Genomic DNA, 144179 nt, shown 5'->3' with positions numbered 1-144179 from the left:
TTTTTTTTAACAGTTTTCAAATATCAGATATCATTGTGGTGATTGAACCGTAACGTTTCATGCAGTACAATAAGTGAACCTGTTTATACACTGTTCTTCCGTTGTAAACATACTGGAATCAACACATTCATCTATGCACATGTATATCAAATCGATCTTAGCCTACTCGCACAACCATCACAGAAAGAGAGTCTCGACAGACGTCTGTGACGTCATCAAAGATGTGCATGTAGGAACGGCGCTGAAACTTATGTATAAACAAGAACAAATAACCCGTTTACCCTAGAATAAAAATACATTGGATTCTAAATACAACAACAACAACAATTATAACATGTTTCTGTACTGCTGAACGGTACAGAGAGGAGTGTCAACCAAGACAAATGCAATATCAAATCAGACTTTGTCAAGGAGAGGCTATCTGAACGACCACTGTTTGTTTGTTGTTTAACGCCGCACTCAGCAATAATCCAGGTATATGACGGCGGTCTGTAAATAATCGATTCTGAACCAGACAGTCCGGTGATTGACACCAGCATAGATCCACGCAATTGGGATAGGATGACATGCATCAACCAAGTCAGCGAGTCTAAGCACCCGATACTGTTACTCGCCTCTTACGGCAAGCATTGTTGCCTTTTATGGCAAGCATGCATCGAGTGTATGTTCAGTGTGAGACACATACAGCCCTGCAGAGTCCTTCACGTAGATGAAGTCGGCTGGCCTGAAAAGGGAAACAGAAGGCTTTCTCTTTGCTGTTCAGGACCAGTCCTTTCTCACTCGAAATCGTCAATGTGTGATATGGCATCAACATGTAAATATGCGATGAATTTAATGAGACTTTCCAACACATTGTCAGTGGATGCCCAGCTTTGGCACACACATAGTATCTGAAGCGACATGAAGGAGTGGCTCGATCATTTTACTATCGTCTTGGCCATGCTTGTGGTTTTGATTTTGACACAGAGGTCCATCCATGGTACGACCCAGAATATGTAAAGGGTCATGGAAAATGATAAATACAAAATTCTTTGGAATAGGCCCGTATACAGCCTCAGACTTATCCAGGCCAACAAACCTGATCTTGTTGTGTTTTATTAATCCAATGAAATCATTTATATCATTGAAATTGCTGTCCCTTTTGACACTAATGTGATTGACAAGATTCTGGAAAAACATGGCAAATATGCAGATCTCGCTTTCGAAATGTCACGCTTGCATCCCATGTATCAAGTTTTCCGAGTCCCCATTGTTCTCGGTGCCTTAGGTTTGGTACCTCCCAATCTTTGACTGACATTGGGAGAGTACCCGGGTTTGCTACCAGGAATACAGGCCTTCTGACAATCTGGGTAATACAGAAGGTTGCAGTGTTAGGGAGTCTTCACATTCTCCGAAAAGTTCTGGGTGGGTTTGACTAGGCAGCGCTCCCTGGGAGAAGTCCCATTCGCTGTCTAGGCTGGGTGTAGAGGGGGCAAGGGCCCTGAGCTGATGATGAGCCTAACCAGCCTGACTGTGCCAGGATCACCCAAACCCTCTTTGCTGCATTTTTTAATTTTAATCTGTATAATAATAATAATAATAATAATAATAATAATAATAATAATAATAATCTGGCATGGTTACATTTGTTTAATATTCCTATTTGATCTCTTCAATAAGACACTAATCTCTCCATACATATGCATGCGAATTATTATACCTTTTAATGCACAAAGTCATTGGAATCTGGAACTGCGGTATGATCCACCGATATATAGGTCATGCTTTACTGGGGGGAAGATGGGATGTCAACTATAATTCTGATTAATTGAAACTGTATCAATATAAATCATGTTTTACCTGAGGCCAGCTCCAGCAAATTTAATTAATTTGCATGTTAAGGTCAATTAGCACACCCTGAACTACGAAAGATCACACAGATTGAACCCTAATCTTTGCTAAATACAGATATTCTAAAGCCGATGGGATATAAGAGGATGTATATTGTAAAAAAACTAATGAATTCTTAGTTAAATGTTAAAACTAAAATATTAAACTCCTTGAACTACGGTCCTATTGCAAGGAGATACTGAGAGCACAAAAGTGTGTTTTTGAGGAATGCATGACCAGGATAAAGTACTTACCAACCTGCAGATATAGAGAGAAGGTCGTAGCCAGCCAAGCCACAATGGTCCCTGACGGTACAAGCAGACAAAACGTCTGTTATCGCGAGGCAGTCTGAACATTAACTTTCTCATATTTCCAAGTATTGACTATGTTGCCCCAAAAGATGCAATTATGCACACATGACAAAACACAATGGCCTAATTGAAATTGATTTGAAACAGAGAGAGTGATGAACATAATTGTGACAAGCACTTGTCTGGACTGTGCTTTGTGAGGCTATAGTCAGACACACCTCAAAACAGGGCAACATCTGTTGTGTTATGTTTAGCTTATGTAGATTGTTCACCATGGAATATACATGCTGGCGATGCTAATGTTTCTCACACGTCGACATATATTATACCGTTGTTTGTTTTATTTCGATATTACTAATGATAGATTTACAGTATCTGTTTGTGTCATACTGCCGTGCTCTTTGATGTGGCATTACATGCATGACAACCATACTGCACTCTCCACAAATCAATAACATGCAGTTCAAAGTGTCTCAGATGCATTGGTCCCTTGTGTATTGATTCTGAACCTATAGCTAGAATTATCAATGCCACAATGCCTCAGGATACCATTTTTTCTGATAATGTTTGATTAGCGCTTAACGAATTTCTTTAGAATGTAATATATATGAACTGGTATATATAGATCACCTGTTGGGCCACTAAAATCAACAAACTTGTGTCATTTAACTGAAGTCGTCCAATGTTTATGATCTGGTATTGTTTTGCTTAAAATAAGTGTACGTTTTGAAAACATTACCACACGAATTAAACAGATATTCATGAAATGTGATAAAAAGTATTTTCTAAAAACATGTAGGAGGTATGAGAAATTTCATGACCAACGATTACCTACTTTGGGTAAAATGCTTGTGTGAAACTACACTTTCAAGAAACAAAAGTATGCATACGCCCATATACATGGAGATATACATAATACAGACATCACGTAACATAGCTTTGAAAAAAAGTGATAAAAGCTAGCTGTCAGTCTCACTTTTCATGGTGGGATGTTTATTTAAACCTCTACCTAACTGAAATTATCTAAACTGTCCGTTATCATACTTTGTCCATAACATGGGCACAGTGTGTGTAGCCAAAAGTTGTGAAATGAAGACACCAAACGTTTACCTAACATCAGCAGAGTATTCAGACAACTGCCATCCTGATTATTTGAGCAACATGCTGACATGCCTGAAATTGGCAGAATAATTCATAGTGCACCATTTTGTCTCTCTTGCACAAACAATTGCTGAATATGACTATAGAGAGAATCAGTGTACCTCATTGACGAATGTCATTTCATGACTTTGACGATGTGGTTTTGAACGAGATTACCAAGTGATCGAACTCCGTGTTTGGAACGGAAATAAGCGGTTAATTACGCGCAGGAATATAGCCGGTATGACGTCAAGGTCCTGCAGCTCTTTCAGCCTCCCGGTTGCCGACTTAATTCTCCGACGTATAGTTTGTTTTATAATTTTTGAAAACGAGAATTGCTGTCACGTGACACTTGAGAAATATTGGATTTCATATTTCATGGTGTAAAATTAATAATACACGTCTGAAAAGCAGTTTTTAATGTTGTTCACGAATTTGTTTTACGTAAAAGAACCCTGTTTATCGTGTTTAATCGTACACCGATGAATATGCTGTGCGATAAGAATTAGGACAACGGGGCATAACTCCGCTATGCTAAACTGCATGCCATTGGAACTCCGTTGTATTGATGCAAATATTGATCAGTATCACGACAATCACATTTCGTATTTGCTCGCGAGAAACGACAACTATTTCGAAGCAAATATCGATGTCGATGTTGACTTTTAGGTTTATCAGAAATGATATAACACATAATGGAAACGTACTACAAACTGAAATGAAGTCATAGTAATTGATGACCCAAGCTAAATATAATTTATCCCTGAGATTCGCACATTCACCTAATTGTGTGAAAGTAGTTCGATCCACGTTGATCTAAAATGAATGTAACATTAGTTTAATCATCAAATGTAACAAATTACAGAAAATTGGATAGTTTTGTGTTTGACGTCATGGACTGTGTCACGCCACCGACAAATGATGACATGCCTGTGTCAAGTCGTATATATGTCATATGTTATCATGTTCCTTCTTTGGCTACGTATACAAATCGGAAGGACTTTGGACCTTTTCGATACAGCATACAGTTGTTGATTTACCATGAGAGCAATGTGTTGAATAAAAATAAAAGGAGAAAGGTCGTTGTTCATCAAACTAAAGTCCTATTTTAAACAGATGCAGTGGGAAAAGAGAGGTATCATGAAGCAACAAAGTTAGACCAGGCTTCTTCTAATTGCAATCAAGCTCATTGTTATGCCTTTGGTCACCTGATTTACAAATACCGCTCTTTGGGACTGATTATTCCATTATATATTGATCCCAATGTTAACCAAAATTAACGCAAAGTGATATTTTTTAATTTTTACTGCAATATTAAATTTACCAAACCATTCGGCTACCTGTACAATGTAATAAAACTGGTAGTTAGGCAACAATATGTTCTGTCAAACGAAAATATATATTTGGTAGAAATATATTTTGTTCGTTCAATTTAAAATAATAATAATCATAATTGACTGTTATAGGGTATTTAAGTATAATTTATTAGGTGATTCAAATTTTGAAAAAATATGCAAATTAAACATAACGATTGTAACTACCAACTGCAGCACAGAATGAATAGTGTTTTTTTACATATATTCACCTGACCATAACCTCGTTGACAAACACCAAATATGTACCAACAATATTTAGGTATGACATCACTACTGATGACATCCTTTTACAAAATGGTACGTGTCCTCTGTACATGGGGTTTTCAAGTGGACTTTTGTTTCCTATAGATTTGTATTTTTATTAGTTGCTAAGTATTTAGAATAAATCAGACAATTTCCGTATTGTTATTTGTTATTATGTTTTCCATTGCAAGCTAGGGGCATGGAAAGGCGGATACGTCGACGTTGTGCTTGAGAAACTCGAGGAGCTGGATCTTTTGACGTTTTCAGCTGAATTTACCAAAACATTGTCATGTACCTATTGTTAATTGACCGGTTCTTCCAACAAAACATCGTCATGTACCCATTGTTCATTCACTAGGTGGGGGCACGGGTGGCCAAGTCGTCTAAGGCGCTGTGCAGAGTTGCGTACTTTTAGCACGCCAGTAACCTATAATTGTGGGTTCGAATCCCGGTTGGCCCATATTATATTTCTATTTTTGTCAGCACCATATCCGTGCTCTCGGATTTCACCGAAGTGGTAAACGTATGAGACCTGCATCACTTCGGGCTTTCCTCCCGCATTATGCTGACACGCCGCGATATAACTGGAATGCTGTTAAAAGCGCCGTTAATCCCAACGCACTCACTCGTTCACTAGGTCTTCCACCAAATCATTGTCATGTACCGATTGCTCTTCCAACAAGTATCATCGCATAAATACTAGTATTTTCAAGAATTTGAATTTGTGTTTTTACAAAAATATTAAGTTTTGTGAGTTCGTGTAAATGAGGTTTTAATGTCAAAGCTACACGGGGTGAATGAAAACATAAAGCAGTAACTTGAATACCAGAAACTGAATTCTATGCAAGATGACAGATAACTTACATCGGTTTGAATTTCTACAAGATGTTGCACCAAATATTTTCACAGATTACAACAGAATATTATCATTGAAGCTTATTTCTAGTCCATGTGTTCTGGGAAAACTTGGACGAGTGAAGATGGGTGTCTGTCAGATACATGTTTGTGTATATTCATCTATAGATTTGGTGTTTTACAACTTAAGGCCTTCAGCTACTAAGACACGGAAATATTGTTGCTCTGGGGTCATACACTGTGATTAACGCAAAAAGGAGAACCCAGCGAGCAAGGATCATATGTTTTGTGCGCTGGTTCCAATCAGTGGAACCAAACCCCGTGGCCAGAATAGACCCCTAGTGTGCCAAATTTGAGTTCCAGACAACTGATGGGGATATATATATGTAGGATATAGATAACGAGGAACTGCGTGTTAAGGTGGGTAAATATGTGGAATATTGCTGACTGTCTTGTAAAATGACATTCATTCAATACCCACCCTGACTACTTTCAAGTTTGTGTACTGAAAAAGTGAAGTGTTGCATAATTATCCCCATATCAAATTGAGATCATTGAAACAGTTCCCTGTTTGGCCTGCGCCAACTGAGTTACTGTCGTATATCTTACAAGCAAAATTGGCGTTGAAAGGGGGCATTATTTTGCAATCAATATTTTTACAAGAGCAAATTTACTCAATTATTTGAACAAACCTCAAAGGATCAAGTTTGCCTACAACCATCTATCACGTGCGTGAAAATCTGGATGTGGTCGTCGTGCCCCGGCATTGTACGCAACATGAACCCCAGTATGTATACTGCCACGATGCAAATCAAGTTGAATAAATACATTGTAAATATGTTCTGTACAGAGTGAATCGACCACAGAATACAATAATATAGTTCTAGTTTGTCTTCATTTGTTTCTTTACCTATACACCCTCCTCAAGTTAGACATGTATTGTCATTATATATCAAACATTTACCCCTCGTTTATCTTAATTATGTCGACATAAGCAGTTAGATATACTTTGACATAGTTCGTTATCGCAAACTCCACCTGCAATATGTGTTCCGTGACAGTGATGGATACTTCAACGATTTTTCTCTTTTTGTTCTTTTCCTTTTCAGAGAAACAAAACCCTTCCTACAAGACTTTAGGACGAGCTGGATGACTTCCATATAATTTGATGATTCCACTTTGTACACCACTACCCCACACGAACAAGCTTGGGAAAACGTCCTTCCTTGATCCATGTTTCTTTGGTCACTAAATGTGATGACCAGAGATTATTTATGTTTCTGTTTTCTAGGTTAAGGAAAATTTGACGAAGATGAAAGCAATTGTCATCTTAAGTTTACTGAGAAACAATATCTGAAATGTTGGCATCACCATTGGTACCAGTTGTGCTCCCCTTTTGGCTCATCTGTTTCTTTACAGTTAGGGGGCACGGGTGGCCAAGTCGTCTAAGGCGCCGCGATTCGCTGTGCTTGTGGGTTCGAATCCCGGTTCGCCTGGATTATGTTTCTAAGTTTGTCAGCACCATACCCGTGCTCGTGGGTTTCACCGCATCACTTCGGGCTTTCCTCTCGCATTAAGTTGACACGCCGCGATATATAACTGGAATACTGTTAAAAGCGGCGTTAAAAACCCAACTCACTCACCCTTTACAGTTAGGAATCACAATTTCTGCAAAATCAAAACAATGGAATCTGGTCAAGAGTTTTCACTTAAAATTCAGATTACGATATTACACATCTACAAGGCTAATCAATTCTCCTCCATGTATGCATATATTGTAGTCTAGTTTTACTTACTTTTACTCATAAGTGTTGGTCATGTTGCTCCCCTCTCTGAACTGAATTTCATTAAATTAAAGAAAACAGGTAAGTTATAATTTTAAAACTTCTCATTTGTGATGCGTTTGACATCGAACTGATCATGATGGATACGTTTGAGAGCCAGACTCTACCTTACTAACTCTGCAGTACACGACTGTAAAGAGGTTTGCCTTGTAATCCTGGCGGGGACTGCGGGACTAGTTGTGGGTGTAGGGAGGCACACATGTACAGGAACGTCCTGAGAATGCGCACCTTTGTTTTAACTTGCAGCTCTCAATGATGAGTAATAAATGAGTTAAAATTGTTACAACAATACCATACTAAAGAATTACTGCCTAGGATATGTGTACACAAAGCGCTCAGGATTGATTGCAAATCTTCATTGCATGCCCACGGGTAAATAATCCCTTGCCATAGGCACGTGTTTGACTAAGAGGTACATTAATGAATAAATGAAATTGATATGAAAATACATCTGTTTGATCAAAAACAATAAAGGCATCAAATAAATGCAAGCAAATATGTGTCAGCGTCCACTTATGACGTGAACGGAGTTCCATACGTCGGTCGTATATGCCCAGGACAAGGAGATTTTCTAATTGAGCATGACTCTCCCGGGTAGCAACTCATTGATAGTTAGAAGCTGGATGAACAATAATACTTGTAACTAGATATTTTTTATTGTTTGTCTCCACGTTTCAGTATTAGTTCTTGTCCCTCCATTCACATGACGAGAAGTGGCACCTGAAGATCGCGACAAACCATAAAGATTGTTTATTTATGTGAGCGGTCTCTCGTCCAATGGAAACGCGTCATGCCGTGTAAACGTCACATTGAAAATATATTGAGTGTTTAACCCTGCAATTTACCTTACTTCAGTATTTTGAAAATGTATAATTTCAACTGCAGAACCATTCACTCCACAGCACCCAGCCATATCGACACTAAACATACAATGCGACAACCATACGTTAATAATACTTTATAGGCCTTCATGCATGTGGTCGATGTTGAAAGATTTTCAAATAGGATCTGTCAAAATCTCATATCCTTTGAACCATTATTAGAGTCCAACAGCGGTCGTTAAGATTGACAGTTCATATTCTGACGCAGCGAACACACTGACGCACCATGCATAGGTTTTAAAGACTAATGCACTGTTGATGTGCACAATTGTATTTGTTTCCGTGAATATATGTCACCGATGTTGCCGTATTCTTATGTTCCAAGTGCACGTTTGGGTTGTGATGTTCTGTGGGGTGATAACTTTTGTCATGGTGTTATGGGTACGTAGAAATCAATACGTCTGGGACGAAGCTTCAATCAAAGGGACGTAACTCTGCACAAGGCGAGACAAGCTGATTCTTTGTTATGGGGGCTATTCTCCTTGATTTTCGTTCGAAAATAACACACGGTTGAAACATGCTGATGATAAAGTAAAGATTGTTTGTTGCTGAACGCCGCACTCCAGGTATATGACGGCGGTCTGTAAATACTCGAGTCTGGACCAGGTTATCCAGTGATTGATACCATGAGCATTGATCGTCGCAATTGAGATGCAATTAACGGGCACCCGGGCATTAACGGGTGGCCACACTTATTATTTCTGCCATCTATATGTTCGGTATTATTTATTTATTTCCACTATTAACACATTTCCCCACCAGAATTTGCACAACACTAACCTCAAGAATTGTCTTTCTCCTAAATATTTATTTATGCACTCACTTCACCGAACCTGATTACCCGATCCCTCTAGTCGTCTGACGTTGTCATAATTAGTTGTAGTATTTGGGACAATGTTTACCAAAATACAACAATCCCTACGCGAAGTCTGATTTCCCTGCGCTGCTTCGACTCATACCGTTATATCTAAATTTTAAAAAGGCGACAATACGAGAACGCAAGATTTCGTATTCTCTGGCTTTACTGTCGATTTTCGATACAATAACATGTACATTTTCAAGAAACCCGACAACGCGAGAATGCGAGAACGCGAGATCGCGACATTGGTGAAGTGTCTCAATCTGCCGGTTGTCTTCCAATTGCCTAAGTATGCATTTATATGACTTTGTACATATTCAAAATTACCGAAACCGGTATATCTGAATTTGTAATGTGTATATGGAAACCTACTCATAGCATTAAAAACACTTGCTGTTCGTCAATCTACAACAACTCAAAAGTGTCAAATACGTTTGTGTTGTCTATGCAATATCCTACCCTTGGGAACCGCTTGTGCACAGGCAAGTTGTCAAGTAAAATATTTTTGTATTAACATCTATTTCAACGCGGGTAAAGCAGCTCTCACACTTTGCCGTTGTGGTTGCCGAGCTACATATATACGAGTATCATACGAGTACGCTACGAGTGTGTTACGAACCCCATAGGAGTCTATAGGAGTCTACGAGCACAACGATCTCGATACGAGCTGTGCGAGTTTGGTACGACTTTGGTACGAGGTGGCTCCGAGCTGCTAAATAATTCGGCGGGAATCACACTCGTATAGCTCGTATTAGACTCGGTCAACTCGGCAATACATTTTGCAGACGATCCTCATACGACTTATGTACGAGCACCACGAGGTCGCCACGAGGGTACTACGAGTTAGGACGAGTTTGTTACGAGTTGGCTGGCGGCCCGGCTGTTTTGAGCAGTTCCAAAACTCTTGTAGATCAGTACGAGGTATCCCGAGTTACCCCGAGTTTAGTACGACCTCGCTACGAGCTCCATAGGAGTACCCCCGAGTCAGCTCGGGTCCACACTCGGGACACAACTCGGCAAAGTGTGAGAGCCCCTTAAGTGTTTGTGTTCTCAAGCAGATTTCGTCCTGTTTTATATGCTGCTGTTCTGATATCGAACTTATACAATTATCTAAATGGGTTATCGGCAGCCTTGTTATATGCATCACGGGTTTGTGTGTAACGTCACTGTTCAGATTGTCACGTGCTGGAAAAAAATGTAAGCGAACGTTCATCATTTCATGTTACCTATCCGATGGTTGCGTCATGTGGTTCAGCCACATGTGCCTGGTCATCAAGGGATAGTAGCTTACACGCCAGGAGGAGACTTAACTTGGGTCTCTGAAATGAAAATAATATAAGAAATCTATTTTAAATATGATAGAAACAAGTAGTTTGTATGGCTTAACTGAAGACATCGGTACTTGGTGAAGTATTACAGACTTGTATAAAGGTTTTGTTTCATCCTTTTGTTTCCGCGTCTGTATCACAGACTAGTCAGGTCGGGTCATCGGGTAGCGGTTCATGTTTGTAAAAGGTTATTGGAATGAAGAGCATATTTGTGACAAGCAATCTGTTTACAGTAACAGAACGTAGTAAACTGCATTATGATATTAGTTTAAAATTATTAATAAACATAGTTTCCTCAATTAAAAGGAATATGAGAAACCAATGTCTGTATATATACCACTTTCTACAAAGATATTATTAGGTTGTGACAACTGGCAAATTAGTCAGTTTCATATTTGTATTTGTTGATTCTGACTGCGAAAGTAATAATCAGTTTTCCATAGTTTAACCGTCCTGAGCCTTACGCTTTCCAAATTATTTTATTAAGAAAAGCGCGTGACAGCTTACGACAGTTACGACGTGTTAGATGAAGTACGTGCTGTAAAAACAAGCGACAAACCCCTTTCCACATTCATAAGATATATCTGCCAAAACCAGTCGACTGTGCGATTCCTACCGTATCATGAGCATGTGTTTTATGAAGTACTATCAAATAGTGAAAATACTAAATCTAGTAAACAATCCGCGAAATCGTGTATGTACAGAACAGAAAGTTTGGACAGGACATTAAACAATCAACTAACGTAGAACAGTTGAATTCAGAAAATTAAAACTTTACACAAATTGTCACATACATGTATGCTTCTACGAATATGTGTTATTTAGAACTGCTAGTTCATTGTCGAAACCAGATCTATCTGTGGCAGGGGTATTTCGTTCAAATGATCATCTGTATGTATTTGCTGCTGAATTGCTTGCCATCTCCAAGCACTGAAGTGGGTTAATGACAACAACAATAAGGCAATGCTATGCGTGCTAAGGAAGCTGTGCGTGATATTGAGTCTGGGACAACTGGATTAAGAAGTGACCTTTTGGTTGAGGTCTTGAGTCTGGACACTTTCCTCAACTCTAAGTATCTGTCATGTGAGGTTGTATGGATCTCAGCACGTGATGGGATAGAACGAGAAGGACACAATATGACAGACAAGCTTGCCAAGTAGGAACTTACTCCATGCCCAAAGGAATTTTATCAGGAAATAACACAATCTTATTATTTAAATGATCAGGTACCCGAGGTCCTGAAACACACTTTAGAGTGGTATGCTCTCTGCTTGTCTGGAGGGATTGTATGCTCTCTGCTTGTCTGGAGGGATTGTATGCTCTCTGCTTGTCTGAAGGGGTTGTATGCCCTCTGTTTCTCTGAAGGGAGTGTACGCTCTCTGCTTGTCTGGAGGGATTATATGCTCTCTGTTTCTCTGAAGGGAGTGTATGCTCACTGCTTGTCTGGAGAGATTGTATGCTCTCTGTTTGTCTGAAGGGAGTGTATGCTCTCTGCTTGTCCGAAGGGATTGTATGCTCTCTGTTTGTTTGTTTTGTTTTAAACATATTTTATTGACATATATGGTCAACGGGATTGGGCAAAAGTTATCCAACTTAGGTGGCCCTTTCCCTACTCTATATGTACAGACATTGATTATACATATATATACACATATACATACACACATACATATACATACGTATACAGAAATACAAACATATACACATAATCATATATACACACAATCATACATACTCATACATACATACATACATACATACATACATACATACATACATACATACATACATACATACATACATACATACATACATACATACATACATACACATACTCAGATACATACCCCCTTATTACAAAGAGAAGTAACAAAGAGAAATATATTTACACAAGAACATAAACATAATGTTTGCAAGAGTAACATAGACAGTCATGCATAAGAATTGTCTATAGACACAGTTTACTTGTATGTACACATTAATCCAAAATACATGCAAAACTACATATATAATTACACAATCATACATACACTTATGTACATGTACACATATGCATACCTACACACACTACATGTACATACATACACATATACCCTTGAATACGCATGCATACATATATATACATACACATATTTACACACATACACCAGGATATATATACCCGTAAACATTATGTGTACAGAAGGAGGCAGAGATACACATGTATTCATGATCATATACATGCATGCAGTTTATTCACTGATGGCGTAATTAATAATAAATGGTCGCAGAGCGATATTCTGTATTAATGATAAAGGGTTACTCGAATCTATTAGTCGACATTATATATTTTTGAACGCTGTTGAAGATGAGGTTATTGTGACTTTCAGATAGGGATACATCACCGTAGAGAATATTTTGTATTGTACATGTAGTTCCAGCTTTTATAATGTTAGCGAACATGATATTTCTGGGAATAGTGTAATTGGGACATTCAAGAAAAAAGTGTATGTTGTTTTCACATGGGTTTCCACAAGAGCAGGACAAAGTATCAGATAAATTTACTTTAAAGAGGTCTGCATTTAGGGAACTGCAAGAATGCCTTAGGCGTGTATGTAAAATATTAGCTCTACGGTTGCCGATTGAGAAGTATGGAGGTGGAGCTGTAATGGTTGTTTTAATCATGTGTTTAAAATTTGATAATGATGTTGCACTTCTGTATTCAGGGGGTAACTCATTCCATTCCACTCTGTTTGTCTGAAGGGAGTGTATGCTCTCTGCTTGTCTGGAGGGAGTGTACGCTCTCTGCTTGTCTGGAGGGAGTGTATGCTCTCTGCTTGTCTGGAGGGAGTTTATATGGTATACCAGTTAAAACAGCAACTACTATAACTATTTGGGTATCTTTATTCTCAACTAGATAGGCATGGACAAAGTGTACTGATACTCTGGTTAGTAAAGCCAGTAAGGCTCTCTTTCAATTGAAGAAGCTGTTTATACCTGTAAATTTAATGTTTTAGTTGTTTGTAAAGTCAAGCCTGTGTTGTTATATGGGACGGATGTTTGGGAGTTTGAAGAGAGAAGGGCAATTAAAATCTTTCATACGAACCTTTGTAAATATATGCAGCAATATTTTGGTAGAATTAATATCTATGTCAGTTATCATGTAAAATATGTTATCAACTGGTGGAAATTGTTAAGGCTGTCTGAAGATGTACCCATAACAGAGTAAATTAGATCTGACTGGAAGAGTTACCTTGGCTACATCTGTTGAATATTGCTGTGTTCTTATGGTTTTGGACGATTATTAACAATAACACAAAACAACTTTCCTAGCACATCCATCAACGACATACCACAATAATTATCAACATAAATTTACATCTCATTTCTTAAAAGGAGGAACAATGGACCCTTTGTCCATTCCTGTGGATGAGTTCCTGTTTGTAAGACATGATTGAAAATACAAACAAAATAGGGTGACACTAAATGAATATAACACCGTAGCCTGTCAGTCCTGGTGCTATCTGGGCCTGAGGTCTGCCCACACGGCGCACCCTGTACAGCAGCTTCAATCTCCACTTGCGTAATGCCATTATTCAACAACATGATATTAACATCATTATAACAATCGTCTGCATCAAATAACGTTTTCTCATGACCAATAAGCTTCCTATCTACATTGACGTCAGTAAGGTCTAAAGATTCCTGGCGATAAGTACACTCGGTAGTGGTGAGCTTTTTAAGCGTGACGTGCAGACTTCGGAGAAGACAACTACTGCTGGGTAGCTGTGAACGCTGTCTTCTAGCCTCGTGAGTGAACAGAATTGAGTTTTCTAAAGTAGAGCAAACTACCTACTTAACGAATATTGGAGATATATGTATCAAACTAAAGGGCTGAACATACGCTACCCAAAGGTACTATTGGACATCTACAGCCAGATATGTACAATTAGTAAGGTGGCAAAATGACTTTAAATACATGGGAAAATATCTACATATTACTGGATAATCACGTTACTGCCTGAAAATCAAAGTTACTAAAACACTTTCACCCCGTGAAAACGCTTACACACACACAGGAGGTAGCATAAATCAAATCAACACGTGATAAGGACATAAGATGCTGGAGATTGAAATTTACAGACATCAAATTTTAGCCATTGCCAGAGAACTGAAGACTCGGGAAGATCCGGGAAGAGAATAGGTCTTCAGCAACCCAAGTTTGTTGTAAGGGGTGGCTGTGCTTGTCGTGAGAGGCGGCTTACGGGATCGGGTGATCAGGCTAGCTGACTTGGTTGATGCATGTCATCGTATCCCCATTGCGATATCATGATGTCAGCTACTGCATTGCCTGTTCCAGACTCGATTATTTACAGATCGCCGTCATATTGCTGGAATTTTCTTGCGTGTGTCGAACAAACAAACAAACAAACAAAGATTAAAAACTGAAGCCGAGAAGCCGATAGCTTGGACCGTGATGAACTTGGTTTTATGACCCTGCGACAACAAGTTTCACCTCTGGGCCTGCCGTATCCTCGAGGGTGAGTCCACAGTGAGCCACACTGACACCCCCGCCGCCCCCCCCCCCCCCCCCCCCCCCACCCCCCACCCCCACCCCCCGCCACCCCACCCCCCTCACACACACACACACACACACACACACACAGAAGCCTGTACACAGATGCCGCTGATATCCAAAGCGCAGTTTGTCTAATATGCCTATACCTATCCTGACCAGTGAGTCCACACCCCTTGATGTTGATCCCCTGGCCTGACAAACGACATGAAGCGTCATAAAATCTCCAACCTTTCCCATGATATCAATCACGTAAGGGCGAGGTCACATCGCCTTCGCAGAATATATTACATTGATGTTCCCAATTGCGTAGATCGATGCTCATGATATCAATCACACTGGATTGTCTGGTCCAGACCCGATTATTTACAGACCACCCTCCAAAATCACGGAAGGCATTATATAATTAAAAGGAAAAAGTAACGGTTATTCCTATAAAGTTTAATATAAAGTAAGTTTATTCTGAAATTAAATAATACATCTTTCAATACATATCCATAAAGGCATCTCCTCGACATTAAGGTCGTGATTCACAATTTGCACGTGCATGTTAATGCACGGCGCACAATTTTGGCTTGCTGAAAATCAACGTCTACGCGCCGTGAGTATGATGCAGACAGGAATGGCGCATAACGAACTTGCCAGACATTTCAATCGAAAAACAATACCATGTCTTTAGAGACGTTACCTACAACAGAACAACACCATCGACTTGTCATGGCGCGGTCGTCCAGGTGTGACGTCAGGTCAACAAGACAACCATATTCGGTGGGTGCATCAATTGAATCAATACCAAACTTTCACATCAACAGCTTGGACTATTCCTGGGTTGAAACCACTTAGTGGCAGAACCGTTCACACATGAGTCCAGTGTCTGGACAGCCCGGATGGTCGTGCAGGGGTGTACATGCGTCCACGAGAACGTTTTAGCGACGTTTGCGTTACTCAACGTTGTTAGTTTGCATGGAAGTGTAATGTTATAGGTATAGGTATGGCATTAAATGCATAGGACAACACAACACATCATTGATAATGGCAGTTTTAATGGGGTACCGGGACGACATCGTGGTGATCATGTTCTACCCTTCGTGCAAATAGAGGGACGTTACGTCAACCTGCAGCAGTATAATGCCCATTGCACTTGCTGTAACAAAACATTTGAGGCAGCATAACATGGCCGGCTGTTTCTCCAGACCTCTCCTCCATAGAACCAAGTCTGTGATGAGATGGAACGACGCTTGAGCTGGCCCAATCTTGGGTTGACATTTATAACAACATCCCCTCGGCTGATTTCAAACATCTGAGTTTTCAATGCGTTGCCGCTGTCTCGCCTGTATCAACGCAAATGGTGGTCACATCCGATATTGACATTGTTAATGGAGTTTTACCACACCCCGCTTTTAGGTCGTGTCGCTCTGTCTTCTACTATCAGATATGACTTTTGTCAATGAATTTGTCATGATAAACCACTGATCTGACGAAGGACCAAATATAATGTTGTTAGCTTAAATAACATACAAGTTTCACCACTTAATATGAAGCACAGGGTTTTTCCGTTAGTATAAGTCAGATTTTCTATTGCCGGGTAGACATTACATGTCACAGATATTTCTACATTCGCAAAAACATATTTAACTTTTTCCACATTTAATACCGAAGGTTACTGATTAATAAATGAAAGTGCAGCTGTTATTCTAATACTGAATTAAAAAGGCAAATGCATCGCACTCACAAAATCACTGAACGCATTACGTGGAGGGGAATGTCCGAGTTACAGCTAATAGGAAATATAGAGACCCGAACAAGCGATATTTGTTACCTTATTTGTTTTTTCTCGTCAAAGGGTAATCTGTGGGTAATCCGCTCTAACACAAAATATATACATATTATTTTGAGCTTTTAAGCATTATGCAAAATTATGAAAATATTTAATAGTTAGTTTCACACCATGCCTTCATGTGCCGCAGTAGCTGAGAAAATGTTTTAAATGGCAGTGAAACCTACAGACTAGGTAATTTTAAAAAATACACGTTTTCAAATCAAACGATGCGGGTTCGAACCCCGCTGACGATACATGTTTTCGGAAAAAAATAAAAATACTCACTTGTAAAAAATAGTTCCGTCTGTTCCAAGAGGAAATTAATTCAAATGTTGCTTCAAGATATAGTTAACAAGCAACTTTCCATTCCTGAAAAATAATGGAGCGTTCAAACAATGGAATGACGTCACATACGCATTTTATCATTTTACGCATGACACATTGTCTGGTCAATCTATGAAAACTATATCTAATCTTATACAAATTGCAAATAGATATTATTCAATGACATTGGGACATTGTTAAAAAATAGTTACCATGCGGACCACCCTAACATACTAAAAATACTTTTCTTTAAAATACCGGAAAATGATATTTCCAAAAACCTGAAGGATACTTTTACACATATGGACACATCATTATGTTTGTAATTAACAGCCATTCAAAAGTAGGTAACAAGTTCTTTCTGAGGTCTACGTCATTAGCAAGCAATGCTTTCAAACAATTTAGATTGTATATGAGGCGAGATAACTATATTCAAATTGAGAGAAACCAACAAACAAACATATTTAATTTTATAACACCAAAATGGAAAGTTATGCATATTGCAACATTGCAAAAATGTATTACTGCAGCAAGTACCTCTGAAAAGATAGATTTCCCAATGTGAACTTAAAACTGTTATCTCAAGAACTATGAAGAATAATTTATCAACCAATTCGTGGCAACAAAAACCTTGAAGAAACAGCGTTTCATTTGTATTATGTTTTTTTCAGGATCTTCAAGTCTGGAGATACGTGCAGCTAGTCTGTAGGTTTCACTAATTCTCCTCTCGATGGCAGGATCTTCAAGTCTGGAGATACGTGCATCTAGTCTGTAGGTTTCACTAATTCTCCTCACGATGGCAGGATCTTCAAGTCTGGAGATACGTGCAGCTAGTCTGTAGGTTTCACTAAGTCTCCTCTCGATGGCAGGATCTTCAAGTCTGGAGATACGTGCATCTAGTCTGTAGGTTTCACTAAGTCTCCTCTCGATGGCAGGATCTTCAAGTCTGGAGATACGTGCAGCTAGTCTGTAGGTTTCACTAAGTCTCCTCTCGATGGCAGGATCTTCAAGTCTTAAGATACGTGCAGCTAGTCTGTAGGTTTCACTAAGTCTCCTCTCGATGGCAGGATCTTCAAGTCTGGAGATACGTGCATCTAGTCTGTAGGTTTCACTAAGTCTCCTCTCGATGGCAGGACTGATCTTCAAGTCTGGAGATACGTGCATCTAGTCTGTAGGTTTCACTAAGTCTCCTCTCGATGGCAGGATCTTCAAGTCTGGAGATACGTGCAGCTAGTCTGTAGGTTTCACTAATTCTCCTCTCGATGGCAGGATCTTCAAGTCTTAAGATACGTGCATCTAGTCTGTGTGTTTCACTAAGTCTCCTCTCGATGGCAGGATCTTCAAGTCTGGAGATACGTGCAGCTAGTCTGTAGGTTTCACTAAGTCTCCTCTCGATGGCAGGATCTTCAAGTCTGGAGATACGTGCAGCTAGTCTGTAGGTTTCACTAAGTCTCCTCTCGATGGCAGGATCTCCAAGTCTGGAGATACGTGCAGCTAGTCTGTAGGTTTCACTAATTCTCCTCACGATGGCAGGATCTTCAAGTCTGGAGATACGTGCATCTAGTCTGTATGTTTCACTAAGTCTCCTCTCGATGGCAGGATCTTCAAGTCTGGAGATACGTGCATCTAGTCTGTAGGTTTTGGTGTGACCTTCACAATTTATGATCCCCATTCTGCCGAAATTAAGTCAGCCGTCAATGGCATTCTACCCAGGTTTGGAAACAATCCCTAGACATCAGGTCTAATGTGAATATTCCTATTTAAATTAAGGCATCAACAGCATATGGATACATATACCAGAGTGTTTACTGGTATCCTGTCTGCTTTCACGAAGGCATGGCGACGATAAAATACGTTTTAGTGTGGTGGTATTTTCGTCTTGTAATTTCCCTTGTCATAAGTTGATCAAATAACCAATGTTTTGTAGTTCTGTGTCTATGGTCTGGTCTGTTAAATTTACTGGCAAACTATAAACCGAGTAGCTGAATTGGTTGATGCATGTCATCGTATCCCAAATGTGTGGAGCGGTGCGCATGATGTCAATCACTGGTTTATCTAGCCCAGACTCCATTATTTACAGATCGCCGCCATTTTGCTGGAGTATTGCTGAGGGCGGCGTTAAACAACAAACCGACAACAAGAACGCTGATGCCATGTAGGATGATGATTGATCCCTGTAGTAGGATGGGGCTGGCGGTATTTGCAGTCAGGGTGGCATTAAGAAATAACTCCAGACACACTCTTTACACTGATAGTTAACTCAGAGTTGATACGACACGACACCACGCAGCTCCTACGGGCCTGACCTATGCATCCCCAAAAGCTAACCTGGGTATAACCCCCTCCTGGAACAATAAACTGACGGTTACTGTTTGTAGATGCTGCTTCCAGAGGTTAAAGACTTGAGAGCTCATTTGCATCCATGTCTAACACTGGGAGGACAACATCACCATCACCATCTACCCACGTGATGGCCAACGTAAGGGGCGGGTCACCTTCAGCAGAGCTCCTAACTTCCAGGTTGAGTCACAGTGCCTAACGTCTCCAGGTTTCATTTAGATGCAGACATAACATTAATGAATGTTGTTTTCACCTATCTTTGCATCAACCTCAGAACTCCTGTTGTTTGGTTCCACGATCACAGCATTTCTATTAAATGCAATGTGTCTTGTCACTATTTTGGCTCGTCTATTATCCAGTGTTTTGTGTCTCCATTCTACTACGATAAACAGACTAGACCCATCAACCACAACTGATTCGTTTCATAAAGATGTCAGAATCTCACTCTCTCATATTCTAACGCAGAATTTCTCTCGCTAATGCTATTTTAGGATCTTGCCATTCAAACGTATTTCTACAAACTTGTGAAATGATACACTTTGCGAAAAACATCTGGAAATCGAACTAGGTTCTGTAGTTTTGATCTTCTGGGTTACTAGAATGCTGATGGTTATCTTTAGTGATGGTGCATGCAGACATCCAATAAAAGCAATATATGTTTTCTTTGTAATTATCGAGTTTTGAAATTTTGTCAGCAGCATGTTCCATCTTTTGTTTACTCATATAACTTTCTACATTAAGATGTGAGGTGAGGTGAGGTGAAATGGGGTCCAAGATTATTGCACCTATATAGTGGCTGCTTGTACTAGTCCGGGCTGATGTCGATTTATAGTGTTAGCACACTGAGATACCATGCCGCAGTTTAACATAAATACCCCACTCAGACACAGTATACTGACTCCGAGCCGACCAGTCCTTGTTTTAGCCCCTTAATGCCAAGCGCCAGACAGGGTAACATCAAGTACCATCTTTTAATGTACCATCTTTTGGTATCGAACCGCGGACCTTCCGTTCTCCGGGCGGTGGCTCTACCACTAGACCACGGAGGCGGTCTTCTACATTTAGAGGACGAGGATCTCAAATATATTTTAATTATCTAGAGGTGGTCTTTGAGACATGGTATGAATTGTGTATGTGTTATCTTATTTATGTTATATAATATACACTCTCAAAAAATGAATCACACAGATGTCAAATATCACATGATTAGAGTCAATGGTCAGCTACACAAAATGACATAACTCAATGTCACCACAATTGTAACACTGCACTAGACGGCGGCTTTGACGTCAGTATCTGTTAGCTTGAAGTACTGCTTGGCATCTACTAGGCATTGACAGTGTAAGCCCCCGGATCCGAACCTAGGGTATTTTAGCCCATTCCTAGTGCAATACTCGCCGAAGTTGTTGCAGCGTCTGTGGCCGTGGTTGACGTCGCTCTGACTCGTCGAGATCGTCCCATAAGTGCTCAATTGGCTTTAAATCCGGGGATTTAGACGCCCATGAAAGCACTGTGATGTTCTGATTGGTGAGGAAGTCCATGGTGAAGCGTGCTGTGTGGGGCCTGGGTTTGTCCTGTTGAAAAATATGTCTCTGTAGATCGATAACCGGATGGGGTGCAGGCTAAAACGGCACCTCGGCCTATAATATGTATATATACTAGCCACATAAAGAAACTGTGCACGGAGAAAATATAGATATAAGGGCACACCGTCCATATATGCAATATAGGTTTGAACACAGCAATTAATGGAGACATTCAAACGCTCATGCACGTGCCATGCGATATGACGTCATTGATGGGGGTCTATGGACGTGCAATGTGTTACTGCACGTGCATCCTGTGCAGCTGTACACAGCATGTGCAACTCAAAAGTCGCTGTCACTTTGGAAAGCATGATCTGTGGTCATTCAAAAATTCAAAACTTCTCAGGCGCAGACACAAGCATATCACGAGCAAATCATGCCAAGATTGACAGCTGCACAGCGTCATGAAGCCATTGGAATGATCCGAGCGAGAATGAGGCAACAACAGGTGGCAACACATTTCCAATGCCATCGTAACACGATATAAGCATTGGTGAGGGATTATCAGAACACAAATGACGTTGCCGACCACCCACGTTCTGGACGTCCCCGAGTAACGACGCCAAGACAGGACAGATGGATTCGAGTTACACATCTCCGACACAGGTTCCAAACGGCAGAAACGACGTCCCAGACAATTCCTGGACTGCGCCGTATCCATCCCAACACTGTCAGGAATCGTTTACGTCAGTACGGGATTCGACCACGACGCCATGCCATACGTCCCATCCTGACACAACGTCATCGAGTCAACCGTCTAAGATGGTGTCGAAATCATGTTCGCCAACCTCGAATATGGTGGAGAAATGTTGTCTTTACAGATGAATCGAGGTTCAACATTTCCCACAGTGACGGGCGCCAACGTGTCTACCGGCGTTTGGGAGAACGTTATGCACACAACTGTATTGTGGAGAGGAATCGTTTTGGAGGTGGCTCTGTGATGTTTTAAGGTGGGATAACAGCACGGCACCGAACCCCTTTGGTGGTTGTTCAGGGCAATCTCACCGGTGTTGGCTACAGAGATCAGATTCTGAGGCCTGTGGTCATTCCTTTCCTGCAACGTCATGGCCCGGGATTGACATTTCAACAGGACAACGCTCGTCCTCACACGGCTAGGGTCGCAATGGATTTCCTTGACCATAACAATGTCATGTTACTGCCATGGCCTGCAAATTCTCCAGATCTCTCCCCAATAGAGCATGTGTGGGATGAAATTGAGCGCCGTCTGCGTCGTCTTCCACATCCTCCAGATAACGTCCGTGACTTGGCACAGGATTTGAGGAGGATATGGCTGGCCATTCCCCAGGCCTTCCATGCCCATTTGGTGGACTCCATGCGTCGCCGATGCACTGCTGTGATTCACGCACAGGGTGGTCATACCCGTTATTGACTTTGTGACTTTGTCGTTTGACCCCCTACTCCATTTTGATCTTCTGACGTCATCGTAACAGATGTTGTTCAGGTCCCGTTGACATTTTCTTATGGTCCGATCATTCAGCTGCTACAGCGTCTGCATCATTTTGTTCTTGCTGTGTTGTGTTTCAATCCAGAATATATTTTCTCCGTGCACAGTTTCTTTATGTGGCTAGTATATAATAATGTTTATATAATCGGCGAGTAAATTGGAGTAAGGGGCTAATTTCTAATGTAAACTTGTTTTAACATTTCACAATTCATCAACACAGTTACGGGCGCAGCGCTCCTTTGACGTCTATAGACTCGGTTTCTAACAGTCACGACGTTGCTACAGGAAACGTGATTCATGCTGAACCAAATTCTTTGCCAGTTTCTCCAATTCCATTTTTAGACGTTTCTGCACCAACGAACCCGTCACAGGCAATGATGACGTTACAGTACAGGTCCAACATAAGGGGGGCGGTGGGGAAGCCAAGTGGTTAAAGCGTTCGCCCGTCACGCCGAAGACCCGGGTTCGAATCCCGACATGGGTACAATGTGTAAGCCCATTTCTGGTGTCCCCCGCCGTGTTATTGCTGAATTATTGCTAAAATCGGCGTAAAACCATACTTAATAGTAATATTGTTTATTCTCTTACTCACTCCAATATAAGGTCTTCTTGCACGAAGTCAACTTTCTCGTAGGGAATTTCGTATTGTCTGTACAGAGGCTCTCCGTAGACCTGGGACATTTCCCGTGCTTTCAGTTGCAGTGACCGAACTGTTGCGAAAGTGGAACACCCGGATGTAACGATCCTGCGCCGCAGTTGTGATCTTTGGCCTACCAGTTCGAGGACGGTCGCGGGTGGATTCAAGTTGTTGGGAACGCATCCAGAGGCGTGGAACGGTGAGGGCTTGAACATTAAAATGACGTGTAACGGATGATTGTGATTCTCTGGCCTCTAGACCTCTAATGGGGATATTTCGGTCTTCTGCACGCAATCTTGGCATATCGAAGGTCTCAGAAAAAACACAAAAAGGCGAATGGTGTCATCCCTTTATACCACTCATCATTGAACACTACTTCCACAATGTTACGTGCATCACGCATTGTGAGCCTTTCTACGTCATATTTTCATGCATTTGGAAAACTGACGTGTTTAGAGTTAATGTTTCATCAGGTGGTGTGTTTTGGTGATTGGTTACGATTATGAACTTACACAAGTGAGATTTGCGGTGGAAAACAATTATTTCATCGTTTCAATTTACATGTACTAAATTCTACATGTATATTTTACTTGCGCGTTTCTTTTTTTGGAGAGTATATATAAGATGATAGACAATGACAATATCACCACAAGTGATATAATATTAAACACAATTAACAATGATTTAATGAGGATACTGGTAGGATACTGCACCTGTCTGAGGGGGCACGTACTCTACAGTCCCGATAGGACGTGCTTGCGGCTATTAAGACTTCTTCGAGTCGCTATATTACTGAAATAGTGCCGATGCGACGTTACAGTTTAATTGACTCACTAACTCTATAATCCAGAATCGAACAATCAGACACTTTCAGTTAAGTTGAAAGGCATTTGCCTCCATTTTAGTAGCTATGTGTTGTCTTGTCTCCCTGATGTGTCCCCTACTGCACAAGGTTGTCTTGTCTCCCTGATGTGTCTCTGACTGCACAAGGTTGTCTTGTCTCCCTGATGTGTCTCTGACTGCACAAGGTTCTCTTGTCTCCCTGATGTGTCCCCTACTGCACAAGGTTGTCTTGTCTCCCTGATGTGTCTCTGACTGCACAAGGTTATCTTGTCTCCCTGATGTGTCTCTGACTGCATAAGGTTGTCTTGTCTCCCTGATGTGTCTCTGACTGCACAAGGTTATCTTATCTCCCTGATGTGTCTCTGACTGCACAAGGTTATCTTGTCTCCCTGATGTGTCTCTGACTGCACAAGGTCGTCTTGTCTCCCTGATGTGTCTCTGACTGCACAAGGTTATCTTGTCTCCCTGATGTGTCCCTTACTGCACAAGGTCGTCTTGTCTCCCTGATGTGTCTCTGACTGCACAAGGTTATCTTGTCTCCCTGATGTGTCTCTGACTGCACAAGGTTGTCTTGTCTCCCTGATGTGTCTCTGACTGCACAAGGTTATCTTGTCTCCCTGATGTGTCCCTTAATGCACAAGGTTGTCTTGCCTCCCTGATATGTCCCTTACTGCACAAAGTCGTCTTGTCTCCCTGATGTGTCTCTGACTGCACAAGGTTATCTTGTCTCCCTGATGTGTCCCCTACTGCACAAGGTTATCTTGTCTCCCTGATGTGTCTCTGACTGCACAAGGTTGTCTTGTCTCCCTGATGTGTCTCTGACTGCACAAGGTTATCTTGTCTCCCTGATGTGTCTCTGACTACACAAGGTTATCTTGTCTCCCTGATGTGTCCCTTACTGCACAAGGTTGTCTTGTCTCCCTGATGTGTCTCTGACTGCACAAGGTTGTTTTGTCTCCCTGATGTGTCCCCTACTGCACAAGGTTGTCTTGTCTCCCTGATGTGTCTCTGACTACACAAGGTTATCTTGTCTCCCTGATGTGTCCCTTACTGCACAAGGTTGTCTTGTCTCCCTGATGTGTCTCTGACTGCACAAGGTTATCTTGTCTCCCTGATGTGTCCCCTACTGCACAAGGTTGTTTTGTCTCCCTGATGTGTCTCTGACTGCACAAGGTTATCTTGTCTCCCTGATGTGTCTCTGACTGCACAAGGTTATCTTGTCTCCCTGATGTGTCCCCTACTGCACAAGGTTGTTTTGTCTCCCTGATGTGTCTCTGACTGCACAAGGTTATCTTGTCTCCCTGATGTGTCCCCTACTGCACAAGGTTGTCTTGTCTCCCTGATGTGTCTCTGACTGCACAAGGTTGTCTTGTCTCCCTGATGTGTCTCTGACTGCACAAGGTTATCTTGTCTCCCTGATGTGTCTCTGACTGCACAAGGTTGTTTTGTCTCCCTGATATGTCCCCTACTGCACTAAGTTGTCTTGTCTCCCTGATGTGTCCGTTACTGCACTATGTTGTCTTGTCTCCCTGATATGTCTCTGACTGCACAAGGTTGTCTTGTCTCCCTGATGTGTCCCCTACTGCACAAGGTTATCTTGTCTCCCTGATATGTCCCCTACTGCACTAAGTTGTCTTGTCTCCCTGATGTGTCTCTGACTGCACAAGGTTATCTTGTCTCCCTGATGTGTCCCCTACTGCACAAGGTTGTCTTGTCTCCCTGATGTGTCTCTGACTGCACAAGGTTATCTTGTCTCCCTGATGTGTCTCTGACTGCACAAGGTTGTTTTGTCTCCCTGATATGTCCCCTACTGCACTAAGTTGTCTTGTCTCCCTGATGTGTCCCTTACTGCACTATGTTGTCTTGTCTCCCTGATGTGTCTCTGACTGCACAAGGTTGTTTTGTCTCCCTGATATGTCCCTGACTGCGCTAAGTTGTCTTGTCTCCCTGATATGTCCCTTTCTGCACAAGGTTGTCTTGTCTCACTGATGTGTCTCTGACTGCACAAGGTTCTTTTGTCTCCCTGATATGTCCCTTACTGCACAAGGTTATCTTGTCTCCCTGATGTGTCTATGACTGCACAAGGTTGTCTTGTCTCCCTGATGTGTCTCTGACTGCACAAGGTTCTTTTGTCTCCCTGATATGTCCCTTACTGCACAAGGTTATCTTGTCTCCCTGATGTGTCTCTGACTGCACAAGGTTATCTTGTCTCCCTGATGTGTCCCCTACTGCACAAGGTTGTCTTGTCTCCCTGATGTGTCTCTGACTGCACAAGGTTGTCTTGTCTCCCTGATGTGTCTCTGACTGCACAAGGTTATCTTGTCTCCCTGATGTGTCCCTTACTGCACAAGGTTACCTTGTCTCCCTGATGTGTCTCTGACTGCACAAGGTTGTCTTGTCTCCCTGATGTGTCTCTGACTGCACAAGGTTGTCTTGTCTCCCTGATATGTCCCTTACTGCACAAAGTCGTCTTGTCTCCCTGATGTGTCCCTTACTGCACAAAGTCGTCTTGTCTCCCTGATGTGTCACTTACTGCACAAGGTTGTCTTGTCTCCCTGATGTGTCTCTGACTGCACAAGGTTGTCTTGTCTCCCTGATATGTCCCTTACTGCACAAGGTTGTCTTGTCTCCCTGATGTGTCTCTGACTGCACAAGGTTGTCTTGTCTCCCTGATGTGTCTCTGACTGCACAAGGTTGTATTGTCTCCCTGATGTGTCTCGATGCTATTGACTCACTTAAACCTGGAAAATCTCCAGGCCCTGACAATATCTTAGCGGATATGCTCAAGAGTTCCAAACACATAACTGTAACGACATATTCAACAAAAGTATATTTCCGTCAACTTGGTCAAAATCTATCATTGTTCCTCTATTTAAGAAGGGTGATACAAGCGATCCTGATAATTATAGAGCAATTTCATTGACAAGTATTTTAGGTAAAGTTTTTGCTATAGTTTTAAACAAGCGTTTAACGCTCTGGTCTAATCTTTATGATGAAATTCCAGAAAATCAGGCAGGCTTCAGACGATCATATTCACCTATCGACCATATTTTAACACTTTATTCTATTGTACAAAAATATCTTGGATGCCGGAAACGAAAACTGTATTTTGCATTTGTGGACTTCAAAAAAGCTTTTGATAGTGTTAATCGTTGTAAACTTTGGGATTGTTTAAGAAACACGGGCGTGGGGGGTAAAATGTATAAAATGTTAAAATCTATATATGCAAATGTCAAATCATGTGTTCGTCACAAAAATGGTGTCACTGATTACTTTGATTGCCCTATTGGTGTGAAACAAGGCTGCATTTTAAGCCCTCTCCTTTTCTCTTTCTTTATCAACGAATTGTCCCTTGAAATCCAACAAAACGGAAAACACGTTGTCCAACTTTATCCAGGTATGTATGAATTGCTAATATTACTTTTCGCAGACGATGTCATACTAATTTCTGATACTGTTAATGGGCTTCAAACACAAATAGACATATTGTTTCAGTATACCATCTCCTGGAAACTGACTGTTAATACAGATAAAACGAAAATTGTTGTTTTTAGAAAGGGGGGTCCTCTTGCATCCAGGAAAAAATGGTATATAAATGGGCAACAAATTAATGTTGAAAAAACTTATAAATACCTTGGTGACATTTTTCCTTATAATCTGAAACTAAATCATCTCGTCAACGATCTTGCGCTACGAGCTAAGAGAGCCCTCATTACTTTATTTGTTGTTCTTGATAAACTCGGTGTGTCTTCCCCGTCTGTTTTCTTCAAACTTTTTGATTCTCAAATTAAACCAATTCTGTTATATGGTTCAGAGATTTGGGGTCTCGAAAAATATCACATCTTGGAAAAAAATCACTTAACTGCATGTAAACGATTCTTAAATGTTGGCAAATCTACCCCAAATTGTATGGTGTATTGTGAATGTGGAAGACATCACTTATACATCTGTTCTTATGTACGCGGTCTAAAATATTGGTTAAAGATTACAGAAATGTCACCTGATCGTATTCCACGTAAATGTTATGAAATGCTGAAATACCGCGACAATGTTGGTTATATAACATGGGTTACTAAAATCAGACAACTTTTATTTCTTCATGTATTTGGATATGTTTGGATTTACCAAGGTGTCGGAGATAAGACAGCATTTCTTAGTGTATTTAAACAAGTTGCATCTGATATGTTTATCCAAGAATGGAGAGCTACATTGGAAAATAGTTCAAGATACGACCTTAATAAAACATTTAAATCCTGCTTATCTCCAGAACAGTACTCAACAGAAATAACAGACAGAAAACTAAGAGTGTGTTTTACACGTTTTAAATTAGGTTTGAACAATTTAGTATGTAATACGGGTCGTTTTTCCTCAGTTTAAAAAAATATGCGTTTTTGTCCTTTTTGGCCCACATTTATTGAAAACGAATACCATTTTATGCTTATCTGTCCATGTTATGAATCGCTCAGAACAAAATATTTCCAAGGTTTACCCCAAAACATCAATACACTAATCAAGCTCCTCCGTTTTGATGAAATTTCTAACGAGCAACAAAAGAATACTATCCTTTACATAAATTATGGTTTACGACTTCGCAACCGTCTTTGTACAAATGATGTTTAATTATTCTTGAGGTTATTTGCCTTTATTAATCAAGTGCTTTAATCTCGCCTTGTTGTGTTGTGATGCGATATATTTTTCACAAAATTGTATATATAACTTAAAGTCTGCATGTTTATACTTGTACAAAATTGTATAAACATAATATTATTGTATGTATATTGGCCTATGGCCTGAATACATTAAATGATGATGATGATGATGACGATGACTGCACAAGGTTGTCTTGCCTCCCTGATGTGTCTCTGACTGCACAAGGTTTTCTTGTCTCACTGATGTATCCTGATATTGCGTAAAACCATACTCACTCGCTAGAAAACACTTGACGGTCTCAAGGGATTTTAACCCATTAATATTGAATGTAAGGTAAACGATATAAACAACAACCTGCATACATTTTCGATTTCACCAACTGATGCGTGGACCATGATACTTTCCCGGCAGTTACATCATTCTGAAACTGCTGAGGTTTCCTGTTTATCGAAATGAAATGAAAATAGCATTACTGGTAACGTTGTTTATAGGTGTGTGTCAGCGTTCAATATCTGTAAATAAACAATTCATTCAAACGTTTCTGATCATTCAAAAATATGTTCTGATATTGTCATAAAATTTACCTTTAAGTTTTAACCACCCACACCAACACAACCCCTGCGTAACAACTCTCGCATAATTGGTTATCAACAAAAGGAGTAGATGGAATCCTCTGCATCCTCTTAGAAGTCAAGACCCGTGAAGAGAATAGGTCTTCAGTAACCCGTAAGAGGCGGCTATGCTTGTCGTAAGAGGCGACGAACGGGATCGGGTGGTCAGGTTCGCTGACTTCGTTGATGCATGTCATTGTATTCCAATTTCCCAGATCGATGCTCATGATGTCAATCAACGGATTGTCTGGTTCAGAATCGATTATTTACAGACAGCCGTCATATAGATGGAATATTGCTGTGTGCGGCGTTAAACAACAAACAAACAAACAGTGGTCGTTCAGATAGCCTCTCATTGACAAAGTCTGGGCTGATTTGATATTGCACATCGCTTGGTTGACACTCCTTTCTGTACCGTTCAGCAGTACAGAAACATGTTATTATTGTTGTTGTTGTATTTAGAATCCAATGTATTTTTATTCTAGGGTAAACGGGTTATTTGTTCTTCTATGTACATTAGTTATAGCGCCGTTCCTACATGCACATCCTTGATGACGTCATAGACGTCTGTCGAAACTCTATAAAAGGTTGTGCGAGTAGGCTAAGATCGATTTGATATACATGTGCGCAAATGAATGTGTTGATTCCATTATGTTTACAACTTAAGAACAGTGTATAAAGTTTTTGTCACATATTGTACTGCGGTGTTAAACAACAAACAAACAAACAAATATGTGAGGTCAAACATTTTTCAAGGTCCGCTTTCGGTGTTTCCATCATTTTTATCGTATCATGTAAGCAACTCATCTTTTATTATTTATTAAAACCTGAACTCAGGTTACCGAATTTTAATGTTCATTTTGGGGTCAGTTTTGGTCAGTAGTGATACTGTTTACACTCTGCAGGTATAGGAAATCGAGCCCCAAGGCCATGGTTACCTCTGAGCTATGCTTTGTGGTCCGCATGACCAATGCCGACAGTTCCCTATTGATACAAATGCAACATACATATCCTCCACTCCTCAAACCATATAATTAATCTATTGTTTGCAAAGTGACATGCATGTTCAGAGTCCACTTCCATGAAGGAGGAATCGACTTTCACATACATCACACTTCATCCATTAACAACTGGGCAAAATGAATTCCGCTCGCGACATTCTCACAGCAACGAAATCCTTAAACTTAGCGAATAGAATTGATCTCCGACATCTGTAAAATCTCCTGGATGATATGTCGTTACAAACATCTGTTTCTGTACAAGCGTGTCAACAGATTCTCTCTATGTTCTAACTCGCAGGAGACAAAACAATTTTGCAATGCTAAGAGAAATGAAAGGTTTCTTGTAGTCGTCAACAACATCAAATGATCCGAAATGTCACCCAGCTGTAAATGATATTTATCGGTCATAAATATTACAGCTGAAACAAGGTTAACCACTATGTCCACCTAATGGTTACAAACAGAGGTTAAACAATGCTGTAACTATCCATCGAACGAACACGTTCTTCTTTATTGGGAGACAATAGAATGTTTCTTGTGGCCATGACAACAGTTTGTCAATACTGGTCATGCTGAACTATTGCGGCTGTACCTATTGATTACACAAATAATTAGTAATCCCGTAATCAATGTTCCACGTGGCGACTGGGTCTCATCTCGATCGGTTGGATATATGTAGTTAAGATTCGACGGATCAGTACCTGGAGATAACAATCTTAAGAAAGCAGATCATTTTATTTTAAAGATAAAACAGATAGTGTTTGAATGTCAGCTGCCATGTCAAGAGTTTAAAAGCATTGATTTCATTGTAACAATATACAGCGATAAAATCACGAAATAAAGCGTTTTGATGTTTATCACCTAGAAGTTCATGGAATTATACACTTTATACATGGAGTTCATTCCCACACGCCCAGCAATGTATCGCCTTCTCTCAGCTGGTTCACGTCTATGCCTATGAGCCATCTCCACTCAGCTGCTTGGTTTTTGTCTCTTTACCATGGTTATAAAGTCATGGATGTTGAGAAGGCATTTCCGTTTTATGGTGCCACTTTTGGTTCTTTGCCACGTCGGATTTCAGCAAAGAAGGTTTGGGTGATCCAGGTTAGGCTCACATCAGCTCAGGGTCCTTGCCCCCTCTACACGCAGCCCAGACCGCGAATTGGGACTTCTCCCAGGATGCGCTGCCTAGTCAAAACCATCCAGAACTGTTCGGAGAATGTGAAGACTCCCCAACACTGCAGCCTTCTGCATTACCCAGATTGTCAGAAGGGCTGTATTCCCGGCAGCAAACCCGGGCCCTCTCCCAATATCAGTCAAGAGATTGGGAGGTACCAAACCTAAGGCACCGAGAAAAATGGGGATTCGGACAACTTGGTACTTGGGATGCAAGCGTGACCTTTTGAAAGCGAGGTCCGCATATTTGCCATGTTTTTCCTGAATCTTGTGGGAAGTGGGGAGTGGGAAGTGGGAAGTGACTGGTCCTGAGCAGCAAACAGAAAGCCTTCTTCTAAATATAATATTTCTAATAATATTACTACTACTACTACTACTATTACTACTACTACTACTACTACTACTACTACTACTACTACTACTACTACTACTAATTATAATGATAATAATAATAATATCCCGCAGGTATCCAGGTACTAGTATCTGCTTGAATGTGGTTTTATTTGTTCCCCGACCAATGGATCCATTTGCATTCCAGTTATAATTCTCCACTACCTGGGGAGTATACAACCCAAGATGCCTACGGGTGCTAGAGGGTTTTTACATCCGCCTCACGTGTCGGGTAACAATTCCCTGCTGGGTGACAAGAGGCACATTGAACTAAGTCACTTGCCCATGATGACGCCATACGTTTTGACACTTCTGTATCGGGTGTATGTACGTATTCGTATGACCAACCTGGAACAACCTGGATGTAATGGTGTTCGTATAGGAAAAGGAAAATTACTTATGGTTTCTGAAAGTTGAAATATTTTTTGTCCGGGAAAGCTGCTTAAATATGAAACATCAGATTACATGCTGCAGGAAACTGCTCCTCAAGTTATATATGAAAACAATAATTAAACCCATGCTCCCATAACCCGAGTTAGGCAAGGTCGCCAATCACCACCCATTCGTATTTCATTTATTTAATGTCGGGTGCACAACTCAGGTATTTGCTGAACGGGAATTGCTTAATTAATAATAAAAATAAAAGGTGGTGATGTGTGGTAAAATATTCGTTGAAATTGTTGAATAATATAATATGTGGTGTGTAAAATTGAAAATGTGTTATTACAGACGGTATAAAAGTCAAATATATTACAATATATACAAAGATGTATGAATATTTGGTCACAATTCACCACCCATTCACTATTGCTTTACATCCCTAACAAAACAAATACGTAGATCCCGCGAGGCTTCCATGCTTGGCTTGCTATACATCGATTCGACCGGGTGGGAAGGAAGGCACTCAGTCCTTCCTCAACCAATCAGATCTACGCCTTTCAAGGTATTCGAACAATCAGAATGTTCGACTGACGTTCCAGCTAATAAATGACAGAATAAGAACGAGTATTAATAATGCACAGTTGGGTACATATTGTCATCCTTTGTGTTCTGGAGTTTAACCGAGACGATCTGACATCACGTGATTATAAACGTCATACGCGTTTTGCGCATGTGTCAGATTTTACCATCAGATAACGTACCACAATATACACGGCACTTCACGGCTGTTCTTCACTGAAGCAAACCGTGTATCTGCTCTCAGCGATGACACGACACGCACTGGGGCTGCTAGGTAAGCTCTACTATAAAGCATGCAAGCATCAGTTCTTGATAGTGCCCCACACCTATGTACATGTATTATTCTCTTGGATAATATAACATAATAAATAATAATATATATATATACAGTTTATTATTTTGTTTCGTGATGGTATAGTGAAGTTACAAATGTACCTTCCAACTCTTATAAATTTCAGTCATTTTTTATTGATGAAAATGTTTTGAATATTTGAACGTTTATTCTTTTAACTATATTTGTTTGCATATGCATGATTTTAAATGCGTTTGCGTTTTTCGACGTAAAGTATGTAAATGATGTATTACACTGTATCTGTAAGACTGTTTCTATTGCAGTTGCGCTGACAATTGTTTCAACATGTAAGTGGCAGTAGTAGTAGTAGTAGCAGTAGTAGTAGTTGTCGTAGTATTTTTGTAATTATTTATGTTTATTATTATCCATCAACATCGTTGTTCTGTCAAGATCAAGCAGAGATTTCACAACTATAAATTTACTCGATGATGTAAACGATTTTGTTCTCTCACCACATTATTTGAAAAGGCCTGCTATTTTCATCGAAGTACCCCTTGACCTCATATCGCTATCAGTCCACAGTCACGCTTTAACTAAGTAAGAGCAGAAGCACGTTCGTGTTAATATATCTAGATATGTAAAACAACACACCATCATATCTAGACATATAATCAAAACACACCATCATATCTAGACTGATAAATATGTTTCCTCCTATAATCAAGATACTTATTGTATCCTCTACAACTCTGCTTAACCCCGTGAAGATCCGGGGTAAAACAGGTCTTCAGCAACCCATGCTTGCTGTAAGGGACGACTATGCTTGTCGTAAGAGGCGACTAAAGGGATCGGGTGGTCGAGCTCGCTGACTTGGTGTATGCATGTCGTCGTATCCCCGTCGCGTAGGTCAATGCTCATGATAGCATCTGGTCCAGACTCGATTATTTACAGACCGCCGTCATATAGCTGGGATATTGATGAGTGCGGCGTTAAAACAAACAAACAAACAAAACCTCTACTTGGTCAATGAGCCTCACATTAATGTTATGATTGAAGCGAATTGTATATCGTACACTGAACGTTGTACTGTAAATTCAAGTTGTGTGTAAATGTCAGCCTGATTGTCTTGGTTATCGTCTTCCCGTTTATTACAATGACAAAGGATAGCCAACGCAGAACATAAATACCCCATCGATAGTACATCATTTGGACGTAGTGCTCATGGCGCTCAGAAACGACGGAAAGTATATACATTCGTACCCATAACATACATAGCGCAGCCTTATATGTTTCCATGCGGAACTGCTCTTTTATGTACGTATTCGAGATAGAAAAATCAGGTAGGCTATATCTGATTTTAAGAACGAACAAAGTGTTGTAATGTTGTCACGATTTTAGAGCCAAAACTTGGCTTCGCTCATTGTATTTATATTGGGAATTGAAACCGGGTCTTCAATGTGATGAGACAGCACTTCAACTACTTGGCCCCCCTATCGCCCCTAACTATTGACAGTACTCCAAAACTATAAATATTTGGCTTTCTGCCCAATCTACCCTGCAGTTCACTGTGACCAAGTATCAGTGTGGTTGTGTGATTGGGAAGACAACAGATGATAACTGTTAAAGAGCCTTGTGCACGCCAGGAATCTATGATTGCGGGATCGAATCCCGATTTGCCTCGATTATGTTTCTATGTTTGTCAGCACCATACCCGTGCTCGTGGGTTTCACCAAAGTGGTAAACGCCTGAGATTAACATAATTAGGTGTACCTTTCCGATCAGATTTATGTTTTCGGTTTCCCATACTTCAGAGCCATACAACAAGATAGGTAAAATCATAATATCAAATGCTTTTAAAATACAGTCAAGTGGAAGGTTAATATTTCGTACTGTTCTCAGAACATAATACATGTACAGTGGCATTCTCTATCAGGGACTTTGCGGCAAATGCAAATGTTCTAAATTTTCTGAATTCCATGCTAAGTTATTATAGTAATCAACCATTTCCAGCTGACTGTTACCCATGTTTGTTTTAGAAATGTTAACATGAAGCTTCCATTATTCGCAGTAACTGTACAACACGTTTTAAATACTTTTCTAGGGGTCTTGGATTCGTGCTAAGTAGAATAATATCGTCCGCGCATAAAAGTAACAAAACTGGCATACATAATGTGTATTTTTGATCAAAATAAGCTGATACCTTCACCACCATGGTTCTTCAGCCAGGGTTCTAAATCGTTAAGAAAAGGCGTGTGTGTGTGTGGGTGGAGATAACATTTTCGCCTTGCCGGACACCTGAATGGCTTGGAAAGAACCAAGAGATAGAGTTACCTATTTGAATACAAGATTTGATATTGCAGTACATATTTTGTTCCAGCGTGAGAAATGTTCCAGTGATACAATATTTCAGTTATTCCGACCAAAGCTCAACCCTCAAGGCACAATTAAACGCCTTGGAAAAAATCAATTAAACCACTGAATAGCTTTTGTTAATTATAAATTAAGATATTCATAAACAAGTTCTTTACAAACATATCATCGGCTGTTGAAAATTCTTTGCTTGAGCAGGGAGATAGAATATGATTAATATATACATGTAAGTAGCTGGTTAATCGTAAGCTTAGAATATACTTATGGTATCTGTACATCGTGTCGCTAACTACACTGATGTTTATCTGTACATCGTGTCGCTGACTACACTTATGTTTATCGGTACATCGTGTCGCTAACTACACTTATGGTGTCTGTACATCGTGTCGCTAACTACACTTATGGTATCTGTACATCGTGTCGGTAACTACTTTATGGTATCTGTACATCGTGTCGGTAACTACACTTATTGTTTTCTGTACATCGTGTCGGTAACTACTTTATGGTATCTGTACATCGTGTTGGTAACTACACTTATGTTTATCTGTACATCGTGTTGGTAACTACACTTATGTTTATCTGTACATCGTGTCGCTAACTACACTTATGGTGTCTGTACATCGTGTCGCTAACTACACTTATGGTATCTGTACATCGTGTCGGTAACTACACTTATGTTTATCTGTACATCGTGTCGCTAACTACACTTATGTTTATCTGTACATCGTGTCGCTAACAACACTTATGGTATCTGTACATCGTGTCGCTAACTACACTTATGTTTATCTGTACATCGTGTCGCTAACTACACTTATGTTTATCTGTACATCGTGTCGGTAACAACACTTATGTTTATCTGTACATCGTGTCGGTAACTACACTTATGGTATCTGTACATCGTGTCGCTAACTACACTTATGTTTATCGGTACATCGTGTCGCTAACTACACTTATGGTGTCTGTACATCGTGTCGCTAACTACACTTATGGTATCTGTACATCGTGTCGGTTACTACTTTATGGTATCTGTACATCGTGTCGCTAACTACACTTATGGTGTCTGTACATCGTGTCGCTAACTACACTTATGGTATCTGTACATCGTGTCGGTAACTACACTTATGTTTATCTGTACATCGTGTCGCTAACTACACTTATGTTTATCTGTACATCGTGTCGCTAACTACACTTATGGTATCTTTACATCGTGTCGCTAACTACACTTATGTTTATCGGTACATCGTGTAGCTAACTACACTTATGTTTATCTGTACATCGTGTTGGTAACTACACTTATGTTTATCGGTACATCGTGTCGCTAACTACACTTATGGTGTCTGTACATCGTGTCGCTAACTACACTTATGGTATCTTTACATCGTGTCGCTAACTACACTTATGGTATCTGTACATCGTGTCGCTAACTACACTTATGTTTATCTGTACATCGTGTCGCTAACTACACTTATGGTATCTTTACATCGTGTCGCTAACTACACTTATGTTTATCTGTACATCGTGTCGCTAACTACACTTATGTTTATCTGTACATCGTGTTGCTAACTACACTTATTGTTTTCTGTACATCGTGTCGGTAACTACTTTATGGTATCTGTACATCGTGTTGGTAACTACACTTATGTTTATCTGTACATCGTGTCGCTAACTACACTTATGTTTATCGGTACATCGTGTCGCTAACTACACTTATTGTTTTCTGCACATCGTGTCGGTAACTACTTTATGGTATCTGTACATCGTGTCGGTAACTACACTTATTGTTTTCTGTACATCGTGTCGGTAACTACACTTATGGTATCTGTACATCGTGTTGGTAACTACACTTATGTTTATCTGTACATCGTGTTGGTAACTACACTTATGTTTATCTGTACATCGTGTCGGTAACTACATGTTTGTCGATCTATACTTCGAGCGAAGTCCGGCGAGCTCGGACCTGGTGTCCCGCGAATTCCGTGTTTTTTTTAAGATGACTTCGGACTAATGAGCCTCATGTCGGTGTATATTTCGCACGTGACACAATACATACATGTAGGTATCGGGTTAGCTGTACCGCCAACCGCTGCGAATAAAAGATCGCTGTCCCATTCCATTATATCGCCCCCCATAACCAAACAGGTACCACAATCAAGCCTGCAAGGTAAAATGCCATAAACGCAAAATTTTCCACTTCCATATAAAAAACATCTGAAATCAGAAATCTCACTTGCTATTTTTTTTACATGTAAAATGTGGCCATCGTAGAAAGACAAACGTAACGGAAGGGAGCACGGGTGTCTTGGGGCATGATTACGCGCTACCCTCGTTAGCGATAAAGGCCATTCAACCCCGGCTTTATCTTATTTTTATAACAATAGCCAAATTGAGATGCAAAAACGTCGTTCCGTCAGTAGAGGTGATACAAGCAATATCGGTCGTCATCTAATAACTATTAACCATGGAAGAATTCCCTTATGTGATTATTCTGCACATTACATGATGTCAACATGAGACTGTATGGGTTGCTGTCGGATAGAAACCAAACAACGGCAGAATTACCTTGTGATGGCGTTAAAGTGCATGGTACACATTGCAGAGGCATGGGTTGTTGTCCCTACCCTTGATCTGGATATAAAAACGCTAGGTATTAACAGGATTTATTGACGGCCTATACAAATCTACCCATTATTCCGACCGATCAGTGTTTATACATCGTAATTGACAAGATGGGCGGTGTAGCCTCACATAAAACTTGACTTCGATTAATTCTCGTCATTTAGGAGAGATAGTTACCAAATATGGCACGTAACAAATCCTTGATACATACATTCCAATAATTATTATTATTTTTCTTTCATTTATTGTACTGGGTTACATTTTACCTTTAGGTTGTAAAGATATCAGAATGTTAGATAATAAAAGGTTATGACACAATGTCCAGAATTTATAGAAGCAGTCAATTCTGGAGCTTAAGATGGCTAATCATTTTGAAAGGACATAATATGTGTAGAGTTCCTGCTGCAGGAACCGAAAAGTTGGCAATACTTTTACATTCGACCAATTAACCACAGGCCCATCATAGAAAGCTATTGTCCTAATTTGATAAGGTGACCAGTGGCATCTAGGAACTGCACGGGTGTCTTTCTTCCGGAGTCGAGATGCTCCTTCAGTCACAACAACCTGCTGTCCCGGTACACACGTTTTGGATTTGGTTTTGTCAATATTGACTTACAATCCCGAGAAACGCGCAAATAATTTTAACATGTAGCACGGAAGGGACTCAACCCAAAAAAGTATTATCCCAAATATAACATTTGTTACATTTGACCACTTTCTGAAAGGCATTGTGTAGTCATACGTTCTTCCTGGTGAAACCACGTGACAGTATTCTAGGAGTCGTTATATCTAACACTTGAACATTACTGACGGAGCTCTTTATTCTTTTATCGCGACTGAACAGGAACGAGAACTGGTACCATTTCCAAGTAATTTGTTGAAAATGATGTCTTTTTTGGCGTACTGTTTTATCTAGCGTAACGTCAGATGAGCATACAACACTACTTGACGATATCTCATCTTGGTTAGAGTCATCGTCGACGTTGCTGCTATCATAGTTCCAAACAGACAGGGCGGTGGGGTAGCCTAGTGGTTAAAGCGTTCGCTCTTCACGCTGAAGACCCGGGTTTGATTCCCCACATGGATACATTCCATACAAGCACATTCCCTGCTAGAATATTGCTAAAAGCGGCGTACAGCCATTCTCACTCCAAACAGACAACGTTGAGTATACGTTATGTAAAAGGGGGCGTCTGTTGGTTTAGCTCCAGTCATCTAAGACGTACTGTCACATTACAGTCTACTCATTACCTTTGCCAGAAAGTGTTTTTTTTATCGTTTATTGCTATAAAAGTATATTCGAAAACGGGTTATTTATAGCAAACGTAATCGACCATCGTTGAGCTCGCTATAAAACATGCAATTGTTCCAACCTTACCCCTTACGTGTTAAACGTAAAGACACCAGTGAAAGGAGAAGTGATGAAGTAAAGTCAACGTTGAAGGGGAACTAAAGGCTGAGGGGAAAGATGCAGCGACTAACTAAGGAAGCCGGTAAACTCAAGCCAGTGTTGAAAGGTGAAACGGTGAACTAAAGACAATGGTGGGGGAGGTGTAAAGTCATTGCTAAAGGTGAACTAAAGTCGGTGAAGCGGTGAACTAAAGACAATGGTAGGAAGGTTAACTAAGGGAGGTGGGGAGGTGACACGTCCTTGGTTAAAGGTGAATGGGGGAATGTGGAGCAATCAACTAAAGACATCGGTGAAAGGTGAAGGGAGAACTAACGACATCTATGAAGGGTTAAGGGGAGAACTAAAGACATCTATGAAGGGTGAAGGGAGAACTAAAGACATCTGTGAAGGGAGAACTAAAGACATCTGTGAAGGGTGAAGGGGAGAACTAAAGACATCTGTGAAGGGTGAAGGGGAGAACTAAAGACATCTGTGAAGGGTGAAGGGGAGAACTAAACACATCTATGAAGGGTGAAGGGGAGAACTAAAGACATCTGTGAAGGGTGAAGGGGAGAACTAAAGACATCTGTGAAGGGTGAAGGGAGAACTAAAGACATCTATGAAGGGTGAAGGGGAGAACTAAAGACATCTATGAAGGGTGAAGGGGAGAACTAAAGACATCTGTGAAGGGTGAAGGGGAGAACTAAAGACATCTGTGAAGGGTGAAGGGGAGAACTAAAGACATCTATGAAGGGTGAAGGGGAGAACTAAAGACATCTATGAAGGGTGAAGGGGAGAACTAAAGACATCTGTGAAGGGTGAAGGGGAGAACTAAATACATCTGTGAAGGGTGAAGGGGAGAATTAAAGATATCTGTGAAGGGTGAAGGGGAGAACTAAAGACATCTATAAAGGGTGAAGGGAGAACTAAAGACATCTGTGAAGGGTGAAGGGGAGAACTAAAGACATCTATAAAGGGTGAAGGGAGAACTAAAGACATCTGTGAAGGGTGAAGGGGAGAACTTAAGACATCTGTGAAGGGTGAAGGGAGAACTAAAGACATCTGTGAAGGGTGAAGGGGAGAACTAAAGACATCTGTGAAGGGTGAAGGGGAGAACTAATGATATCTGTGAAGGGTGAAGGGGAGAACTAAAGACATCTGTGAAGGGTGAAGGGGAGAACTAAAGACATCTATGAAGGGATGAAGGGGAGAACTAAAGACATCTATGAAGGGTGAAGGGGAGAATTAAAGACATCTGTGAAGGGTGAAGGGAGAACTAAAGACATCTGTGAAGGGTGAAGGGAGAACTAAAGACATCTGTGAAGGGGAGAACTAAAGACATCTGTGAAGGGTGAAGGGGAGAACTAAAGACATCTGTGAAGGGTGAAGGGGAGAACAAAAGACATATGTGAAGGGTGAAGGGGAGAACTAAAGACATCTATGAAGGGTGAAAGGGAGAACTAAAGACATCTATGAAGGGTGAAGGGGAGAACTAAAGACATCTGTGAAGGGTGAAGGGGAGAACTAAATACATCTGTGAAGGGTGAAGGGGAGAATTAAAGACATCTGTGAAGGGTGAAGGGGAGAACTAAAGACATCTATAAAGGGTGAAGGGAGAACTAAAGACATCTGTGAAGGGTGAAGGGGAGAACTTAAGACATCTGTGAAGGGTGAAGGGAGAACTAAAGACATCTGTGAAGGGTGAAGGGGAGAACTAAAGACATCTGTGAAGGGTGAAGGGGAGAACTAATAATATCTGTGAAGGGTGAAGGGGAGAACTAAAGACATCTGTGAAGGGTGAAGGGGAGAACTAAAGACATCTATGAAGGGTGAAGGGGAGAACTAAAGACATCTGTGAAGGGTGAAGGGGAGAACTAAAGACATCTGTGAAGGGTGAAGGGGAGAATTAAAGACATCTGTGAAGGGTGAAGGGGAGAACTAAAGACATCTATAAAGGGTGAAGGGAGAACTAAAGACATCTGTGAAGGGTGAAGGGAGAACTTAAGACATCTGTGAAGGGTGAAGGGAGAACTAAAGACATCTGTGAAGGGTGAAGGGGAGAACTAAAGACATCTGTGAAGGGTGAAGGGGAGAACTAAAGACATCTGTGAAGGGTGAAGGGGAGAACTAAAGACATCTATGAAGGGTGAAGAGGAGAACTAAAGACATCTATGAAGGGTGAAGGGGAGAACTAAAGACATCTATGAAGGGTGAAGGGGAGAACTAAAGACATCTGTGAAGGGTGAAGGGGAGAACTAAAGACATCTATGAAGGGTGAAGGGAGAACTAAAGACATCTGTGAAGGGTGAAGGGGAGAACTAAAGACATCTATGAAGGGTGAAGGGAGAACTAAAGACATCTGTGGAGGGTGAAGGGAGAACTAAAGACATCTGTGAAGGGGAGAACTAAAGACATCTGTGAAGGGTGAAGGGGAGAACTAAAGACATCTATGAAGGTTGAAGGGAGAACTAAAGACATCTGTGAAGGGTGAAGGGGAGAACTAAAGACATCTGTGAAGGGCGAAGGGGAGAACTAAAGACATCTGTGAAGGGTGAAGGGGAGAATTAAAGACATCTGTGAAGGGTGAAGGGGAGAACTAAAGACATCTGTGAAGGGTGAAGGGGAGAACTAAAGACATCTGTGAAGGGTGAAGGGGAGAACTAAAGACAGCTGTGAAGGGTGAAGGGAGAACTAAAGACATCTATAAAGGGTGAAGGGGAGAACTAAAGACATCTGTGAAGGGTGAAGGGGAGAACTAAAGACATCTGTGAAGGGTGAAGGGGAGAACTAATGATATCTGTGAAGGGTGAAGGGGAGAGCTAAAGACATCTGTGAAGGGTGAAGGGAGAACTAAAGACATCTGTGAAGGGTGAAGGGGAGAACTAAAGACATCTATGAAGGGTGAAGGGAGAACTAAAGACATCTGTGGAGGGTGAAGGGAGAACTAAAGACATCTGTGAAGGGGAGAACTAAAGACATCTGTGAAGGGTGAAGGGGAGAACTAAAGACATCTATGAAGGTTGAAGGGAGAACTAAAGACATCTGTGAAGGGTGAAGGGGAGAACTAAAGACATCTGTGAAGGGCGAAGGGGAGAACTAAAGACATCTGTGAAGGGTGAAGGGGAGAATTAAAGACATCTGTGAAGGGTGAAGGGGAGAACTAAAGACATCTGTGAAGGGTGAAGGGGAGAACTAAAGACATCTGTGAAGGGTGAAGGGGAGAACTAAAGACAGCTGTGAAGGGTGAAGGGAGAACTAAAGACATCTATAAAGGGTGAAGGGGAGAACTAAAGACATCTGTGAAGGGTGAAGGGGAGAACTAAAGACATCTGTGAAGGGTGAAGGGGAGAACTAATGATATCTGTGAAGGGTGAAGGGGAGAGCTAAAGACATCTGTGAAGGGTGAAGGGAGAACTAAAGACATCTGTGAAGGGTGAAGGGGAGAACTAAAGACATCTGTGAAGGGTGAAGGGAGAACTAAAGACATCTGTGAAGGGTGAAGGGAGAACTAAAGACATATGTGAAGGGTGAAGGGAGAACTAAAGACATCTGTGAAGGGTGAAGGGGAGAACTAAAGACATATGTGAAGGGGAGAACTAAAGACATCTGTGAAGGGTGAAGGGGAGAACTAAAGACATCTGTGAAGGGTGAAGGGAGAACTAAAGACATCTGTGAAGGGGAGAACTAAAGACATCTATGAAGGGTGAAGGGAGAACTCAAGACATCTGTGAAGGGTGAAGGGGAGAACTAAAGACATCTGTGAAGGGTGAAGGGGAGAACTAAAGACATCTGTGAAGGGTGAAGGGAGAACTAAAGACATCTGTGAAGGGTGAAGAGGAGAACTAAAGACATCTGTGAAGGGCGAAGGGGAGAACTAAAGACATCTGTGAAGGGTGAAGGGGAGAACTAAATACATCTGTGAAGGGTGAAGGGAGAACTAAAGACATCTGTGAAGGGTGAAGGGAGAACTAAAGACATCTGTGAAGGGTGAAGGGGAGAACTAAATACATCTGTGAAGGGTGAAGGGGAGAACTAAAGACATCTGTGAAGGGTGAAGGGGAGAACTAAAGACATCTGTGAAGGGTGAAGGGGAGAACTAAAGACATCTGTGAAGGGTAAAGGGGAGAAACCAGTGAAACATCAAGGGTTAACTTAAAGACACCAGAGAAACGGCAAGGGTTAACTTAATGACACCAGAGAAACATCAAGGGTAAACTTAAAGACACCAGTGAAATGTCAAGGGTTAACTTAATGACACCAGAAAAGACACCAGTGTACGTCAGACTGGCCCTAGATATGGCACGGTGAATCAAGGTACCGGCCGAGATGTCCAATGTCGGCCACGTATATGACAATGTATAGTCTAGAAGATAACCTAGTCAAAGGGGTGGAAACGAGACCTGTAACAGTGAGTGCATGTGATGATTGTCGTTTGCGTCATTTGAAGGGCTGTGTCGTTCAGACATTCTCTTGTGTGTATGCACGTGTGTCAACAATACATGTACCTGTCACAGTGTCGGGTGTCATGTGACGTGACTTGACAACGCTGTCCTTGGCCGCTGTTACAGGTCGCATTTTAGCCCTCTTGAATGTGTTAGAGGGAAAGCGACTGAAAATAAGACAGCTTATATACACAGAAGAGTGCCGTGTTAACGGTAGTTGACTAAATTGTACAAACACTACACTACCTGCCAGACTACAGTAGCCGTCATAGTGGAAGTGATATATTCAAGAATCACAGCATGTACATGTCATATACGAAGTACTCTCACAATCCTGCATCTTGTTATACCAACTGGACCATTTTAGGATGAAATAAGAATGTAAAAATAAGTAACTCTTTTCTCCTGCGAAACGGACAAACAGGGGCAGGATGAACAGAAACATATGTTAGAATGGGTATGGACAGATCTAACCAAGCTGGTTTAACGGAGTGTCTGCTGACGAGATGGGTGTGTTTGGTAAACGAACCTCGAGGAACATGTGAAGCGAAGGCATGGAAAACGAATAGTTACATTGCGTCACATTCTCACAGAAATAAACTTCCTGTAGACAAATAAAGTTACCATACCTCCAGACTAATGAGATCTGATTGGTCAACGTGATCAAGAAAAACACTGTGTAACCCGCCTTGGAGACTCGTGGCATGAAACTTAACGCGGGACGCATACAACCCCATGGATCCCTTGTGAACTTACAATATAAACATTCTGAAAAAAACCCCTGATCAACAAGAATTTTTTTAGATGAACAACACTTTGACATCATTTACCTATCTTCACATAGGCGCAAAATGATGTTGCTTCTGGAACCCACTTTTTATGTAAATCCAGTGTGAAGACAGAGAAACAGCTCCCCATAAGTTACATGACACGCTGACAATGAGGGAGCGCCTGGTGCCGACTGAATGCACAACCCCGCTCCATTAGGGGCTTATGTGTTCCGACAACTAATAATATGTTAGACGGGTGGAAACTAGATAAACACAATGAAGGATTCAAGCATAGATTCGGGATTTATCAGTCACACGAAATGCGTTGATATCGCTCATGATTTGTAAAGCAATTGCATGTGTCAACAAATATAACTTCTTAAAATGGAAAATAAGCGGGATAATTCGATATATCATGTTTATGTCGAATATGCATGCTCTAATGCTCCTCTCGTCTCGAACTAGGGATAAAGTACACTTTCAAAGGTTCTGGGAGCTCCAACCAAATGGGAAAATGTCAATTAGTACATGTATTCAGTGGAGGCAATCGTGCCTATGAAAGTGCTGACGTATGCATTGTTTTATACGTCATCACCCTAGCTGCCTTAGATAATCAATTACCACAATCTATAACTCACATTGTTAACAGGCCTGTTCAGAGAAAGCATTTTGACAAGCGAGTTTTTAATAATTTGTTATTGTGTGATAAATTGTGTTGCTGACGCTAGTCATTAAATATTCTTACGTCGCTACTGTGCGAAATATATAAATGTATGTTGACAATACATAGAAGTTTATACATAAACCTTGTACTACGATGCACATAGTTCCACGTGGTTGCTTTCAAAGCATACAAAAGATGTTGCATTAAACAAACAGGTTGTTTTCCGATGCCATGGCAACTCAGCTATACCTATCGAGGTAATGTACCTGTGGAGGATACGTACATCCACGCGAGCGATGTATTATTGATTGGCGAATAGCTCGCTCCGTTGTAGTGGCTGACGAGAAACCAAATGAGCGTATTTACTTTATTGAATGCTGCGTTTGTTCCCTTCTGGGTACAATGCAAAGAAAGAAAATATACTCAACCCCAAAAGAAACGCGAATTTGAAGTGGTAAAAGAAGCATGCTATAAAAATGAAAGTTTCCAAGAGAAACATATCAAACTTGGCAGTGTTATAGGAAAATATTTAATTCACGTACGACTGAATGTCATGAACTTCTTGTTGGATTCAAGGTCACGTTGACCTTTAAAGTCTTTTTGAATCACATTCAGTAACAGGTATGACAGCTGATTGGTCTGTTGTGAATCCCAAACATTCTGGTAATAAGGAGTGTTCCATGTTTTATGAAATTCGTGCGATTATTGCAAGTTGCGTTTTGGTGAATGGTATCATTTAAAATAGAATGGAACATTGTCTGATTAAAAATGTAATTCATACTATAATTTTACATCACTTCTGTGTGATGATATCGCCCATCGAACATCTTCGCGTTTCTTTTGTGGTTGACTATATGTGTGTCAATGTGTATCACGACATCTACCGACCCTATAAACTTTACAGGAGTGATCATGATTTCTGTAAATTGATGTATTTCCCTCTCAGACGTTTCTTGCAAGGCTGTATTCTAGAAATGACGTAAACAATGATGGACTACTTCAACGAGGCTTTAGAAACCCCTGGGAATTCCGTTATACGAGTAACAGAACAGTTGTTTATGGTGATTTAGACACTTAAATTTCATACATGTATTGACACTGCGTCCCCCTCGTAAGAATATCCTTGCTGCCAAACTAGTGGACTAAATGAAGGAATGCACACGAAAACTATCGACTCCGTGCTCAGACTAAAATCGAAAGTCGACAGCATTTGCAGCAGACTATGAATTAAAGTCAACACATGGTCGACACATCTTTATAATCCCATTTAAATGTTCAACCAATTCATCGCCTAATCGAAATCTCGCTGATCGTGTCGGACATTTTGAAGTCCTGTACTTGAAATGAACATATAACGACGCATAATCACTGCGGCTGACGTAGTTAGAAACATAGGCTGCTCATCTGAGGGTGATGCCGTTCAAATCAGGTTGATTAGAGTCATCGTCGACGTTACTGCTATCCACAATAGTTCCCAACAGACAGGGTGGTGGGTAGCATACGTGGGCTCCTATAATCTCGTTGTGGGGGAAGTATTTTCTCACGATACAGCTGGTTGGTTTATGGAAGTCGGTGCAAACATGACGTCACATATGAACAGTGAAGAAACATAACAATTAGTTGCTCCGGCGTTCGTACCGTTTGGTTGTAAAACTCTTTGAAGGGCCAGACTCAAAGTGAAAGTCAATTTTTAATTTTTAAAAAGGCCTAGTGGATTTATGATGATACATTGTCAATTATTGTGCGATATGATAATAAAATGTAATATACATACATCGAAATAGATTCCATAATTGTACATTCATAGAGCTAGTCATATAGTCATACTCATGTTCTGTATTCCTCTTGAAACACGTCTGCTAATACGTGCCTTGGTGGCTAGCAAATGTTGTTATTTGTCTTGTTGTTATGGTACAAAACGAGAGTACGCCATGAACTTGATATTGACGTCTGCTTACATAGCACGCCGATCGTGTGTGTCCTTGACATCGTGTACGTGGTTACCAAGGCGTGGGAATCGCCCGGAACTACACGGAACAGTTCACACGCGACTCTTCTGTTTCAGCGGTTGTTGCCGAGTTCATGCAAATGTAAACTCGAAATTCATTCCCATAGGTAAAAAGCAATCGAAAACGAATTCAGTTAGTGGCGTTATTTATCCGCTATGAATATTTATTATAGGTAGCTGCATTGAAACCAAAATATTAATTGCTCCCGATAAAACTCGTTCAGTTGTTTTCTTATAATTTAGGCGAAAATCAATAAATTGTACAAGGACGTTTGTTTTAATACCGTCTTTAACACATTTCGAAGAATTTAAAACATTTGAAATAATGGGGGTTTAGCGTTTGTTATGTTCATTAATGCGATTGTATACAATCATTTGTCCGAAGCACATGAGGGGTGCCAGATAATACGTATCAATCTTCCTTATCAATAATGTACTGGCACTTCAATTTTAAATGTAAACATGAAACAAGACTGTTATGACAACAATTCAGTTAGCAAAATAAAGTCATCTTGCATCCGACTGATACCTGTGTTTCTGCAATATGGTGTTCTAAAGCTTTCAATGTTTACACTGTCAATGAATTACCAGGATGCTTCTGCCTCAAGTTGTATATGTTTCCTAGCTACCCGCTTTATTGGATGCTGAATACAGAGTGTTGTGGTACCTGGTGATGCTTAAGACATCGACTATTTCAATTATTCAACAGTGTTTAGTGTAACAATACCTTTGTGGCGTGAGTTCTAAGGACCGTCACGGATGATAATTATAATAGAACAATCGATAAAACAGTACCAAGGTCAAAACCTAGGTTGCTCGTGGTTTTTGTGTGTGTACAAGGCAGAATCGGAGGCCATGTCGTTCAGAGATTATTTTTTTAATAAAAATATTCACGAGTAGAAGATCACATTCTTCCTGAATATCCACAAAGACGATTTAAAATACCGAACTTACTTTAAAATATACTGCAAGTTTCTTGTGAAAAAGTTGACATTCATGTAAATCACGACAGTTGATATCTATCCTCTTGGTACGTTCCTGTATAACAATAGTTTATATCTATCCTCTTGGTACGTTCCTGTATAACAATAGGTTATATCTATCCTCTTGGTACGTTCCTGTATAACAATAGGTTATATCTATCCTCTTGGTACGTTCCTGTATAACAATAATTTATATCTATCCTCTTGGTACGTTCCTGTATAACAATAGTTGATATCTATCCTCTTGGTACGTTCCTGTATAACAATAGTTGATATCTATCCTCTTGGTACGTTCCTGTATAACAACAGTTGATATCTATCCTCTTGGTACGTTCCTGTATAACAACAGTTGATATCTATCCTCTTGGTACCTTCCCGTATAGCAATAGTTGATATCTATCCTCTTGGTACGTTCCTGTATAACATGAGTGAGTGAGTGAGTTGGGTTCAACGCCGCTTTAAAAATTATTCCAGTTGTATCGCGGCGTATCAGCTTAATGTGGGAGGAAAGCCCGAAGTGATGCAGGTCTCAGACGTTTACCACTTCGGGGAAACCCAAGAGCACGGTTCATATATAACACGACAGCTGATATCTACCCTCTTGTTATGTTCATTTATAACACGACAGTAAATATCTACCCTCTTGTTATGTTCATGTATAACACGACAACTGATATCTACCCTCTTGTTATGTTCATGTGCAACACGACAGTTGATATCTACCCTCTTGTTATGTTCATGTATAACACGACAGTAAATATCTACCCTCTTGTTATGTTCATGTATAGCACGACAGTAAATATCTACCCTCTTGTTATGTTCATGTATAGCACGACAGTTGATATCTACCCTCTTGTTATGTTCATGTTAAACACGACAGAAAATATCTGTCCTCTTGTTATTTTCATGTATAACACGACAGTTGATATCTACCCTCTTGTTATTTTCATGTATAACACGACAGTTGATATCTACCCTCTTGTTATTTTCATGTATAACACGACAGTTGATATCTACCCTCTTGTTATGTTCATGTATAACACGACAGTAAATATCTACCCTCTTGTTATGTTCATGTACAACACGACAGTAAATATCTACCCTCTTGTTATGTTCATGTATAACACGACAGTAAATATCTACCCTCTTGTTATGTTCATGTATAACACGACAGTTGATATCTACCCTCTTGTTATGTTCATGTACAACTAGGGAGTAAATATCTACCCTCTTGTTATGTTCAGGTATAACACGACAGTTGATATCTACCCTCTTGTTATGTTCATGTATAACACGACAGTTGATATCTACCCTCTGCTATGTTCATGTATAACACGACAGTTGATATCTACCCTCTGCTATGTTCATGTATAACACGACAGTTGATATCTACCCTCTGCTATGTTCATGTATAACACGACAGTTGATATCTACCCTCTGCTATGTTCATGTATTATTGATTTGCTGTCCCGTCGGTTTCCATGTTTAGTAGCAACGTAACACCACCAGTACCCGAGAAAACATGGCTTTGTCTAAGATAATTATTGTCGAAAACAAAAGCAACGCAAAACCTACTGAACATCAATAGTCCTTTTCTGTCGATCATGTATACTGCAGACACCATAATTATATCAAACTTTAGGCATACAAGATGCAATGAAACCGCCTGAGGAGAGGTTAAATGGGGTTTAACGTCACATTCAAGATTATTGCACTTATGCGCTCGTGTGAGTGCGTGTCTGCTTGTACGAGTCCGGACCAGTGCCGAATTTATACACTCTTCAAGAAAAGAAACGCATAGTTAAAAAATAAGGATATTAATTAAGCGGATGTAAAAGTATCTTCACAGAATATGCGTGAACACAATCAAATGAAAATAGACACAGTGATCGACAAAAGCATTGTCGTCATTGTTAGCATTAATTCAGTTCAGTCATTCCACATGTGTAGCCACAAGGGGGCGTCATGGTCACTACCTGGTCACATCACCTCTTGCAGCCGTCACTGCTCGACAACTCCTTGGCACAGATTGCACAAGTCGTCGGATTTTTTCGTGGGGAGTTCTTCGCCATTCCTCGATTAAGGCGTTGGCGAGTTGTGCCGGTGTGTGGGGACGCTGGTGACGTTGACGGACGCGTCGATCAAGTTCGTCCCACAAATGTTCAATCGGGTTGAGATCAGGCGATTTGGGCTGCCATGGAAGGACATTGATTTCATCATTAACAAGGAAATTAACTGCTGTACGTGCTGTGGGGGGCCGAGCGTTGTCATGTTGGAACAGCTCCCTCTGGCGGTCAAAAGTTGGGAGGAGGTGAGGACGCAGAATTTGGTCTATGTATCGGTTTGCTGTAAGATTGCCCTGGACAACCACTAACTGTGATCTACCCGTGTAGGATATGGCTCCCCACACCATGACACCCCCTCCACCAAATCGGTCCACCTGCCGGACGCAGTTCGTCGCAAAACGTTCATGTCGACGTCGGTATACACGTAGTCTTCCATCCAGTCGCTGAAGAAGAAAACGTGACTCATCGCTGAACCAAACGCGTCGCCAGTTCCTGAGATCCCATGCCTGTACTCTGTTGCACCTCCGGACACGTCGTTGACGGTGTAGACGTCGCAAGACAGGTCCAACATTTTGAGATGTGTTTGCGCGCAATGCACAACAAACATGACATGTTTAACGGGAATCAAACAAAAGAATTGTCTTTATGACGACTGCTGGGAAAAAAATCTTATTGGAATTCTCAAAACACCTATGCGTTTCTTTTTTTGAAGAGTGTACATAGCCCACTGAGATACCATGCCACAGTTTAACCCCACTCAGACACAGCATACTGACTCCGAGACGATCAGTCCTTGTTTTGGCGCCTTAATGCTCGGCATGGTAACAACAAGTACCATATTTTAACGGCCTGGGATCGAACCCCGATCTTCCGCTCTCCGGGGAGACGCTCTACTGCTAGGCCACGGAGGCGGTCGATAACCGCCTATCGAGAAGACCTCAGACAATAAATATTATACAGCTTGGTTGATATAAATAATAACGCTGGTGTAAACACGAGCAGACCACTGACACTGCATTTAACATAGATAACCTTCTTCTGATTAAGGTAAATGTCAATGATACATACACACGATTATGCACCTCCGAGATGAAAACTATATTATACTTCTGAGATTATAGGAACACAATGAAATTATATATATATGATATGTCATATGTACGCGATAATTAAAATGGCGTCACCCAATCGATGCCTGTCGCGCACAGGGGGGACAGCGCATCGAGGAGATGTTTAAAATACTATGACATCACGATAACATGAAGGTCACCCGTCTTACATGGTCTAATACCATCACTGATTGAGGACGTTCGCCCAGAACAACTCAGTCGCCCCAACCTGAATCGTATTCATAACCTTTGTCTTTGAGCTTTGTGTGAAAGGGATATTAAAGATATTTAAATAAGCAAGCGCTTTCAAAATCCAGCTTATCTCTACAGATAACATCGCACTAACTAGTGTGAAAAATATATTGTAATGAATGTAAGGGGCCATGGAAAATAAATCTAATATTAAAAGCAGCAGAGTTGTTAAAAGTCAGCATTTGGAAATATCTCCTCTCGTGGTATATATCCCGACTGTATCCATACTGTACATATTGCGTACTGCCATAGACACGGGCGAATGAGTATGATCTCTATGGCACGTTTATGATGTGCAGTTTTTTGTAATTAGAATTCAAGTACCTAATCGTAAATATTAAAAATAATACGAGTTTATTTTCGAAAGGATGGAAACACGAGGAATGTCAACACACCTTAGTTTAGATGTACTGTAAATGAACCTGATTGGTTCTAAAATGTCCAACAAAGCCTTAAAATGTTTGTATGCATATCTATGATAAAATGTGCGCCAACTCGATATTCTTTCTCCATACATGATGTATTCTTTTAGCATTAGACCGCCGCCGGTGGTGGACAGAGCGTCTGTCCGGAGAGCAGAAGGTCGGGGGTTCGATCCCCGGCCGGGTCATACCAAAACGCGTTAAAAGATGGTACTTGTTACCTTGCCTGGGGCTCTGCATTTAAGCGGGTAAATGCACGTAGATATATAAATGCAACGATCTTGAACGAGACGTTAAACCCGATTTAACCTCACCTGACCTTTTACAATTGAGATTGACAACATGACAACATGGGCTGATACTTTGACATTATCAAAATCAGCTTTGCATATGGTTATTGTTTCATATTCTACGTCGAAAAAAAATATATTCTATGTTACATTATGGAAAATATGCATATATTCACATACACCATCATCTATGAACATTCATATTAAATGCCTGAATAACTACACATAGTTGTATGATGATGTCATGCTGTTGGTTACTAACCGATTATCCAAGTGAACGAGTCAAGGGGATGATTCAACATTGTTGTGGTATATTGTTCCAGCATATTATTTTAGGAAAACATCAGTCTCCATTTTTCGTTGATTTATTTTTTGACTGTTATTAAATAGGCTGTGCGAAAACCAAACCACCAATCAGAATTATAGAGAAGGAACCTCCGTTGCAAAATATGACACAACAACAGAAGGAAGCGCTTGTTGAAAAACTTGCACTTGGAACACTCGTAGAAGAAGACATTAAACAACTAGCGATGATAAGAGAGAACCTCACAGACGATCAACAGTCTCAGCTCGCTGAAAACACCCTGAAAAATGTAACAGACGAAATTAAGCAACTGATATTAGGGAAATTAAAAAAGAATCAGCAATTAAGCCCATTTGAACGTCACATTATATGGGCCCTGGATGAAAGAAATGAAATTACATCACAAGATCTGGGAAAAACCAGAGAGGAAATAGAAGAAGCGGCGAGGGATGCGTTGAGGGATTTAAACGAGGATGCACAACAGGCCCTGAAGACTAGACTGGGAAGGCCGGGTGAAAATCTGACTGATGACGATATCGCAAAGTTAGAAGCTCTGAAAATAGAAGGCAAACTGTCTCAAGACCAACGGGATAAACTAGACGAAAGAATTGCAATGGATTTGGATGCTTCAGAACAAGAGGAGTTGAAGACTGCTTTGGACGGTGGGGTCCTCGGAGACGATGAACTGAAGAAGCTGAAAGCCATGTTTAAAGCAGGAAACTTAACTGCAGAAGAAAGAGAAAAAATGAAAACAATTGCAGGATTAACGTCAACTGGAGAGGTAAAGCAGTTTTACAAAAACAACTACAGTGACTTAAATAGCATTTAATTTGAACAACCTTTACCCCAGTGCAATTTATTATATCTTTTCTACTCGAACTCATTTTGTTGCATAATCACACGTTGGGTTGATCTAATTGTAAGAAGTATTTCAATGTCGTTATATTGCTACTTGAATTGTAACAGTGTGTATGTGTGTGTGTGTGTGTGTGTGTGTGTGTGTGTGTGTGTGTGTGTGTGTGTGTGTGTGTGTGTGTTTGTGTGTGTTTACATTTATTAACTAGTCTTATTGTACCAGTAGAACCCACGTCATGATGGACATCATCACAGAATTACGAACTCATTTATCTGATAAATCCAGATGTGTTTCAATCCAAAACAACCCACACATAATCTTCGAACTAAATGACTGATATAAAAGGTCTAAGTAATCTTAAAGCAACGTGTTCACATCTTTTCCCTTATTCTCATCTTTACTCAGTATTCGTTTTTGTGCTCATTCAGTCAGTTAGTGACATATCTCGGGGACTTGCCGACATCCCAGACGATTTTGGACTGGACGAAAGAGGGAAAGAAGAGTTTCTGGAAGCCGGTCAGCAACTAAAAGGTAGGTCACCCTCTTTCCATATTGCTGCATCCAACTGTAATAGAGTGAGCGAGTGAGTTTAACGCCCTGTGAACAGTAGTCCAGTTATATCACGGCGTGTCAGCTTGATGTGGGAGGAAAGTACGAAGTAAAGTAGGACTTGGACGTTTTTCACTTTGATGAAACCCTAAAGCACGGGTATGGTGCTGACAAACCTGGAAACATAATCGTGGCGAAACGGAATTCGAACGATCATAGATTTCCAAGGGACGCAACTCTGCACAACGAATTTCGGCGCCTTAGACATTGGGCCTCCCGTGTTCCCCAACTGTAATGTAATGTGTCATGATATCGCAAAATGTTCTCTTGTCCTGCCCAGAGGCTTTATCGAACAAGGTCATCAAGATATATGAAGCTCAGATACATCCCCGTGGGCACGGGTGCCCCAGTCGTCTAAGGCGCCACGATTCCCTGTGCAGAGTTGTGTCCCTTTGGCACGACAGAAACCTATGATTGTGGGTTCGAATCCCGGTTCGCCCTGATTATGTTTCTAGGTTTGTCAGCACCATACTCATGCTCGTGGGTTTCACCGAAGTGGTAAACGACTGAGACCTGTATTCCTTCTGGTTTTCCTCCCATATTAAGCTGACTCGCCGTGGTATAACGGTAATACTGTTAAAAGCGGAGTTAAACCCAACTCACTCACTCACTCAGATACATCCCAAATATGTTGTTGGACCAGTGTTATTATGATATTACTGCATGAATGCTTTATGCATGAACCGTTGTCGTATATGTCTCATCTGCATGCAAGTCAGTATTAGATGCTGCACTTGCCACTTACACTGTAACATATGTCCATAGTTGAATCATTGAAACACCAATCGAGCTTGTTTAGTTTATGAAAGTCCATACAGAGGACCCACCTAGATATATTCATTGGGAAATTTCGAATATGAAAATCTTCATAAATAAACAATAATAGCACTGAACATCTATGGACATTGCAGCAAGAACGTAATATATACCGATCATCGTTAATGAAACCATTCCGATAAATACTAGTGCATGATTTGTTAAGCAGCGATACAACGAGTTTTCATCGATTGTGCTTCACCGGTCCCATCCCTCCTCGAACGTTCGTACTTTCAGCCCTCCGAAAATCCTACCATTATACTATAAACTAATATATTTTGTCACTATTATAGATGTCATTGACTTTGACGAGCTGTCAGATCCAGCTGCCCTGACAAAGTTCCTTGAGGAATATAAAAAGCTGCCTAAGGAACAAAAGGACCTTCTTGCGAACATAAGCACTCTCATCACCTCCATGTCAAAGGCTGAAATTCGAGACATGCCTGACGCTATGCTCGAGAAAATGACAGTGAGTATGGTTGCTTGGACAGTAGTTGTTATGTAATGTTCTCAGATACCATGTATTAGTCCCGCCAAATGGAGCAAAATAAACTACATGTGCCTCATGGCAGCCTGACATCAGGATTCATTAACACAGGGGCTTTTGTGCAGGAGAACATTGATGGCACTATCCAGATGTCCTGTGACTGCATCAAGTCACATCAAGGCGTGAAATATGATCACCAGGTCAACTTTTAACAGGTTGCCATGGTGTCAAAGAATACCACTTAATACAGAATTTAACATGTGTATGTAACAATGTTTTACTGGTGACACTACCCGAGAAGATCCGGATAATAATTGATATTCAGCAACCAATACTTGTCGTAAGAGGTGACTAAAGGGATCGGGTGGTCAGGCTCGCTGACTTGGTTGATGCATGTCATCGTATCCCAATCGCGTAGATCGATGCTTATGATGTCAACTACTGAATTGTCTGGTGCAGACTCGATTATTTACACACCGCCGTCATATAGCTGGAATAGTGCTGAGTGCAGCGTTGAACAACAAACAAAGTAACAATAACTAGTGACAGTCTACAGAATTGCTTCATTTTGCTAATTCAAAAGATCTGAAGCTCTAAGATTCTACTTGTCTTTGAGACAATGAAAGACAATTACATTATTTTGTTCGAGCAGACACACGCCTACTATCACAACACGATCGTCCAGGCTTGAACAATATACACATGTGTATATGTAACGTGTTAAAGGTGTTTCAAATTGTCTTTACATTTAGCCAGACACATTGGCCAATTTGAAAAGAAACATGACGAATGAGCAACGGGCGGAGCTATGTTCCAAGGGACTAAAGGGCTCACAACGACTGTACGAGAAGCTTGATGGTCCACTGAATTGTGATAGCGTCAAAGGTGTACGTAACGTGATACACCCTGATGGTGTTTGATAGGCATTACTTAAAGGTTGACGGGTGACAAAGTAGACACAACTTACGGATAACAACTTCTTTAATTTCTTTAATTGTGTCTACTTTAGATGCTCTTTGACATTAGAATACTTTTGCAAATGCATTTAGCATTCCACCAAAGTAAGCACGTTGTATCTCCCATCAGAGGGATTGGGCATTGTACGATTTCATTAACATATGAAAATAAATTCTGAACTCGAAATTTGACGTGAGGTATGTACGAAAAAATCGATTATAAAGGAAAAGTCAAAACTCTCGACATTCTTTTACAAATGGCGCATATTCGTCATGAGTAGATGTTATCTATTGCCTGCACAAAGACAATGCACAATGTATGTTTGCTGAGAACAGGAGGCGGCTCAGGACATGGAGGAGTTTGAGAAGAAACGAATGAACCAGAACATCCTCAGGAAAAAAGGCAACCCGTCGAGGCTTTCGGGAGATGATGTGGATGATTTCCTCTCCACTGGATTGGTGGACAAGGATATTCTAAAACTGATTGACCCCGCGGATTTCCTTTCAAAGTACGTTTCTAAATACAATGTCGTAACAGAAATAGATGAGGTTAGATTTCTCCCCATTCGCATGTGGGATTGTCTAAATTTGTAAAAGTCTGCGTTAGGGCTTCCTCCCGAATTCAACTGTCACGGTCTGAGGTACCTATACTACTCTGCATGGAGGCTCAGAGCCAAACTCACTTTTCTTCACGTCAGTTTCTCTTATTACCTCATGCGTAATCTGATAATTACTTACTGCAGTGAAGAGCCTGTAAACACTGGCTGAATGTTTAAATGAAGTCAGTGTTGTTGTATTGCTTCAGCGAGAACCTGCGAGAGACGGCCATCAGAAGCGGTGAAAGTAAAGTGTTGAAGGACAAATTCAAGGAGGCGAAGGGTTCGCTTGGCACCGCCACCGCTGCAGACCTAAAGAAGATGACCGGTGCAGAATGGACATTATCAGATGCCGAGGACTTCCCAGAAGATGCTGTAAGTATTACCACAACAGTAAAAGTAACAATTATAAACGCGGGCTTCTTTTTGAGGATATAAGGTCACAAACGTTTATTGCTATGTGTGCAGGAACGTTGAAGAAACGAGGTAAATTGGCTTCAAAGTTCCAAGAGATTTTTTTATTTGTTGACTAACACGTCTTAAACATTGAGAAAATACAGATGAGTAAACAATTCTTAAAGTTAATGTAAGCTGAAGAGTTATCACATGAAAGCACTGTCCCAATACACAACATATTTAAAACCTTTAATTAGGATAATATTTACAAAAACCAATCTAATGCCCCCTGCTTCAACGCGGATCTGTCCGCCTATGTATACATTATCAGTGTTTCCATCCAGGGAAGAATAGGTCCACAGTACCCCCTGCTTGTTATAAGAGGCAAGTAAAGAGGATCAGGCTGACGGATTGCGGGTTGTCGTTATAACATTTACTTCTAGATTCCCGGAGGGGCATGGGTGACTCAATGTTCGAAGGCAACGCAATTCACTGTGAAGAGTCGAGCCCTTTATCCGTGTCAGGATCCACTGATTTCTGGTTCAAATACCCGAGTCGCCCCGTTTATGTTCTTGGTCTATTATCGTCGGTCTACGTGAAGTCGTAAAAGTGTACGATCTGCGTCTCTTAAGGTTTTGTTCCCAGAGCAAGCCGAAACGACGCGTTGTCACCATTTCCTTCTCACTCCAGATCCGCGGAGCAGCTAAAGAGTTTCTGGAAGGAGTGGATGAAACGGACATGTCTATCAGAGCTAAGGTGGGCGAAATTGTGAAGAAAGGTCTACCCACCAACAGAGGACAGACCACACCAGCCCAATTGGCCAGGTATGTGTATTAATGATTTGACAGGGATTGAGTTTTCATTGTTTCGGAAGTTGTTGTCGATTTGGAAATGGTCCACGGTCACAATAAAGTGCCCCCACAGTTTATAAGTTCAACAGAGGCCACATTAAACTTCCACATCAGAGGCGAGGCAATTACATGATTGGTTGGTTTGTTGTTTAACGTCGCACTCAGCAATATTCCAGCTATATGACGGCGGTCTGTAAATAATCGAGTCTGGACCAGACAATCAAGTGATTGATATCATGAGCATCGATCCAAGCAATTGGGATCGATGACATGCTTCAACCAAGTCAGCGAGCCTGACCACTCTATCCCGTTAGTCGCCTTCTACAGCAAGCATGGGTTGCTGAAGACCTATTCTACCCAGGATCTTCACGGGTCGGCAATGCCATGAGCGTTATCTGATGGTGGTTCCCCACAGGCCCAGGCAATCATATATATCAGAAGTCCGATGTTGCCTAATGTTGCTTTAAATAGCAGTGCCTGTTGTCTGGCAGTGCTGCTTAGATTGCCACTGAATGTTGTCCGTTTCTTGTAAATTCTGCCAATATCTGATGAAGCCTGCCTGTATATATTAACTGCTGCCTGTAGTCATGAGTCTTTCCGATATTCTTTACACCTGAACGGTCTTCCAATCAATCATAAACGATCATGACATCAATGCATGTTGTGACAATGACATCTTTGCACCTTGTGACAATGCCATCAATGCATGGTGTGACAATGCCAACAATGCACGGTATGACAATGGCATCTTTGCACCTTGTGACAATGCCATCAATGCATGGCGTGACAATGCCATAAATACATGGTGTAGTAAAGCCATCAATGCATGGCGTGGCAATGCCAACAATGCATGGTGTCACAATGACATCAATGCATGGTGAGACAATGCCATAAATACACGGTGTAGTAATGCCACCAATGCATGGTGTGACAATGCCATCAATACACGGTGTAGTAAGGCCATCAATACATGGTGAGACAATGCCATCAATACACGGTGTAGAAATGCCATCAATGCATGGTGAGACAATGACATCAATGCATGGTGTGACAATGCCATCAATACACGGTGTAGTAATGCCATCAATGCATGGTGTGACAATGCCATCAATACACGGTGTAGTAATGCCATCAATGCATGGTGAGACAATGCCATCAATACACGGTGTAGTAATGCCATCAATGCATGGTGTGACAATGCCATCAATACACGGTGTAGTAATGCCATCAATGCATGGTGAGACAATGCCATCAATACACGGTGTAGTAATGCCATCAATGCATGGTGTGACAATGCCATCAATACACGGTGTAGTAATGCCATCAATGCATGGTGAGACAATGCCATCAATACGAGGTGTAGTAATGCCATCAATGCATGGTGTGACAATGCCATCAATACACGGTGTAGTAATGCCATCAATGCATGGTGAGACAATGCCATCAATACACGGTGTAGTAATGCCATCAATGCATGGTGTGACAATGCCATCAATACACGGTGTAGTAATGCCATCAATGCATGGTGAGACAATGCCATCAATACACGGTGTAGTAATGCCATCAATGCATGGTGTGACAATGCCATCAATACACGGTGTAGTAATGCCATCAATGCATGGTGAGACAATGCCATCAATACACGGTGTAGTAATGCCATCAATGCATGGTGTGACAATGCCATCAATACACGGTGTAGTAATGCCATCAATGCATGGTGAGACAATGCCATCAATACACGGTGTAGTAATGCCATCAATGCATGGTGTGACAATGCCATCAATACACGGTGTAGTAATGCCATCAATGCATGGTGAGACAATGCCATCAATACACGGTGTAGTAATGCCATCAATGCATGGTGTGACAATGCCATCAATACACGGTGTAGTAATGCCATCAATGCATGGTGAGACAATGCCATCAATACACGGTGTAGTAATGCCATCAATGCATGGTGTGACAATGCCATCAATACACGGTGTAGTAATGCCATCAATGCATGGTGAGACAATGCCATCAATACACGGTGTAGTAAGGCCATCAATGCATGCCGAGACAATGCCATCAATACACGGTGCAGTCATGCTATCAATGCATGGTGTGACAATGCCATCAATACACGGTGTAGTAATGCCATCAATGCATGGTGAGACAATGCCATCAATACACGGTGTAGTAATGCCATCAATGCATGGTGAGACAATGCCATCAATACACGGTGTAGTAATGCCATCAATGCATGGTGTGACAATGCCATCAATACACGGTGTAGTAATGCCATCAATGCATGGTGAGACAATGCCATCAATACACGGTGTAGTAAGGCCATCAATGCATGGTGAGACAATGCCATCAATACACGGTGTAGTAATGCCATCAATGCATGGTGAGACAATGCCATCAATACACGGTGTAGTAAGGCCATCAATGCATGGTGAGACAATGCCATCAATACACGGTGTAGTAATGCCATCAATGCATGGTGTGACAATGCCATCAATACACGGTGTAGTAATGCCATCAATGCATGGTGAGACAATGCCATCAATACACGATGTAGTAATGCCATCAATGCATGGTGTGACAATGCCATCAATACACGGTGTAGTAATGCCATCAATGCATGGTGTGACAATGCCATCAATGCATGGTGTGACAATGCCATCAATGCATGGTGTGACAATGCCATCAATACACGGTGTAGTAATGCCATCAATGCATGGTGTGACAATGACATCAATGCATGGTGAGACAATGCCATCAATACACGGTGTAGTAATGCCATCAATGCATGGTGTGACAATGCCATCAATACACGGTGTAGTAATGCCATCAATGCATGGTGAGACAATGCCATCAATACACGGTGCAGTCATGCTATCAATGCATGGTGAGACAATGCCATCAATACACGGTGTAGTAATGCCATCAATGCATGGTGAGACAATGCCATCAATACACGATGTAGTAAGGCCATCAATGCATGGTGAGAAAATGCCATCAATACACGGTGTAGTAATGCCATCAATGCATGGTGAGACAATGCCATCAATACACGGTGTAGTAATGCCATCAATGCATGGTGAGACAATGCCATCAATACACGGTGTAGTAATGCCATCAATGCATGCCGAGACAATGCCATCAATAAACGGTGCAGTCATGCTATCAATGCATGGTGTGACAATGCCATCAATACACGGTGTAGTAATGCCATCAATGCATGGTGTGACAATGCCATCAATACACGGTGTAGTAATGCCATCAATGCATGGTGAGACAATGCCATCAATACACGGTGTAGTAATGCCATCAATGCATGGTGTGACAATGCCATCAATACACGGTGTAGTAAGGCCATCAATGCATGGTGAGACAATGCCATCAATACACGGTGTAGTAATGCCATCAATGCATGGTGAGACAATGCCATCAATACACGGTGTAGAAATGCCATCAATGCATGGTGAGACAATGCCATCAATACACGGTGTAGTAATGCCATCAATGCATGCCGAGACAATGCCATCAATACACGGTGTAGTAATGCCATCAATGCATGCCGAGACAATGCCATCAATACACGGTGTAGTAATGCCATCAATGCATGGTGAGACAATGCCATCAATACACGGTGTAGTAATGCCATCAATGCATGGTGTGACAATGCCATCAATACACGGTGTAGTAATGCCATCAATGCATGCCGAGACAATGCCATCAATACACGGTGTAGTAAGGCCATCAATGCATGGTGAGACAATGCCATCAATACACGGTGTAGTAATGCCATCAATGCATGGTGAGACAATGCCATCAATACACGGTGTAGTAAAGCCATCAATGCATGGTGAGACAATGCCATCAATACACGGTGTAGTAATGCCATCAATGCATGGTGTGACAATGCCATCAATACACGATGTAGTAATGCCATCAATGCATGGTGAGACAATGCCATCAATACACGGTGTAGTAATGCCATCAATGCATGGTGTGACAATGCCATCAATACACGGTGTAGTAAGGCCATCAATGCATGGTGAGACAATGCCATCAATACACGATGTAGTAAGGCCATCAATGCATGGTGAGACAATGCCACCAATGCATGGTGTGACAATGTCATCAATATAAGGTGTGATAATGCCATCAATCCATGCTGTGACAATGCTATCAATACACCGTGTGATAATGTCATCAATGCAAGGTGCGTTTATTTCTAGTTTATTACAAAACACTAAATTTAGATTTTTTTCTCGTTATTTAAAAAACTCGAAATGTTTTTTCGAGAATATAATTGAAATAATCGAAGCAACGAGAAAAATTGAAATAGCGAGAAAAAAATCGAAATTTAGTGTTTTTGTAATAAACTAGAAATAAACGCACCTTGCATTGATGACATTTTGAAAAAAACTTAAAACAACGAGACAATATTTGAAAGAAAGAAGAGAAAAATCGAAATTGGGATACGATCACATGCATCAATCAAGTCAGTGGGTGCCTGGCCACCCGATCCCGTTAGTAGCTTCTTTCGGCAAGCATGGGTACTGAAGCCTTATTCTGACCCATGAAGATCCGAGTTAGAATAGGTCTTCAGTATCAATGTATCAATGCACGTTGTGACAATGACATCAATCCATGGTATGATAATGACACCAATGCATGGGATTGTAGTGACATCAATGTAAAAATGGTGGGTGGGTGAGTTCGGTTTTACGCCGCTTTTAGTAATATTCCAGCAATATCACGGCGGGGGACACCAGAAATGGGCTTAACACAGTGTACCCACGTCGGGAATTGAACCCGGGTCTTCGGCGTAACGAGCTAACGCTTTAACCACTAGGCTACCCGACCGCCCCCAATGTAATAATGACACCAATGGATGATGTGACGATGACATTGGTGTCTAGTGTTGAAATGACATTATTCGCGATGTGACAATGACATCAATGCATTGGTGTCATTATTACATTCATGACATCAATGTACGAAACCCGTGAAGATCCGGGTTTGAATAGGTCTTCAGCAACTCATGCTTACTGTAAAAGGCGATTATACTTGTCGTGAGAGGCGAATAACGGGTTCGGGTGGTCAATCTCGCTGACTTGGTTGATGCCTGTCATCGTATCTCAACTGCGTGGATCGATGCTCATGATAACATTGAATAGCTGGACTATTGCTGAGTGCGGCGAAAAATAACAAACAAACAAACCACGTCAGTGTCTAGTGTTGTAATGACATCAGTACATGATGTGACAATGACGTCAGTGTCTAGTGTTGTTATGACGTCAGTGTCTAGTGGTAATGACATCAGTACATGATGTGACAATGACGTCAGTGTCTACTGTTGTTATGACGTCAATGTCTAGTGTTGTAATGACATCAGTACATGATGTGACAATGACGTCAGTGTCTAGTGTTCTTATGACGTCAGTGTCTAGTGTTATGACGTCAGTGTCTAGTGTTGTAATGACATCAGTACATGATGTGACAAAGACGCCAGTGTCTAGTGTTGTTATGACGTCAGTGTCTAGTGTTGTAATGATATCAGTACATGATGTGACAATGGCGTCAGTGTCTAGTGTTGTTATGACGTCAGTGTCTAGTGTTGTTATGACGTCAGTGTCAAGTGTTGTTATGACATCAGTACATGATGTGACAATGACGTCAGTGGGCGGTGTGACAATGGCATCAACAGATGGTCTGGTAATCACATCAAAGCAGTTGTTCAGAATACCTAAGGTCTGATGTTTGTTTGACGGTAATTACGTGGCAAAGTGACTGTGATTATCTTGTTTGTTTCAGCATGTTTGAAGTTGGAATGGGCGAGGACGTATTTGAGGATGTACCTGACGCCACATTCGATGACTTCATTGATTCACTCAATGTTCTGGAGACCAAGGGGAAATCCCCGACAGAGGTATGCCAACTGAACAAAGTGATGAGCGAGTGAGTGAGTGAGTGAGTGAGTGAGTGAGTATGGTTTTACGCCACTTTTAGCAATATTCCATTATTCGGGGGACACTAGAAATGGGCTTCACACTTTGTACCCATGTCGGGAATCGAACCCGGGTCTTCGGCATGACGAGCGAACGTTTTAACCACTAGGCTACCCGACCGCCCAAAGTGATGAGTGAATGTGAAGTATCTTATAATAATCCACATATGTTACTCAGGTTGACAATACAATATTTGAATTAAATATCAAAGTTATATATTGAAATTATTGAAATTTTACTTAGCAAGATACTACAGACTGGAAGACCGGTGAAGATCCTGGGTAGAATAGGTCTTCAGGAACCCATGCTTGCCGTAAAAGGCGACTAACGGGGTCGGGTGGTCAGGCTCGCTGACTTGGTTGATACATGTCATCGATTGCGTGGATCGATGCTCATGTCAATCACTGGACAGTCTGGTCCAGACTCGATTATTTTACAGACCGCCGTCATATAGCTGGAATATTCCGGAGTGCGGCGATAAACAACAAACAAACAAACAAAACAGACAGGAGACCAGGTAAAGCATATGTTCTGGCTGATTTTCTGAAAATATAAGCTTGACATTTGAACAAGAAAACATGGTCAGAAATATGTCAACAACATGTGATCTGTTGCGTAGATAAACCTGAAAGCTTGTGAACACTCTTGTTGCAATGTAGAAGTGAAGATGGAACACAAGAATACACTATGGCAACAGATGTATTATACGTCGTGGTGTTTTTTTTAACCAGCTTGGGGCGCTTGGAAAGAGAGCCATGAAGAGCAACACTTTCAAAAACGCATCTGAACAGACAGCAGCGAACATTAAAAAGATCGCCTCTGTACTACCATCTTTTACCAAGGAATACATCGACCAGCTACCCACCGAGGCCATAGGACAGGCCTTCAACGCCGGGGACCTCAAAGATCTGGCTAATATTGATGAGGACAAGGTACAGTCCCTAGGCTGGATATGAAAATACCCTCTGGGCAATTAAACTAATATATTACCATACATGTTCAATGCCTTTGGTGAGTTGTGACTGACGTCTCTCATTTTGTGTGTGTCTCACTCCGTGTCTCCGTCTCTCTTTTTGACTCTCTCTCCGTGTCTCAGTCTCTCTAACACGTGGTTAACACGATGTGTCATTACGTATTAGTACGGACGCCCGTATTGTATTGACTCATTGGCCCAATTTCTCTCTCTAGGCAAGACGCTTAGGGAAAGCAGCCATGGCAAGCATACGTGACGTAAGTACTTATTTTAGTGCGCGTTACATATTATACTATCCATTCCCGGGAATTGAAAAGAAATTATCCAACAGCATTATAAAATAATGTTCAGCGGTAAAGGCTATTATTTGAAGAAGTTGATATCGTATGTGTGTGCAATTCGTCTCAGTGGATTCCTGAGCGCTAACCATTGGGTTCCAAATGTGTATCCAATACCAGAGTGTGTTTTATAAGTAGTAGACAGTAGCTAGTCCGGTTATATTGCAGGGGGCACTGACCGCTGCAGACGTGAAAGAGAAGCTGGGGGCGGAAGTGTTTATCAAGGGCTTGGATGGCGAAGACTTTGACAAGATTCCTGATGACACGATGGAAGATGACGGTGTTTTGGCGATGCTGCAAGAGAGGTACGAAGAAATGCCTGTGGAGAATCAGCTGAAGGTTATTGAAAAGGTGTGTATGAAAATATGTAAATCGGGAATATGATTATTAACAGGAGTAACTGCTTGATGCTATCATGGATTGTAAAACGATAAAATAACCAGGTGTCATAGACCGTGATTTGTATTATTGATCTCAGTGTACAATTCTGAAATTATCAGGTCACAGATTATTATACCGACACCAGACATTCATAGCAGGAGATCATGGTGCACAGATCACACATCTTGATATACATATACGGTTGGAGGTATTCGTGTAGAGAGGCAATGTGCAGTAGCTGATGTGTGAATGTTGACAGATGAAGCGGGGCAACAAGACTATCACGGACAACGTGTGTTCTCTGGGTAAGATCTGTCAGGGACTTACCCTGGCGGAGATCAAGTCGTGGGACCCTTCCTTCCTGGACACCATTAAGGCAGCGGGGGGCAAGTGCAAGCTGGACTGCAATAGGGCACAGGTGCGTACGGTCTTCACCACATAATATAATATAAGTTTTAGTACTTCCTTACATTCTACTTGTACAATTATTCCAGTCCTGTGGTTGATATCTTTTCTATTTTTTGAACGGATGTTCTGACCGTTCTACATATTTAAGAGGAGACGGCTCGCCACAACCACTGCTATTCGCTGTACTGAGTTGCCCCCCTAAGGCCTTCAATAAACCTAAGATTCGAACCCAATAATCACCATGATTATGATAAGAGCTTTGTCAGCACCATACCCGCGGGTTCCGAAAACCATGTAAACGTCAAATATCTGCACCCCATTGGGACTTTCATTCAATATCGTGTTGCTACGCCCTGATGTAACTGAAATACTGTTGAACGGGGGCCCCTAAACCCACCCACTCTACGTGTTCATAGACAGTGAAGGCTTTGTCTTCACACTACCAACGATCTGCCTTGCATCCAATGTGGAAGAACTACCTGTAACATATGAATATGTTGGTATGGACAGTTGGGTGCCATGGCTGAGATTCTCGTGGCTAAGCTGGGCGAGCCAGGGGCAAGCAATGCCAAGTACGACACGGAGACTGTCAGCTCGCTGTTTGTGATCTTCCCAGGAATGTCTAAGGAACAGCTCGGCAAGTTCCCCACAGATGATAAACTGCCTGAACTTTTCAGCAAACTTGAAGGAACCGGCAAACTGAGCGAAGCCAAGGTATTTTATTCCTGAATTACCCAATACACCTATCATATTCGTAGATTAAGTGTATGTTCCACGCTTTGTTAGTCACTGTGTCACAAACCAGAGCCCGTTTACTGTTTTATGTTTGCTATGTACACAGATAAACAACTTTATACAGATAACGGCAAACGTATGTGACGGAATATCGCATGATATGAGCAAGACGAAAAGGTTATCAGGTGGTACCGCACTTGTTTGACATGTAGACACCCTTTTGTCGCAAATGATTTTAATCATGTAATGTACATAATTCTATGAAATGAGCAAGAATCTGGTTTTAAACTTGCTCTTGATCCAAACTCTTTTAGTCGCAGACTCTTGAGGCGAAAATCACCGCATACTACACTGGCGACAACAAGGTTTCTACCGCTGATCAAGTTGCTCTTTTGGCCAAAGTGTTGAAGGGCTACAAGTACGTAAATAATAATAATAATAATAATAATAATAATAATAATAATAATAATAATAATATCACTGATACCATCAAACTGACATGTACATCTTTGAAGGGGATGAAAATGGAAATTACCACCACGTTTCAGTGAAAGTGCCCTGAAGAAGGAGATCCCTACTTCTCTGTGTGCTGACGTTGTGAAGAAACTGAAGGGCATGGACAAGACGACCGTGACAAAGTCTGTCCTCGAAAGTCAGGTCAAATACGCCCTGGAATGTCTGGTGAGCATAGCACACGGGTATATTACGAGTATGTGAGACACATTTGAAGACCATCCCTAGGCAGATCACCAGAACAGAACAAAACTTGATTAGGCAAGGGTCAAGTTCCCCGGCGTCTGAGGAAAAAAGGGTTAATTTAACATTTTATCGGAACAGTTACGATATTTATAAGAACATTGCCAAACCTTGCACATTTCTAAGTTAGCCTATTTTGCAAAACTATATTTTACTTTGAATTTTTTTAACTTAACCAAATTTGAGACTCTGCAAAATAAGGCACACATAATATAGTGAAACCTGTCACCAACATCGTTCTGTTTACCTGTGCTTGCAAACGGCTGCTTTGATGTTCTCCTCCTCATGCTACAGACGGGGGCGACATCAGGCGCCATCACGACCGACGTGGTGCAGGAACTCGGGGATTACGTCTGCTTCCTCGGGGCGCGCGTCAGTGACCTTGATGCGACTGCTGTCAAGGATGCCGCCGGGAGCAAGCTCCAGACGTGTCCCCCCATGGACGCCGCCACCAGGAAGAAATACAAGGAGAAGATCCAGTCGGCAGCAGGGTGAGCGGCTCACGTCCATGGAGGAGTACTTACTGATGACAAACACAAGCCATGGCCAACTAGCAACACATCCAATTCCTACAACTAGCATCACATACAATTCATACAACTAGCAACACATCCAATTCATGCAACTAGCAACACATCCAATTCATACAACTAGCAATACATCCAATTCCTACAACTATCAACACATACAATTCATGCAACTATCAACACATACAAGTCATATAACTAGCATCACACACAATTCATAAAACTAGCATAACATGCAATTCATGACCAACTAGCAACACAAACAATTCATGACCCACTAGAAAGAGGCACAATATATACCAACTAGCAGCACATACAGTTCATGACCAACTAGAAACAGGCACAATATATACCAACTAGCAACACATATAATTCATACCAACTAGCATCACATACAATTCATACCAACTAGAAATACATACCAACTAGCAACACATACAATTCGTGAAAGAGGCAACTAGAAAGAGGCACAATACATACAAACTGGCACAGTTCAACACATACAGTTCATACCAACTAGCAACACATACAGTTCATGACCAAATAGAAACAGGCACAATATACACCAACTGGCAACACATACAATTCATACCAACTAGCAACACATACAATTCATGACCAACTAGAAACAGGCACAATACATGACCTGCTAGCTACAAACATTATCTTTTGCCAACTAGCGGCAGATATTAATCTTGCACGGCCACGGACAATCATGATGCCATGGCGATGTTATTCATGACGAGCTTGTTACAAATGGTCAAAAATAGCAAGTGACAAACATGATTGATTGAGCATGAACACAACCAGTGCCGTACGGGGACAGGTGTGGGGGCGGAATGGTTAAAGTGTTTGCTCCTTACGCTGATGATCCGGGTCGATTCCTCAGTAAAAGGAGTCCCCGCCTTGTGAAATCTTGCGGAGAAATCAATGACTAACACCAGGTCTAACGTGTCAGTGCTCGATGACGGTGATGATGCTCACCTTGCTATGTATTACAGTATCACCGACCTTGCGTCTCTGGATGGCGAGAAGATGGGGATGATAATGTCCTTCCTCACGGACGAGGACGCTGCTTCGCTCGCCAAGATCCCTGCGGTAGGTGTCCATTTAAATAAAAACATAAAAATCCATTCCATATTCATACGAACTCTCTGGCAAAAGCCGAGTCGATTGTATGCTTCCGACTATATCATGAGCATGTGTTTATGAATCTCTATGATGTGTTTGTTTGTTGTTGAACGCCGCACTCGGCAATATTCCAGCTATATGACGGCGGTCTGTAAATAATCGAGTCTGGACCAGACAATCCAGTGATTGACATCATGAGCATCGATCCAAGCGATTGGGATACGATGACATGCATCAACCAAGTCAGCGAGCCTGACCACCAGATCCCGTTAGTCGACTCTTACGACAAGCTTGGGATGCTGAAGACCAATACTACCCGGATCGATTCTCTAGGAAATAGTGATGATACCAGGTGTTCGCGAAAAGGTCAGCGTATCCTGCCCATTCGGGGGCATCCGTCACAAATACATGCAAAGGCATGTCAAATGTTCACCTAAGAAAACACGGGAACATATGGTACAAGTCAAAATGGCGAACAGCATCGGACATCACTTTTGTCACTGATGTTTCAAATTTTGGAAACTTAGAGGACTTTTATGGATAACTGTTATAGCAATGTAGTGGACACAACACAAGAAAGAAATAATCATTATAGTATAGATTGCAGAGATAGCACAACTCTGAGATTAAACTGCTTTGAAAGTGACTGCTTTAATCATTTACTAATACGATAGGGAGGTGAGGTGAGGTGAGGTGAAATGTGGTCTAACCTCGCGTCCAAGATTATTGCACTTATATAGCTACGTTAATACGATAGTAATACTGTAGCAGGAAGATAATGATAATCCCTATGCGGTTGCTGAGATTTAGTGTAAGTAAATCATGCAATCGTAATACATTATTACCAAAACAGCAGTAATACTGCAGTAGTTCTACATTAGTACTACACGTACAAGAGCTCGCACAAGCATCACTGACGTGTCATACTTCAGGCTGTCAGGTCCGAGGCCCTGGACTACATTTCGGACATCCTGGACAAGCTGGACATTGTGGTTGAGCAGCGAGCAGCGCTACGCGACGGTGTGGACACGGCGGCACTTGCTGAAGGAAACACCCAGGTAGTCAAGGCACTGGTGGATGCAAGAATCTCCGAGAGAACTACTGCGTCTTCCGCCGCCAGACGCCGGAAGAGAGCGACAGGTCAGTTTGGGGAAGAAGGGGATTTCACCAGGTATTTGACCTCTCAGTCTTGCCATGGATGTTTCACTGGTAATTGACCTCTCAGTCTTGCTGTGGATGTTTCACCAGTAATTGACCTCTCAGTCTTGCTGTGGATGTTTCACTGGTAATTGACCTCTCAGTCTTGCTGTGGATGTTTCACTCATTATTGACCTGTTAGTCTTGCTATGGATGTTTTACTAGTTATTGACGTCTCAGTTTAAGAATGGATGTTTCACTAGTTACTGCCGTCTCGGTCTAAGAATGTTTGTTTTACTGGTTATTGACCTCTCAATCTTGCCATGGATGTTTTACTAGTTTTTGACATCTCAGTCTTGCTATGGATCTATCACTAGTTACTGACCTCTCAGTCTTGCCATGGATGTTTTACTAGTTACTGACCTCTCAGTCTTGCTATTGCTGCTTTACTAGTTATTGACGTCTCAGTCTAAGCATGGATGATTTACAAGTTATTGACCTCTCAGTCTTGCCATGGATGTTTCGCTAGTTATTGACGTCTCAGTCTAAGAATGGGTGTTTTACTAGCTATTGACTTCTCGGTCTAAGAATGGGTGTTATACTAGTTATTGACCTCTCAGTCTTGCTATGGATGTTTAACTAGTTACTGACGTCTCAGTCTAAGAATGGATGTTTTACTAGTTATTGACGGCCCAGTCTAACAATGGATGTTTCATTAGTTATTGACCTCTCAGTCTTGCTATGGATGTTTCACAAGTTACTGACATCTCAGTCTAAGAATGGATGTTTTACTAGTTATTGACCTCTCAGTCTTGCCATGGATGTTTCGCTAGTTACTGACGTGTCAGTCTAAGAATGAGTGTTTTACTAGTTATTGACGGCTTAGTCTTGCCATGGATGTTTCACTAGTTACTGACGTCTCAGTCTAAGAATGGATGTTTTACTAGTTATTGACTTCTCAGTCTAAGATTTGATGGTTTACTAGTTATTGACGGCTCAGTCTAACAATGGATGTTTTACTAGTTATTTGCGTCTCAGTCTTCCTATGGATGTTTCACTAGTTACTGCCGTCTCAGTCTTGCTATGGATGTTTTACAAGCTATTGACCTCTCATGCTTGCTATGGATGTTTTACTAGTTACTGACCTCTCAGTCTTGCCATGGATGTTTTACTAGTTATTGGCCTCTCAGTCTTGCCATGGATGTTTCGCTAGTTACTGACGTCTCAGTCTAAGAATGGATGTGTTACTAGTTATTGACGTCTCAGTCTGAGAATGGGTGTTTTACTAGTTATTGACGGCTCAGACTTGCTATGGATGTTTCACTCGTTAGTCTTGCCATGGATGTTTTACTAGTTACTGACGTCTCAGTCTAAGAATGGATGTTTTACTAGTTATTGACTTCTCAGTCTAAGAATTGATGGTTTACAAGTTATTGACGGCTCAGTCTTGCTATGGATGTTTCACTAGTTACTGCCGTCTCAGTCTAAATATGGATGTTTTACTAGCTATTGACCTCTCATGCTTGCTATGGATGTTCTACTAGTTACTGACCTCTCAGTCTTGCCATGGATGTTTTACTAGTTATTGACGCCTCAGTCTTGCTATGGATGTTTTACTAGTTATTGACCTCTCAGTCTTGCTATGAATGTTTTACTAGTTACTGACGTCTTAGTCTAAGAATGGATGTTTTACTAGTTATTGTCTTCTCAGTCTAAGAATGGGTGTTTTACTAGTAACTGACATCTCAGTCTAACAATGGATGTTTTACTAGTTATTGACGTCTCAATCTTGCTATGGAAGTTTCACTAGTTACTGCCGTCTCAGCCTAAGAATGGATGTTTTACTAGTTATTGACGTCTCAGCCTAAGAATGGGTGTTATACTAGTTATTGACGTCTCAGTCTTGCTATGGATGTTTCACTAGTTACTGCCGTCTCAGTCTAAATATGGATGTTTTACTAGCTGTTGACCTCTCATGCTTTCTATGGATGTTTACTAGTTATTGGCCTCTCAGTCTAAGAATGGGTGTTTTACTAGTTATTGACCCCTCAGTCTTGCTATGGATGTTTCACTAGTTACTTACGTCTCAGTCTAAGAATGGGTGTTTTACTAGTTATTGACGTCTCAGTCTGAGAATGGATGTTTTACTAGTTATTGACTTCTCAGTCTAAGAATGGATGTTTTACTAGTTATTGACGGCTCAGTCTAACAATGGATGTTTTACTAGTTATTGACCTCTCAGTCTTGCCATGGATGTTTCGCTAGTTACTGACGTCTCAGTCTAAGAATGGATGTTTTACTAGTTATTGACCTCTCAGTCTTGCTATGGATGTTAAACTAGTTACTGACGTCTCAGTCTAAGAATTGATGTTTTACTAGTTATTGACCTCTCAGTCTGGCTATGGATGTTTCACTAGTTACTGCCGTCTCAGTCTAAATATGGATGTTTTACTAGCTGTTGACCTCTCATGCTTGCCATGGATGTTTACTAGTTATTGGCCTCTGAGTCTAAGAATGGGTGTTTTACTAGTTATTGACGTCTCAGTCTTGCTATGGATGTTTCACTAGTTATTGACGTCTCAGTCTCAGAATGGGTGTTTTACTAGTTATTGACGTCTCAGTCTAAGAATGGATGTTTCACTAGTTACTGACGTCTCAGTCTAAGAATGGGTGTTTTACTAGTTACTGACGTCTCAGTCTTGCTATGGATGTTTAACTAGTTACTGACTTCTCAGTATAAGAATGGATGTTTTACTAGTTATTGACTTCTCGGTCTAAGAATGGATGTTTTACTAGTTATTGACCTCTCAGTCTGGCTATGGATGTTTCACTAGTTACTGCCGTCTCAGTCTAAATATGGATGTTTTACTAGCTGTTGACCTCTCAGGCTTGCCATGGATGTTTACTAGTTATTGGCCTCTGAGTCTAAGAATGGGTGTTTTACTAGTTATTGACGTCTCAGTCTTGCTATGGAAGTTTCACTAGTTACTGACGTCTCAGTCTAAGAATGGATGTTTTACTAGTTATTGACGGCTCAGTCTTGCTATGGATGTTTCACTAGTTACTGACGTCTCAGTCTAAGAATGGGTGTTTTACTAGTTACTGACGTCTCAGTCTAAGAATGGATGTTTTACTAGTTATTGACTTTTCAGTCTAAGAATGGATGTTTTACTAGTTATTGACGGCCCAGTCTAACAATGGATGTTTTACTAGTTATTGACGTCTCAGTCTTGCTATGGATGTTTCACTAGTTACTGACGTCTCAGTCTAAATATGGATATTTTACTAGTTATTGGCCTCTCAGTCTTGCTATGGATGTTTCGCTAGTTACTGACGTCTCAGTCTAAGAATGGGTGTTTTACTAGTTATTGACGGCTCAGTCTTGCTATGGATGTTTCACTAGTTACTGACGTCTCAGTCTAAGAATAAATGTTTCACTAGTTATTGACGCCTCAGTCTTTCAATGGATGTTTCGCTAGTTTCTGACGTCTCAGTCTAAGAATGGATGTTTTACTAGTTATTGACTTCACGGTCTAAGAATGGATGTTTTACTAGTTATTGATGGCTCAGTCTTGCTATGGATGTTTCACTAGTTACTGACGTCTCAGTCTAAGAATGGGTGTTTTACTAGTTACTGACGTCTCAGTCTAAGAATGGATGTTTTACTAGTTATTGACCTCTCAGTCTGGCTATGGATGTTTCACTAGTTACTGCCGTCTCAGTCTAAATATGGATGTTTTACTAGCTATTGACCTCTCAGGCTTGCCATGGATGTTTACTAGTTATTGGCCTCTCAGTCTAAGAATGGGTGTTTTACTAGTTATTGACGGCTCAGTCTTGCTATGGATGTTTCACTAGTTACTGCCGTCTCAGTCTAAATATGGATGTTTTACTAGCTATTGACCACTCAGGCTTGCCATGGATGTTTACTAGTTTTTGGCCTCTGAGTCTAAGAATGGGTGTTTTACTAGTTATTGACGTCTCAGTCTTGCTATGGAAGTTTCACTAGTTACTGACGTCTCAGTCTAAGAATGGATGTTTTACTAGTTATTGACGGCTCAGTCTTGCTATGGATGTTTCACTAGTTACTGACGTCTCAGTCTAAGAATGGGTGTTTTACTAGTTACTGACGTCTCAGTCTAAGAATGGATGTTTTACTAGTTATTGACTTTTCAGTCTAAGAATGGGTGTTTTACTAGTTACTGACGTCTCAGTCTTGCTATGGATGTTTAACTAGTTACTGACTTCTCAGTCTAAGAATGGATGTTTTACTAGTTATTGACTTCTCGGTCTAAGAATGGATGTTTTACTAGTTATTGACCTCTCAGTCTGGCTATGGATGTTTCACTAGTTACTGCCGTCTCAGTCTAAATATGGATGTTTTACTAGCTGTTGACCTCTCAGGCTTGCCATGGATGTTTACTAGTTATTGGCCTCTGAGTCTAAGAATGGGTGTTTTACTAGTTATTGACGTCTCAGTCTTGCTATGGAAGTTTCACTAGTTACTGACGTCTCAGTCTAAGAATGGATGTTTTACTAGTTATTGACGGCTCAGTCTTGCTATGGATGTTTCACTAGTTACTGACGTCTCAGTCTAAGAATGGGTGTTTTACTAGTTACTGACGTCTCAGTCTAAGAATGGATGTTTTACTAGTTATTGACTTTTCAGTCTAAGAATGGATGTTTTACTAGTTATTGACGGCCCAGTCTAACAATGGATGTTTTACTAGTTATTGACGTCTCAGTCTTGCTATGGATGTTTCACTAGTTACTGACGTCTCAGTCTAAATATGGATATTTTACTAGTTATTGGCCTCTCAGTCTTGCTATGGATGTTTCGCTAGTTACTGACGTCTCAGTCTAAGAATGGGTGTTTTACTAGTTATTGACGGCTCAGTCTTGCTATGGATGTTTCACTAGTTACTGACGTCTCAGTCTAAGAATAAATGTTTCACTAGTTATTGACGCCTCAGTCTTTCAATGGATGTTTCGCTAGTTTCTGACGTCTCAGTCTAAGAATGGATGTTTTACTAGTTATTGACTTCACGGTCTAAGAATGGATGTTTTACTAGTTATTGATGGCTCAGTCTTGCTATGGATGTTTCACTAGTTACTGACGTCTCAGTCTAAGAATGGGTGTTTTACTAGTTACTGACGTCTCAGTCTAAGAATGGATGTTTTACTAGTTATTGACCTCTCAGTCTGGCTATGGATGTTTCACTAGTTACTGCCGTCTCAGTCTAAATATGGATGTTTTACTAGCTATTGACCTCTCAGGCTTGCCATGGATGTTTACTAGTTATTGGCCTCTCAGTCTAAGAATGGGTGTTTTACTAGTTATTGACGTCTCAGTCTTGCTATGGATGTTTCACTAGTTACTGCCGTCTCAGTCTAAATATGGATGTTTTACTAGCTATTGACCACTCAGGCTTGCCATGGATGTTTACTAGTTATTGGCCTCTGAGTCTAAGAATGGGTGTTTTACTAGTTATTGACGTCTCAGTCTTGCTATGGAAGTTTCACTAGTTACTGACGTCTCAGTCTAAGAATGGATGTTTTACTAGTTATTGACGGCTCAGTCTTGCTATGGATGTTTCACTAGTTACTGACGTCTCAGTCTAAGAATGGGTGTTTTACTAGTTACTGACGTCTCAGTCTAAGAATGGATGTTTTACTAGTTATTGACTTTTCAGTCTAAGAATGGATGTTTTACTAGTTATTGACGGCCCAGTCTAACAATGGATGTTTTACTAGTTATTGACGTCTCAGTCTTGCTATGGATGTTTCACTAGTTACTGACGTCTCAGTCTAAATATGGATATTTTACTAGTTATTGGCCTCTCAGTCTTGCTATGGATGTTTTGCTAGTTACTGACGTCTCAGTCTAAGAATGGGTGTTTTACTAGTTATTGACGGCTCAGTCTTGCTATGGATGTTTCACTAGTTACTGACGTCTCAGTCTAAGAATAAATGTTTTACTAGTTATTGACGCCTCAGTCTTTCAATGGATGTTTCGCTAGTTTCTGACGTCTCAGTCTAAAAATGGATGTTTTACTAGTTATTGACTTCTCGGTCTAAGAATGGATGTTTTACTAGTTATTGATGGCTCAGTCTTGCTATGGATGTTTCACTAGTTACTGACGTCTCAGTCTAAGAATGGGTGTTTTACTAGTTACTGACGTCTCAGTCTAAGAATGGATGTTTTACTAGTTATTGACGGCTCAGTCTTGCTATGGATGTTTCACTAGTTACTGCCGTCTCAGTCTAAATATGGATGTTTTACTAGCTATTGACCACTCAGGCTTGCCATGGATGTTTACTAGTTATTGGCCTCTGAGTCTAAGAATGGGTGTTTTACTAGTTATTGACGTCTCAGTCTTGCTATGGAAGTTTCACTAGTTACTGACGTCTCAGTCTAAGAATGGATGTTTTACTAGTTATTGACGGCTCAGTCTTGCTATGGATGTTTCACTAGTTACTGACGTCTCAGTCTAAGAATGGGTGTTTTACTAGTTACTGACGTCTCAGTCTAAGAATGGATGTTTTACTAGTTATTGACGGCCCAGTCTAACAATGGATGTTTTACTAGTTATTGACGTCTCAGTCTTGCTATGGATGTTTTACTAGTTACTGACGTCTCAGTCTAAGAATGGATGTTTTACTAGTTATTGACGGCCCAGTCTAACAATGGATGTTTTACTAGTTATTGACGTCTCAGTCTTGCTATGGATGTTTCACTAGTTACTGACGTCTCAGTCTAAATATGGATGTTTTACTAGCTATTGACCACTCAGGCTTGCCATGGATGTTTACTAGTTATTGGCCTCTGAGTCTAAGAATGGGTGTTTTACTAGTTATTGACGTCTCAGTCTTGCTATGGAAGTTTCACTAGTTACTGACGTCTCAGTCTAAGAATGGATGTTTTACTAGTTATTGACGGCTCAGTCTTGCTATGGATGTTTCACTAGTTACTGACGTCTCAGTCTAAGAATGGGTGTTTTACTAGTTACTGACGTCTCAGTCTAAGAATGGATGTTTTACTAGTTATTGACTTTTCAGTCTAAGAATGGATGTTTTACTAGTTATTGACGGCCCAGTCTAACAATGGATGTTTTACTAGTTATTGACGTCTCAGTCTTGCTATGGATGTTTCACTAGTTACTGACGTCTCAGTCTAAATATGGATTTTTTACTAGTTATTGGCCTCTCAGTCTTGCTATGGATGTTTCGCTAGTTACTGACGTCTCAGTCTAAGAATGGGTGTTTTACTAGTTATTGACGGCTCAGTCTTGCTATGGATGTTTCACTAGTTACTGACGTCTCAGTCTAAGAATAAATGTTTTACTAGTTATTGACGCCTCAGTCTTTCTATGGATGTTTCGCTAGTTTCTGACGTCTCAGTCTAAGAATGGATGTTTTACTAGTTATTGACTTCTCGGTCTAAGAATGGATGTTTTACTAGTTATTGGCGTCTCAGTCTTGCTATGGATCTGTCACTAGTCAGCAATTCCTAGTATTGACATTGGTATTTTCACTTTGGAACGGGCCTAATACTCATGACGGAGCCACCTTGTTGGCTGACCTTCAGGAAAGCATGAGGTACTGGAGAAGTATTTTCAGTTGTTAGTTAAAGCACAGCAAGCAAATGAATACCTCCAAACTTCTCTCTGAGTAGCTTTCGTCTCATACAAATAGGTCATCAAGGACACACCAACGTTCACAGTGATCCACGTTGTGTTTCAGCATCACTGACTTGCAGCGACATCAAGGCTATGGGTCAGCAGGCAAAGGCTCTGACCACTGTCCAACTAAAGGAACTCTCAGACGCAGTTTTCCTTGAGTGCCTCACGACCCTCGGTAAGGTGATGGAGTGGTCAGCCGAGCAGAAGACAGAACTGGCTAGTCGTCTGAAGACTGCAGCGGTCAGTGTTTACACTATGGTTTGGGTCATGTGTGTGGGTTATTACTGGCAAAATCCTTATATCATGCAAGCACAATATAATAACCTATTCATGTTTTATTTGCTGTTTGGGGGTCACAAGTTTATATTATTTGGGGACCACTAGTTTATATTATCTTATTGGTGATTTGATAAATGAACTAAATGAAATAAGTACATGAGACAAAAATATACAATCACTTCTCTCGTGGTTTCCATGGTTCAGATTCACAACTCGGACCTCACTGCATGGACGGCAAACAACGTTCAAGACTCCGGCACCTTGTTGGAGGGACTCTCCACTGCTGACCTGGGGACACTGGCTTGGACAACATCCCTCCTCGGAACACATGGAACTCGCCCAACATGGACCCCAGAACAGGTTGGTTCTCCACAAGATCATTATGTATGTTTCCGTATGGAAATACTGGTATAATAGGCGCGTACATTTATCATGAATGATGATCAAATTAGCTGCAATGTTCTGGAAAAGAAATTACGACCCGAAAACTTAAATGAACATATTGACAGCCATGAAAGCAGGGATGCTTTTGTCATGGAATACAAATGAAATATCTGTCACCCAGCTCCTGTGTGCTAAATCAAAACAAAGATAACATACCTTGTCCAAATCATCTAGCGCACCTGGAAGTAATACTACGACATATTTTGTATCTATATATTTAACACGGGACGATAATAACTTATCTCCTACCTCGTCTCTTCGTTCAAACAGCGCGCCAGTGTTGCCAGCAAATGGCTGACGAGTGAGAAGTCTGACAGTGTAGCGAGCATCACGGGAACTGAACTGAATACCATCGGACACTTTTCCTGTGGGCTCACTGATACCCAGATCGGGTCCATCACAGATGCAGCCTATGGGTATGTCGTAATTTGATCACGTAAATTCCCGGTGTGTATTTCAGAAGGGACTAATGGTTTCGGAAACTTCGTGCTGCATGTGGAAAATTAGTAATTCAGAATGGGGTGAACACCCATTTTTCAGACATCATGCATGTCACCCAGTGTGAAATCCTCAGTTTTAATGTGTTTTGTTCAATATGTCAATTGTGTGTAATTAACGTTTCAAAATCAAGGCTGCCACACGACAAATATGTTCATTCGCTTCTTTTCGAACACGTTTCAAATACATACGTAACGTATGTTGTTTGTTTGTTGTTTAACACCACTCAGCAATATTCCAATTATATGGTCTGTAAACAATCGAGTCTGGACCAGACAATCCAGTGATTGACATAAAGAGCCTCGGTCATCGCAGTTGGTGTACGATGACATGCATCAACCAAGTCAGCGAGTCTGACCACCCGATCCCGTTAGTCGCCTCTCACGACAAGCATACTCGCCTCTTACGGCAAGCATGGGTTGCTGAACACCTATTCTAACCCGGATCTTCACGGCTCCAAGAAAAATGTCAATAGACCTAACGGACATACACGATTGCAATGGGTTTCGAAAGTGATGTCACGCTGATTTCGATTTTTTTGTTGATGCTTGATAAACGTACAGTGGTCAAACCAAGTGGTCAGGTCAACTGATGTAGAGTATAGACAGCAACTAATGGCATGTTGACTCCGGTATGTGTACCAGCACTGTCTGGTTCCACAGTTCACACAGCACTTTCTGGTTCCACAGTCCATACTGCACTTTCTGGTTCCACAGTCCATACTGCACTTTCTGGTTCCACAGTCCATACTGCACTGTCTGGTTCCACAGTCCATACAGCACTTTCTGGTTCCACAGTCCATACTGCACTTTCTGGTTCCACAGTCCATACTGCACTGTCTGGTTCCACAGTCCATACAGCACTGTCTGGTTCCACAGTCCATACTGCACTGTTTAGTTCCACAGTCCATACTGCACTGTCTAGTTCCACAGTCCATACTGCACTGTCTAGTTCCACAGTCCATACAGAACTGTCTGGTTCCACAGTCCATACTGCACTGTTTAGTTCCACAGTCCATACTGCACTGTCTAGTTCCACAGTCCATACTGCACTTTCTGGTTCCACAGTCCATACTGCACTGTTTAGTTCCACAGTCCATACTGCACTGTCTAGTTCCACAGTCCATACTGCACTGTCTAGTTCCACAGTCCATACAGCACTGTCTGGTTCCACAGTCCATACAGCACTGTCTGGTTCCACAGTCCATACAGCACTGTCAGGTTCCACAGTCCATACAGCACTGTCTGGTTCCACAGTCCATACTGCACTGTCCGGTTCCACAGTCCATACTGCACTGTCTAGTTCCACAGTCCACACAGCACTGTCTGGTTCCACAGTCCATACTGCACTGTCTAGTTCCACAGTCCATACAGCACTGTCTGGTTCCACAGTCCATACTGCACTGTCTAGTTCCACAGTCCATACTGCACTGTCTAGTTCCACAGTCCATACAGCACTGTCTGGTTCCACAGTCCATACTGCACTGTCTGGTTCCACAGTCCATACAGCACTGTCTGGTTCCACAGTCCATACAGCACTGTCTGGTTCCACAGTCCATACTGCACTGTCTGGTTCCACAGTCCATACAGCACTGTCTGGTTCCACAGTCCATACTGCACTGTCTAGTTCCACAGTCCATACAGCACTGTCTGGTTCCACAGTCCATACTGCACTGTCTGGTTCCACAGTCCATACTGCACTGTCTAGTTCCACAGTCCATACTGCACTGTCTAGTTCCACAGTCCATACTGCACTTTCGGGTTCGACAGTCCACACAGCACTTTCTGGTTCCACAGTCCATACTGCACTGTCTGGTTCCACAGTTCATACTGCACTGTCTGGTTCCACAGTCCATACTGCACTGTCTGGTTCCACAGTTCATACTGCACTTTTTCATAGTAATGACTTAGCTTATTCCACGTACTGGACATCAGACATTGCATGACAACTATCCATAAAAATATCCTTGTTTGTATCATTACAGAGACGCTGTCATCAAGATTGGCGAACTTTCCAAATGTTCTGAACAGCAGCTTAAGGCTTTCGCTGGAAAGGCCAAGAATGTGTTTGGTGCCGTCAGTACTTGGTCCACCGCCACCACCACCAACGTCAACAACGTCCTCGGTAATGTGACTGATTAGTTAATGGAAACTAATTTAATTTAATTTTGGTGCTCTACACTTCATATCAGATTTTCGTTAACGGTTTAGCATGAGACTATCCTACTGATAGTATTTACCTTGTAATCAAATTCATTTTCTAAATCCACATGTGGATTCCCAGAAATATACGATGCGGGTGTAAATGTTTTGCTAATAGAGTTAATCTGCTCAAATCATTACTGATTTTGGGATCTACTTTAATGAGTACTGTCACCTTCAGCCGGCCTGACTGGTTCCGAGCTGTCCCAGATGTCGGGGAGTCACCTGGCCGAGATCCGCCCGCAAACCATCGCCATCCTGCCTGCCGCTACAATCAGTGTAAGCCTTGTACTCCAGTATTTGATGAAAGCCTACGTCGTGGCGCGCTGTACATCGCCCCTCCGGTTGTCCGTCCGTCCGTCCGTTCTCTCGTCCGTCTGTCGTTAACGTTTGCATTTTCGACGTCTCTTCTGAAATTACAAGACACATGGAACTGAAATTGTATAACAATGATTCCCAGCTGTTATGGTGTCTAAAATGTGCTCATACAATTCTGATCCGATTGCAATATTGAAAATGTATTGTTTGGCCGTTACACGGCCATTGCTGCATGTGTCATTATAAAAAATAGATATGCAGCATGGGGTTTTCGTAATATGTGTTGTATTTCTGCGTCTTCTCTTAAATTACGGGTCCAGGGGTGGCCGAGTCGTTTAAGCCACCGTACTTCGTTGTGAAGAGTTACGTAATTTGGGCACGCCAGAAACCTTTGACTGTGGGTTCATTTCCCTGTTCGCCCCGATTATGTTTCTAGGTTTGTCATCACCATCTCCGTGCTCTTGGGTTTCACCAAAGTGGTAAATGTCTGAGACCTGCATCACTTCAGGATTTCCTCCCACATTAAGCTGACACGCCGTAATATAACCAGTACACTTTTAAAATCGGCCTTAAACCCAACTAACTCACTCTGAAACGACAGGGCCTACATATGTTCGCGTCCAACATGTATGACGTGTTTTACAGTCCCTCTCAGAGTGTGACCCTGTTGTATGTACGTGTCCTCGACGTTTGGCGTGTTTTACAGTCCCTCTCAGTGTGTGACCCTGTTGTATGTACGTGTCCTACAAGTTTGACGTGTTTTACAGTCCCTCTCGGTGTGTGACCCTGTTGTATGAACGTGTCCTAGACGTTTTACGTGTTTTACAGTCAATCTCAGTGTGTGACCCTGTTGTATGTACGTGTCCTCGACGTTTGGCGTGTTTTACAGTCCCTCTCAGTGTGTGACCCTGTTGTATGTACGTGTCCTACACGTTGAACGTGTTTTACAGTCACTCTCAGTGTGTGACCCTGTTGTATGTACGTGTCCTACACGTTGAACGTGTTTTACAGTCACTCTCAGTGTGTGACCCTGTTGTATGTACGTGTCCTACACGTTGAACGTGTTTTACAGTCCCTCTCAGTGTGTGACCCTGTTGTATGTACGTGTCCTAGACGTTTGGCGTGTTTTACAGTCCCTCTCAGAGTGTGACCCTGTTGTATGTACGTGTCCAACACGTTTGACGTGTTTTACAGTCACTCACAGTGAACCAGATCCGAGGCCTGTCCAAGTCCCAGGCTCAGCGCATCACTCCCGAGCAGCAGAAGTTGTTCAACCCAGACCAGCTGCAGGCAGTCATGTTCGCAGGGGGCTACAACCACGTCGGCGACAGCGGAGCAGGCAAGTTCATTTGATGGTAGTCGACAGAAGAAAACAAGTACTCTGGCATCCATATATAACTTCCTTATGTATTAAATATACCGGTCACTGTCTGAAAACAGATTTTCAGTTGACTATAACAAACGTGGTCTCGGCTTTGCCACATGTTTCTGCCACAAGCCAACATAGTCCCCGGTGAAGTGAACATACAGACAGACATGTTTACAATGAGATCGACCCGTGAAGGTCCGGCATAGAATAGGTCTTCAGCAATCCACGCATGCCGTAAAAGGCTACTATGCTTGTAGTTAGAGGGGACTAACAGGATCAGGTGGTCAGGCTGACTTGGCTGATGCATGTCATGGTATCCCAATTGCGTTGATCGATGCTCATGATGTCAATCACTGGATTGTCTGGTCCAGAATCGATTATTTACAGACCGCCGTCATATAGCTGGAATATTGCTGAGAGCGGCGTTAAACAACAACCAAACATAAATACAATGAGATCATCATTATCGAGTATCAACTGGATCACTCATATTCACTTCAAGCTAGGTGTGTATTTCACACGATACCCAGGTTAGGTTGGACATTGCAGCATCAGATGTATTAAGAAAATAGTTTGTAATCCATCAGTGACTTCTTGTATAAAATGTAGTTTTGAAAATACTTTCTTTCCAGAAACCATAAGGATTTCTGCAATCGCAAGTGTCCTGGTTATCATGACAGCCCTTTTCATGATGTAAACAAGAAGTTTTAACAACAGATTTTGGAGGCCTTATGCTCAAGTTAAATTATCTATCAACCTTAATCATGTGCCTTAGATGTGATAATATGACACATGTCACGTACAATCAACTCTAATGATGGCATATGCAATAACGACAAACTTACTGCTGATATTTGAAACATGAATTTCAGTTGCTAAGAGCAGGTATAAACACGTGTTAACCTAAGACATGTAAATACAGATGATGTAAAGCCTTTCCAGACTATCCATACACAATATGTAATGCTTGTGTAAAAGCTGCAGCAATATATTTCAGCGCAGCATGTTTCTGTAGTTTCGAACTTCAGCATTGATGAAGTTGCAGTTTTGAGAGGTTTTACTGTTTAAGTATGGTTTGTGTTGTTTTTCATTTCATTGTTTGCACTTGTCTTAAATTCATGTTGGGTCTGCATGAGAAAGTGGGAGCTACCTTGTTAACTGTTACTGAATTTTGCCCCTACCAAACGATGCAGTATTTTTAGCTTTAACAGCAACCGTTCACATTTGGAACTGGCTACAACGGGTTTGACGCGAAGGACTGGTTACAGGCTGTGTGCGTGAATGATGACCATTGATAAGGGAGATGACTCTCCTTTCTTGTGCTTAAGAGCTGTCATTGGCCTTGAGCGACTTGTATGATGTGGTCTGTGATGAAGTATGTATTAATCGCGTCCAGGAAGGAACGGTTTCTGCTTGCACGGGTTAATAATGTTAGGAAGCTGATGTCGCTTTGTTTCCTGTATGACTAAAGGCCTTATGGTCTGTCCAGCCATTGAAGTCAACGTTAGCGATGCCAATTTGAACTTTTCAAAACCTTATGTTCGTGACAATTCATGAATTCTTCATCATGTCCGCTTAGACCGGAAATAAAATTATTAACTGACATTCATGCTATTTGTCTGGACAGAACTTTGTATAAATGATGCACATTCATGTCATGAACACCTGGACGTTTACTGGTTTCCAAAAGCATGTCATGATTGTCTACAAGAACTTAAAAGCAAAGGCTGTGATACGCTAATCTAATGTGTCTATTCTGTCATTGTTACTTTCTAAATAAAATAGTTTTGTTGTCAAACTTATTTATTTCTTTTTCCATCATCAGATAACTTAATTTACATAAATTGGAATATTTAGGATAGTAATATACTTATCCTAATACAAAATATTGCAAATTCCCTGTCATCGATCCCACAACACAAAGCCCCAAAGGTGCCTCTCCGCCAGGTCACGGCTCAGAATTGCCTCCCCTTGGTCTGAAAGCTGCTGAATACATTCTGACGCTGAAGTGAATGTTTGTTTGTTTGTTTGTTGTTTAATGCCGCACTCTGCAATATTTCAGCTTTATGACGGCGGTCTGTAAATAATCGAGTCTGGACCAGACAATCCAGTGATTGACATCATTAGCATCGATCCACGCAATTGGGATACAATGACATGCATCAAACAAAACAGCTTGCCTGACCACCTGATCCCGTTTGTCGCCTCTTACGACAAACATAGTGGACTTTTATGGCAAGCATGGATTGCGGAAGACCTATTCTACCCCTGATCTTCACGGGTCCTGAAGTGAGTGAGTGAATTGGGTTTAACACAGCTTTTGACAGTATTCCAGTTATTACACAGCGTGAAAGCTTAATGTTGGAGGACAGTCAGGAGTTATGCAGGTCTCAGACATTTACTACTTTGGTGAAACCCACGAGAACTGGTATGGTGTCCTCGAGAGCCCTTCACTAATCCCACATCACTGGTCACACCTATGGTCAAGTACCTGCGGTATGTGATACGTGATGACCGGAGGATCGGAACATCACAAGAGCCCAACAATAGAGCCCTATGAGATCGTAGATGAATGGGAACATGAAGACAGGCGTCGTGGAGGTCTAGGCTTACCATCCAATCTGTTTGCGTGTTTCTTAATTGAGGCCAAGAACAAACTGACGACATTAAGCCATAGGATCATGGACTTGGTGTCCGTGTATGCAGACATTCTAACAGCAACTAAATGGTCAAGGTGTGAAATTGGTTGCCAGTAATCCTGCATAGTCAAACCAATATTAACACAAAGCCGACAAGAATCTTTTTCCCTCTCTCATGCAGTGTGCACATTTTCTTCACACATCCACATGCCTACTTTATATGTTTAACATGTTCCCCAGTGTATCACTCGTATGATAAAATGTTTTATTTCATGTCAGAAATGAGACTTACATACATTATAAATGACTAGTAAATAGACATACAGTGTGGTGCCACTGATTTGGACATACACATAAATACCAGTATTGTACAAGAGAGGAAGGAAAGATGACCACAACCTTTGCATCCTTAAGCAGCAAGCATAGTGAACATTCATGCAAGTCTAAGTGCCTGTCTAAAATTGACATCTGGTTCTTGATTCTAGCACAAGAGGAAAATATTTCTGAATGTTCTTGTCTTTGACATTTACATGTGCCAACTGTTCAGTTCAATACCAAGCATTCATTTTAACATCCCAAAATCAAATAGCATTTATCACAAAATAACATGTCAACATACATATAAGATTGAATGAAATGGATTACATAGCGTAAATTACAAGTAATCTACATATTGTATACTTGTACATCTATACAAAATCTCAAACATAACAATTAGCATGTGAAACACAACATTGGTTACAAGCAGTAACCATGTTTTAAATGTTTATGTGTCGGTAAAGAATATTGCACAGTTCATGAAGTAAGCAATCTGGAGGTGCAACCCAGAGGATGAGGGAGAGGAACAGAGGTCCACCTGCAAGTACTAGGTCTCCAGGATGAGGGAGAGGAACAGAGGTCCACCTGCAAGTACTAGGTCTCCAGGATGAGGGAGAGGAACAGAGGTCCACCTGCAAGTACTAGGTCTCCAGGATGAGGGAGAGGACCAGAGGTCCACCTGCAAGTACTAGGTCTCCAGGATGAGGGAGAGGAACAGAGGTCCACCTGCAAGTACTAGGTCTCCAGGATGAGGGAGAGGAACAGAGGTCCACCTGCAAGTACTAGGTCTCCAGGATGAGGGAGAGGAACAGAGGTCCACCTGCAAGTACTAGGTCTCCATTACACAGCTTAGATTTGTTCACTTTCTCAGGTTGTCAACCAACAGATGCTTTTCATGAATAACAATTCAAAATGGTTTAAAACAATTAACTGTTGCTAATCTTTTCCTAACGAAGGATTGCAGTTCCCTCCCTTGGGTGGAGCAGCATCTGACACTCCAGGCCACTGAATGCTGAAGTAAGCTAACATTGCCATATCAGCACACAAACATTTCCCATAGTACACAATAAACATGAAGTATAATTTTCCATTGTGTTAGATCCTTTCCATATTGCAGGTGATAACATCCCCTACCTAAAACCTCCACATTTCAACCTAAAATAGGGTCAAAACTCAAAGATAATTCTATAAATATTAGTTGAGAGTTAGAAGACTTCATACATCACCATAAAGTAGGGCTTCCTGACTCCACGAGTAGCTGTGTTTGGGCTAATGTCCACTACTTTCAATAACAAAGCTCTGTTAGCAACAACAACAACAACAACACATTAGAGCATACATCATACGCAGTGACAAACAGCAGATCCACAGTTAATCCTTGCAAATACAACAGATGTCCAAATGACCACATTATTTGCCATCAGAAATGGATATCTATGCAGAGGCATCAAAGAACTTATCAATGAGGCTCTCCACCCCGACCACGTCATACTTGATGTACTTATGAGTGTTCTTTGTGAAGTTGAGAGACTTGTATTTATTGAGGAACACTTCGTAACGCAGTGTGATATACTTCTTGTTGTCAGCCTTGAGGGATTCGCGGAGCTCGGGGTCCGGGACAGCGTAACCCTTCTGGATCTTGTAAATCTCCTCCAGCTCCTTGTTGAAGCCCTGCAAGCAAGGATTTACACAAATATATGTGGTCTAACCTGCACTTATTAGCTGGCACACAACCACATACAGTTAATACATAAGTGCATCTTTGGAGAGAAGTGAATGCGAGAAGTTTCAAATATATCTCACACACAATAGTACAATCATTGATCAGCATTAATCTTATAATCTATTTTTGTTTAACAATAATCTAGTAATGTTCTAATATGTAAGTATGCAGGGACAATTTTACTTAATTCACCATATGTTTAGAAAATTGATAAGAGAGGGGAGTGGGGTGGGGAATGCACTTATTAAAACAATACAACAACTTTTTTAGAGATCGAGGGGTAGTGGACAAACATACTTCAAACATTGTTGAAACTAAAACCTTTTTTTTCATAATACACTGAACTGCTGAAGAAACATCACTTTATGAAAATGATTCATGAAAGTTTTCCATTGAAATATCATTGCATTTTTTGGAGGAATCTGAATTTTGACATTAGTCTGTATCCAAATTTAAAGTTAAAGCAAAAAAGAGACACAAATATGGATATAATGGGTCGCCTAAATGCAGCTTATGAAATGACCATGGAACAAAGTCCCAAATGCTTCCCATGAAAAATCAAATACACATTAAATTTGGATACATACTAATGTCAAAAATAAGACATCTCCAAAAAATAAATTGATATTTCAATGGGAAACTTTCATGAATTATTTTCATGAAGTGGTGTTTATATTATAAACATGTACTATGTTGCTGCTTTCTGTAAAAACTAGGGGGCGTTTATAAAGATTACTTAGACTTGTTTAGAAGTTGCTCAGGGAAGCTTATTGGAGCAGGGCACTACATAAGGCGAATACGGTATGACATGTATCGATCACACTGATGTTTTAGACATGTAGAAGCAATAAGAAAGGTCTAAATAGCAAAAGTTCAGTTGTGTCTTGTAACAAATAATGCCTAAAGTTACTTACAGTGAATCTGTCCTTGATGTTCTGCCGGTCCTTATCTTTTAACTGAGGACAAATAATAACAAATACTCAACAACTGAACAAAACACAAACCTGCTATGGCTACACAGCTCAAGAAGATTTTTCCAAAATGGGGCCCAAATTTTGGTATTTCAATGGTATACACATACTGCTTTGTTGATATAGACATATGGCGTTCAACAACGGGGAAATCAGAACATCCTGGACCAAATCAGTGTCCACAACTGATGGTGCAGACCTTCCTAATCACCATTCCTGCACATCGGACTCACCTTGACAACCTCTGTATTCTGTGTCCTCTGCACCGAGATCGGCTTGTCTACCTCCATGATGAAATGTAACACTTTGTTCCAGCTACACAAAAATAGCAAAATGCAGTTTCAATATTTACTCAATATTTGCCAGGGATTGTTGGGAATGGCAGCTGTGTTCCGTTGTTGATAAACATGGACCACAGGGTGCCTGGTCAGCGACAGACTCCCAACTGGAGTCAAGCCTAGCTGGATAGCAGATAATTTGATTAAACATGGCGCAGGCTCTTGTGTGGTGGGGTGTTACATACAGTTTCCTAGTTTTGCACCTGCTATTATTTCTATTGCTCACAACAGCATTTTCAATTTGGAGACAGCAGCCATTATGCTGTAATGGTTGAATGGTCAAATTGCATACAATCACTAAAAAACAGAAACATACCTGTTTAGGTCCTACTACTAACTCCACCCATGCAATGGCAGCCATGTTTAAAATCAGATTGGAATTCTGTGAGCACTTTTGAGGAATCTTTCATACAAAGTTTCCTTGTAGTTACGGGGATGACGAAAATGCAGTTGTTGATGACAGATGGACAATGCACCACAACATAAGCTCACTTGACTTTCAGTAGGGTGACCTAGAAACTAAGACATAGCCAACAACAAGGCAAACTTTAGAAACTAGGTTTCACCTCATCCTTCAACAAACAATAATACTCACCTCTCAGAGTAGGATCTCTTCTGTTCTGTTATTTGCGTTTCATACACGTCTGCTACCTGTGGGTTCCATGCATGCAGCAACTCCAGTAGGCCAGATCTGCAACACACACTTCCAGGACTGTTTGTTTGTTGTTTAATTGTTTAATGCTGCACTCAGCAATATTCCAGGTATATGACGGCGGTCTGTAAATAATTGATTCTGGACCAGGCAACCCAGTGATTGATTGGGATACGATGACATGCATGAGTGTAGCGAGCCTGACCACCTGAACCTGTCAGTCGCCTCTTTCGCCAAGTATATAGTCGCCTTTTACAGCAAGCATGGATTGCCGAAGACCTATTCTAACCCGGATCTTCACGGGTCACTTCCAGGACTGAACACACTCATAGGTAACTGTTTGTAGGAGAGTCTGTGCTGTTATTGTGAATGGAAAACATTGGCATGGAACTGTAGGCTTGGTGTTCAAGTGAACTACTGAGAATGTACAGTTGGCACTACTGATAGTTTACTGTGGGGCTACTTAGTTTACAAATGGCGCAACTGCTGAATGTTTATTGTGACCATTCCTGCAAGATTGTACTGTCTGGATCATAAAGAGCAAACATTGTTATAGGTATGTATACTTGCCTCTCAATTCCTTCTACTGGTATGTGTTTCCTACCTTTTGAGAGACTTGAGAATGTAGTTAAAGTTGTTGACCATGAAGATGGGTTTGAGGGCTGGATCACTGTACATCTCAGCCTTGTTGGTGAGGTTGAGGCCCAGTGCAGACAGCACTCTCGCTGAAGGGACAAAAAACATAGATCTGAGATGGTCAGACATTCTAATGATAATTTCTACTGTCCATTTAACAAGACTCAAATTCCATAGCAATAAGGTAACCAGGTGCTTATTGACCAAAGTTTTAAATATTATCTAAAAGATCACTTATTTTCGAGTCTTGCCTTTAACTCTTTTGACATGGAACAATTACTAAGTCCACAATTAAGAACAGGGACACTGCTTTACTTGAAAATAATTCAAATATATTGTTGTGGACATCATAAACATTTTTCTTTGACCTACTCATATAGTCAGCTAGCCTCAACCTGCAGGCATCAGTCGTTATTGTCGACTGTGAAGGGGCGGCTTGTTCCCCTGAAACACAACATCACAGACTCCATAAACATGAACAACTGTCAAGAAGCTCAAGAGCACCCTCTGTCTTTAAAACCAAATGACTATCTGTGATCCAGTATGTGTAGAATGCATACTACTATTACTACACATCTAGGCACACACTAGAGACACTCACAATGCATCAGCAACATTGCCCCTGCTGTCTCTGCATACTACACATCTAGGCACACACTAGAGACACTCACCATGCATCAGCAACATTGCCCCTGCTGTCTCTGCATACTACACATCTAGGCACACACTAGAGACACTCACCATGCATCAGCAACATTGCCCCTGCTGTCTCTGCATACTACACATCTGGGCACACACTAGAGACACTCAACATGCATCAGCAACATGGCCCCTGCCATCTCTGCATACTACACATCTAGGCACACACTAGAGACACTCACCATGCATCAGCAACATGGCCCCTGCCGTCTCTGCATACTACACATCTGGGCACATACTAGAGACATGGCGCTACACTCAACATGCATCAGCAACATGGCCCCTGCCGTCTCTGCATACTACACATCTGGGCACACACTAGAGACACTCACCATGCATCAGCAACATTGCCCCTGCCATCTCTGCATACTACACATCTAGGCACACACTAGAGACATGGCGCTACACTCTCCATCCATCAGCAACATTGCCCCTGCCGTCTCTGCATACTACACATCTAGGCACACACTAGAGACACTCAACATGCATCAGCAACATGGCCCCTGCCATCTCTGCATACTACACATCTAGGCACACACTAGAGACATGGCGCTACACTCTCCATCCATCAGCAACATTGCCCCTGCCGTCTCTGCATACTACACATCTAGGCACACACTAGAGACACTCAACATGCATCAGCAACATGGCCCCTGCCGTCTCTGCATACTACACATCTGGGCACACACTAGAGACACTCACCATGCATCAGCAACATGGCCCCTGCCGTCTCTGCATAGTCCTGTAGCTGCTCCAGGAAGATGATTGTCTAGAACATGATAGTCTCACGTACATAACAGAGGACAGAGGAACAGTGAATACAACCTGGATATTTTAGCTTGTACACACACTGACTACTTAGCTCCATTCTCTGTGAAAACATATGACCGATTGTGGGGTAGTGATGTGTGTCTAGATTGACTCAGCTAATGAAATGGGTCTGTCTATAAGTTAAATGAGCCCTACTGCATGCAAGAATATGTTTGAACCCTACCATTGCTTGACACTGAAACTGCATAGAGACATAACGCCGGAAGGGAGTGTACAAAAAGCCTGTAAAGTACCGTTCATGAATGACCGACAGGTCTCTTTGTCTTAACACAGTGTGAACATGCACAACACAAGAGGAAGAACAGCTGTAACCTTGGTAACACTTACATGATTGGCAAGTTCATGTACTGTACCGTCACGTGGCATGGCTTTGTCGGAATCATTCTGAAAACACACACACTGTCGTCAAAATCTTTCACAAAAATATAACCTCTCATAGAAATATCATCATCATTATCATCATCCCAAAGAAGGTTTTTAAAACAGTTGACAACACTGTATTACTAAAGATAACTGATTTATTGAAATATATTCCTTAAATTTCATTGCGCAACAAAAATGAAATTGGAGTCAACATGGTCAAAAGAATGTTCTTTTGACAGGTTCATGAGAATCTTCATCCATATGCTTTAAAAAAAATCACAAATTCGAGACATTTTGACAAATTTCGTACATTAGAATGATTCAATGAAAGTATTGAAAGGTACTACAAAAAGTAACACAAAAACTCACCCGAACACTATCATGGAATTCTTCCAATGCCTTGGCTCCCTAGATGAAACAGAGCAGAATATCAAGGTAGTTGCAATCAATTATAGACAGGACATATCTATTTCATCACTGATAACAAAGATTTCTTTATTGATGAGGGGGAACCATGAGAAAAAACTTCACTGTACAATCTCTTTTAAAACAATATCTTGTCTACTACATGTATTCCTAACAGAGGTATTGACTTGATTAACATGATTAAGCTATGGTTACACAAAAGGAGGACTACTTACAGTGCTGTCTAGCGTTGAGAGTAACGAAATGAGCTTGGACCTTGTTGGTGCTTGGCATCCCTGAAACACATACAGAAACTGATCAGTACAACAACAAAAACAACTTCTCTTAGTCTTTTGTATATATTTTTTCAAAGACATCTACTGGTATCTTAAATTGACAAAACCCTTAGGATTAAAGCTGTTTGCTATCAGAATTAAATACAAGCCAGAAAAAAGAGCTTTCAGTTCAAGTGAGATTTAAACAAAATTATGAGAAGATAAGAACACTGTTATGTTTGTGTATCTGTCAGTGTGGACTGAGCCACAACTTAAAGCAAAGGGAGACAACTGTGGAAAATCAGCTTTGCCTTTTGATGCGAGGCACTCCTTTTCCCAAAGGGGATGCACAATTAACTTTAGCAAATTCACAATTAGTACTCTTTTGCTGATTACCTCGAGTATCAAATCAAACTCGGGTCTGACTGTTCGGAGGTGTTTTACGATAGGGAATATAGACAATACTGCAGTGAATTCATGCCGACCAATGTTCCTCTTGGCGGTTGTGGCCAGCATCTGAAAACAAAATCATGAACCTGGATTACAGCTCCAACACAACCATACCTTGTATACATTCTAACATAAATATACTTGGTAAAACATAATCATTAGTTATTGTGAGAAAAGAACCCTTAGAAAAAAGAGTAAGTTGAGAAATACTACAGATTTACCAAAGCAACCTGAATATAACGAAATCTGGGCAAGAGGAACTAGAAGTACAATGCCACGCGATTGGTCTGGTCATACAATGAGGAACTAGAAGTACAATGCCACGCGATTGGTCTGGTCATACAATGAGGAACCAGAAGTACAATGCCACATGATTGGTCTGGTCATACAATGAGGAACTAGAAGTACAATGCCACACGATTGGTCTGGTCATACAATGAGGAACCAGAAGTACAATGCCACATGATTGGTCTGGTCATACAATGAGGAACCAGAAGTACAATGCCACACGATTGGTCTGGTCATACAATGAGGAACCAGAAGTACAATGCCACACGATTGGTCTGGTCATACAATGAGGAACCAGAAGTACAATGCCACACGATTGGTCTGGTCATACAATGAGGAACTAGAAGTACAATGCCACGCGATTGGTCTGGTCATACAATGAGGAACCAGAAGTACAATGCCACATGATTGGTCTGGTCATACAATGAGGAACTAGAAGTACAATGCCACACGATTGGTCTGGTCATACAATGAGGAACCAGAAGTACAATGCCACACGATTGGTCTGGTCATACAATGAGGAACTAGAAGTACAATGCCACGCGATTGGTCTGGTCATACAATGAGGAACCAGAAGTACAATGCCACATGATTGGTCTGGTCATACAATGAGGAACTAGAAGTACAATGCCACACGATTGGTCTGGTCATTCAATGAGGAACCAGAAGTACAATGCCACACGATTGGTCTGGTCATACAATGAGGAACCAGAAGGACAATGCCACATGATTGGTCTGATCATACATTGAGGAACCAGAAGTACAATGCCACGCGATTGGTCTGGTCATACAATGAGGAACCAGAAGGACAATGCCACACGATTGGTCTGGTCATACAATGAGGAACTAGAAGTACAAAACCACATGATTGGTCTGATCATACAATGAGGAACCAGAAGTACAAAGTTGTGCGATTGGTCTGGTCATACAATGAGGAACCAGAAGTACAATGCCACGCGATTGGTCTGATCATACAATGAGGAACCAGAAGTACAAAGTTGTGTGATTTGTCTGGTCATACAATGAGGAACCAGAAGTACAATGCCACGCGATTGGTCTGATCATACAATGAGGAACCAGAAGTACAAAGTTGTGTGATTGGTCTTGTCATACAATGAGGAACTAGAAGTACAATGCCACGCGATTGGTCTGGTCATACAATGAGGAACCAGAAGTACAATGCCACGCGATTTGTCTGGTCATACAATGAGGAACCAGAAGGACAATGCCACACGATTGGTCTGGTCATACAATGAGGAACCAGAAGTACAATGCCACGCTATGTGTCTTGTCATACAATGAGGAACCAGAAGTACAAAGTTGTGCGATTTGTCTGGTCATACAATGAGGAACCAGAAGTACAAAGTTGTGTGATTGGTCTTGTCATACAATGAGGAACTAGAAGTACAATGCCACGCGATTGGTCTGGTCATACAATGAGGAACCAGAAGTACAATGCCACGCGATTGGTCTGGTCATACAATGAGGAACCAGAAGTACAATGCCACGCGATTGGTCTGGTCATACAATGAGGAACCAGAAGGACAATGCCACACGATTGGTCTGGTCATACAATGAGGAACCAGAAGTACAATGCCACATGATTGGTCTGGTCATACAATGAGGAACCAGAAGTACAAAGTTGTGCGATTGGTCTGGTCATACAATGAGGAACTAGAAGTACAATGCCACGCGATTGGTCTGGTCATACAATGAGGAACCAGAAGTACAATGCCACGCGATTGGTCTGGTCATACAATGAGGAACCAGAAGTACAATGCCACGCGATTTGTCTGGTCATACAATGAGGAACCAGAAGTACAAAGTTGTGTGATTGGTCTTGTCATACAATGAGGAACTAGAAGTACAATGCCACACGATTGGTCTGGTCATACAATGAGGAACCAGAAGTACAATGCCACGCTATGTGTCTTGTCATACAATGAGGAACCAGAAGTACAAAGTTGTGGGATTTGTCTGGTCATACAATGAGGAACCAGAAGTACAATGCCACGCAATTGGTCTGGTCATTCAATGAGGAACCAGAAGTACAAAGTTGTGCGATTTGTCTGGTCATAAAATGAGGAACCAGAAGTACAAAGTTGTGCGAGTGGTCTGGTCATACAATGAGGAACCAGAAGTACAAGGTTGTGCGATTTGTCTGGTCATACAATGGTCATACAATGAGGAACCAGAGGTTGAAGTACAATGCCACACAATCAGTCTTGCAAAACAATCTTCCTAACCAATCACCAATCCTTTTGTCATACGAAAGGAAAAATCCAACCATAAATTCCCTTCTTGCAGAATACACCTGTACACTGAGATATGGTATATTAGAAAAAAGATGTGTCAGCTGTTCAGTACTGCTGCTTCACTATCATTCACTGACTATCATATCCAGAGCCTGCTGTAACGTACCTCTCCTTCACTGACTATCATATATAGAGCCTGCTGTCACGTACCTCTCCTTCACTGACTATCATATACAGAGCCTGCTGTCACGTTCCTCTCATTCACTATCATATCTAGAGCCTGCTGTCACGAACCTCACCTTCACTGACTATCATATACAGAGCCTGCTGTCACGTACCTCTCCTTCACTGACTATCATATAGAGAGCCTGCTGTCACGTACCTCTCCTTCACTGACTATCATATAGAGAGCCTGCTGTCACGTACCTCTCATTCACTATCATATCTAGAGCCTGCTGTCACGAACCTAACCTTCACTGACTATCATATACAGAGCCTGCTGTCACGTACCTCTCCTTCACTGACTATCATATAGAGAGCCTGCTGTCACATACCTCTCCTTCACTGACTATCATATCCAGAGCCTGCTGTCACATACCTCTCATTCACTATCATATACAGAGCCTGCTGTCAAGTACCTCTCATTCACTATCATATCCAGAGCCTGCTGTCACATACCTCTCCTTCACTGACTATCATATCCAGAGCCTGCTGTCACATACCTCTCCTTCACTAACTATCATATCCAGAGCCTGCTGTCACATACCTCTCATTCACTAACTATCATATCCAGAGCCTGCTGTCACGTACCTCTCCTTCACTGACTATCATATAGAGAGTCTGCTGTCACATACCTCTCATTCACTAACTATCATATCCAGAGCCTGCTGTCACATACATCTCCTTCACTAACTATCATATCCAGAGCCTGCTGTCACATACCTCTCCTTCACTAACTATCATATCCAGAGTCTGCTGTCTCATACCTCTCATTCACTAACTATCATATCCAGAGCCTGCTGTCACATACCTCTCCTTCACTAACTATCATATCCAGAGCCTGCTGTCACGTACCTCTCCTTCACTGACTATCATATCCAGAGCCTGCTGGACAGTGTTGTCAAAGATGTTACGTTGATACTTCTCCGGAATGATGCCCATCATCAGATGAGATTCGCTCTGAAATAATGTCGCACTAAGTCACTGAAATATGTCAATGATGTCAATGTATCAATATCAACATATGAAACTATTTCTTATCTTGGTTCTGTCAGATATCTTAGAAAACGTTTCTAAAGAATATTTTCAGTCAAGTCAGCAGTCCAATGCTGCCACAACTGACACACCCTACCTGCATGAGTCTGAGGAGAGCTGTGAGCTGTGTGATGTACTGGTCCGTCTCCACATCCACATGTTCCTCCTTGATGCTCTCTGTCGATGACCCCTGCCTTCTGTGACCTGGTAATCAACAAGAGTAAACATCTTCCAGAACAAGTTACAACGTAATTGTGCTGCCTCCATTTATCACATTATTTCCAATTGGTGTGGTACTGACAGACCTGGGATTGGAACCTATTATGAGCAGATACTGACACAGCTGATGGATGCAAGACTTGAAGATGTTCAAATGTTCAATCCTACCTGGCTCAAACGGGGACCTTCCTGCCATGAGTGTGGATGAAGCCTTCTTGAATCCTTTCAACCTGAAATACACACAAAAGATATATAAAAACAACATGCCAAAAACAAATTGCAATAGTACACAGATACTCCATTCAAAAGCTGGATGGGTTACTATAATATTGCAAAGATTCCGCTAGAATGATTATGGCTGTTGAAATATGAATTCACTGACAAGTTTTCTCTAAAATACTTGAAGTATTTTTTTCATTCTTTCAAAGAGCTGACACTAAACATAAAACTTACGTCATTTTCTTCATGCTTTTTCTAACTGGTGTATCTTTGGTCCCACGAAATTTGTTATTCTGCAAGAATCATGAAAAACATGTCACATACATTCTTTTGTATATTTGCAAGAATATTTTACATGTTGATCCATACTGTTTACAAAGTATTTGTAGATTGACTAAATAGGCTACAGTCAGTAATTGATGAACAAACAAGGCAAGGACAACTTCACTTCAGATTTATATGACAGAACCAGATGTCATACCACATGTACAAATTGAGCTCAGAGAGGCTGTCTAGTCTAACAATTTGAATGTGAATTCAAAATGAATGCTACTAGTCTTGTATTGGTGATAACAAGTTAATTATTTTCCCAAGAGTGAGAGATTGATGAACACTGATTTGCACCAGGTCAATACTATTCCAGCTACCGTATATCGCTGTGTATAAGGCAACCCCACGTATAAGACGACCCCCCTGTACACGCCTTCAAAATCAACCCAAAATCCTGTATAATGCGACCTGGAATGAAGCACATCACAAGTGCGCACACAAACCTTATATATGCAATAAAAATATGTTTATCTTGCGTTGTTTTTTCTACGATGATTGGTCGCGTGTGTAACTCCAGCACATGTTGCGATTTTGTGTTTACACGGTATGACACCAAATTGGTGCCCGTAAAATATAATTCATTTATGAAGTAATAACATATAAGAGACAATGGTGAGTAATTTAATCGCCAATTAACTATATTGTAACTAACTAGGCTTATGTTTGCTTCACATTCAGCGTGTTTATTCCACAATCACTTATACACACCGTCTCCAACAGTTGTTAATACAACTGTTAAAACAGCGGGAATTGATTTCAGCTTCACCGTTTATCACATGTTAGGTCACAGTGAGTGAGTGAGTGAGTTTGGTTTTACGCCTCTTTTAGCAATATTCCAGCAATATCACGGCGGGGCACACCAGAAATGGGCTTCACACTGTTAGGTCATGTGCAATATGCAAATGCTTAGCGGTACTTCCGGCTCTCTACTCACGGATGTTGATTGTCTTACCGTGTCAGCTGGCTTGACAATCTGCATCGAGGCGAGGGTTATTTCAACTTTATTTGCAGAAATTGTTAAACTTTATTCAAGGAAAACAGATACAAATCATATTTATGTATGGAAATAGTAATTGGAACAGTTATTTAGGACGAAATGCAAAGTTTTATTGTCAAATGCTGGGCTGGCTATCGGACACCGGTTGACATCGCCAGTCGAAGCTGAAAGTGAAACAACTGGAAAAAAATGTGAGATCTTCGACTCCGTTAATAAGACGACCCCCTTTCTTAATCCCCTCATTTTAGGTACGAAAAACTCGCCTTATACACAGCGATATATGGCATATAACTGTAACTGTAACTACCTGGTCCTCTGTAGTCAATCTACCTTAATACCAACACCTACAGGGGTAGTCTCCCAAACATGATGCACCCCCAGTCCCCACACCCTGTTGCCTCCTGCTTACACGTACCATGGCGGGAGAATGCTGCCCCACATGGGTGGTGCTGCTTCCACTTGAGGTCTTCAGATGTTCCTTCAGGCTGCCAGAAACATTCACAATACATAGCAACAGAGTTGATGGTTATAATGGACACAGGGAACACAGCCAACAAGAGGAAATAGCCTTAATGACTTCTGCCCGTACATGTATAGTGGTCAAACAAGGCACACTCTTGACAGGGAGTGAGCTAGATGAGAATAACGCCTATCTACACATATCTGCTGAATGTGTTGAACAAAGCATAGAAAATAAAAATATCCTAAAATGATTTCAGAAAATATTTAAGCAAAACATATTAACATACAGGCCTGAGGAATATGTTATAGTGACATAACTTATCTAACCTGTAGCACCTCTCAAACAACATCTAGTCAAAAGAATAATGACTTCCATCGTGATTCAGAGGAGAGAGCGAACACTCTGAACACTATTCAAGCCACCTCACAGCAAGGGACATCAAGAATGGGCCTCACACTTTTTTTAAGCCAAGTGATAACTAGAACCTGGTCATTCTGATCAAGACAATAACACAAAGTTGAAAGCATGTTATTTGATATATTTTCCTACCCCTGTAGTGACTTGGTCAGCATGCTGGCTCTCGCGGCATAGTAGTACTTGGTGAACTCTGTGGAGCTGTCGTTTGCCACCAGCCACTTGGAGATGTCACTGAGCTGCTCCACCACCTTCTCTGGCAGGTGTTCCAGGGCAAACAGGTCCGTGTCTGTCCCCACTGGGGGCAGCTCTACAACACCGGAGTGAAAACACACAGCTAAATAGTCTGCTATCATGTCTCATCAAGCACTCGAAGATATAAAATCCTCTACAGTTACAACTTGATGCACTTTACATATGTTAATCTGTGGCCCCCTCTACATACCTTCATCTGTGCCCCCCTCTACATGCCTTCATCAGTGCCCCCCTCTACATACCTTCATCAGTGTCCCCCCTCTACGTGCTTTCATCAGTGCCCCCCTCTACATGCCTTCATCAGTGCCCCCCTCTACATGCCTTCATCAGTGCCCCCCTCTACATGCCTTCATCAGTGCCCCCCTCTACATGCCTTCATCAGTGCCCCCCTCTACATACCTTCATCAGTGCCCCCCTCTACATACCTTCATCAGTGCCCCCCTCTACATGCCTTCATCAGTGCCCCCCTCTACATACCTTCATCACTGCCTCCCCTACATACCTTCATCAGTGCCCCCCTCTACATGCCTTCATCAGTGCCCCCTCTACATACTTTCATCAGTGCCCCCTTCTACATACCTTCATCAGTGCCCCCTCTACATACCTTCATCAGTGCCCCCCTCTACATGCCTTCATCAGTGCCCCCTTCTACATACCTTCATCTGTGCCCCCCCCCCAACATACCTTCATCAGTGCCCCCTCTACATACCTTCATCAGTGCCCCCTTCTACATACCTTCATCAGTGCCCCCTCTACATGCCTTCATCAGTGCCCCTCTCTACATGCCTTCATCAGTTCCCCCCCTCTACATGCCTTCATCAGTGCCCCCCTCTACATACCTTCATCAGTGCCCCCTTCTACATACCTTCATCAGTGCCCCCTCTACATGCCTTCATCAGTGCCCATCTACATACCTTCATCAGTGCCCCTCTCTACATACCTTCATCAGTGCCCCTCTCTACATACCTTCATCGGTGCCCCCTCTACATACCTTCATCAGTGCACCCTTCTACATACCTTCATCAGTGCCCCCTCTACATACCTTCATCAGTGCCCCCTCTACATACCTTCATCAGTGCACCCTTCTACAGACCTTCATCAGTGCCCCCTCTACATACCTTCATCAGTGCCCCCTTCTACATACCTTCATCAGTGCCCCCTCTACATACCTTCATCAGTGCCCCCTCTACATACCTTCATCAGTGCACCCTTCTACATACCTTCATCAGTGCCCCCTCTACATACCTTCATCAGTGCCCCATCTACATACCTTCATCAGTGCCCCCTCTACATACCTTCATCAGTGCCTAGAAGGTCCATGATAAGGATGGGTGGTACAGGGCGGCCATGTCGGGTCAACAGGGCACGGAACTCGTGTTGTAGATTTTCTTTGCCATCATCATAGATTCTTGTCTGTGGGTTTGAATGTGTAAAAATTACCACTTTCCCCTTCCGATCATAATCATCATAATTTGAGATATATTCTTTTCAAAACTTTAGAACTAAGTTAAGAGGTTACTCTTTTAATCTACTACATCAATACATTGTTTGTGTTATTATTTCACCTTTGAATTTAAGAATTTGTAACCCAAAAGAGATGAGTTTATATACAAATATCTAAAATGCTACAGACTTACCAACTGATCAAGTTCTTTACTGGCTGGGTTGTTTGTAGTAAAGTATCTCATAGCCCGCAGTAGCTTGTCCATATAAGAGATGTAGGTGTCAAGATCACTAGCACCAGGCCTGAGATGGACAAAGGTCAACATAAGCATGCCAGTATATGAAATACAACAGTGAACCCAGCTATTGCTCCCAGACACTACATGGTTTCAAGTGGGATGAAAAGCAAACAATACTTACATCATAAAATCTCATTATGTTCAGCATGTTAGGCATGTTTTGTATCTCAGATGTTGCAGAAGGTCATGACGACCCCTGTTTCAATAACAGAGTGTAATCTGTTGATCACTGTCGGTGATGTAACAGTGGTGTATCTGATGCTGGAGATGCTCACCCTTCTCTGATGACAGGCTCCACATCTTTAGCTGCATGGTAGTAGCCTAGGACGTTATCCACAGTGTGAAGTGTCTTTTCAATGTCTCACAGGGGTTAAGAAATATTTAAAACAGTAGAACTAAATCTACTTCTTTTGGTAGTTTTTAATTAATTTCAGGCACTTGCAAAATAAATACTGCATTATAAAATTAATATATTCAAATTATAATCAGTAAAGCTTCTTTATCTGGATACTTTCTCAAATATGTTCAAGTAACCATAGTAACTCAGTTATGAATTTATAGGGTACCTGATCCAAAAGTGAGATGTAGAAAAATGATCAAGTACTATCACTGATAATTTGAAACATTAATTCAATATCCTGTAGTGGAATTGACACACATTTATCAACTTTACCTAATACACTAAGATTTACCCAAAGTTTACATGATCAGTGAATAGAGATAAAATGTACTTTTCACTTTCAGATCATAGACAATATAAACAAGCAAGTTCATATAATACAACTTTTAAATTAAAATGCTAAACATTATTATCCAGAAGTTCTGGCTTCCGGGGCCCACTTGCACAGAACAATCTTAGTTACAATCGATCTTAGGCGGCTACAATCAACTTTACAATCACCCTACAATTGTCCTATTCCACTTGCACAAACCGATCATAACGCGATTGTAAGACGGCTTGGAGTTAAGATCGCGATCTTAGGTAAGACTGAAATCTTCAACGGTGGAGGTACGAATATTTTAAGCTCAACTCCTGTCTACAGTTGTCTGCAAAGGCGCATACAATAAGTGGAACCGGTAACGACACGCAACACATACCTCCCTCCATCGCACTTTGCACAGTTTCAAGAAAGGTCCCAATTATTTGAAGGAAACGATTACTATAATGAAGGCATATATTCTTGTCGGCATTAATACTGTCGTGATTTAGGAATTGTTTTCTATTTCAACAAGAGAAATACCTACTCAAGTTTTTATTCAAAGTATTGAAATACGAATAAATACATTATTTAGTAACACAATTATTATAAAAATTAAAATAAATAATAATAATATTACCTAAAACCATAACACGTAAATGCATGATCGTCATCTATTTGGGGGAGCTTTTTGTAAAATCCTAAATATATATGTTTTCCTTTCGTTGCTACAACAAAGGATGTTATGACTACCATTTCAAAACACAGAAAGACGGGAACTTTCAAAAACGCATAGAAGGGAAATAAGAATAATGAATAATGTTTCGAGAAAGCAATTGTTTATATATATTCACTGGGTATTAATTTCTTTTTTTTTAAAGTGTGAATTTTATTTTTGCTATTTATGGGATATTTTGCAAAAAATTCAAATGTTTCAACAACACTGATACACTGGGTAAGGTAGATTGTACTCTACGGGCTTATACAAAGGGAAACCACTCCCATCTAGAGTATAAACTAAGATTAGCTGCCCTTGATTTATCAAAAAGGTCACAGACGTTACAAATCGCTTGCGGGACGACTTAGGTTTTTATCCTTCCCTTGTTTAGCGAAAAGGTATGTTGTTTCACATTTATTTCAGTATTGAGTCGGATGGGAATATTCCTCTAAGCTTATGACTCGATAGTTACATGTTTAACTATGGTTATTAACGATATTTCTGACGTTAAATCTGTGGTGCGTTCTTCATGTTGTTAAAGTGTCGATTCGAATTATAAAGTTTAACAAAATGAAGAGGCAATGTTTGAACATAAAGCAGATTATTTATGTGAAACAGACCAAGCCTTGCATGCCATTTTGTCAAGTTTAGTTCATGGGACTACAACGATCTTAGCTACTTAAGATTGGTCCGGACCAACTGTAAGTTTCGATTGTAGCTTACAATGATCTTAACCTACAATCGCTTTGTGCAAATGAGTGGCCATTGTAGCCGAAGCCTAAGATCGCGATCTTAAGAATTTACAATAATTGTAGCCCTAAGATCGCTTTGTGCAAGTGGACCCAGATCTACATAAACTATGAAGTGGTGTCTCACTGTATACAGCGTTATAGGTGTGAATACAGTGTTACACATGACATTTTTGATAGGATACTCTCTTGTCTTCGTCTGAGGTTCTCAGTCTCATTGTAAACAGGTACAATTGTATCTTCCAGTCTCTGCAGTCGGCTCTCAAAGCTTGTGAGGATGCCTAACATGTTCTGAGTGTTAGTGCTGCTCTTCTTCAGTGATTCCCTCAAAGTTGACAGATTTGTCGTCTCCTGAACACAACATCATAGACTGAAACAACTCTGAAGACAAGAGTCACTCCCATGTATATCAAAGTATCATCTGATCTGTAGATACAGTCCACTTTATTGCCCAACATAAGATAGCTACGGGATAAATAGCAAAGAGCAATGAAGAACAAAATGTGGTTTATGTCACGATAAAACATTGTTCTATCATGACATCATTTCTGGAGATTTGAATATGCATTTGCAACTTGATGTCGCCATATATTGGATGGCGATATTTTTTAAAGGGAAGTTTCCAGTGAGTTGTTCCCCATAGGGGTACACACATAAACGCAGTGGCCAAATGATCGCATCCAGAAGTGGGAGAGATATGATAATCGGAATTAGGAGAAGTGGTACACATAACCAACGTAAGATATTGTGAGAATATGCGGGCTTATTCAACCTGCAGTATTTTGTTGTACGATAAACAACGACCATGAGTCGTTTATATTTTAATTAACCCACCCCTCCCCCACGACCCTCATTACATTATTAGTAATATTACATTTCCTACTGCAGTAGTGCCAATGATCAAACTTTCTGTAAGACCACGTTGACTGTTATATCATCTACTCATTAACATAAATATACTGTACACGATGAGACTCCTCCGTGTATTACTTACTGTCATTTCTATGAATGTTTAGGTCTACTGTCACGGATTCACACTGCAACAATTACAACATGTTCAACGCCGTCTGCGGACTCATCAAAGAATCTCATCTAGGATGTAACCCTATTACTGGAGACGTTTGATTATTCAAAACATACCTTTTCGAGCTTTCGATCAATGTCATACTTTAAGTCTGCGATATCATCCATTGCGTGAAATGTTTGGTCGAGTCAGTATACGTCCCTTTCCCAGACCAGGCCTCAGAGCTACGTTTATCGAGAGGTATGCCTGTTATACTCGCGCGTGTAGTTCAACTATACTGTATTTAAGCTTCCGCACGACAATACGAAATGCGCGGCTATCTATAGACAAATCCCAGTCAAATTATAACAATTCCATACATTTTTGTCTGAATAAATATTATGAACGCAGTATTCTTTTATATATAATATGTATATATACTTACTCGATCAAGCTCACTCAATTTTAACACATTTAAAGCCATTATTTTTTTTATCTGTACTGTTAATGAGGTGACGATTGAGATCATCTGTGGTTTGATTCAGTCTCTTTAGACATCGTGGTAATGTATCACACTACCCTAAACTAATAAATACATGCATGTTTGTAAAATCCGTTTGTCTAGGTACTAGAACGGACATATACATACATATTCATTATACACATTCTCGCAATCTCACAAATATAGCTGACAAACGATAGCCGAACTTTCTTTTCAGAACACAGGCCACTTTAATTTACTCTGATCCCTTATTTTTTGCTATCAAGTCATCAGAGAGGTAAACAGATATGTTTAAACTGGTTAGCTCACTTTTTTTATACAATATTTTCTTTTGACAATCGGATTTAAATAATTTCTATCAAAGGGGAATCTCGACTTAACATAAGCTTTACCACTATATCCTATATCGTCGAATTCACAGATAAAAAATATGGAAAAATACATGCTTTGGCATATTCGAATCCAGTGCCATTTATGCTGACTCACTTTAATCTAGTCAACGTTCTTCAGAATGTATTCTTTGTAGCCACCCTACACATAGGTTATGAAATAGAGCTTTGCGTATTTTCGTTATTTTATAAACAACTACAGACAACTACAGACTCTTCATATTGCCTTGTATATAGCGTGTGCGTAAATCATCGCCGCTACCCCTACAACTAGTTTAATACAATTATTTTTTGTATACTCAAGCCACTGACTGGTCACTCTACACATTACTATTATATAAAAGAAACATCCTTGTGTATTTTCCCCATCAATTAAACGAGAGGCGTACGTTGGTCTGGGAAAGTGACAACTACAGAGTCTTCATATTGCCTTTTTTAGATATGTAAAAATCCTCATGGCTACCCCTACAATGGGTATAATACAGTGCTTTTTTATTCGGTCCACTGAAACGTCACTCTTACACATTATTATGAAAAAAGAGCATTGCGTATGTTTCATATTATTTTATACGGGGCGCGAACATTGGTCTGGGAAAGGAACAACTGCACACTGTTCCTATTGCCTTGCATTGGCTGTGGGAAAATCATCGCCACAATACCCCCATAACTAGTATTATACAATTATTATTTGTACGGGGGACGGGCATTGGTCTGGGAAACTGGGACAACTTGTTGCACGAATGGCCTTGTATATACATAACAGGATTCTCTACTCCAGTATAACAATATCTACTCTACTGTATAAACATTGCTTCCGACTTGTATATACTTGTCAACCAGGCTCTGTATATCACTTTGATAACGGCTTTAGAACCTACACCGAAAAGTCGCTCTTAATTGTAATAAATAAGTTGTTCATCCATAAATTCTTATCCTTACTTAACATGTGATTCTCAATAAACCCTCAGTAAAGTCAAGGTACCCCGTACAGCATCCTGAGCGAAGAACCGAACACAGTGATCAAATAATTATATTGGTCTGGGAAAGGGACAACTACAGACTGTTCATGTTGCCTGGTGTGGGAACAATAACCCCACTACCCCACAACTATTATAATACAAATATGTTTTTTATATTTACGCCACTGACATGTCACACTGCACATTATCATATAAAGGAAACATCCTTGTGTAGCGTGTGTGTAAATAATCGTCGCTACCTCCACAACTGTTGTAATGTATATATATATATATATTTATATGTATGACCCCTACTGGTCACTCTACACATTATTAGTTAAAAGAAACATCCCTGTGTGTTTTACATTATCCATTTAGCGGGAGACGAACAGTGGTCGCGGAAAGGGACAAGTACAGACTTTTCATATTGCTTGTGTATAGAGTGTATGTAAATAATCGTCGCTACCTCCACAACTGTTGTAATATATTTATTATTCGCACTATGTATGACCCCTACTGGCCACACTACACAGTATTAGATAAAAGAAACATCCCTGTGTGTTTTCCATTATCCATTTAGCGGGAGACGAACAGTGGTCGCGGAAAGGGACAGCTGCAGACTTTTCCTATCACTTGTACATAGCGTGTGTGTAAATAATCGTCGCTGCCTCCACAGCTGTTGTAATATATCTATTATCTTTACTATGTATGACTCCTACTGGCCACACTACACATTATTAGATAAAAGAAACATTTCAGTGTGTTTTCCATTATCCATTTAGCGGGAGACGAACAGTGGTCGCGGAAAGGGACAGCTACAGACTTTTCCTATTGCTTGTATATAGCGTGTGGGTAAATAATCGTCGCTGCCTCCACAATTGTTGTAATATATTTATTATTCGCACTATGTATGACCCCTACTGGCCACACTACACATTATTAGATAAAAGAAACATCCCTGTGTGTTTTCAATTATCCATTTAACGGGAGACGAACAGTGGTCGCGGAAAGGGACAGCTACAGACTTTTCATATTGCTTGTGTATAGAGTGTGTGTGTAAATAATCGTCGCTGCCTCCACAGCTGTTGTAATATATCTATTATCTTTACTATGTATGATTCCTACTGGCCACACTTCCCATTATTAGATAAAAGAAACATCCCTGTTTGTTTTACATTATCCATTTAGCGGGAGACGAACAGTGGTCGCGGAAAGGGACAAGTACAGACTTTTCATATTGCTTGTGTAAAGAGTGTATGTAAATAATCGTCGCTACCTCCACAACTGTTGTAATATATTTATTATTCGCACTATGTATGACCCCTACTGGCCACACTACACAGTATTAGATAAAAGAAACATCCCTGTGTGTTTTCCATTATCCATTTAGCGGGAGACGAACAGTGGTCGCGGAAAGGGACAGCTGCAGACTTTTCCTATCATGCACTTGTACATAGCGTGTGTGTAAATAATCGTCGCTGCCTCCACAACTGTTGTAATATATCTATTATCTTTACTTTTCATCACTCCTACTGGCCACTCTACACATTATTAGATAAAAGAAACATTTCAGTGTGTTTTCCATTATCCATTTAGCGGGAGACGAACAGTGGTCGCGGAAAGGGACAGCTACAGACTATTCCTATTGCTTGTATATAGCGTCTGGGTAAATAATCGTCGCTGCCTCCACAACAGTTGTAATATATTTATTATCTTTACTATGTATGACTCCTACTGGCCACACTTCCCATTATTAGATAAAAGAAACATCCCTGTGTGTTTTCAATTATCCATTTAACGGGAGACGAACAGTGGTCGCGGAAAGGGACAGCTACAGACTTTTCATATTGCTTGTTTATAGAGTGTGTGTGTAAATAATCGTCGCTGCCTCCACAGCTGTTGTAATATATCTATTATCTTTACTATGTATGATTCCTACTGGCCACACTTCCCATTATTAGATAAAAGAAACATCCCTGTGTGTTTTCCAATATCAATTAAACAGGAGACGAACAGTGGTCGCGGAAAGGGACAGCTACAGACTTTTCATATTGCTTGTGTATAGAGTGTGTGTGTAAATAATCGTCGCTGCCTCAACAACTGTTGTAATATATCTATTATTTTTACTATGTGTGACTCCTACTGGCCACACTACACATTATGAGATAAAAAAACCCATCCCTGTGTGTTTTCCAATATCAATTAAACAGGAGACGAACACTGGTCGCGGAAAGGGACAAGTACAGACTTTTCATATTGCTTGTGTGTAGAGTGTATGTAAATAATCGTCGCTACCTGCACAACTGTTGTAATATATTTATTATTTTTACTATGTATGACTCCTACTGGCCACACTACACAGTATTAGATAAAAGAAACATCCCTGTGTGTTTTCCATTATCCATTTAGCGGGAGACGAACAGTGGTCGCGGAAAGGGACAGCTACAGACTTTTCCTATCACTTGTACATAGCGTGTGTGTAAATAATCGTCGCTGCCTCCACAACTGTTGTAATATATCTATTATCTTTACTTTCCATCACTCCTACTGGCCACACTACACATTATTAGATAAAAGAAACATTTCAGTGTGTTTTCCATTATCCATTTAGCGGGAGACGAACAGTGGTCGCGGAAAGGGACAGCTACAGACTTTTCCTATTGCTTGTATATAGCGTGTGGGTAAATAATCGTCGGTACCTCCACAACTGTTGCAATATATTTATTATTCGCACTATGTATGACCCCTACTGGCCACACTACACATTATTAGATAAAAGAAACATCCCTGTGTGTTTTCAATTATCCATTTAACGGGAGACGAACAGTGGTCGCGGAAAGGGACAGCTACAGACTTTTCATATTGCTTGTTTATAGAGTGTGTGTGTAAATAATCGTCGCTGCCTCCACAGCTGTTGTAATATATCTATTATCTTTACTTTTCATCACTCCTACTGGCCACTCTACACATTATTAGATAAAAGAAACATTTCAGTGTGTTTTCCATTATCCATTTAGCGGGAGACGAACAGTGGTCGCGGAAAGGGACAGCTACAGACTTTTTCTATTGCTTGTATATAGCGTGTGGGTAAATAATCGTCGGTACCTCCACAACTGTTGCAATATATTTATTATTCGCACTACGTATGACTCCTACTGGCCACACTTTCCATTATTAGATAAAAGAAACATCCCTGTGTGTTTTCCATTATCCATTTAACGGGAGACGAACAGTGGTCGCGGAAAGGGACAGCTACAGACTTTTCATATTGCTTGTGTATAGAGTGTTTGTGTAAATAATCGTTGCTGCCTCCACAGCTGTTGTAATATATTTATTATCTTTACTATGTATGACTCCTACTGGCCACACTTCCCATTATTAGATAAAAGAAACATCCCTGTGTGTTTTCAATTATCCATTTAACGGGAGACGAACAGTGGTCGCGGAAAGGGACAGCTACAGACTTTTCATATTGCTTGTTTATAGAGTGTGTGTGTAAATAATCGTCGCTGCCTCCACAGCTGTTGTAATGTATCTATTATCTTTACTATGTATGATTCCTACTGGCCACACTTCCCATTATTAGATAAAAGAAACATCCCTGTGTGTTTTCCATTATCCATTTAGCGGGAGACGAATAGTGGTCGCGGAAAGGGACAGCTACAGACTTTTCATATTGCTTGTGTATAGAGTGTGTGTGTAAATAATCGTCGCTGCCTCAACAACTGTTGTAATATATCTATTATTTTTACTATGTATGACTCCTACTGGCCACACTACACATTATGAGATAAAAAAAACCATCCCTGTGTGTTTTCCAATATCAATTAAACAGGAGACGAACACTGGTCGCGGAAAGGGACAAGTACAGACTTTTCCTATTGCTTGTGTATAGCGTGTGGGTAAATAATCGTCGCTGCCTCCACAACTGTTGTAATATATTTATTATTCGCACTATGTATGACCCCTACTGGCCACACTGCACAGTATTAGATAAAAGAAACATCCCTGTGTGTTTTCAAACATCCATTTAGCGGGAGACGAACAGTGGTCGCGGAAAGGGACAGCTACAGACTTTTCATATTGCTTGTGTATAGAGTGTATGTAAATAATCGTCGCTGCCTCCACAGCTGTTGTAATATATCTATTATCTTTACTATGTATGACCCCTACTGGCCACACTACACAGTATTAGATAAAAGAAACATCCCTGTGTGTTTTCCATTATCCATTTAGCGGGAGACGAACAGTGGTCGCGGAAAGGGACAGCTACAGACTTTTCATATTGCTTGTGTATAGAGTGTATGTAAATAATCGTCGCTGCCTCCACAGCTGTTGTAATATATCTATTATCTTTACTATGTATGACCCCTACTGGCCACACTACACAGTATTAGATAAAAGAAACATCCCTGTGTGTTTTCCATTATCCATTTAGCGGGAGACGAATAGTGGTCGCGGAAAGGGACAGCTGCAGACTTTTCCTATCATGCACTTGTACATAGCGTGTGTGTAAATAATCGTCGCTGCCTCCACAACTGTTGTAATATATCTATTATCTTTACTTTTCATCACTCCTACTGGCCACTCTACACATTATTAGATAAAAGAAACATTTCAGTGTGTTTTCCATCATCCATTTAGCGGGAGACGAACAGTGGTCGCGGAAAGGGACAGCTACAGACTTTTCCTATTGCTTGTATATAGCGTGTGGGTAAATAATCGTCGCTGCCTCCACAACTGTTGTAATATATTTATTATTTGTACTACGTATGACTCCTACTGGCCACACTTTCCATTATTAGATAAAAGAAACATCCCTGTGTGTTTTCCATTATCCATTTAACGGGAGACGAACAGTGGTCGCGGAAAGGGACAGCTACAGACTTTTCCTATTGCTTGTGTATAGAGTGTGTGTGTAAATAATCGTTGCTGCCTCCACAGCTGTTGTAATATATTTATTATCTTTACTATGTATGACTCCTACTGGCCACACTTCCCATTATTAGATAAAAGAAACATCCCTGTGTGTTTTCCATTATCCATTTAGCGGGAGACGAATAGTGGTCGCGGAAAGGGACAGCTACAGACTTTTCATATTGCTTGTGTATAGAGTGTGTGTGTAAATAATCGTCGCTGCCTCAACAACTGTTGTAATATATCTATTATTTTTACTATGTATGACCCCTACTGGCCACACTACACATTATGAGATAAAAAAACCCATCCCTGTGTGTTTTCCAATATCAATTAAACAGGAGACGAACACTGGTCGCGGAAAGGGACAAGTACAGACTTTTCATATTGCTTGTGTATAGAGTGTATGTAAATAATCGTCGCTACCTGCACAACTGTTGTAATATATTTATTATTCGCACTATGTATGACCCCTACTGGCCACACTACACAGTATTAGATAAAAGAAACATCCCTGTGTGTTTTCCATTATCCATTTAGCGGGAGACGAACAGTGGTCGCGGAAAGGGACAGCTGCAGACTTTTCCTATCACTTGTACATAGCGTGTGTGTAAATAATCGTCGCTGCCTCCACAACTGTTGTAATATATCTATTATCTTTACTTTCCATCACTCCTACTGGCCACACTACACATTATTAGATAAAAGAAACATTTCAGTGTGTTTTCCATTATCCATTTAGCGGGAGACGAACAGTGGTCGCGGAAAGGGACAGCTACAGACTTTTTCTATTGCTTGTATATAGCGTGTGGGTAAATAATCGTCGGTACCTCCACAACTGTTGCAATATATTTATTATTCGCACTATGTATGACCCCTACTGGCCACACTACACATTATTAGATAAAAGAAACACCCCTGTGTGTTTTACATTATCCATTTAGCGGGAGACGAACAGTGGTCGCGGAAAGGGACAAGTACAGACTTTTCATATTGCTTGTGTATAGAGTGTATGTAAATAATCGTCGCTACCTCCACAACTGTTGTAATATATTTATTATTCGCACTATGTATGACCCCTACTGGCCACACTACACATTATTAGATAAAAGAAACATCCCTGTGTGTTTTCAATTATCCATTTAACGGGAGACGAACAGTGGTCGCGGAAAGGGACAGCTACAGACTTTTCATATTGCTTGTTTATAGAGTGTGTGTGTAAATAATCGTCGCTGCCTCCACAGCTGTTGTAATATATCTATTATCTTTACTATGTATGATTCCTACTGGCCACACTTCCCATTATTAGATAAAAGAAACATCCCTGTGTGTTTTCCATTATCCATTTAGCGGGAGACGAATAGTGGTCGCGGAAAGGGACAGCTACAGACTTTTCATATTGCTTGTGTATAGAGTGTGTGTGTAAATAATCGTCGCTGCCTCAACAACTGTTGTAATATATCTATTATTTTTACTATGTATGACTCCTACTGGCCACACTACACATTATGAGATAAAAAAACCCATCCCTGTGTGTTTTCCAATATCAATTAAACAGGAGACGAACACTGGTCGCGGAAAGGGACAAGTACAGACTTTTCATATTGCTTGTGTATAGAGTGTATGTAAATACTCGTCGCTACCTGCACAACTGTTGTAATATATTTATTATTCGCACTATGTATGACCCCTACTGACCACACTGCACAGTATTAGATAAAAGAAACATCCCTGTGTGTTTTCCATTATCCATTTAGCGGGAGACGAACAGTGGTCGCGGAAAGGGACAGCTGCAGACTTTTCCTATCATGCACTTGTACATAGCGTGTGTGTAAATAATCGTCGCTGCCTCCACAACTGTTGTAATATATCTATTATCTTTACTTTTCATCACTCCTACTGGCCACTCTACACATTATTAGATAAAAGAAACATTTCAGTGTGTTTTCCATTATCCATTTAGCGGGAGACGAACAGTGGTCGCGGAAAGGGACAGCTACAGACTTTTCCTATTGCTTGTATATAGCGTGTGGGTAAATAATCGTCGCTGCCTCCACAACTGTTGTAATATATTTATTATTTGTACTACGTATGACTCCTACTGGCCACACTTTCCATTATTAGATAAAAGAAACATCCCTGTGTGTTTTCCATTATCCATTTAACGGGAGACGAACAGTGGTCGCGGAAAGGGACAGCTACAGACTTTTCCTATTGCTTGTGTATAGAGTGTGTGTGTAAATAATCGTTGCTGCCTCCACAGCTGTTGTAATATATTTATTATCTTTACTATGTATGACTCCTACTGGCCACACTTCCCATTATTAGATAAAAGAAACATCCCTGTGTGTTTTCCATTATCCATTTAGCGGGAGACGAATAGTGGTCGCGGAAAGGGACAGCTACAGACTTTTCATATTGCTTGTGTATAGAGTGTGTGTGTAAATAATCGTCGCTGCCTCAACAACTGTTGTAATATATCTATTATTTTTACTATGTATGACTCCTACTGGCCACACTACACATTATGAGATAAAAAACCCCATCCCTGTGTGTTTTCCAATATCAATTAAACAGGAGACGAACACTGGTCGCGGAAAGGGACAAGTACAGACTTTTCATATTGCTTGTGTATAGAGTGTATGTAAATACTCGTCGCTACCTGCACAACTGTTGTAATATATTTATTATTCGCACTATGTATGACCCCTACTGACCACACTGCACAGTATTAGATAAAAGAAACATCCCTGTGTGTTTTCCATTATCCATTTAGCGGGAGACGAACAGTGGTCGCGGAAAGGGACAGCTGCAGACTTTTCCTATCACTTGTACATAGCGTGTGTGTAAATAATCGTCGCTGCCTCCACAACTGTTGTAATATATCTATTATCTTTACTTTCCATCACTCCTACTGGCCACACTACACATTATTAGATAAAAGAAACATTTCAGTGTGTTTTCCATTATCCATTTAGCGGGAGACGAACAGTGGTCGCGGAAAGGGACAGCTACAGACTTTTCCTATTGCTTGTATATAGCGTGTGGGTAAATAATCGTCGGTACCTCCACAACTGTTGCAATATATTTATTATTCGCACTATGTATGACCCCTACTGGCCACACTACACATTATTAGATAAAAGAAACACCCCTGCGTGTTTTCCATTATCCATTTAGCGGGAGACGAACAGTGGTCGCGGAAAGAGACAGCTACAGACTTTTCATATTGCTTGTGTATAGAGTGTATGTAAATAATCGTCGCTGCCTCCACAGCTGTTGTAATATATCTATTATCTTTACTATGTATGACCCCTACTGGCCACACTACACAGTATTAGATAAAAGAAACATCCCTGTGTGTTTTCCATTATCCATTTAGCGGGAGACGAACAGTGGTCGCGGAAAGGGACAGCTGCAGACTTTTCCTATCATGCACTTGTACATAGCGTGTGTGTAAATAATCGTCGCTGCCTCCACAACTGTTGTAATATATCTATTATCTTTACTTTTCATCACTCCTACTGGCCACTCTACACATTATTAGATAAAAGAAACATTTCAGTGTGTTTTCCATTATCCATTTAGCGGGAGACGAACAGTGGTCGCGGAAAGGGACAGCTACAGACTTTTCCTATTGCTTGTATATAGCGTGTGGGTAAATAATCGTCGCTGCCTCCACAACTGTTGTAATATATTTATTATTTGTACTACGTATGACTCCTACTGGCCACACTTTCCATTATTAGATAAAAGAAACATCCCTGTGTGTTTTCCATTATCCATTTAACGGGAGACGAACAGTGGTCGCGGAAAGGGACAGCTACAGACTTTTCATATTGCTTGTGTATAGAGTGTGTGTGTAAATAATCGTTGCTGCCTCCACAGCTGTTGTAATATATTTATTATCTTTACTATGTATGACCCCTACTGGCCACACTACACAGTATTAGATAAAAGAAACATTTCAGTGTGTTTTCCATTATCCATTTAGCGGGAGACGAACAGTGGTCGCGGAAAGGGACAGCTGCAGACTTTTCCAATCACTTGTACATAGCGTGTGTGTAAATAATCGTCGCTGCCTCCACAACTGTTGTAATATATCTATTATCTTTACTTTCCATCACTCCTACTGGCCACACTACACATTATTAGATAAAAGAAACATTTCAGTGTGTTTTCCATTATCCATTTAGCGGGAGACGAACAGTGGTCGCGGAAAGGGACAGCTACAGACTTTTTCTATTGCTTGTATATAGCGTGTGGGTAAATAATCGTCGGTACCTCCACAACTGTTGCAATATATTTATTATTCGCACTATGTATGACCCCTACTGGCCACACTACACATTATTAGATAAAAGAAACACCCCTGTGTGTTTTACATTATCCATTTAGCGGGAGACGAACAGTGGTCGCGGAAAGGGACAAGTACAGACTTTTCATATTGCTTGTGTATAGAGTGTATGTAAATAATCGTCGCTACCTCCACAACTGTTGTAATATATTTATTATTCGCACTATGTTTGACCCCTACTGGCCACACTACACAGTATTAGATAAAAGAAACATCCCTGTGTGTTTTCCATTATCCATTTAGCGGGAGACGAACAGTGGTCGCGGAAAGGGACAGCTACAGACTTTTCCTATTGCTTGTATATAGCGTGTGGGTAAATAATCGTCGCTGCCTCCACAACTGTTGTAATATATTTATTATTCGCACTATGTATGACCCCTACTGGCCACACTACACAGTATTAGATAAAAGAAACATCCCTGTGTGTTTTCCATTATCCATTTAGCGGGAGACGAACAGTGGTCGCGGAATGGGACAGGTACAGACTTTTCATATTGCTTGTTTATAGAGTGTGTGTGTAAATAATCGTCGCTGCCTCCACAGCTGTTGTTATATATCTATTATCTTTACTATGTATGATTCCTACTGGCCACACTTCCCATTATTAGATAAAAGAAACATCCCTGTGTGTTTTCAATTATCCATTTAGCGGGAGACGAACAGTGGTCGCGGAAAGGGACAAGTTCAGACTTTTCATATTGCTTGTGTATAGAGTGTATGTAAATAATCGTCGCTACCTCCACAACTGTTGTAATATATTTATTATTCGCACTATGTATGACCCCTACTGGCCACACTACACAGTATTAGATAAAAGAAACATCCCTGTGTGTTTTCCATTATCCATTTAGCGGGAGACGAACAGTGGTCGCGGAAAGGGACAGCTGCAGACTTTTCCTAGCATGCACTTGTACATAGCGTGTGTGTAAATAATCGTCGCTGCCTCCACAACTGTTGTAATATATCTATTATCTTTACTTTTCATCACTCCTACTGGCCACTCTACACATTATTAGATAAAAGAAACATTTCAGTGTGTTTTCCATTATCCATTTAGCGGGAGACGAACAGTGGTCGCGGAAAGGGACAGCTACAGACTTTTTCTATTGCTTGTATATAGCGTGTGGGTAAATAATCGTCGGTACCTCCACAACTGTTGCAATATATTTATTATTCGCACTACGTATGACTCCTACTGGCCACACTTTCCATTATTAGATAAAAGAAACATCCCTGTGTGTTTTCCATTATCCATTTAACGGGAGACGAACAGTGGTCGCGGAAAGGGACAGCTACAGACTTTTCATATTGCTTGTGTATAGAGTGTTTGTGTAAATAATCGTTGCTGCCTCCACAGCTGTTGTAATATATTTATTATCTTTACTATGTATGACTCCTACTGGCCACACTTCCCATTATTAGATAAAAGAAACATCCCTGTGTGTTTTCAATTATCCATTTAACGGGAGACGAACAGTGGTCGCGGAAAGGGACAGCTACAGACTTTTCATATTGCTTGTTTATAGAGTGTGTGTGTAAATAATCGTCGCTGCCTCCACAGCTGTTGTAATGTATCTATTATCTTTACTATGTATGATTCCTACTGGCCACACTTCCCATTATTAGATAAAAGAAACATCCCTGTGTGTTTTCCATTATCCATTTAGCGGGAGACGAATAGTGGTCGCGGAAAGGGACAGCTACAGACTTTTCATATTGCTTGTGTATAGAGTGTGTGTGTAAATAATCGTCGCTGCCTCAACAACTGTTGTAATATATCTATTATTTTTACTATGTATGACTCCTACTGGCCACACTACACATTATGAGATAAAAAAAACCATCCCTGTGTGTTTTCCAATATCAATTAAACAGGAGACGAACACTGGTCGCGGAAAGGGACAAGTACAGACTTTTCCTATTGCTTGTGTATAGCGTGTGGGTAAATAATCGTCGCTGCCTCCACAACTGTTGTAATATATTTATTATTCGCACTATGTATGACCCCTACTGGCCACACTGCACAGTATTAGATAAAAGAAACATCCCTGTGTGTTTTCCATTATCCATTTAGCGGGAGACGAACAGTGGTCGCGGAAAGGGACAGCTGCAGACTTTTCCTATCACTTGTACATAGCGTGTGTGTAAATAATCGTCGCTGCCTCCACAACTGTTGTAATATATCTATTATCTTTACTTTCCATCACTCCTACTGGCCACACTACACATTATTAGATAAAAGAAACATTTCAGTGTGTTTTCCATTATCCATTTAGCGGGAGACGAACAGTGGTCGCGGAAAGGGACAGCTACAGACTTTTCCTATTGCTTGTATATAGCGTGTGGGTAAATAATCGTCGGTACCTCCACAACTGTTGCAATATATTTATTATTCGCACTATGTATGACCCCTACTGGCCACACTACACATTATTAGATAAAAGAAACACCCCTGCGTGTTTTCCATTATCCATTTAGCGGGAGACGAACAGTGGTCGCGGAAAGGGACAGCTACAGACTTTTCATATTGCTTGTGTATAGAGTGTATGTAAATAATCGTCGCTGCCTCCACAGCTGTTGTAATATATCTATTATCTTTACTATGTATGACCCCTACTGGCCACACTACACAGTATTAGATAAAAGAAACATCCCTGTGTGTTTTCCATTATCCATTTAGCGGGAGACGAACAGTGGTCGCGGAAAGGGACAGCTGCAGACTTTTCCTATCATGCACTTGTACATAGCGTGTGTGTAAATAATCGTCGCTGCCTCCACAACTGTTGTAATATATCTATTATCTTTACTTTTCATCACTCCTACTGGCCACTCTACACATTATTAGATAAAAGAAACATTTCAGTGTGTTTTCCATTATCCATTTAGCGGGAGACGAACAGTGGTCGCGGAAAGGGACAGCTACAGACTTTTCCTATTGCTTGTATATAGCGTGTGGGTAAATAATCGTCGCTGCCTCCACAACTGTTGCAATATATTTATTATTTGTACTACGTATGACTCCTACTGGCCACACTTTCCATTATTAGATAAAAGAAACATCCCTGTGTGTTTTCCATTATCCATTTAACGGGAGACGAACAGTGGTCGCGGAAAGGGACAGCTACAGACTTTTCATATTGCTTGTGTATAGAGTGTTTGTGTAAATAATCGTTGCTGCCTCCACAGCTGTTGTAATATATTTATTATCTTTACTATGTATGACTCCTACTGGCCACACTTCCCATTATTAGATAAAAGAAACATCCCTGTGTGTTTTCAATTATCCATTTAACGGGAGACGAACAGTGGTCGCGGAAAGGGACAGCTACAGACTTTTCATATTGCTTGTTTATAGAGTGTGTGTGTAAATAATCGTCGCTGCCTCCACAGCTGTTGTAATGTATCTATTATCTTTACTATGTATGATTCCTACTGGCCACACTTCCCATTATTAGATAAAAGAAACATCCCTGTGTGTTTTCCATTATCCATTTAGCGGGAGACGAATAGTGGTCGCGGAAAGGGACAGCTACAGACTTTTCATATTGCTTGTGTATAGAGTGTGTGTGTAAATAATCGTCGCTGCCTCAACAACTGTTGTAATATATCTATTATTTTTACTATGTATGACTCCTACTGGCCACACTACACATTATGAGATAAAAAAACCCATCCCTGTGTGTTTTCCAATATCAATTAAACAAGAGACGAACACTGGTCGCGGAAAGGGACAAGTACAGACTTTTCATATTGCTTGTGTATAGAGTGTATGTAAATAATCGTCGCTACCTGCACAACTGTTGTAATATATTTATTATTCGCACTATGTATGACCCCTACTGGCCACACTACACAGTATTAGATAAAAGAAACATTTCAGTGTGTTTTCCATTATCCATTTAGCGGGAGACGAACAGTGGTCGCGGAAAGGGACAGCTACAGACTTTTCCAATCACTTGTACATAGCGTGTGTGTAAATAATCGTCGCTGCCTCCACAACTGTTGTAATATATCTATTATCTTTACTTTCCATCACTCCTACTGGCCACACTACACATTATTAGATAAAAGAAACATTTCAGTGTGTTTTCCATTATCCATTTAGCGGGAGACGAACAGTGGTCGCGGAAAGGGACAGCTACAGACTTTTTCTATTGCTTGTATATAGCGTGTGGGTAAATAATCGTCGGTACCTCCACAACTGTTGCAATATATTTATTATTCGCACTATGTATGACCCCTACTGGCCACACTACACAGTATTAGATAAAAGAAACACCCCTGTGTGTTTTACATTATCCATTTAGCGGGAGACGAACAGTGGTCGCGGAAAGGGACAAGTACAGACTTTTCATATTGCTTGTGTATAGAGTGTATGTAAATAATCGTCGCTACCTCCACAACTGTTGTAATATATTTATTATTCGCACTATGTATGACCCCTACTGGCCACACTACACAGTATTAGATAAAAGAAACATCCCTGTGTGTTTTCCATTATCCATTTAGCGGGAGACGAACAGTGGTCGCGGAAAGGGACAGCTACAGACTTTTCCTATTGCTTGTATATAGCGTGTGGGTAAATAATCGTCGCTGCCTCCACAACTGTTGTAATATATTTATTATTCGCACTATGTATGACCCCTACTTGCCACACTACACAGTATTAGATAAAAGAAACATCCCTGTGTGTTTTCCATTATCCATTTAGCGGGAGACGAACAGTGGTCGCGGAAAGGGACAGCTACAGACTTTTCATATTGCTTGTTTATAGAGTGTGTGTGTAAATAATCGTCGCTGCCTCCACAGCTGTTGTTATATATCTATTATCTTTACTATGTATGATTCCTACTGGCCACACTTCCCATTATTAGATAAAAGAAACATCCCTGTGTGTTTTCAATTATCCATTTAGCGGGAGACGAACAGTGGTCGCGGAAAGGGACAAGTTCAGACTTTTCATATTGCTTGTGTATAGAGTGTATGTAAATAATCGTCGCTACCTCCACAACTGTTGTAATATATTTATTATTCGCACTATGTATGACCCCTACTGGCCACACTACACAGTATTAGATAAAAGAAACATCCCTGTGTGTTTTCCATTATCCATTTAGCGGGAGACGAACAGTGGTCGCGGAAAGGGACAGCTGCAGACTTTTCCTAGCATGCACTTGTACATAGCGTGTGTGTAAATAATCGTCGCTGCCTCCACAACTGTTGTAATATATCTATTATCTTTACTTTTCATCACTCCTACTGGCCACTCTACACATTATTAGATAAAAGAAACATTTCAGTGTGTTTTCCATTATCCATTTAGCGGGAGACGAATAGTGGTCGCGGAAAGGGACAGGTACAGACTTTTCCTATTGCTTGTATATAGCGTGTGGGTAAATAATCGTCGCTGCCTCCACAACTGTTGTAATATATTTATTATTTGCACTACGTATGACTCCTACTGGCCACACTTTCCATTATTAGATAAAAGAAACATCCCTGTGTGTTTTCAATTATCCATTTAACGGGAGACGAACAGTGGTCGCGGAAAGGGACAGCTACAGACTTTTCATATTGCTTGTGTATAGAGTGTGTGTGTAAATAATCGTCGCTGCCTCCACAGCTGTTGTAATATATCTATTATCTTTACTATGTATGATTCCTACTGGCCACACTTCCCATTATTAGATAAAAGAAACATCCCTGTGTGTTTTCCATTATCCATTTAGCGGGAGACGAATAGTGGTCGCGGAAAGGGACAGCTACAGACTTTTCATATTGCTTGTGTATAGAGTGTGTGTGTAAATAATCGTCGCTGCCTCAACAACTGTTGTAATATATCTATTATTTTTACTATGTATGACTCCTACTGGCCACACTACACATTATGAGATAAAAAAACCCCATCCCTTTGTGTTTTCCAATATCAATTAAACAGGAGACGAACACTGGTCGCGGAAAGGGACAAGTACAGACTTTTCATATTGCTTGTGTATAGAGTGTATGTAAATAATCGTCGCTACCTGCACAACTGTTGTAATATATTTATTATTCGCACTATGTATGACTCCTACTGGCCACACTACACAGTATTAGATAAAAGAAACATCCCTGTGTGTTTTCCATTATCCATTTAGCGGGAGACGAACAGTGGTCGCGGAAAGGGACAGCTGCAGACTTTTCCTATCACTTGTACATAGCGTGTGTGTAAATAATCGTCGCTGCCTCCACAACTGTTGTAATATATCTATTATCTTTACTTTCCATCACTCCTACTGGCCACACTACACATTATTAGATAAAAGAAACATTTCAGTGTGTTTTCCATTATCCATTTAGCGGGAGACGAACAGTGGTCGCGGAAAGGGACAGCTACAGACTTTTCCTATTGCTTGTATATAGCGTGTGGGTAAATAATCGTCGGTACCTCCACAACTGTTGCAATATATTTATTATTCGCACTATGTATGACCCCTACTGGCCACACTACACATTATTAGATAAAAGAAACACCCCTGTGTGTTTTCCATTATCCATTTAGCGGGAGACGAACAGTGGTCGCGGAAAGGGACAGCTACAGACTTTTCATATTGCTTGTGTATAGAGTGTGTGTGTAAATAATCGTCGCTGCCTCCACAGCTGTTGTAATATATCTATTATCTTTACTATGTATGACTCCTACTGGCCACACTTCCCATTATTAGATAAAAGAAACATCCCTGTGTGTTTTCAATTATCCATTTAACGGGAGACGAACAGTGGTCGCGGAAAGGGACAGCTACAGACTTTTCATATTGCTTGTTTATAGAGTGTGTGTGTAAATAATCGTCGCTGCCTCCACAGCTGTTGTAATATATCTATTATCTTTACTATGTATGATTCCTACTGGCCACACTTCCCATTATTAGATAAAAGAAACATCCCTGTGTGTTTTCCATTATCCATTTAGCGGGAGACGAATAGTGGTCGCGGAAAGGGACAGCTACAGACTTTTCATATTGCTTGTGTATAGAGTGTGTGTGTAAATAATCGTCGCTGCCTCAACAACTGTTGTAATATATCTATTATTTTTACTATGTATGACTCCTACTGGCCACACTACACATTATGAGATAAAAAAACCCATCCCTGTGTGTTTTCCAATATCAATTAAACAGGAGACGAACACTGGTCGCGGAAAGGGACAGCTACAGACTTTTCATATTGCTTGTGTATAGAGTGTATGTAAATAATCGTCGCTACCTGCACAACTGTTGTAATATATTTATTATTCGCACTATGTATGACCCCTACTGACCACACTACACAGTATTAGATAAAAGAAACATCCCTGTGTGTTTTCCATTATCCATTTAGCGGGAGACGAACAGTGGTCGCGGAAAGGGACAGCTACAGACTTTTCCTATTGCTTGTATATAGCGTGTGGGTAAATAATCGTCGCTGCCTCCACAACTGTTGTAATATATTTATTATTCGCACTATGTATGACCCCTACTGGCCACACTACACATTATTAGATAAAAGAAACATTTCAGTGTGTTTTCCATTATCCATTTAGCGGGAGACGAACAGTGGTCGCGGAAAGGGACAGCTACAGACTTTTCCTATTGCTTGTATATAGCGTGTGGGTAAATAATCGTCGCTGCCTCCACAACTGTTGTAATATATTTATTATTTGTACTACGTATGACTCCTACTGGCCACACTTTCCATTATTAGATAAAAGAAACATCCCTGTGTGTTTTCCATTATCCATTTAGCGGGAGACGAATAGTGGTCGCGGAAAGGGACAGCTACAGACTTTTCATATTGCTTGTGTATAGAGTGTGTGTGTAAATAATCGTCGCTGCCTCAACAACTGTTGTAATATATCTATTATTTTTACTATGTATGACTCCTACTGGCCACACTACACATTATGAGATAAAAAAACCCATCCCTGTGTGTTTTCCAATATCAATTAAACAGGAGACGAACACTGGTCGCGGAAAGGGACAAGTACAGACTTTTCATATTGCTTGTGTATAGAGTGTATGTAAATAATCGTCGCTACCTCCACAACTGTTGTAATATATTTATTATTCGCACTATGTATGACCCCTACTGACCACACTACACAGTATTAGATAAAAGAAACATCCCTGTGTGTTTTCCATTATCCATTTAGCGGGAGACGAACAGTGGTCGCGGAAAGGGACAGCTACAGACTTTTCCTATTGCTTGTATATAGCGTGTGGGTAAATAATCGTCGCTGCCTCCACAACTGTTGTAATATATTTATTATTTGTACTACATATGACTCCTACTGGCCACACTTTCCATTATTAGATAAAAGAAACATCCCTGTGTGTTTTCCATTATCCATTTAACGGGAGACGAACAGTGGTCGCGGAAAGGGACAGCTGCAGACTTTTCATATTGCTTGTGTATAGAGTGTGTGTGTAAATAATCGTCGCTGCCTCCACAGCTGTTGTAATATATCTATTATCTTTACTATGTATGACTCCTACTGGCCACACTACACATTATTAGATAAAAGAAACATCCCTGTGTGTTTTCAATTATCCATTTAACGGGAGACGAACAGTGGTCGCGGAAAGGGACAGCTACAGACTTTTCATATTGCTTGTGTATAGAGTGTGTGTGTAAATAATCGTCGTTGCCTCCACAGCTGTTGTAATATATCTATTATCTTTACTATGTATGACTCCTACTGGCCACACTACACATTATTAGATAAAAGAAACATCCCTGTGTGTTTTCAATTATCCATTTAACGGGAGACGAACAGTGGTCGCGGAAAGGGACAGCTACAGACTTTTCATATTGCTTGTTTATAGAGTGTGTGTGTAAATAATCGTCGCTGCCTCCACAGCTGTTGTAATATATCTATTATCTTTACTATGTATGATTCCTACTGGCCACACTTCCCATTATTAGATAAAAGAAACATCCCTGTGTGTTTTCCATTATCCATTTAGCGGGAGACGAATAGTGGTCGCGGAAAGGGACAGCTACAGACTTTTCATATTGCTTGTGTATAGAGTGTGTGTGTAAATAATCGTCGCTGCCTCAACAACTGTTGTAATATATCTATTATTTTTACTATGTATGACTCCTACTGGCCACACTACACATTATGAGATAAAAAAACCCATCCCTGTGTGTTTTCCAATATCAATTAAACAGGAGACGAACACTGGTCGCGGAAAGGGACAAGTACAGACTTTTCATATTGCTTGTGTATAGAGTGTATGTAAATAATCGTCGCTACCTGCACAACTGTTGTAATATATTTATTATTCGCACTATGTATGACCCCTACTGACCACACTACACAGTATTAGATAAAAGAAACATCCCTGTGTGTTTTCCATTATCCATTTAGCGGGAGACGAACAGTGGTCGCGGAAAGGGACAGCTACAGACTTTTCCTATTGCTTGTATATAGCGTGTGGGTAAATAATCGTCGCTGCCTCCACAACTGTTGTAATATATTTATTATTCGCACTATGTATGACCCCTACTGGCCACACTACACATTATTAGATAAAAGAAACATTTCAGTGTGTTTTCCATTATCCATTTAGCGGGAGACGAACAGTGGTCGCGGAAAGGGACAGCTACAGACTTTTCCTATTGCTTGTATATAGCGTGTGGGTAAATAATCGTCGCTGCCTCCACAACTGTTGTAATATATTTATTATTTGTACTACGTATGACTCCTACTGGCCACACTTTCCATTATTAGATAAAAGAAACATCCCTGTGTGTTTTCCATTATCCATTTAGCGGGAGACGAATAGTGGTCGCGGAAAGGGACAGCTACAGACTTTTCATATTGCTTGTGTATAGAGTGTGTGTGTAAATAATCGTCGCTGCCTCAACAACTGTTGTAATATATCTATTATTTTTACTATGTATGACTCCTACTGGCCACACTACACATTATGAGATAAAAAAACCCATCCCTGTGTGTTTTCCAATATCAATTAAACAGGAGACGAACACTGGTCGCGGAAAGGGACAAGTACAGACTTTTCATATTGCTTGTGTATAGAGTGTATGTAAATAATCGTCGCTACCTCCACAACTGTTGTAATATATTTATTATTCGCACTATGTATGACCCCTACTGACCACACTACACAGTATTAGATAAAAGAAACATCCCTGTGTGTTTTCCATTATCCATTTAGCGGGAGACGAACAGTGGTCGCGGAAAGGGACAGCTACAGACTTTTCCTATTGCTTGTATATAGCGTGTGGGTAAATAATCGTCGCTGCCTCCACAACTGTTGTAATATATTTATTATTTGTACTACATATGACTCCTACTGGCCACACTTTCCATTATTAGATAAAAGAAACATCCCTGTGTGTTTTCCATTATCCATTTAACGGGAGACGAACAGTGGTCGCGGAAAGGGACAGCTGCAGACTTTTCATATTGCTTGTGTATAGAGTGTGTGTGTAAATAATCGTCGCTGCCTCCACAGCTGTTGTAATATATCTATTATCTTTACTATGTATGACTCCTACTGGCCACACTACACATTATTAGATAAAAGAAACATCCCTGTGTGTTTTCAATTATCCATTTAACGGGAGACGAACAGTGGTCGCGGAAAGGGACAGCTACAGACTTTTCATATTGCTTGTGTATAGAGTGTGTGTGTAAATAATCGTCGTTGCCTCCACAGCTGTTGTAATATATCTATTATCTTTACTATGTATGACTCCTACTGGCCACACTTCCCATTATTAGATAAAAGAAACATCCCTGTGTGTTTTCAATTATCCATTTAACGGGAGACGAACAGTGGTCGCGGAAAGGGACAGCTACAGACTTTTCATATTGCTTGTGTATAGAGTGTGTGTGTAAATAATCGTCGCTGCCTCAACAACTGTTGTAATATATCTATTATTTTTACTATGTATGACTCCTACTGGCCACACTTCCCATTATTAGATAAAAGAAACATCCCTGTGTGTTTTCAATTATCCATTTAACGGGAGACGAACAGTGGTCGCGGCAAGGGACAAGTACAGACTTTTCATATTGCTTGTGTATAGAGTGTATGTAAATAATCGTCGCTTCCTCCACAACTGTTGTAATATATTTATTATTCGCACTATGTATGACCCCTACTGGCCACACTACACATTATTAGATAAAAGAAACATTTCGGTGTGTTTTCCATTATCCATTTAGCGGGAGACGAACAGTGGTCGCGGAAAGGGACAGCTGCAGACTTTTCCTATCACTTGTACATAGCGTGTGTGTAAATAATCGTCGCTGCCTCCACAACTGTTGTAATATATCTATTATCTTTACTTTCCATCACTCCTACTGGCCACACTACACATTATTAGATAAAAGAAACATCCCTGTGTGTTTTCCATTATCCATTTAGCGGGAGACGAACAGTGGTCGCGGAAAGGGACAGCTACAGACTTTTCCTATTGCTTGTATATAGCGTGTGGGTAAATAATCGTCGCTGCCTCCACAACTGTTGTAATATATTTATTATTTGTACTACATATGACTCCTACTGGCCACACTTTCCATTATTAGATAAAAGAAACATCCCTGTGTGTTTTCCATTATCCATTTAACGGGAGACGAACAGTGGTCGCGGAAAGGGACAGCTGCAGACTTTTCATATTGCTTGTGTATAGAGTGTGTGTGTAAATAATCGTCGCTGCCTCCACAGCTGTTGTAATATATCTATTATCTTTACTATGTATGACTCCTACTGGCCACACTACACATTATTAGATAAAAGAAACATCCCTGTGTGTTTTCAATTATCCATTTAACGGGAGACGAACAGTGGTCGCGGAAAGGGACAGCTACAGACTTTTCATATTGCTTGTGTATAGAGTGTGTGTGTAAATAATCGTCGTTGCCTCCACAGCTGTTGTAATATATCTATTATCTTTACTATGTATGACTCCTACTGGCCACACTTCCCATTATTAGATAAAAGAAACATCCCTGTGTGTTTTCAATTATCCATTTAACGGGAGACGAACAGTGGTCGCGGAAAGGGACAGCTACAGACTTTTCATATTGCTTGTGTATAGAGTGTGTGTGTAAATAATCGTCGCTGCCTCAACAACTGTTGTAATATATCTATTATTTTTACTATGTATGACTCCTACTGGCCACACTTCCCATTATTAGATAAAAGAAACATTTCAGTGTGTTTTCCATTATCCATTTAGCGGGAGACGAATAGTGGTCGCGGAAAGGGACAGCTACAGACTTTTCCTATTGCTTGTATATAGCGTGTGGGTAAATAATCGTCGCTGCCTCCACAACTGTTGTAATATCTTTATTATTCGCACTATGTATGACCCCTACTGGCCACACTACACATTATTAGATAAAAGAAACATCCCTGTGTGTTTTCCATTATCCATTTAGCGGGAGACGAACAGTGGTCGCGGAAAGGGACAGCTACAGACTTTTCCAATTGCTTGTATATAGCGCGTGGGTAAATAATCGTCGCTGCCTCAACAACTGTTGTAATATATCTATTATTTTTACTATGTATGACTCCTACTGGCCACACTACACATTATTAGATAAAAGAAACATCCCTGTGTGTTTTCCATTATCCATTTAGCGGGAGACGAACAGTGGTCGCGGAAAGGGACAAGTACAGACTTTTCATATTGCTTGTGTATAGAGTGTATGTAAATAATCGTCGCTACCTCCACAACTGTTGTAATATATTTATTATTCGCACTATGCATGACCCCTACTGGCCACACTACACAGTATTAGATAAAAGAAACATCCCTGTGTGTTTTCCATTATCCATTTAGCGGGAGACGAACAGTAGTCGCGGAAAGGGACAGCTGCAGACTTTTCCTATCACTTGTACATAGCGTGTGTGTAAATAATCGTCGCTGCCTCCACAACTGTTGTAATATATCTATTATCTTTACTTTTCATCACTCCTACTGGCCACAATTCCCATTATTAAATAAAAGAAACATCCCTGTGTGTTTTCAATTATCTATTTAACGGAAGACGAACAGTGGTCGCGGAAAGGGACAAGTACAGACTTTTCATATTGCACGCTTGTTTATAGCGTGTGTGTGTGTAAATAATCGTCGCTACCTCCACAACTGTTGTAATATATCTATTATTTTTACTATGTATGACCCCTACTGACCACACTACACAGTACTTTATCAAAGAAACATCCCTGTGTGTTTTCAATTATCTATTTAACGGAAGACGAACAGTGGTCGCGGCAAGGGACAAGTACAGACTTTTCATATTGCACGCTTGTATATAGCGTGTGTGTGTGTAAATAATCGTCGCTACCTCCACAACTGTTGTAATATATCTATTATTTTTACTATGTATGACCCCTACTGGCCACACTACACAGTACTTTATCAAAGAAACATCCCTGTGTGTTTTCAATTATCTATTTAACGGAAGACGAACAGTGGTCGCGGAAAGGGACAAGTACAGACTTTTCATATTGCACGCTTGTACATAGCGTGTGTGTGTGTAAATAATCGTCGCTACCTCCACAACTGTTGTAATATATCTATTATTTTTACTATGTATGACCCCTACTGGCCACACTACACAGTACTTTATCAAAGAAACATCCCTGTGTGTTTTCAATTATCTATTTAACGGAAGACGAACAGTGGACGCGGAAAGGGACAAGTACAGACTTTTCATATTGCACGCTTGTATATAGCGTGTGTGTGTGTAAATAATCGTCGCTGCCTCCACAACAGTTGTAATATATCTATTATTTTTACTATGCATGACTCCTACTGATCACAATACACATTATCAGATAAAAGAAACATCCCTGTGCGTTTTCCATTATCCATTTAGCGGGAGACGAACAGTGGTCGCGGAAAGGGACAGCTGCAGACTTTTCATATTGCTTGTATAAGGCGTGTGGGTAAATAATCGTCGCTACCTCCACAACTGTTGTAATATATTTATTATTTTTACTATGTATGACTCCTACTGGTCACACTACACATTATCAGATAAAAGAAACATCCCTGTGTGTTTTCCATTATCCATTTAGCGGGAGACGAACAGTGGTCGCGGAAAGGGACAGCTACAGACTTTTCATATTGCTTGTGTATAGCGTGTGGGTAAATAATCGTCGCTGCCTCCACAACTGTTGTAATATATTTATTATTCGCACTATTTATGACTCCTACTAGCCACACTACACAGTATTAGATAAAAGAAACATCCCTGTGTTAATTCCATTATCCATTTAACGGGAGACGAACACTGGTCGCGGAAAGGGATAAGTACAGACTTTTCATATTGCTTGTACATAGCGTGAGTGTAAATAATCGTCGCTACCTCCACAACTGTTGTAATATATCTATTATTTTTACTATGTATAACTTTTACTGGTCCTTCTACACATTATTACATAACAGAAACATCCCTGTGTGTTTTCCATTATCAATTAAACGGGGGACGAACACATGGGATACAAGTGTCAATACAATTTAATAAATTGATGATTTAATTACCGCACAAGACTGAAGCAATGACTGTTTGTTTATAATATCTGTGAGATAGGAAGATCCAGCGCTCAATGAATGTGACCCCCGAGTCACATCGTTAACTCCTAATTAAGAACTGTCGATTTAAATTTACATCATCATTATAATTACAGAAAACACCGGCGTTGCATTGGCCCTTGATGACAGGTCTTTCACCACGATGCCAGATGTCAGCGATACTATCAAAATTTCACAGGCAGCTATTTCTGAATGAAATAATCCAGAAAGGTGATGGTCTTTAACCAACCAGATTGCTACTTACTTTGCTTAAGCGCCGCCTTTTTCAGTGAGTGACTCTTTTCCAAATACAGCAACAACCAATAAAAGATGTTGAATAATGCCTTATATGGCTTAAGATAGAAAAGTCACCATTGAAAATACAGGGCAAAACTTATAAAAATTATAAAAAGATAAATTATAACATAAACTGTAAGTAAAGAATCGGATACCATACACTGAACAGTTGTAATATTTATTATGTGTTAAAATTATAATAGACAGTGCATAACTGTAATATTATAAGAATGGTATAATTTGTTTCCGACAAGTAAGTTTTAAGTAATAAAACTTGTCATAAGTAAAGTTTCTCGTTAGGAACTAAGAAACGTCTTTGAAGTAATATATATTTTTTATTCTTATAGATATACCTACTGCGTCCGATAATGCACGGGTAATGCAAAATGGCAAGAATGAGGACATTAGACCCATAGATGGTTCCCTGTTTGTGATTGTGTCTTCACAAACATGGCTCTGCAAGTACGCGCATACATCTGTGAGGCAAAAGAAGGTAGTTGTCATGCCATTTGAGTATTGAATAGAATTGCATGCTTCTACTAAATTTACAATTGTCTACAGTTTATTATACTACAGAGAACAGAAGACCTTACTGAAACAAATGTCGGTCCAGTAGGATTCATACATAGTAAAAATAATCATGATATTTCAACAGTTGTGGAGGTAGCGACGATTATTTACCCACACGCTACATACAAGCAATATGAAAAGTCTGTAGTTGTCTGTAGTTGTCCCTTTCCGCGACCAGTGTTCTTCTCCTGTTTAATTGATATTGGAAAATACAAAGGGATGTTTCTTTGATCTAATAATGTGTAGAGTGACCAGTAGGAGTCATACATAGTAAAAATAGAAAAGATCTTACGACAGATGTAGAGGTAGCGACGATTATTTACCCACATGCTATATACAAGCAATATGAAACGTCTGTAGTTGTCCCTTTCCGCGACCAGTGTTCGTCTCCTGTTTAATTGATATTGGAAAACACACAGGGATGTTTTTGTTAAATAATAATGTGTAGAGTGACCAGTAGGAGTCATACATAGTAAAAATAATAAATCTATTACAACAGTTGTGGAGGTAGCGACGATTATTTCCTACACTGAATAGACAAGCAATATGAAAAGTCTGTAGTTGTCCCTTTCCGCGACCAGTGTTCGTCTCCTGTTTAATTGAAATTGGAAAACACACAGCGATGGTTCTTTTATATAATAATGTGTATACTGACCAGTAGGAGTCATACATAGTAAAAATAATCATTATATTACAACAGCTGTGGAAGTAGTGACCACTATTTAACCACACGCTATAAGCAAGCAATATGAAAAGTCTGTAGTTGTCCCTTTCCGCGACCAGTGTTCGTCTCCTGTTTAATTGATATTGGAAAACAAACAGGGATGTTTCTTTTATATAATAATGTGTAGACGGTCCAGTAGGAGTCATACATAGTAAAAATAAGAAAAAATATTACAACAGTTGTGGAAGTAGTGACCACTATTTACTGACACGCTACAGCCAAGGAATATGAAATGTCTGTAGATGTCCCTTTCCGCGACCAGTGTTCGTCTCCTGTTTAATTGATATTGGAAAACACACAGGGATGTTTCTTTTATATAATAATGTGTAGACGGTCCAGTAGGAGTCATATCATTATGTTTCAACAGCTGTGGACGTAGTGACCACTATTTACTGACACGCTATATCCAAGCAATGTGAAAAGTCTGTAGTTGTCCCTTTACGCGACCACTGTTCGTCTCCTGTTTAATTGATATTGGAAAACACACAGGGATGTTTCTTTTATATAATAATATGTAGACGGTCCAGTAGGAGTCATATCATTATGTTTCAACAGTTGTGGAGGTAGTGACCACTATTTACCCACATGCTATAAGCGAGCAATATAAAAAGTCTGTAGTTGTCCCTTTCCGCGACCAGTGTTCGTCTCCTGTTTAATTGATAAGAGAAAACACACATGGATGTTTCTTTGATATAACAATGTGTAAAGTAACCAGTAGGGGTCATCCATAGCAAAAATATTCTATATATTACAACAGCTGTGGGGGTAGTGACCATCATTTACCCACGCGCTATATCCAATCAATATGAAAAGTCTGTAGTTGTCCCTTTCCGCGACCAGTGTTCGTCTCCTGTTTAATTGATATTGGAAAACACACAGGGATGTTTCTTTGATATAATAATTTGTAGAGTGACCAGTAGGAGTCATACATAGTAAAAATAATAAATATATTACAACAGTTGTGGTGGTACCGACGATTACTTCCTACACTCAATAGAAAAGCAATGTGAAAAGTCTGTGGTTGTCCCTTTCCGCGACCAGTGTTCGTCTCCTGTTTAATTGATATTGGAAAACACACAGGGATGTTTCTTTTACATAATAATGTGTAGACGGTCCAGTAGGAGTCATACATAGTAAAAATAATAAAAATATTACAAAAGTTGTGGAGGTAGCGACGATTATTTCCTACACTGAATAGACAAGCAATGTGAAAAGTCTGTAGTTGTCCCTTTCCGCGACCAGTGTTCGTCTCCTGTTTAATTGAAATTGGAAAACACACAGCGATGGTTCTTTTATATAATAATGTGTATACTGACCAGTAGGAGTCATACATAGTAAAAATAATCATTATATTACAACAGCTGTGGAAGTAGTGACCACTATTTAACCACACGCTATAAGCAAGCAATATGAAAAGTCTGTAGTTGTCCCTTTCCGCGACCAGTGTTCGTCTCCCGTTTAATTGATATTGGAAAACACACAGGGATGTTTCTTTGATATAATAATGCGTAGACGGTCCAGTAGGAGTCATACATAGTAAAAATAATAAATATATTACAACAGTTGTGGAGGTAGCGACGATTATTTCCTACACTGAAAAGACAAGCAATGTGAAAAGTCTGTAGTTGTCCCTTTCCGCGACCAGTGTTCGTCTCCTGTTTAATTGATATTGGAAAACACACAGGGATGTTTCGTTTGTATAATAATGTGTAGACGGTCCAGTAGGAGTCATACATAGTAAAAATTATATATATATTACAACAGCTGTGGACGTAGTGACCACTATTTACCCACGCGCCATATCCAATCAATATGAAAAGTCTGTAGTTGTCCCTTTCCGCGACCAGTGTTCGTCTCCTGTTTAATTGATATTGGAAAACACACAGCGATCTTTCTTTTATATAATAATGTGTAGACGGTCCAGTAGGAGTCATATCATTATGTTTCAACAGTTGTGGAGGTAGTGACCACTATTTACCCACATGCTATAAGCAAGCAATATGAAAAGTCTGTAGTTGTCCCTTTCCGCGACCAGTGTTCGTCTCCCGTTTAATTGATATTGGAAAACACACAGGGATGTTTCTTTGATATAATAATGTGTAGAGTGACCAGTAGGAGTCATACATAGTAAAAATAATAAATATATTACAACAGTTCTGGAGGTAGTGACGATTACTTCCTACACTGAATAGACAAGCAATGTGAAAAGTCTGTAGTTGTCCCTTTCCGCGACCAGTGTTCGTCTCCTGTTTAATTGATATTGGAAAACACACAGGGATGTTTCTTTTACATAATAATGTGTAGACGGTCCAGTAGGAGTCATACATAGTAAAAATAATAAAAATATTACAACAGTTGTGGAGGTAGCGACGATTATTTCCTACACTGAAAAGACAAGCAATGTGAAAAGTCTGTAGTTGTCCCTTTCCGCGACCAGTGTTCGTCTCCTGTTTAATTGATATTGGAAAACACACAGGGATGTTTTTGTTATATAATAATGGGTAGAGTGGCCAGTAGGGGTCATGCGTAGTAAAAATAACACATATATATATTACAACAGTTGTGGACGTAGTGACCACTATTTACCCACGCGCCATATCCAATCAATATGAAAAGTCTGTAGTTGTCCATTTCCGCGACCAGTGTTCGTCTCCTGTTTAATTGATATTGGAAAACACACAGCGATCTTTCTTTTATATAATAATGTGTAGACGGTCCAGTAGGAGTCATATCATTATGTTTCAACAGTTGTGGAGGTAGTGACCACTATTTACCCACATGCTATAAGCAAGCAATATGAAAAGTCTGTAGTTGTCCCTTTCCGCGACCAGTGTTCGTCTCCCGTTTAATTGATATTGGAAAACACACAGGGATGTTTCTTTGATATAATAATGTGTAGAGTGACCAGTAGGAGTCATACATAGTAAAAATAATAAATATATTACAACAGTTCTGGAGGTAGTGACGATTACTTCCTACACTGAATAGACAAGCAATGTGAAAAGTCTGTAGTTGTCCCTTTCCGCGACCAGTGTTCGTCTCCTGTTTAATTGATATTGGAAAACACACAGGGATGTTTCTTTTACATAATAATGTGTAGACGGTCCAGTAGGAGTCATACATAGTAAAAATAATAAAAATATTACAACAGTTGTGGAGGTAGCGACGATTATTTCCTACACTGAAAAGACAAGCAATGTGAAAAGTCTGTAGTTGTCCCTTTCCGCGACCAGTGTTCGTCTCCTGTTTAATTGATATTGGAAAACACACAGGGATGTTTTTGTTATATAATAATGGGTAGAGTGGCCAGTAGGGGTCATGCGTAGTAAAAATAACACATATATATATTACAACAGTTGTGGACGTAGTGACCACTATTTACCCACGCGCCATATCCAATCAATATGAAAAGTCTGTAGTTGTCCATTTCCGCGACCATTGTTCGTCTCCTGTTTAATTGATATTGGAAAACACACAGCGATGGTTCTTTTATATAATAATGTGTATACTGACCAGTAGGAGTCATAAATAGTAAAAATAATCATTATATTTCAATAGTTGTGGAGGTAGCGACGATTTTTTACCCACGCGCTACATACAAGCAATATGAAAAGTCTGTAGTTGTCCCTTTCCGCGACCAGTGTTCGTCTCCGGTTTAATTGATATTGGAAACACGCAGGGATGTTTCTTTGATCTAATAATGTGTAGAGTGACCAGTAGGAGTCATACATAGTAAAATTAATAAATATATTACAACAGTTGTGGAGGTAGTGACGATTTTTTACCCACGCGCTACATACAAGCAATATGAAAAGTCTGTAGTTGTCCCTTTCCGCAACCAGTGTTCGTCTCCTGTTTAATTGATATTGGAAAACACACAGGGATGTTTCTTTGATATAATAATGTGTAGAGTGACCAGTAGGAGTCATACATAGTAAAATTAATAAATATATTACAACAGTTGTGGAGGTAGCGACGATTTTTTACCCACGCGCTACATACAAGCAATATGAAAAGTCTGTAGTTGTCCCTTTCCGTGACCAGTGTTCGTCTCCTGTTTAATTGATATTGGAAAACACACAGGGATGTTTCTTTGATATAATAATGTGTAGAGTGACAAGTAGGAGTCATACATAGTAAAAATAATAAATATATTACAACAGTTCTGGAGGTAGCGACGATTACTTCCTACACTCAACAGACAATCAATATGAAAAGTCTGTAGTTATCCCTTTCCGCGACCAGTGTTCGTCTCCTGTTTAATTGATATTGGAAAACACACAGGGATGTTTCTTTTACATAATAATGTGTAGACGGTCCAGTAGGAGTCATACATAGTAAAAATAATAAATATATTACAACAGCTGTGGACGTAGTGACCACTATTTACCCACGCGCCATATCCAATCAATATGAAAAGTCTGTAGTTGTCCCTTTCCGCGACCAGTGTTCGTCTCCTGTTTAATTGATATTGGAAAACACACAGCGATCTTTCTTTTATATAATAATGTGTAGACGGTCCAGTAGGAGTCATATCATTATGTTTCAACAGTTGTGGAGGTAGTGACCACTATTTACCCACATGCTATAAGCAAGCAATATGAAAAGTCTGTAGTTGTCCCTTTCCGCGACCAGTGTTCGTCTCCCGTTTAATTGATATTGGAAAACACACAGGGATGTTTCTTTGATATAATAATGTGTAGAGTGACCAGTAGGAGTCATACATAGTAAAAATAATAAATATATTACAACAGTTCTGGAGGTAGTGACGATTACTTCCTACACTGAACAGACAAGCAATGTGAAAAGTCTGTAGTTGTCCCTTTCCGCGACCAGTGTTCGTCTCCTGTTTAATTGATATTGGAAAACACACAGGGATGTTTCTTTTACATAATAATGTGTAGACGGTCCAGTAGGAGTCATACATAGTAAAAATAATAAAAATATTACAACAGTTGTGGAGGTAGCGACGATTATTTCCTACACTGAAAAGACAAGCAATGTGAAAAGTCTGTAGTTGTCCCTTTCCGCGACCAGTGTTCGTCTCCTGTTTAATTGATATTGGAAAACACACAGGGATGTTTCGTTTGTACAATAATGTGTAGACGGTCCAGTAGGAGTCATACATAGTAAAAATAATAAATATATTACAACAGCTGTGGACGTAGTGACCACTATTTACCCACGCGCCATATCCAATCAATATGAAAAGTCTGTAGTTGTCCCTTTCCGCGACCAGTGTTCGTCTCCTGTTTAATTGATATTGGAAAACACACAGGGATCTTTCTTTTGTATAATAATGTGTAGAGTGACCAGTAGGAGTCATATCATTATGTTTCAACAGTTGTAGAGGTAGTGACCACTATTTACCCACATGCTATAAGCAAGCAATATGAAAAGTCTGTAGTTGTCCCTTTCCGCGACCACTGTTCGTCTCCCGTTTAATTGATATTGGAAAACACACATGGATGTTTCTTTGATATAATAATGTGTAGAGTGACCAGTAGGAGTCATACATAGTAAAAATAATAAATATATTACAACAGTTCTGGAGGTAGCGACGATTACTTCCTACACTCAACAGACAATCAATATGAAAAGTCTGTAGTTATCCCTTTCCGCGACCAGTGTTCGTCTCCTGTTTAATTGATATTGGAAAACACACAGGGATGTTTCTTTTACATAATAATGTGTAGACGGTCCAGTAGGAGTCATACATAGTAAAAATAATAAATATATTACAACAGCTGTGGACGTAGTGACCACTATTTACCCACGCGCCATATCCAATCAATATGAAAAGTCTGTAGTTGTCCCTTTCCGCGACCAGTGTTCGTCTCCTGTTTAATTGATATTGGAAAACACACAGCGATCTTTCTTTTATATAATAATGTGTAGACGGTCCAGTAGGAGTCATATCATTATGTTTCAACAGTTGTGGAGGTAGTGACCACTATTTACCCACATGCTATAAGCAAGCAATATGAAAAGTCTGTAGTTGTCCCTTTCCGCGACCAGTGTTCGTCTCCCGTTTAATTGATATTGGAAAACACACAGGGATGTTTCTTTGATATAATAATGTGTAGAGTGACCAGTAGGAGTCATACATAGTAAAAATAATAAATATATTACAACAGTTCTGGAGGTAGTGACGATTACTTCCTACACTGAATAGACAAGCAATGTGAAAAGTCTGTAGTTGTCCCTTTCCGCGACCAGTGTTCGTCTCCCGTTTAATTGATATTGGAAAACACACAGGGATGTTTCTTTTACATAATAATGTGTAGACGGTCCAGTAGGAGTCATACATAGTAAAAATAATAAAAATATTACAACAGTTGTGGAGGTAGCGACGATTATTTCCTACACTGAAAAGACAAGCAATGTGAAAAGTCTGTAGTTGTCCCTTTCCGCGACCAGTGTTCGTCTCCTGTTTAATTGATATTGGAAAACACACAGGGATGTTTCGTTTGTACAATAATGTGTAGACGGTCCAGTAGGAGTCATACATAGTAAAAATAATAAATATATTACAACAGCTGTGGACGTAGTGACCACTATTTACCCACGCGCCATATCCAATCAATATGAAAAGTCTGTAGTTGTCCCTTTCCGCGACCAGTGTTCGTCTCCTGTTTAATTGATATTGGAAAACACACAGGGATCTTTCTTTTGTATAATAATGTGTAGAGTGACCAGTAGGAGTCATATCATTATGTTTCAACAGTTGTAGAGGTAGTGACCACTATTTACCCACATGCTATAAGCAAGCAATATGAAAAGTCTGTAGTTGTCCCTTTCCGCGACCACTGTTCGTCTCCCGTTTAATTGATATTGGAAAACACACATGGATGTTTCTTTGATATAATAATGTGTAGAGTGACCAGTAGGAGTCATACATAGTAAAAATAATAAATATATTACAACAGTTCTGGAGGTAGTGACGATTACTTCCTACACTGAATAGACAAGCAATGTGAAAAGTATGTAGTTGTCCCTTTCCGCGACCAGTGTTCGTCTCCTGTTTAATTGATATTGGAAAACACACAGGGATGTTTCTTTTACATAATAATGTGTAGACGGTCCAGTAGGAGTCATACATAGTAAAAATAATAAAAATATTACAACAGTTGTGGAGGTAGCGACGATTATTTCCTACACTGAATAGACAAGCAATGTGAAAAGTCTGCAGTTGTCCCTTTCCGCGACCAATGTTCGTCTCCCGTTTAATTGATATTGGAAAACACACAGGGATGTTTCTTTTATATAATAATGTGTAGACGGTCCAGTAGGAGTCATACATAGTAAAAATAATAAATATATTACAACAGCTGTGGACGTAGTGACCACTATTTACCCACGCGCCATATCCAATCAATATGAAAAGTCTGTAGTTGTCCCTTTCCGCGACCAGTGTTCGTCTCCTGTTTAATTGATATTGGAAAACACACAGCGATGGTTCTTTTTTATAATAATGTGTATACTGACCAGTAGGAGTCATAAATAGTAAAAATAATCATTATATTTCAACAGTTGTGGAGGTAGCGACGATTTTTTACCCACGCGCTACATACAAGCAATATGAAAAGTCTGTAGTTGTCCATTTCCGCGACCAGTGTTCGTCTCCTGTTTAATTGATATTGGAAAACACACAGGGATGTTTCTTTGATATATTAATGTGTAGAGTGACCAGTAGGAGTCATAAATAGTAAAATTAATAAATATATTACAACAGTTGTGGAGGTAGCGACGATTTTTTACCCACGTGCTACATACAAGCAATATGAAAAGTCTGTAGTTGTCCATTTCCGCGACCAGTGTTCGTCTCCCGTTTAATTGATATTGGAAAACACACAGGGATGTTTCTTTGATATATTAATGTGTAGAGTGACCAGTAGGAGTCATACATAGTAAAAATAATAAATATATTACAACAGTTGTGGAGGTAGCGACGATTACTTCCTACATTCAATAGACAAGCAATATGATAAGGTATGATAAGTTTGTGTGAAGTATTACAGTGTAAAGGAACTGCTGGACATATAGAGCACCATATTGTGTTTACAGGCTGTTGTCAGGGATTCCGTAAATTCAGATCAACAACCCACTCAAAATACTGGACTCAACCCATGCCACTTCACTCAATATATTTTTGTATTACAAAAGAGTTGGCATTTTATTTAGTCGTGGTAGAATGGAGATTTAATATTTGAAACCTCATGCTGCGCTTTTGGTTCCAAATTCAATTTAGCATGGTTAAATCTACAGGTAACCTAGCTCTACATTGAAAACACAGTATGTTTATGTCCTAAATATGATGCGCTGCCCTTTTGAAGCTTTTAGGTCAGGGGTATAAAAATATTTCTAAGTTGAAAACATGAAACAAGATACCGGTATATTTTCTGAGAAATTCCACTTATCAAACTGTGCACTGCACCTCCTCTATTTTAGTATGGAAACTGTTCCCTAAATTTCAAAAGAATGCATGCAGTGCTTAAAATGTTTAAGTAGAAAAAATATAAGTAACCCAATGAAAAACAGCTGTATTTTTTCAGAAAATCCAAAAATTGAAATCAAACCTCACACAGCACCTGTCCTATTAATACACAAAGTTTGAGAAGAATCTATGCTGTAGTTTTCAAGTTATAAGTCACACTAGAAAATGTCCTCGGAAAGATTAAATCCCCGACCTTTTATGGTTAAGAAACCATTAATTTCAAGCAGGGCTCATGGAAATAACATTAAGGTTGCCTGACTGGCTAACTTAATTTTCTTGTGAACTATAACACATTATTCAGTTGACAAATGTGAAACGAGAATATCATGTTAAAATTGTCACAAGCTAGATATGATAAATAGCTGAGTTCTGATATTAAGGATGTACTTGTCATGCTTGAGATGATCCATTGTTGTAGTTCTGCAAGTGACAGAAACCCAATTGATTTTGACTGTATTTCTAACAAAAGTAACATTCACTGAAACTTGAATACCAGATTTTATTCCTTGTATTGGGAAGTGTAAAAGTGCATTAACACTGTCACACACGCTTTATTTGTAAATTTAAGTTTAAAGCACAGATGGAATGAAATTAAGACTTAAAACTAAGTACCATACCACAATAAAACTTTTCACAGTTTGCAGTTATTGAAGCATTTATTTTGTGATATATTTACAGTAGGGCTGGGACGAGTTCAAATTTACTACCCGGTTACCCGATCCCCTATTACCCGGGTACCCACTGTAAGTCTCAAGAGTAGGGAACAAAATGTCAGATTGGTAATTGTTTTACCGCAGCCCTGGCTAAAGCTATTCAGATACATGTATCAAACAATCAGATCATGCATACACTGAAGTTGACTGAAGCTTTATTTTTACTCAAACATTTACAAGTCAAAAGGAATGAGTGCATCGTCAGAAAATAATCTTAACATTAGCGACTTGTAGTGTAACCATTGAGCTATAGTATGTTTTTGTCTTTAAACAAAATATAACGTGACTAACCACGGGTCTGGGTAGTCCTGTGGGTACCCGGGTCCTATTCAGGGCCCACAAGACTCGAGTACCCGAGTCACCCGTCCCAGCCCTAATTTGCAGTGTTAAATGGTAGTGTTTTCTATTTTGGAAACAGAACACAAACTCAACATATGAGTGTTAGAACATAGAGACTTTCAACACATCCTTTTGTCTAACATTGTGCATGATACACAAAAAATAATAACGGGTGGTATAAAATGATTTCACAAGGTTTGGTTGAAAAGCAGTGCCGCTTATTATTAATGGCTAAAATGACAATACATGAGCAAACTCGATTATTTACAGACCGCCGTCATTTAGTTGAGTTGAAATATTGGTGAGTGCTTCGTTAAACAACAACAAACAAACAAATCTGACACAACTAACCCAAAGGATCTAAGAGGCACGCGTGGATAACATAAGATACTAAAAGATATGTCTTGAGCCATATCGATTTTAATCATACTTGGTGGCAAACAAATTTAGCATTCGCACTGTTGACACAACCACAATAAAACCGACCATAACCCACCTAAGAGACTTCCTGGCAGTTATAGTTAGCGATCTGTACGTTAATATAACAACAAGCCGACCTTCGACAGTAAACAAATGCGTAAACAGATCCGCCATGACAGTAGCACTGAGCGCAAGTAATTAATGGGAAGAGTCGCGTCCCTTGCAAGATGTATACCACTCGATAAACGTAGCGCTGTGGCCTGGTCTGGGAAAGGGACGTATACTGACTCGACCGAAATGTTTACACCCGAACGAGAGGCGGAAGCACCGAGCAGCTATACTTCTTTCAGCAGAGCCATTTCCTATATTAGTAAAACATAATGAAACTCGATTGTCGGATAAAATAGTTATTGTATGGTCTGTGTTATCGTTAAGAGAAACTAAAATCGATGTTAGTTTGAGAAAAAGATCTTTTTACTATCGCTTTCTTGTGCTTTAAACCCCTTGCAATAGATACAACAGCTCGTTTATATCACAAAGAAGATGCCACGCATAAACTCAAAGTTAGTTGTGATAAGATACACGACATGAAACCATTAACAATTTTTGGTTTTGTTTTTTAAATTGTTAGGTTGTTATTTTGCTGACTCGTACACAAAATATGGAGGACCTGTACACAAACCTAGATGATCCATACACAAATTTAGAGGACCGTATACACATTTTGAGGACCCGTACACAAATTTGGACGACCCGTACCCATTTATTTGCAAATTTGTTGCATTTGAAGCGAGTCGGTATTAAACCAAGATGTCCGAAACCGAACTGCATTAACCATGCATTATATACACTCAAAACGACAAATAATCATTTATTCACAGTACTAAATTCACAAATCCAAACTTACATTTGGGTCACTTTTAATTTAATACACTTTCTTAGCAATTTTCACACATTCAAACATAACTTTTAATTCAATAAACAGTCATTCATCGTATACATTGCAAACATTCACTTCTCATTTCACTCATTATCTAAGGGATAATGACCAATTATCCCGGAGACTACGTGCTAATTAACACAATTCGTTAGTTTCCTTCCAGTGGCCTTGTTATCAAAGAACAAGGTTTCAGGAGCCGGAGTCGGATTGAGGTTCATTCTGACATAAAAGATAGGGGAGGGCAATAGGTAGTCCTGCACCATGAACGTGGAATATATTTATTT

The 144179-nt window shown here is 40.5% G+C and overlaps 3 protein-coding genes across 3 annotated transcripts in view; 1 reads left to right on the top strand and 2 right to left on the bottom strand.

Annotated features, from left to right (window-relative positions):
- The window catches only part of LOC125371582 (vesicular acetylcholine transporter-like), a 66273-nt gene extending 64072 nt beyond the window's left edge, over positions 1-2201 (bottom strand). Inside the window, exon 1 of the mRNA XM_048392098.1 lies at positions 2124-2201. The gene's annotated coding sequence lies outside the window, so the exon portion shown is untranslated. The remainder of the gene's footprint in view (positions 1-2123) is intronic.
- Positions 2202-33198: 30997 nt separating this feature from the next.
- Positions 33199-85588, top strand: LOC124113720. Its single transcript, XM_046474225.2, has 27 exons — positions 33199-33337; positions 33679-33702; positions 53128-53822; positions 54326-54428; positions 55616-55791; positions 56562-56696; positions 57102-57274; positions 57571-57736; positions 58448-58581; positions 64420-64534; positions 65345-65545; positions 65802-65843; positions 66093-66275; positions 66565-66723; positions 67224-67427; positions 67763-67866; positions 67997-68129; positions 68499-68695; positions 69733-69829; positions 70795-71002; positions 78743-78921; positions 79165-79320; positions 79675-79820; positions 81887-82026; positions 82285-82382; positions 83616-83760; positions 84423-85588. Exons 1-27 carry the CDS (start codon positions 33310-33312, stop codon positions 84485-84487), a joined length of 4206 nt encoding a protein of 1401 aa, XP_046330181.2. The 5' UTR covers positions 33199-33309; the 3' UTR covers positions 84488-85588.
- Positions 85589-86680: 1092 nt separating this feature from the next.
- On the bottom strand, positions 86681-143304 carry LOC124113717 (exocyst complex component 7-like). Its single transcript, XM_048392097.1, has 23 exons — positions 143255-143304; positions 105832-105892; positions 104877-105042; positions 102802-102886; positions 102422-102530; positions 102080-102197; positions 100665-100839; positions 100068-100137; positions 98560-98618; positions 98275-98336; positions 97985-98091; positions 97708-97812; positions 94037-94156; positions 93602-93661; positions 93330-93368; positions 92925-92981; positions 92469-92535; positions 91440-91511; positions 91036-91156; positions 90375-90470; positions 89675-89756; positions 89385-89426; positions 86681-88418 (listed from the first exon to the last, which is right to left on the bottom strand). Exons 2-23 carry the CDS (start codon positions 105880-105882, stop codon positions 88182-88184), a joined length of 2100 nt encoding a protein of 699 aa, XP_048248054.1. The 5' UTR covers positions 105883-105892; positions 143255-143304; the 3' UTR covers positions 86681-88181.
- Between the last annotated feature and the right edge of the window lie 875 nt (positions 143305-144179).

This window comes from Haliotis rufescens, unplaced genomic scaffold (genome assembly GCF_023055435.1).
Source record: "Haliotis rufescens isolate VD_foot unplaced genomic scaffold, xgHalRufe1.0.p SCAF_11, whole genome shotgun sequence".
Classification (NCBI taxonomy): Eukaryota; Metazoa; Mollusca; class Gastropoda; order Lepetellida; family Haliotidae; genus Haliotis; species Haliotis rufescens.
The sequence above is the reverse complement of the archived record's forward strand: the minus strand, read 5'-3'. Positions and strand labels throughout refer to the sequence as shown.

Coding starts and splice junctions, on each gene's coding strand:
- LOC124113720 (XM_046474225.2), top strand. CDS start 33,310: ATGACACGACACGCACTGGGGCTGCTAG. Junction 66,276..66,564: donor AGCTGAAGGTTATTGAAAAG/GTGTGTATGAAA, acceptor GAATGTTGACAG/ATGAAGCGGGGCAACAAGAC. Junction 79,821..81,886: donor ATCACAGATGCAGCCTATGG/GTATGTCGTAAT, acceptor GTATCATTACAG/AGACGCTGTCATCAAGATTG.
- LOC124113717 (XM_048392097.1), bottom strand. CDS start 105,882: ATGGATGATATCGCAGACTTAAAGTATGACATTGATCGAAAGCTCGAA. Junction 100,840..102,079: donor CCTTCTAGGCACTGATGAAG/GTATGTAGAGGG, acceptor CCGGTGTTGTAG/AGCTGCCCCCAGTGGGGACA. Junction 97,813..97,984: donor CTCTCCTCAGACTCATGCAG/GTAGGGTGTGTC, acceptor ACATTATTTCAG/AGCGAATCTCATCTGATGAT.